The 144,179-nt window shown below is 42.8% G+C and overlaps 2 protein-coding genes across 8 annotated transcripts; both read right to left on the reverse strand.

The window, feature by feature from the left end:
* Nucleotides 1–7,819: 7,819 nt before the first annotated feature.
* Nucleotides 7,820–77,720, reverse strand: LOC105484484 (SEC16 homolog B, endoplasmic reticulum export factor). 3 transcript variants are annotated; one of them, XM_071076098.1, is made up of 26 exons: nucleotides 77,623–77,720; nucleotides 60,377–60,730; nucleotides 58,581–58,693; nucleotides 57,696–57,816; nucleotides 56,819–56,927; nucleotides 54,220–54,364; nucleotides 53,421–53,572; nucleotides 52,975–53,036; nucleotides 51,485–51,620; nucleotides 50,784–51,014; nucleotides 46,941–47,038; nucleotides 44,612–44,693; nucleotides 40,543–40,660; nucleotides 38,849–38,960; nucleotides 37,028–37,133; nucleotides 34,302–34,442; nucleotides 33,018–33,122; nucleotides 32,092–32,167; nucleotides 29,632–29,931; nucleotides 28,713–28,780; nucleotides 20,184–20,336; nucleotides 19,913–20,011; nucleotides 19,397–19,508; nucleotides 19,189–19,268; nucleotides 17,238–17,336; nucleotides 7,820–16,614 (listed from the first exon to the last, which is right to left on the reverse strand). In XM_071076098.1, exons 2-26 carry the CDS (start codon nucleotides 60,670–60,672, stop codon nucleotides 16,543–16,545), a joined length of 3,186 nt encoding a protein of 1,061 aa, XP_070932199.1. In that variant the 5' UTR covers nucleotides 60,673–60,730; nucleotides 77,623–77,720; the 3' UTR covers nucleotides 7,820–16,542. The 3 variants fall into 3 exon arrangements, with proteins under 3 accessions (XP_070932199.1, XP_070932201.1, XP_011744440.2); XM_071076100.1 differs by lacking the exon at nucleotides 77,623–77,720 and adding an exon at nucleotides 62,895–63,157; XM_011746138.3 differs by lacking the exon at nucleotides 77,623–77,720 and adding an exon at nucleotides 61,974–62,752 and having other exon boundaries at nucleotides 16,414–16,614.
* Nucleotides 77,721–98,868: 21,148 nt separating this feature from the next.
* Nucleotides 98,869–130,444, reverse strand: LOC105484485 (quinone oxidoreductase-like protein 2). 5 transcript variants are annotated; one of them, XR_989004.2, is made up of 9 exons: nucleotides 130,257–130,440; nucleotides 130,057–130,161; nucleotides 127,043–127,139; nucleotides 125,672–125,730; nucleotides 124,193–124,302; nucleotides 123,230–123,348; nucleotides 118,697–118,880; nucleotides 115,257–115,485; nucleotides 98,869–100,841 (listed from the first exon to the last, which is right to left on the reverse strand). XR_989004.2 is itself a non-coding variant. In XM_071076101.1 (9 exons), exons 4-6 carry the CDS (start codon nucleotides 125,726–125,728, stop codon nucleotides 123,253–123,255), a joined length of 228 nt encoding a protein of 75 aa, XP_070932202.1. In that variant the 5' UTR covers nucleotides 125,729–125,730; nucleotides 127,043–127,139; nucleotides 130,057–130,161; nucleotides 130,257–130,444; the 3' UTR covers nucleotides 98,870–100,841; nucleotides 115,257–115,485; nucleotides 118,697–118,880; nucleotides 123,230–123,252. The 5 variants fall into 5 exon arrangements, 2 of the variants coding, with proteins under 2 accessions (XP_070932202.1, XP_070932205.1); XR_989003.2 differs by having other exon boundaries at nucleotides 115,228–115,485; nucleotides 123,230–123,313; nucleotides 130,257–130,439; XM_071076101.1 differs by having other exon boundaries at nucleotides 98,870–100,841; nucleotides 123,230–123,313; nucleotides 130,257–130,444.
* Nucleotides 130,445–144,179: the final 13,735 nt, after the last annotated feature.

Consider the following 144,179-nt stretch of genomic DNA (forward strand, 5'->3'; position numbering starts at 1 on the left):
CATCAAAAGGCACGTAGAACTCCCAAGTCAGAGTTCTAATTGGTCAGGCAAAATAGGATTGTGAATAGAGCAGAAGGCCGCACTGCAAAAGACCCTCAAACTGCCAACAGAAATCTGAAATCCTGAAAAAATGAACATCAGGCAGGTTTGGAAGAAAATGCTACTTCAAAGATTCCTAGTAAGACCTTTTTACCCATCTGGAGAGACCACGCACACACACACACACACACACACACACACACACACTCACGCTTATGCACATAACTGATGAGAATGTTCCCAGGCCTTGGTAACCTTCCAACAACCATTGTTGCCAACTGCTGTGCCCTTTGGTCCCAAACCACCTGCTTGGTGCAACACAAGCCAGAAATTCCAGCTGAGCATCCCAGGACCGTCAAAGTTCACACTAGCCAGGTGACTTCCAAGCCTGAGGGAACAGCCAGCTCAAACATTTCACTTGGGATCATGCCAAAAAGCAGCTGCCTGAATAACAGGACCATAACCAGCTCCACTAAGATTTCCCCTCTGGATAAGAAGGGCCACTGGTGCAGCCAGGATATGGGCTGCGAGGTGGGAAGAAATATTCAGGGGAAAGAAGCAGAGAATGTGATAAAGTCTATGTATTTCTTTCCAGGGAATTTCAAACCTTCTTGGACACAAAGACCTAGGCATGACCACTGACATAATAGCTTCTCTTTGCCACTCTATAACTATCCTAATTCATAAAAGAGCTAGAACTTATCCAAGATCACACAGCTCTGGAACTCTCACTCTTAAGCATATACTATACCATGTCTTGTGTTAAGATCCCAGGGAAATCCTCGTAGTGTGTACCTCACATGCTCTCACTCACAGAGTAACCCCTCAATCTCTCCATTGGGATATATGCATGTTCCTGAGTATTTATCCAATTCAGTAAATTAAATGAAGCTTTATTCAGCACGTGCTAGGTGAAAATCAGGACTAGATGCAGGGCCAGCTCCATCTGGTGGCAGGAGTCAGGGCTCTCCTCATTGCAGCTCACCCCCAAGGAGAAGGTGGTTGGGACACCACTGGTCATAATGCCGGGTGGGATGTTCTGTGCAATGAGAAAGAAGTTAAATCCTGTTGCATCCTTGATCTGCTCTCTGCCTGCCTTGTTTAGTCGCTGCCTTCATTTCCAGATCATGTCCTCATATTTGGTTAGTGTGGTAAATTAAGCCTTCAGCTCCCTACCAACCCCTACATCCCCACGCCTCAGGGGTATAACTTAGGCCAATTGTGCTCTAGTCTACACTTCCCTAGACTAACTCCCTGTTAGATTCAGTTGTCCTCATCATTCCTACCACCAGAGTGATCAAGACCTGGGGACAGGCCTCAGAAAAAAGGACAAAGGAAGCCAGTTTTTAGTCCAGTTCTTGAACTCCTCAGGATGCAAAGAGGATGCTGTGACTCACACATGGTGAAGCCAGCTCGCCCAGGCTATGAGTTCTACGTGGGGCTTTTAGCCAATATTCTGTAGTAATAAATAGCTTGCAATTGTCTGACCTCGTCTTCATGCATTTTCACCTCAAAACTAGTAGTGGTAAACTGGGACTGACTGAGGAGTCTGGTTTTCAGGATCTCACCCATGTGTATCTCCGTGTTAAAGATACAAAGATCAATGAACCATGGTCCTTCCCTTCCTTTGATGAGCATACAATTTTGTGGAGACATAGATTCTGACAAGTAGTCAGAAAAAAGGTAGTCCATGCCCTGGGAACACAAAAGAAGTCATGATGGATTTCAACGAAAACATTAGAAGAGGTTTTACAGGCCTCGAAGGATGAACTGGATTCTGATGGCAAGGAAGGGAAGTGCAGTCCAGGTCAAGGGAAAACGTGAGTAGAGACTTTGAAGCCTGAAAGGGCGTGCAGTTTTGACTTGGACGGATATCAGTGGTTGACACACTGGGTATAGGAAAGCCTCCATGTCACATGACTCGGCTTTTGTACTTTAACAAGTAAGCAGATACCATAGGTTTGCAGTATTTATTTTCTGAAAACTTTTCCCTACCTCTCCTTTGAACTCTGGACTAGTAAGTCCAGCTCATGGGCTTGGCATGCCTCTACTTGTCGTGGACACATACATATCAAACTTAATGTGTCCAAACCAAACTCTTGCTTGTCGCTCCAAATCTACTCTTCCTGAAGTTTTCCCCATCTTTCTGCTGCTTGAGCCAGAAACCTAGGAGTCAGGTTATATTCTTTTCTTTCTCTCAGATTCCATAGCCAATTTATCAGCAAATTCTAATAGTTTTACCCTGAAAATATATGCAGAATTCCATCACTTTCTATAACCATCCCCACGGTTACCACCTCGATCCAATCACCATTATCTACTGGCTGATTTTGTGTATTTGTTCGTTTGTTTTTCAGATGGAGTCTCCCTCTGTCGCCAGGCTGGAGTGCAGTGGTATAATCTTGGCTCACTGCAACCTCCACCTCCTGAGTTCAAGTGATTCTTCTGCCTCAGCCTCCCAAGTAGCTGGAATTACAGGTGCCCACAACCATGCCCAGCTAATTTTTTGTATTTTTACAAATACATGTAAATTACAAATACATGTTGGCCAGGCTGATCTCGAACTCCTGACCTCGTGATTCACCCACCTCAGCCTCTCAAAGTGCTGGGATTACAGGTCTGAGTTACCCCGCCCAGCCTGAGTTATTACAAGAGCTTCGTGTCTACCACCCAGAGTCTAACCTCTACTCAGAAGCCAGAGTGATACTTGAAAAATGTAAGTTAAATCATGTCACAGTCACTTCTTTGCTCAAAACCCTTCAGTGGCTTCCCCTAACTCAAAGTAATGGCCAAAGTCCTTACTTTGGCCTCTGTGTCCAACAAGACCTGTCCCTACCATCCTCTCTGAGCTCTTCTCCTACTACTCCCTCCCTCCTGCCTCACCCCCACATGCTGGCCTCCTTGCTCTTACTCATTCACCAAGCATGCTCTGCCTCAGGGCCTTTACACGTGCTGCTCCCTTGGCCTGGCTGGTTGCTCTCAGGTACCTGCACACTTCACTCTGTCACTCCAACCAGGGCTCTACTCAATCACCTCCTTGTCAAAGAGACCATTCCCTGACCTTCACATGTGAAAAACAAACTCCTACAGCAATCTTACCTTGCTTTATTTTTCTTTGTAACATTTATTGCCACCTGATGTATTATACTTTGCTTTTCATATATCTTCTTCCACTAGAATGTAAGCTCTATGACAGCAAAGACTGTTGTATTCACAGATGTATCTCTGTGACTAGCAAGGTGGCTGGCACATAGTAAGTGCTCAATAAATATGTATGGTGACTAAGCATAGAAGTACACACAGAAGTACACTATTTTGTAATGTCTAGATCAAGAAGGTACATGTCCAGAGTCAGAGACATCATCAAACATCACCAAAGAGGTTCTTATAATGATTCAAGACAGTCAAGGATGAGGTCCAGAGCTAGGGCAGATCCGGGGCTTGCATATGTTTATATACACACTTATGTTATTGGAAGCATAAATAAATAGTGGGTCTCTGGTCATGTCTAGTAGCTTCAAGTCACAGCAAACCCAACTCAAAGGGACTAGAACATTAAAGTGGTTCTTTGTGTACACCAACAAGCATACAGAGAAAGGTTCCAGAGACAGCTAATTTAGCAGCTCACTGATAACACTGTGGACCCAGTTTTTTCTATCTTTCTGTTCAGACATTCTCAGCATTTTTTGTTTTGTCCTGAGACCTGTCCCCTTATGGTCACAAGATAGCTATGGCAGCTTCAAGCATTACCTTCTCAACTAGCAATCCCCATCATCCAGAGACTATTTAAGAGACAGCATTCCTTTCCTAGCACCACTTTAAGAGTGAGGGGAGCTCTCCAGAAATCACAGAGCAGATTTCTCCTTCCGTACCATTGGCAGAGATGAATCCCATGCCCATTCCTAACCAGTGCCTGGCAAGGGAATGGGAGAGATGTGACAACCTTGGCTTAATCAAGATTTATACGAGGGCTGGCAAGGACCACTGTCCCCTGAAACCAGTGTCTTAGGATGCCTGAACCAAATCAGGGTTCTGTTAGGAAGGAAGAAGGGAAGAAGAGCTATTGCCTGTTTGTGACAGAATGATTAACAGCCTGGGAGACATCCAGTTCCTCATCCCTGGGGCCTACAAATGTTGCTTTATGTAGCAAAAGGACTTTACAGATGTGACTGAATCAAGGATCTTGAGATGGAGAGATAAACCTGGATTTTCCAGGCACAGCCAATGTAATCAAAAGCCTTCTTAAAAGAGGGAAACAAAGGGAAATGTGAAAGAGAAGAGAATAAGGCCATGTGATGAAGGAAGTGGAGATTAGAGTGGTGTGGCCACGAGCCACCAGAAGGTGAAGGAAGCAGGGAACGGATTCTCCCTGGGAGCCTCCAGTGGGAACCAGTACTGCAGACACCTGGATCTTACCCCTGCAAGACTCGTTTCAGACTTCTGGCCTCCAGAACTGTAAGGTAATAAATGCATGTTGCGTAAAGTCAGTAAGTGTGGCAATTTGCTACAGCAGCCATAGGAAGCTTTTATAGCTGGGAAACCAATTATGTCCATCACAAGTAGAAAAGCACTTTTCTGGAAAAGGCCTGTTGGATCTTAGGAAGACTTTCACTCAACTTTTAATAAACAGGGGCTTTAATAAAAATTCATCACAGCCCCACCTGCTTCTGGCTTCTTCCATAGCAAGATGTTGGAGGCTGAGGCCAGCCCTGGGCCAGTTCTCTTCCACTTGGCTTGGTCTCTGACATAGCAGTAGCTTTAGGAAATACTATTTTCAGACCTGACATAGAGAAATCATCTTATTTTTTAAGAGCATTTGCTTCCCTAGCTTTTTCTCTCTTTACTTTTTTCCCCAGTGGGAGGAGGAGAAAGAGAAGACTTCATGCCCTGAAGTAGAGATAATTCCCTTCTGGATTTTAAGACCACATTCCCACTGCTTATGCCATTCTGATCAAAGCCAATCACTAATGAAGAACAAACTGGGGCCCTCTATTCACTATTTCTTTAAATAATCTTTCTTCCTCTCCTCTTAGAGGAAAACAAAATTTTAATCCAAAGACTGCTATTAACCATAATGATCATGTTTCACGTTTATATTCTCAAAGAACATCAGCATCATTAGGCAGTTAATGCATCTGCCACTTCTCTTGGTGAGGCAGGTCAGTACCATTCTTCTCTCTGAACAACAGTCATCCAGGTGCCGTGAGATTCAGCATTCACTCATCTACTTGTCATCCATCAGTCACAGAGTCAGGGCTGGAAACCAGGTCTGCAGAACCGCAGATCTTTCCAACATACATAGGACCAGTAAGGGCCAACGGCCTCCAGAGAAGATTGAGTTACAAAAGAAAAAGTTTATCAATTAATAACAGGATTTAAAAGAATTGTTCCCATTCTTTAGGAGAGATAAGATTTGTGACTAATAAACAGAGAACAGAAGACAATGTAAAATCCAAGAGCTACATTATATGGCATAGACAACAGAGCTGCAGCAACTCAGAGAAAGGAGAGGTGATTAAGGAGGTGTGTCCCCGTGGAGTTCTCTTTTTCCCATGGTTTATATCAAGTAGAATTGTCATTCTCAGAGAGGTGCTCTGTATTACACAGAGCACATATATGTTCTACCTAAAGACAAAACAGCGACTATACCCACAGCAAAAGAAAGCACATTAGACGTTGGTAAATTGGGCCTCTGTGCCCCTGTTATTGACTGACCTGGATTTAAGAAATCTCCTATGTCTTAGTTATGGCATTGCTACAAGCCTGTGACCCAGCCTGGATCCCTGCTCTGAAGAGACAACACAGAGAGGAACTTGTACGACTTGAAGCATCTTATCATTTACTGAAATGTGCTATTTCTTTTAAGGAGCCCAGTGTCTCACTTAAGGCCAACAGGAGATGTCAGCGAGTTTTTTTCAGATGAGACAGAGATGAGTTGTCAGTGGTTCCAGACTTTGGGATTTTATGGACTCATGAAACATCCTCTCCTCTCCCTCTCAAAAAAATGTGGGTGATTCAGGAATCTGCAAAAAAAATTAGGAATTTGTTGTTTTACCAAATAAAGGGACTTAAGAGAGAAAAAAAGTAGCAGCTATTATCTACTATTACCTCTCTTTTTTTTTTAGAGAGGAAACTTTAACACCAAATATAGTAAAAGGACCTAATCTTAGAATTCTAACAGATAATACATTTGGCTCTATGAAAAGCTCACTCTATTGTTTTTATTTTTTCATCTCATTGCAGACGGGTGAAAATTTTGCAGTGTTCTGGCACCAACTGCACACCTGCATTTGGAAACCACCAGGGTGAGTGCTTCCTGAGGTCTCTTACAGCCCTTATTCTATAAGATTCTATTTGCCATTTTACCTTTTCATGCAAATTCAAGGAAAGCCATGCCACATATCTATCTTGTTCCTTTAAGCCACAGTGAGTGCAGATTGTGCCTGCAGAGGACAGTTCTTGAGGGAACACTTTTATCCATCCACCTATCTACTCATTCATTCATTCATTCAACATTTAATAAGTACCTACTGACCATCAAGGACTATATTGGGAAATGGAGAAGCAAAAAGGAATTTCAAGTCCTACTGACACACAAATCATGAAACAAGGAGACAAAGTTGCAGGAAGACCTACAAAAGCAGTGCCGGAGCCCATCCAGGTATGATGGTTGGAAGGCGAGGGGGTTTGGGGCATAAGGAAGGTGGGGTAGCATGTACATGCTGCCCCCACCAAAAAGTACATCTTTCATTGTACATACCCTGGTAATGATGCTGAGCTGACAGCAGGCATATCTTCAGATAAGCAGACAATGATATATCCCACTGTTCTAATTCTGGAACTGCTATGCCACCTCATTAATATGTGAAAATGTGTTAAAAAGCTGCTGATAAACAGCTGCACAGAGGCAGAAATAGTGGCTCCCATCACATTTGCAAGTTTTATTGGCTCTCCAACATGGCGTAAGAAAGGAAGCTTTGCCTGCATGTATAAACTGGGTAATTTGCTATAATGCTCCACTTTATTGGTAGACATTTTGCCATATCACATCTCCCCAACCACAGTTTAAGGACACTTCTGTTTTACACAGCTCTGTAAACTGCCTCTTTCTTAGGAAGAACTGTCATGTTGACTAGCAACGTTGCTTTAAAGTTCCAATTTATCAATAAAACAGAAGATTGACTAGCTTCCGTGCATTGCACAGTTTCTAACAACTGAATTTCTACTTACTCAGAGAGCATTTGATTAAGAAATTAAATACTAGTTATGTATGAATCAATGCAAGCCCTGAGTTGACTGAGGCCATGGAAAGTACAGTTCTTAGGCAAGGGGAGTAAAATTTTATCCTAATCCAAGACCAGCCCAAAAGTTAGAAAACAGCCTTATCTGAAATGTTACAGCCAGAGCAGATTTTCAAACCTCAAGAGCGCTACTTTCCAGCTCCAGGACCAAAAGTCCCAATTTACTTGACCTCAGGGATGGCTCTGCTTCGTATTTCTCCAGCTACGCTTCCAGCTAGAGAAAAAGTCCCACTGAAGCACAATCCAATTACCTCCTTTCTCCCGCCACCTCTCCCCTTTCCAGTGACAGATTGATGGACTCCTCAGGTGCCTCCTGAGTGTGTCCTGAGACAGGAAACAGAAACATTGAGTTCACTGAATTGATTTCCACCTGCTACCTATTTAGACCAGGCCTATGGAGGTGATTTTCATCACTGACCTCCCCTTGACCCCTCACCCCCTGCCCCACCCAATAGAGGAATTACAGCCTGTTGGGGGAACCCTCTGCTCTGGATAAATATTATACTGTTTGCTGTTTGGTACCAGGTGGCAGTTGCTCCCTTCCTTCTGGGTTGGGGATTATGTATTTGTATAATTTTAATATTATGTTTGTTTTCTTAGTGGATGGTTATCTCATTATTGGGGTGGCATGCTGGAGAGAGGAAGGGTGTAACTCTAGGGGTATGGTCTGCTTGATAAAAGGCAGATAATAAAAAGTGGGTTTTTTTAACACAGAGAGAGCAGAACTATATAATTTAACCAAATGCAAAGAGCCTTGCATCCTGCAATTATCCAAGCAATACTTGGAGCAGGATAACTTCAAGACTGAATTTTCTTTTTAGAAGCATTTAGATGATTCTCCTGGCACACACATCTCCTTTGGCCTAGTTCCCCTGGACCCCTATTCCCATCCTACCCCCTTAGAAGAGTGCCCAAATGGGCTTATCAGGGTGTCTCCATCTCTAAAAAAATGTGAGTGCTTCCTGGCAGTGCTGAGAGAAGGGGGCCTTAGAATTGCAAATACAGCATTAACTTAAAGCCCTTGGTTTAAAATTTGACCTAATTAAGACACTAGCGGGGCAAAGCATTCCAATAGCAATTACACAGGTTGTAAAGGGGTGAATTACCTTTTAAAACCAAGAAATGCTTTTGCCAGACATAAGCGCCCCTGAGGGTCAAACGAGGAGTTGTAGATACAGGACATCACTTGCCTTGACCTCAAGTAGGGCGCTTCCCTTCCCTCAGCTGCCACAAATGTCGCTGGCCTGGGGACGAAGCACTAGACTCCCTCTTCCGTAGACCTCCATCATCTCTTTCACGGACAGTTTCTCAGAAGCTGTGATGATCCTTTCATTTTGCCCGCCCTTACTAAGCCACTCATCCCTTCACAGATTTTGTTTGAGCACTTACCACATGCCAATACCTGTATCAGCTTCTAAAGATGCAGAAAAGGATCAAACTCTAACAAGAGAATGACTTCACATGATAATCTCTAGACCAAATATAATTTGTGGACATTTTTTGCAAGTTCTCCTGAAGTTCTCACGGTGGGAAATTATTCACCCAGTTCTGTTTTGAATATTGAGCCCTTGTTAGGCATGGGTACTGTGCAAGGTGCCAGAAATACAAAAATAAGTAAGTTATAATATCATCCCAGTCCCTGAAAGTCATAAGTCTAGTGGAAAAAAATAGGCATACACATAAACGCTGGAGACAACAAATAATATCCCTTGGTTGTACTTGGGAAAGAGAGGCACACAGAATCACCCTAGCTAAGACAGCACGAGACTCGAATAAAGGTCAGTGGTCCTACTTGGTATTGCAGTACAGGTCCACCCACTTTAAATTAAGTGAACAAGAGATAAGGGTACAGGCCAGACTGCAGAAGTTCAAATACCAGGTCCTCCACTTTCTATGTGTGGTTCTGGGGTAGTTACTTACATTTTCTGCACCTCCATTTCCTGATCTATAAAGTGAGCTAATCAAACCCCCCTCTGAGTTGTTTTAAGGATTAAAGACAACATATGTAAAGTACCTGCCTCGATGCTCTCCCAGTTCCATCATTAGCTGTGTAACGTTGGATGAGTTATTTGAACTCTGTGCCTTAGCATCTTCCAAATATCTACTTCCTAGGGCCATTAAGAGAGTTTAATGAATAAACACATGTAACCTCTTACATAAAATGCCTGGCACAAAATCTCAGTTATTATATTGATGTTTTTATTAACCACAAATGTACCCTCAATGTAATAATTAAAAAGCTTTACATTTTAAATTATGGTCTCCTATTTGAAGAAAAAGACCATCAGCCTGGAAATCAGAACTTTAAGAGGATTTAGGAAAATTGATTAACCTCTCTGGACCATGGTTTTTTCACTGATAGAGCCCCCTCCTTCCGAGCCTTCCTGACAACCTCCTTCCGTGGTAGGCAGAGTGGGGCAACATGACACACCAAGGGCGCCCGGAGAAACGACTATCCTGGGTTTCCCTGAATCACTTATTAGTTTCCTAATTCATCTGTGAGCCCTTTGAGGGCTAGGACTTTGATCTCACCTATGTATCCCATAGAAGATCCTAAATAAATGTTTGTTGATTGAGCAAGTGCCAAGTTTTTAGCTGAGATGTTTGGGGGCACTGAGAAATTCAATGGACATACTTTTAAAGTCAACCATCTAGCTAGCAGAAAATGTGAGCCTGGAACTGAAAGTCTTCTCATTCTTAATACAATGTCTTCCCCCAAGACTACAAAGTCAGCATCTACGAAGTGAGAAAATGGGAACAATTGTTTTCTTTATAAATAACTCTTTATTTCAGGGGTTTAACATCAATTACCTTTAAATTGCAAGCTACTCCAGTGCATTTAAAAATTAATTTGATTTAGAAAATGTCAATGTATCTGCAACTCGTCAGGAATATACCTGTTGCTCAAAGCAAATGAGGCTGGATCCCAACTCACAGTTTTAACTGATGTGTATTATTAGGATGACTAACGCCATCTGTGGGCTTGGGGTTGGTTTGTTGTTGTTTGCAAAGAGAAGCAGCTGAAAAATTAAATAAAGAAATCATGACTGTAAGTCTCTCATTGGTTCTTACTTAATTCATGGGCATTTATCCAAATACTCAAAGAAGTGGAATGAAATCTTGACGCACAAAACTCAAATTATTTTCACTCCAGGACAGTGAGGTTTTCACATGACCCCAAATCATGATCGTAGAACATTAAAATAATGAAAAACAGTGATTATCTTTTACATTCCAAAATGAGCCCTTAAAACTCAGAGACAAGTTTTAAAAGTCAAGGTCTTGGATTTCTAAGAACCAGTTTGGGGAAACATAAAATTAGCTAAAATTTGCTAGCCAAAAGTCTGGATGTATTGACACAATCCTGTGCTGGTAAGTGGGACTTCACAGAGTCTTCGTAGTATCAGCCACTCGGAAGATGCTTTATGGAGAGGCTGTGTTCTGGGTAATCCTCCCTTGGAAATAAAGAGTAATTGCGAGGAAGGGGAAGTGAAAGAGGCTAGGAGTGGAGATTAGGTGAAAAGAGACATTCCGAAAGGAGCCTCATGGATGGCACCCACGCGTGTGCACACACATGAAACCATATACACTCCTCACCAGGGCTCTTGCCTTCAAATGTGTTCCATTGCAACATTCACAGTCCTTTCCTGCCTCCAAACCAACAGCATGGAGAAGCGGGAAGAATTTCTGCAGTAGCAATTTGGCAAGTCTAAATCAGATCATCCTCCTTTCATAGATCATGGTGGTATTTGTGATCACAGTACACTATTACCCTTGTTCATCCAGACTTTGTCTGCATCCACCACATCTTAAAGCCACTTTAAACTTGGCCAACAGATATGCTACTCTACATAGCTAGCAGTGAACTTCACCTCCATCTTAACCTATAGGGATGATATAATTTGAATATATTACATATTTCCCTCAAAATTATATAAATATGTGAAATTCATATATGATTAAGGGATTGAAGCTACAAAGTTATTTGTACATATATTTAGAACAGCTCTCACATTATGCAGAAATTTCTGTGTTTACATGTCTGTCTCTCCCACTAGACTGTAAGTATTTAAGTGTCAGAACCATTTTTGTTGGGAAAACAGCAATGCCTGACATGCTATTCAATTAATATTTGATAAATCAGTGAACGAATGTACACATGTCCAGGGACAATGTGGCTAAAAGCCCAGATTCTGAGATCAGACTACCTGGATTCTAATTCCAGCTCCATCCTTACTAGCTGTGTATGTTTGGGCAAGTTACCTTACCTCTCTATTCAGTTTTTTTGTTCCTAATATATGTTGAAATCACAATACTATATACTGCATAGAAAGTATACACACATAGAATGCAAGTGTCTGACACAAAATACTCAATAAATGTTATACTATTATTGTTGAAATTCAGGATGTCTGAACACTGGAGCTACCAAAAGACTCCTAGCATTTATCTGGTTTAATCTCCAATTCTACTGAAGAAAACCCCATTTTGTAAGACTTCATTTCATAAGCTGAGGCATGACTCAATGACCTTCCAAAATGTGAACGAGTTCCCAGGCACAGGTGGTGGTGAGCAGCTGTTTTCCATCTCTGCTGAGGACCAGTTAAGAGTCTTAAAGAGTCACAGGAGTGATTGGAGTAGAAAGTATTAGAAATAGCTTCCTAATGTTTGAGGAACCATGGGCTGAAACCTCAAAGGAAGCCATGGAATCCCACTCTGTTAAGAATTCTTTAAAAATTGGGTAGGTTAACTGGCTCTCTCTAAGATAGGTAAGGGCCAGGAAAACATCTCACAGTAAAATAACAAACAGTTGGCAAAGGTCATTTGAGTTTGACCTAAACTGCTGTTGACCCTGATTATCTGGAAACAGGAATATACAAAAAGGAAGAAAGCATAGGAAGATTTCTCTACCTAGCACAATTGTAATGAAAACATTTTCATATGCTGTTAATTCTTGTTCAGAGTAACTTTAAATCTCATTAAGAAACCATTTCTAAAGGACCTGAATGAATGATGCCTGGTATAAGTATGGCCAATTAATGAAATGAAAACAGGCTGTTGTTGAGGCCACATTTTGGGACAACCTCAGTTAAGTACCTGACATTCTGTTGCTTGCAGATCATGCTTCATGCAATTTCCAGCTTAAGGCAGCAAATAGAAGAGGAGAAAAGTCACTTCCATTCCACTCTCTGGTGGAAAAAGTGAGAGAGAAACTCACGTGATTGGAGAGACCCAAATTACATACCTATTATTCTTTTCAAGCAGAAAGAGGGTTTTGCACATTCCGTCTTGGGTAGAAAGTCTTCTGATTTTAGTGAAGAAGTAGATGCAGTCTCCCGCTCCTTTTCTTGGTTACTCAGAGGAAGATACCAAAAAGAAAGAGACTTTCTAGGGTAAAACAAAGCTAGCAGAGGCTTTGATCCTGAGCAACCTGAAGCCTGTGAGAAGGCTGAACAGAGAGGACACACAGGTGACTGAGGACTCGCGGCTCATTTACAGCTCTATAGCCACATGAGGGGATTAGACAGAGGGCTGGAATGGTAACATGTGATACAGACCCTGAAATGGAATTTAGTGGTTTGTTCACTTTCAAATTATAGAACATTACACTTAAATGTTTTCATATAAATATTGAATTATGTGTATATGGCAGAATCAAAAATTTGCCCACTACTACTCAGCTTTTCAAGGAAACTATGGTTTATTTCGTATGACTGACCTATTCTTCCTCCAAGCTTGGACTCTGTTGAGAAGCAGGTGAAAAAACAAACTTGCCAATTAATAATATCTTAGGCTCTTCCCTTTCATACCATGTCTTTTGATAATTCATTTTTTGAGAGAGAAAGAGAATTCTGTTCATTCTCTCTCCCCAAACAGCTCACGGTGACGGAAAAGAGGGCTATGACCTTCACAGTGTGACCTATTCATTGCTGGTGGCTTGTCTGGCCCACTCCTGACCTTTTGCCTTTTGGGAGACTACTTGTCCCATCTGACCTTTGGGGTCATTATGCAATTATTCCCTGCTACAGTCTACCCTACAGCAGGCTTCAGGGAGCTCAGAGCTCTGCCTCAGATCCCCAAAGCCAAGCTGCTATGGCTCCCCAGACACATTGGACACGTTGCCAAGCCAAAGCCGGCTTCTCCTCAAGTCTTGCAGCCTCCCTTCCCAAGGTTACCAGGGGAGCTAGAGGAAAGGGCCACTAGCCCAGTGTGCTCCCTTTCATAGCAGTGTATATCTGTCACAACCTACTCTATTTCCCAAGCCTCCACCTTATAAAAGGAGAAAACAATATTTTCTTCTGACAGCTGCACTTGTTTCACCAAAACAGATTTTAACCAGTTGAAGTTGTAAAATAACCATGACCTTTAGCAATACCACCACCACTACCCAAACAGCACAGATGAGCAACTAAGAACTGGGAGTGACCCCAGCTCCTCAGACCCTTACTGGACCTAACCTAACCAATGAGCAACTGGGCTTGTTTTAACCAAGCATATACAGATTAATAGACACATTCTGACTTTGCCAGAGTAAAACCTTTAAATTATGAATTACCATAAACACCAAGAACCTCCTCCCTTTCTAGTGCATAGAAACCCTTACTCTTCCTCTTCACAAAGTATATTCATTGCTCTGTATTCCTTTGGCTGGGAGGTAACTAAACTCAGTGCTTGCTTTGTTGAGCATAACAGTAGCCACTGGTATTCCATGAATTCTCTTAACAGGAGGAGGACGAGAGGACACAGGCATCCGATGCCTGCGCCTTCCTCTTTGGTCTGCACTCTCTCCTCCCTAAAGTGCTTTATTTCTTGGACAGGACCTCCCCTACACCATTGTTCCCTTGGGCACAAAGCCTCATGGCCTAACGTTGGTGTTAGAAGGGATGCAGGAAGAGAAACTGACTTGGCAATGACACATATTGAGAAGTATGTTTTAATCATCATCCCTGTCCTATACAGATATCAAGAACAAAAAATCTATAGTCAGATCTGGTAGGCCCCAAAAAACAGTCAAGATCTTATTAGATTGCAAATTAATAATAAAAGACACCATAATAAAGTCCAGTTGAGCTTTGAACAATGCGGACATGATGGGCACTGAGCCCTGCAAAGTCAAAAATCCACATATGATTTTTGACTCCCCAAAAACTCAACTACTGATAGCCCACTGTTGACTGGTAGCCTTACGGATAACATAAACAGTGTATTAACACATATTGTATATGTTATATGTATTATATACTGTATTCTTCAAGTAAGCTAGAGAAAAACACATGATTAAGAAAATCATAAGAAAGAGAAAATATATGGGCTCTCCATTGAGTGAAAGTGGATCATCATAAAGGTCTTCATCCTCATAGTCTTCACATTCAGTAGGCTGAGGCGGAGGAAGAAGAGGGGTTGGTCTTACTGTCTTGGACAGGCAGAGGCAGAATAAAATCCAAGTACAAGTGGACCCACACAGTTCAAACTCAGTTTGCTCAAGGGCCAACCGTACTTAGCATATACCAGGCCCATTTCTAAGGGCCTAACTCATTTAATTTTTGCAATGTCCCTATAAGGCAGGTACTATGATTATTATCATCTTAATTTTATAGATGAGAAAACTGAAACACAAGACAGTGAGGTAACCTTGCCCAAGGTTACAGGGTGAGCTACAGATGAGCCAGCATGCAAGACTAGGCAGTGTGGCTCCTGTGAAACTCACACACTAATGCCACAGCACCACCACTGGATGTCAGCATACCAAATTGAAGGAGTAGCAGCCTTTTAAGGAAAAAAGGGGAATAGCATTTACTGAGGGCCCTCCAGGTGCGAAACATTTATGCATACATTTTCTAATTTAATCTAAGAGGTTAAAACAACTTTTTATGGAACAAAATACACAACATTTAGTTTAGTTAGTAAAGTGACTGACTTGCATCAGAGGAGCTTTTTGTTCATATTTTTTAAATTGGAAAAAGAATAACATTAAAGTAGACTTAGAAGTTAAGAGGATCTGTCCCTAGATTCTTCATTAACAAAGGGCTCTTTCCAGCTATTCACACTTGATCACACAATAAAATCATTATTAGAAAGACTTCAGGGAAGAGACCACCAATGTACTGTCTTCCTCTGCAAAAATCAGCCAGAGACAAGCACTTGCTATAAAATTATCTGGGTTTAATTATTATCAACATCAGAACTACAGAACATTAACGTACTAAACCTGTATTTACAATTACATGTACAAAAAAATGTTCTTTGTGAGGAGCAATTTTCAGCAAATCTGACAAACAGCAAGAGTCATTCCTATTTCGGGCTTGAAAAGAGAAATGGAAATTTCCAAGACGCCCCCCTCCTCCCTCTCACTCCAGTGACCCTCCGAACATCAATTTGCAAAGGCCTGAGGTAGAAAGGGAGGTATTAACAATATCAGGCACTCATTCTTCCCCTCTTATGAAAGGGGATGAATTTTTAGGAACCGCTTTCCATCATTTATTATACTGATGTGCCATCCATCTGCATCATTAGGTTCAGTAGTTACCATGACAATAGGATGCCTAGAGCAATCTAACTTGATAGCCACATGCCAGAATGTGAAAAAATAGGACCAGCTAAGAAAGTGAGAGAAATATAATTAATCTGAACCACATTAAAAAAAAAAATGTGCACAAAACTAGGACCAAGAGGGAAACTGCTGAAGTATCATTGAAGAGGAAATTATAAAGGGCAGTAGTAATCAAGTTTCAGTATAAAAACTTTGCTAAGTAGAGCCATTGGTCTATTACTAAGACAGGAAGAAGTCCAAGTTGGTCTAGAACATTGTTCTGAGCTCCTGCCCCTCCCCCGCTTCCCATTTCCTGCTACAGGGCTCTGTGGTCCCATCTTTGATTCTAGCTGTTAGGGCCCTAATTTCCCCAAGGCTCTCAAGCCACCACCATAAGTGCCACCACTATGTCACTCTGCTCATGTGCAGTCTGCTATTAGACCCAGACCTTCCACCTGATGAAATAATTTCCGGCATTCTGAAGCTAATCTTAAGAGACTGAATTGTGCTGTGTCTTGAGAGATCCTGTCCTCTTGCCTTCTCAGTGCCTGGTGGAGACATCAGGCTGACACAAACCTCTTGAGGGTCCCAGTATGGTAGAGAGGGACTGGGAGATTGAGAAAAGGAGAGCAAGCAAAGTTGCGGCGATGAACCTGGGACGCGTGTTTGTTCTCAGCATGGCTGAGTGGGATAGCGACGCTGAGCTAGGCGATTTGGCCGATTCAGGCTAGTGGCCATGGGCAGCTGGAAAAGAAGAACAAATATTACACTGAGTACAGCCCCAAACATGACTCTGCCCGGGATTGATTGGATGGATGGAGCTAGGGCACCCTGAGCCTCTGTGTAGAACATTTCCCAAGGTTGTGTTCTAATTATCCACCTCCACCCAACACCTTCACCCAACTATGGTGAAAAGAAATTGGATTTTATAAAAAGAGGAGGCCAAAGGAGACATTAGCAGAGCTAAGTCTACCCAGTTTGCTGAGAAACAGGGAACTTAGCTTCTCTCAAAGTTTCCAGTGATCCCTTTATCCCCAGGACAGACTGACAGTGCACCCACACTACTGATGCCAACACCGACTGTGTCTCCCACATCTCAAGAGCTATTAAAATTTAAATACGATATTAAGAGTAACTACATTTATTGATCATTTTCTGGGTCCCAGGCCCTTCATATACGTATCTGTGAGCTAGCTACTACTGACCCCATTTTATAGATGCAGAAACTGAGAATTGGACAGTCTCAAGACTCTCCAATTGCTCAAGAACTCACATATCATAAATGGCAAACTGGGATGATAAACCTAGGTCTCCTTAATCCAAAACCTGTGCTCCTGGCCAGCCCCTCCCCCTGAGGGTTTCCTTACCTGAGGGACCTGAGACGGGTTGTAAAGAGGAACAGCCCCTTTTAAGGCAGGTGGAGGAAGCAGAACACCAGGGTTGGAGCAGAGCTCAAAGGAAACACTCTGTGATAGAAAAGCATGGAAAATCCCATCAGTGCCCGCCTCCCAGATTCCAGAACGTTGAGGCTTTCAAGAAGCATATCAGGATTATTTGGTTTTTTCCTCAGTGATTTCTTTGAGTTCCTTATCGACTCTCCAAAGGACATAAACAGAAATTTCTCAAAAGAAGAAATGGCCAATAAACAAATGAAAAAAATGTTCAACATCAGTAATCTTCAGGGAAATGCAAATTAAAGCCACAATGAGATACCATCTTACTCCTGCAAAAATGACCATAACTAAAATGTCAAAAAATAATAGATGTTGGCACGGATGTGGGGAAAAGGGAACACTTCTACACTTCTACACTGCTGGTGGGAATGTAAATTAGTTCAACCTCTGTGAATAACAGTATGAAGATTCCTTAAAGAGCTAAAAGTAGAACTACCATTCGATCTAGCAATCCCACTACTGGGTATCGGCCCAAAAGAAAAGAAATCATTATTTGAAAAATACGCTTGCACAAGTATGTTTATAGGAGCACAATTCACAATTACAAAATGTGGAACCAACCTAAGTACCCATCGACTAATGAGCACGTAAAGAAAATGTGGTATACATATACGATGGAATACACTCAGTCATTAAAATGAACAAAACAATGTCTTTTGCAGTAACTTGGATGGAGCCAGAGGCCATTATTCTAAGTGGAGTACACAAGAGTGGAAAGCCAGGAACCATATGTTCTCACTTATAAGTGGGGAGCTGTGAGTACGTGAAGACATACAGAGCGACATAATGGACTTCAGAGACTCAGAAGGGGAAGGGTGGGAGGAGGGTCGGGGATTAAAAAAAACTACACATTAGGTACAACCCACATCCATGCCAACACTGCTTGGGTGATGGGTGCAATAAAATGTCAGAATTCACCACTATATAATTCCTCTAGGTAACCAAAAACCACTTGGGCCCCAAAAGCTACTGAAATGTTTTAAAAGAGAACCATATCAGAAGGATTTCTTAATAGAACTCAGGGAATCTCAAGCAAGCCAACATGGTTCAAGTGGACACATCCAACCCGTGGGTCTGGAGTGGCAATACTGACAAAAAGAAAAAGCCTCAACAAATTATACTGATACCATCATAAAAAGTAATATAACCTTCAAAAGGCCTAAAATTATACAAGCGTTATCTAACCAGGCTTAAAGAAATAAAAATGTTTTCCTAGCAATAGATATGAGATCCATACTAATGTGGACAACTCATCAAGAATTTACCATAGCCCTGGACAAGGTCTCCAGTGAACTCTGCCTCTTCCTGGGACAGGTAAAAAGGCAATTCCCCAGGCTTCCCCTGAGGAAGCTGTTATAGGTTGAAATGTGTTCCCAGAAAAAAAAAATCACATGTTGAAGCCCTAGCCCCCAGTACCTCAGAAAACATATGTTTGGAGAAACATGAAAATACAACATTTGGAGATGGGCTCTTTAAAGAGGCAATTAACATAAATTGGGGTCATATTGGCAGCCCAATCCAGTATGACTGATGTCCCTATAAGAGGAAGAAATCTGAACACAGACATGCTCAGAGGAAAAGCCGTGTGAAGACGTAGAAAGAAGATGGCCAGGCACAAGCCAGGTCATCTTTTCCTCAAAAGAAACCTGGACCTCAGCTTTCAGCCTGCGGAACTGTGAGAAATTAGGTTTCTGTGGTCTGAGCCTCCGTTCTGTGGTACTTTGCTATGACGACCTGAGCAAACTAACACAGCAGAGAAGCATTTCTCATGTTCCCCAGGAGTCAGCACTGTCCACACTGAAGGTTCAGTCCTCACATACAGGCATCTGCTGGGGTCCGAGGCTCCAGCCCAGGGGCTGCTCACCTCAGGTCCAGACAAGCCTCCAACCCCAGCGCCCGCAGCTGCTTCCCCACTGGATGTGGATCCTTGGCCTTCACCCCCACCTGGAAAGCAATGAGTCAGAGCTGTTTCCTCTGCTCAGGACTGGGGGTCCCCACTCCCAGAAGGCACCCCCACCCTTGGGAGCGCTGAGGGGACCACCCATGGCCCAGAGGACGCGAGGTGGCGGTACCTGTGCCCACGGAGAAGGCGCTAAGAGCTGGCAGAGGAGGGGAGTCAGGAGAAGGTGTCAGTGAGAGGCCCAGGCCAGCCTGGTGGGGAGAAGATGCTCTGGGGGTCTCCCGCTTTGTGGAGAAAGAAAGATAGCATTGGCGACATTGGTGGTTAACAAATTCACGCCCACCCACTTGCGTTCCCACACTCAGGATGGCGGCCTTGCTGCAGACTGCTGCTGGGTACTCCCCAAAACCCCCTCTCCTCATCCCACTCTTCTGCTCAGTAATCCACACTAGCTCCCTCCTGCTGACCCTCTAAAGTTACATTTCTTCATCCTAACTTTTTAAAGCTTTTATAATCTGCCTTGCCCCCACAGGACCAATTCATTTCCCACCATCTTCTGTCACAAAACCTCTGTCTCGTGTGGCCTGGGGTGGAGTCAGGTGCCAGCTCTGAGAGCTCCTAGGTGCTAAGGCAGCTCCCTCTGAAAGACCCACAGAGAGAGGCATCCTCTCCCTTCCACAGAGCCTACCTCACAGTCAGGGCTGTCCGAGGAGTCCTCCTCTCCAGAGGGAGATGCGTTCTTGGTGGGCTTCGATCGAAACCAGCTGAACCAGCCAAACCCTGAGCTCTGGAAGGGGAAGAGGACATTTTATGACCTGCAGGTTTGCTTCTCCCCCTGACTATGAGGTTAACCCACCCCCATGTGACAGTCAGAGCCCAGACTTCCAAGTCTGCACCACCCTTAAGGAAGGGAATGGCAGGGGGAGGAAGGCCGGGGAGAGAAGAACAAGTCCCTCCACCTTTGTATGCTCCTTCCCATCTCCGAGCTTGCCTCTCCGGGCAGTATTTTGGGGAGAGTTTTTATCAGCCTCATCGGAGGACTCCTCCTCATCCTCTTTGGCTGAATTGGTGGAACTCTCAGAAATACTTGGTGCTCTGGCAGCCAGCGGTGTCTGGAATTAAAGAAAGAACTCACATTTGCATGGCACTTGACAGGTTACCAAACACATGTGCACATACTCCCTCACCTGACCTGCTCAGAAGCAGTGGGATTGTCTCTCAGAATCATATTGTACTGAAAAGGAAGGACGGCTTAGCCGTGAAAAATGACTTGCTGAAGGTCACAGGATAAAGTCAGAGCCCAAGCCCATGTTGTCCCTAATCTTACAGACCTTCGTCTGTGGTGCCACCTCTCCAGAAACATACAGTTTTCAGAACTATGCCAAGGCCTGGAGCAGGGGTTATGGATTGCTACTGCTGGAGATGAAGAGGGCCAGAAAACACCCCACAGAGGCCCACAAGCCCCCCCAAAGAAAACAGAGAATGTAGCAACCACCAAACATAACTCGTCTTAGAGCTCATTTCCTAACAGACTTGCTCAAGATCAACTGCGAACATATGCACCAGAGGGGGGTAAAATATACCCACATCCCTTTACATTAACTTTTTTTTGTTGTTGTGGTAAGATAGATACAAAATAAATTTTGCCATTTTAACTATTTTTAAATGTGCAATTCAGTGGCAGTAAGTATACACACAGTGTCGTACAACCATCACCACTAGCTGTCACCAGAACTTTTTCATCATCCCCATTACATAACTCCCCATTTGCCCCTCCCCCAGGCCCTGGTCACTGCCATGCCACTTCTGTCTCTGAGTTTGCCTATTTTATGTGTCTCACATAGGTGGAGTCACACGACATATTGCCCTTTTCTGTAATATTTACATTTTTCACTCTCAATAAAACACAATTGATACAAACCTTAGGAAATACTTTGGCAAAATAAAGAAAAAAACTTTATTTTTTATTCAAATGAATATAGTGTTGACTTTGTGCCAGGCACTGTTCTAAGGGCTTTATATGTAGTGATGCATTTAATCCTTACAATAGTCCTGTGAGCTAGCTGCTATTATTATCTCATTTTATATATGAAAAAACTAAGGCACAGAAAGGTGAAGCAACCTGTCTCAGGTCACCCAGCTCGTAAATGGCACAGCAAAGGCTAAAGGTACACTGTCTGGCTTTCCTTCGAGGAATTTCTCCTAAGTGAATGATTCAAGACATAGACAAGGGCTTATATACTAGGATGCCCAGCACTGTGTGTTATATATGAGTGAGAAAAGGAAGGAGGAATGGAGGGAGGGAGGGGAAAGGATGCAACACTCACAATGATTAACGACAGCACGGGAATAATCAACCAGAATGCGAGCTCCTTACTGTGGTCATGGAGGCCCCCCGTAAGCTTGCCTCTGCTGCCCTCCAGCCTTTTTTCTCAGCCCTCTTCCCTACTGCTCCCACTCTCAGGGCACAGTGGCTCCCTTGATCTCCCTTAACTACACCAAGGGAGCCACTGCAGGGCCTCCAGTCCTGCTGTTTCTCTGCCTCGAACGCCTTTCTGCTAGATATTCACCTGGCTCATTTCCATGCTCCATCCTGATCTCCATTTGAAGGCCTCCTCAGTGACACCTTCCTTGGCCACTCGTCTGAAGTGAGATGCCTGGCGCATATACTTGTCTATGTTTAGTCACTTCCACTAGACTTGAGCACCTGAGGGAAGGCTTGGGCTGACGTGCTGATGCCACCCCAGCCCCTGTGACAGGGCCTGGCACATTGTAGGAACTCAGTGAATATTTTGAATAAATGAATGAATAGCGCTACTTTCATAAAATGAATTTTGCCATGCCAATATTAAAAATTATATTTATAGGGGGCACCAAGATGGCCAAATAAGAACAGCTCCAGCCTCCAGCTCCCAACATGAGCAACACAGAAGATGGGTGATTTCTGCATTTCCAACTGAGCCTCCGCTGCTGATACTCAGGCAAACAGGGTCTGGAGTGGACCTCAAGCAAACTCCAACAGACCTGCAACTGAGGGTCCTGACTGTTAGAAGGAAAACTAACAAACAGAAAGGATACCCACACCAAAATCCCATCAGTACATCACCATCATCAAAGACCAAAGGTAGATAAAACCACAAAGATAGGGAAAAAGCAGTGCGGAAAAGCTGAAAATTCAAAAAATCAGAGTGCCTCACCCCCTCCAAAGGAGCATATCTCCTTGCCAGCAATGGAACAAAGCTGGACGGAGAATGACTTTGACAAGTTGAGAGAAGAAGGCTTCAGTCAATCAAACTTCTCAGAGCTAAAGGAGAAACTATGAACCCAGTGCAAAGAAACTAAAAACCTTGAAAAAAAGATTTGACAAATGGATAACTAGGATAACCAATGCAGAGAAGTCCATAAATGACCTGATAGAGATGAAAACCATGATACGAGAACTACGTGACAAATGCACAAGCTTCAGTAACTGACTCGATAAACTGGAAAAAAGAGTATCAGTGATTGAAGATCAAATGAATGAAATGAAGCAAGAAGAGAAGTTTAGAGAAAAAAGAGTAAAAAGAAATGAACAAAGCCTCCAAGAAATATGGGATTATGTGAAAAGATTGTATCTACGTCTGATAGGTGTACCTGAAAGTGACGGGGAGAATGCAACCAAGTTGAAAAACACTCTACAGGATATCATCCAGGAGAACTTCCCCAACCTAGCAATGCAGGCCAACATTCAAATTCAGGAAATACAGAGAACGCCACAGAGATACTCCTCAAGAAGAGCAACTCCAAGACACATAATTGTCCGATTCACCAAAGTTGAAATGAAGGAAAAAATGTTAAGGGCAGCCAGAGATACAGGTCGGGTTACCCACAAAGGGAAGTCCATCAGACTAACAGCAGATCTCTCGGCAGAAACTCTCCAAGCCAGAAGAGAGTGGGGGCCAATATTCAACATTCTTAAAGAAAAGAATTTTCAACCCAGAATTTCATATCCAGCCAAACTAAGTTTCATAAGAGAAGGAGAAATAAAATCCTTTACAGACAAGCAAATGCTAAGAGATTTTCTCATCACCAGGCCTGCCCTACAAGAGCTCCTGAAGGAAGCACTAAACATGGAAAGGAACAACCATTCCATGTTGGAATGTACCAGCCATTGCAAAAACATGTCAAAATGTAAAGACCATCGATGCTAGGAAGAAACTGCATCAACTAACGAGCAAAATAACCAGCTAACATCATAATGACAGGATCAAGTTCACACATAACAATATTAACCTTAAATGTAAAAGGGCTAAATAGTCCAATTAAAAGACACAGACTGGAAAATTGGATAAAGAGTCAAGACCCATCAGTTTGCTGTATTCAGGAGACCTATCTCACATGCAGAGACACGCATAGGCTCAAAATAAAGGGATGGAGGAAGATCTACCAAGCAAATGGAAAACAAAAGAAGGCAGGGGTTGCAATCATAGTCTCTGATAAAACAGACTTTAAACCAACAAAGATCAAAAGAGACAAAGAAGGCCATTGCATAATGGTAAAGGGATCAATTCAACAAGAGTTAACTATCCTAAACATATATACACCCAATAGGAGCACCCAGATTCATAAAGCAAGTCCTTAGAGACTTACAAAGAGGCTTAAACTCCCACACAATAGCAATGGGAGACTTTAACACCCCACTGTCAACATTAGACAGATCAACAAGACAGAAAGTTAACAAGGATATCCAGGAATTGAACTCAACTCTGCACCAAGTGGACCTAATAGACATCTACAGAACTCTCCACCCCAAATCAACAGAATATACATTCTTCTCAGCACCACATCACACTTATTCAAAAATTGACCACATAGTTGGAAGTAAAGCACTCCTCAGCAAATGTAAAACAACAGAAATTATAAAAAACTGTCTCTCAGACTACAGTGCAATCAATCTAGAACTCAGGACTAAGAAACTCAATCAAAACCGCTCAATTACATGGAAACAGAACAACCTGCTCCTGAATGACTACTGGGTACATAACAAAATTAAGGCAGAAATGAAGATGTTCTTTGAAATCAGTGAGAACCAGATACAACATGCCAGAATCTCTGGGACACATTTGAAGCAGTGTGTAGAGGGAAATTTATAGCACTAAATGCCCACAAGAGAAAGGAGGAAAGATCTAAAATTGTCACCCCAACATCACAATTAAAAGAACTAGAGAAGCAAGAGCAAACAAATTCAAAAGCTAGCAGAAGGCAAGAAATAAGTAAGATCAGAGCAGAACTGAAGGCAATAGAGACACAAAAAAACCCTTCAAAAAATCAATGAATCCAGGAGCTGGTTTTTTGAAAAGATCAAAAAAATTGATAGACTGCTAGCAAACTAATAAAGAAGGAAAGAGAGAAGAATCAAATAGATGCAATAAAAAATGATAAAGTAGATATCACCACTGACCCCACAGAAATACAAACTACCATCAGAGAATACTATAAACACCTCTACGCTAATAAACTAGAAAACCTAGAAGAAATGGATAATTTCCTGGACACTTACACTCTCCCAAGACTAAACCAGGAAGAAGTTGAATCCCTGAATAGACCAATAGCAGTCTCTGAAATTGAGACAATAATTAATAACCTACCAAACAAAAAAAGTCCAGGACAAGATGGATTCACAGCCGAATTCTACCAGAGGTATAAGGAGGAGCCAGTATCATTCCTTCTGAAACTATTCCAATCAATAGTAAAAGAGGCAATCCTCCCTAACTCATTTTATAAGGCCAACGTCATCCTGATACCAAAGCCTGACAGAGACACAACCAAAAAGAGAATTTTAGACCAACATCCCTGATGAACATCGATACAAAAATCCTCAATAAAATACTGGTAAACCAAATCCAGCAGCACATCAAAAAGCTCATCCACCATGATCAAGTGGGCTTCATCCCTGGGATGCAAGGCTGGTTCAACATATGCAAATCAATGAACGTAACCAGCATATAAACAGAACCAAAGACAAAAACCACCTGATATCTCAATAGATGCAGAAAAACCTTTGACAAAATTCAACAGCCCTTCATGCTAAAAACTCTAAATAAATTCGGTATTGATGGAACGTATCTCAAAATAATAGGAGCTATTTATGACAAACCCACAGCCAATATCATACTGAATGAGGAAAAACTGGAAGCATTCCCCTTAAAAACTGGCACAAGACAGGGATGCCCTCTCTCACCACTCCTATTCCACATAGTTTTGGAAGTTCTGGCCAGGGCAATCAGGCAAGAGAAAGAAATAAAGGGTATTCAATTAGGAAAAGAAGAAGTCAAATTGTCCCTGTTTGCAGATGACATGATTGTATATTTAGAAAACCCCATTGTCTCAGCCCAAAATCTCCTTAAGCTGATTAGCAACTTCAGCAAAGTCTCAGGATATAAAATCAACGTGCAAAAATCACAAGCATTCTTATACACCAATAACAGACAAACAGAGAGCCAAATCATGAATGAACTCCCATTCACAATTGCTTCAAAGAGAATAAAATACCTAGGAATCTAACTTACAAAGGATGTGAAGGACCTCTTCAAGGAGAACTACAAACCACTGCTCAGCGAAATAAAAGAGGACAGAAACAAATGGAAGAACATTCCATGCTCATGGATAGGAAGAATCAATATCGTGAAAATGGCCATACTGCCCAAGGTAATTTATAGATTCAATGCCATCCCCATCAAGCTACCAATGACTTTCTTCACAGAAGTGGAAAAAACTACTTTAAAGTTCATTTGGAACCAAAAAAGAGCCCGCGTTGCCAAGACAATCCTAAGTCAAAAGAACAAAGCTAGAGGCATCATGCTACCTGATTTCAAACTATATTACAAGGCTACAGTAACCAAAACAGCATGATACCGGTACCAAAACAGAGATATAGACCAATGGAACAGAACAGAGGCCTCGGAAATCATATCACACATCTACAACCATCTGATCTTTGACAAACCTGACAAAAGCAAGAAATGGTGAAAGGATTCCCTATTTAATACATGATGCTGGAAAAACTAGCTCATAAGTAGAAAGCTGAAACTGGATCCCTTCCTTACTCCTTATATAAAAATTAATTCAAGATGGATTCGAGACTTAAATGTTAGACCTAAAACCATAAAAACCCTAGAAGAAAACCTAGGCAATACCATTCAGGACATACGCATAGGAAAGGACTTCATCTCTAAAACATCAAAAGCAATAGCAACGAAAGCCAAAATTGACAAATGGGATCTAATTAAACTAAAGAGCTTCTGCACAGCAAAAGAAACTACCATCAGAGTCAACAGGCAACCTACAGAATGGGAGAAAATTTTTGCAATCTACTCATCTGACAAAGGGCTAATATCCAGAATCTACAAAGAACTCAAACAAATTTACAAGAAAAAAACAACCCCATCAAAAAGTGGGCAAAGGATATGAACAGATACTTCTTGAAAGAAGACATTTATGCAGCCAATAGACACATGAAAAAATGCTCATCATCACTCGCCATCAGAGAAATGCAAATCAAAACCACAATGAGATACCATCTCCACCAGTTAGAATGGTGATCATTAAAAAGTCAGGAAACGGCCGGGTGCGGTGGCTCAAGCCTGTAATCCCAGCACTTTGGGAGGCCGAGGCGGGCGGATCACAAGGTCAGGAGATCGAGACCACAGTGAAACCCCGTCTCTACTAAAAATACAAAAAATTAGCCGGGCACGGTGGCGGGCGCCTGTAGTCCTAGCTACTCAGGAGGCTGAGGCAGGAGAATGGCGTGAACCCAGGAGGCAGAGCTTGCAGTGAGCCGAGATCGCGCCACTGCACTCCAGCCTGGGCAACAGCGTGAGACTCCATCTCAAAAAAAAAAAAAAAAAAAAAAAAAAAGTCAGGAAACAACAGGTGCTGGTGAGGATACGGAGAAATAGGAACACTTTTACACTGTTAGTGGGACTGTAAACTAGTTCAATCATTGTGGAAGACAGAGTGGCGATTCCTCAAGGATCTAGAACTAGAAATACCATTTGACCCAGCCATCCCATTACTGGGTATATACCCAAAGGATTATAAATCATGCTGCTATAAAGACACATGCACACATATGTTTATTGCGGCCCCATTCACAATAGCAAAGACTTGGAACCAACCTAAATGTCCATCAATGACAGACTGGATTAAGAAAATGTGGCACATATACACCACAGAATACTATGCAGCCATAAAAAAGGATGAGTTCGTGTCCTTTGTAGGGACATGGATGCAGCTGGAAACCATCATTCTCAGCAAACTATCACAAGAAGAGAAAACCAAACACTGCATGTTCACACTCATAGGTGGGAATTGAACAATGAGATCACTTGGACACAGGAAGGGGAACATCACATACTGGGGCCTGTTGTTGGAGGGGGAGAGAGGGGAGGGATAGCATTAGGAGATATACCTAATGTAAATGACGAGTTAATGGGTGCAGCACACCAATATGGCACATGTATATATATGTAACAAACCTGCATGTTGTGCACATGTACCCTACGACATAAAGTATAATTTTAAAAATCATATTTATGAATGACACAGAAAAATCTCATTATATAGTGTTAAGTAACAGGAAATAAAGCTTTGCATACATATGTTCTTAGCAACTTAAAAACATGTATATGTGTATAATGTATATACAGATATACATATATGTGTGTATACATATGCATATACAGAAAAATAGTGTAAGAAAAGAAAAGCACTTTGACTGTTGGATTGAGTGATATTTGATTCTTTATATGATACTTCACTTTTAGATTTTTCTATAACAATAATGTACCACTTTTCAGTCAGGAAAAAAAAAAAAAAACAGAAAACCATAGAAGTTTGTTAAGACCTGTACCCGTTTTTCTACTTTAAAAAGTTATAGGATGTAACCCTCCAACCAGGAGAAGCTGAAGAACGCCTTAGGTTCGGGACCAACACTGCCCATTGCTGAGGGCAGAGGTGTGTTCAATCAGAGCTAAATAGAATGATTCATCAGACATGGTCACCTCCAGGACCTTAGAGCCTAACTGAGGAGAAAAGACAGAGGCAGGCACTGTCACAGCTACCACAGATCTTTCTTTGAAATAAAGCCAGGTAAAAATTAAAACAAGGAAATATCAACAGTCTTCCATGGCAGGACAGGGTATGGCAAGTGTTTTGTGCAGCACTGAGAAGATGTCAGAGGTAACAGAGATCTGAGAGGCCAAAACAAACCAGCTCAGTTGCTCCCTCTCACCCTGTGGACACAGGTTGGTGGGGTTGAGTGTAAACAAGAACACAGCCTCCCGCCCAGCTCCCAGGAGTTGGTATAGGAAGAGGCATGGCGAGATGTGGAAGAGAAAGCTGCTGCAACGCTGAGGAGGAGCTTGCATGTGGCCAAGAAACCAGGGCAACTGGTGAAAACCAGAAGTGTTTGAGTGGGCAGTGGTATCTTTTATGCTGTGTGCTCTCACCTGTGGTTTGGAAATGACCTCTTGGCCATCAGGAGACTGGGAGGTTTCTTGAGACACTGTGTTCTCTCCTGAGTCACAAACAGAAATGGAAATAGCAATAGGAAGTTGTGCTTTTCCCATCTATCCTGAAGAAGACTAACTGGGACACAATCAGCTTTCTTAACTGCAGCAGAAGCTCCGAGTCCATAAGCCCAAGCTAATCACAGCAAATACAAAGAATGCTCACATGGCTCAGCTCAATCCCAGCCACCCCAGGACATGCTGTTCAACTCATCCTCTACTTCCACAGCCACTCTTCGGGAATCTTGGAAATCAGAGCAGCATCAAGCGAGGTCACAGGGATCCTCCACCACCTTCCTCTCCATGTGAGCCTCCATCTTGGACAGGACCTAATCCTGGAAGGTCTAAGATCTAATCATTCTAGGTGACTTCCAGCATCTCCCTGGCATCGCTCAGCATTGCTCACCCATACTTAGCCCTTGCTGTCGAAGGTCTGATGAGCCTGAAAAAACTCGGGACCAAGACAGACACATGGGTTTCTGCTGGAGACCCTGATAATAAGCTTTTGGGTGCAGGATGATTGGAGAAAGAGAACTTGGTCTCTATTTCTCCATCCTGTAATCTCTCTCCTAGAAACTATGTAATCATTTGGATGGCAGGTGTCGCTCCATTTGCCCTGCTGTACCCAGAGGAGAGATGGACTGGGCTGGAAGACAGCAATCTCCTTCAGATATATGCAAAGCACCAGTATAGTGGCTGAAAACTAGCAGGCCCTCAGTAACAGGCACATACCCCCGCATCTGTGTCTTTCCCAGCTCCAACCCAACCTCCTCTGACTGGTCCCAGCACCTCCCTTTTCCTGCTTCCTCCCTACCCAGACCCTATACTCAACGTGGCCACCCTAGCTGCCAGGTCTTACCAGGGCCCAGGTGTGTCTGCAGCGTTTCCTCCCAGACTGTTCCTCCAGGGGCCTCTGTCACTGCCACGCTGCTGCCAGTTCCTGGTAGGTGGATCTCAGGAACTGAGTAAAGAGGCATCGGTGCCCCTGTCTGCCCTGCACCCCCTCCTGCTGGGTAGGAGCCCGGCTGGAGAGGGAAGGGCTGCTGTGGGCTGGGCTGGGGCAGGCAGGTCTGCTCAAGCATCAGCCACAGAGCTGAGCGGTACTCAGGGGCTTCAGAGTAGCCTTGACATCCAGAAAAGTCCTGGTAGAAAGTGTTTTCTAAGGACATAGAATGAAGGTAAAGAAGTGAGACCTGAAATGTGGCATTTGCATACTGATCACACCAGAAACGTTCCTGCTCATGTCTTCTCTGGAAAGCAGTCACAAGGACAAGCTATCTAACGTGCCTTCCAATAACATGATGACAAGTAAAACACAGAGTGATGGTAACACCCTCATTGCTGTTTACAGAATTGTTTCCTTCACTAGTGTACCCTAAAAATAAAATCCTAAGCCCCTCCATTGACTTAACAGACCCCCTCTTGGACAAGGGGACCCCAGAAAAACCTTAAAAACTGAGTTCCCAGCATGACAGGATGGGAAGTGAGACACCCCTCATTATACCCCCTCTCTTTAGTAGTTTAGACACAACTGACCAGCATTAATGTTAAAACCGAGATCTTAAGACTAACAGATCTTATGGCTTGGTGGCCATAAGATACCAAATTATACACAGAACCTAAAGCCCTGCCAGGCAACGGTTAAGTCCCGCACCTTAAAAATAAACTGTGTCCTCATGGCCACGAGGTTTTTTTCTCTAGCAGCTCAGCAAGCACTGGCCTTGAGATGAGCAATGTTAAAACAATTACAACTCATTCCACTCACAAATGCTGACTAAATGAGCCTCTGTTCTATCAGCCATAACCACAGCTGTGGTTGGACAAGACTGATTTCAGTAACTTTCTCCAGATAAGAAGACCACCAACCATGAATTGGGTCTGGCCAGTTTACAGAGGGTCCCCACTTGAGTGCTTCTGTGTCCCGAAAAGACCTTTTGACAGGTAAGGCCTAATTGTAATACGCTTAAAGGATAAGTCTTCACCCCAAGGTGAACATGGGTCGTGTTTTACATGCATGTTAGCTCATTAGGCATGTGTGAGGACTTCCTCTGTGAATAGTCACAGCTCCTCCTATAACCTGTTAAATACGTATGTTTGATCAACCCATTCAACTTAAATTCTTGTCTTACCTCTCCTTCCCTCAAAGTGCCTGGCTATACTTCCCAGCCTGTGGGATGGCCACCTTGCAGGCTGGAACCCTTTGTAAGAAATAAAGTCTCCTTTCCAAATGTACACATTGTATGACCTTTTTTTTAAGTTAACACTACCTTGTATGATCTCTGAGCCTCTAGCCAGTGGGTTGGGAGGGCTGAAATTACCATCCTATCTAACTCCACATCTTTTTAATTTTTGATAAATTATTTCTTCTTTAAGGACTTCCTAATGGACTTGGGTATTTAAAACTTAGAAAGCTTCCAGCTAAAAACCTAAACCAGCTCACAGAAATCATGGCTTTGTTCTTAAAGAATCAGAGTACATTTGCCCTGGAAAAGACCTGACTGGTAACATAAACTAAGGTGTGGACCTATAACATGATTGGTCACGGGACTGGCATGAGTGGCCGACCCGCCTGCTCCATTGGACACCAGGAGACACCAGGCTGTGGGGAAGCAACATCCACGGGCACCCAGCCTAGCTCTCCTCCACCCCCCACCTTTACAGATCCTGCTACACAGTGAGAAACAGAAGCCAAGGCCTGCCCTGCCCTCCCTTCCCTTTGCTCATGCCTGAGGAAGGACACAGGGCTGGGAAGAGATGAGGGCCCTTTCCTGACCCTACTGTTGGGGAACTTGGGGAAAGAGTACAGAGTTAACCAGGGATATGGTGCCTGCCAACCCACCACTGGGAAGCATCCCAAGGGAAGAGTAGAGATGCCGTGAAAACACTGAAACATCCTTATTCCACAGTCATCTGGCAATTGCCAGCTCAAAACTCTTAAGGACTTCCGACATCCCCAACACTAACATATGATACCGATGAACCACAATCTCTGGACTCAAGAAATGTATCCAGCTGGAGAGAAGTTAACATAGGAGAAAGAATTGGCTAACAATACAGTGCAACACAAAAAACACTCAGGTATTTAAAAACCTGAATCGTGAAGCAGACGCTCTCAGACTGAGGGAATTTAGAAGAGTTGGGTATGTGTGAGGCTGGCAGGAGCTGTGTGGAGGAGGCGCCTGGACAACGGGGTGGATTTACACAGGCAAGACAGGCACCCTGGGAAGGGAAGGGCGAGTGATTTTGTGAATTACTTTGTCTCGTAGAATCAGATCCTGAGCATCAGCTATGTATATGCTCAGTTCATCATTTTGGGTACCTGTTGTTGTTCCTCTGGCTCCCGAAATATCTGAGCGAGTAAGATGAGGATCCCCAGTGTCTCCTGCTATCTTTTGCTATTTAAAATAAAGTAAAATTCCTTTTAAGCGGCACAAAGGAAAAACAAGAACAGAGAAACAAAGTGATTCAAAACTTAAGCCAAAAAGAAACTTCCAGTGGGGATGACAAGGTAAGGGAAACACTCGTATGCTTAGGGGCCTGGGGGGTCATGTGGATGGGGATTCCAACTCTGCCCAGAACAGGCAGAGATGGCTGGAGACCAGAGTCATCCACCCTCCCCTGAAGGAAGGAGCGCATGGAAAGAACTAAACTGTAGGCCTCAGCACTTGCAGCAGATAGAAGGGGTAAGGCTGCGCGTGCTTCAAAAAATCCACCCTATCTTTCCTTCAGAGCAGAATGGGAAAAAGAAAATGGAGGAGGCCCTGTTCCAATTACTGTTCCAATTACTGTTCCAATTACAACCAGCAGCTTTTGCAATTGTCAGAACAAAAAAGAAAAGACTCAGAAGTCTTTTAAGCAATTGCCCCACATTACATGAAAGTGACACTGGTCCACTGTGATCCATTGTTCCTAGCAGAGATGGGGAAGCTTTGATGGTCATGAAACATATTCTCTGGGGCCTCAGGGAAGGGTGTCAAGAGTGATTGGGAAGAGCGCCCCAACGTGTCACATGTGAATATAGGAAAACGCTTCCACACAGGGACAAGCAGCGGCAAGGAAGCTGAGTCCCACCCCTTCCCCAGACACCAACTGTGCCTCATGGGTGATGGAAGAGACCACGGCGAGGCATGGGGACCAGGGACTTGCTAATGTCAGCGCCTACCTGTTCCATGTCTAGGGGAGGGAGGAGGGAAACAAAGACCGACACCCGCCCCCCACCACTGCCCTGGCTCCAACCCCACTCACCTCCAGCTGCCTCCGAAGTTGCACTAGCCAGTCTGGCTCTAGGTCCCTGTCTCCACTGCGTCTTTCTAAAACCAGAGGATCTGATAGCTTCAGTTTCTCTGCTAGCTGTGCCAGGTTTCCAGATGGGTTAGGTGCAGAAAGTAAGAGAGAGGAGAGGAGAGAGAGGGAAGAGAAACAGAAAGACAATAGGGAAGAGAAAACAAGGAAAAAGGAGAAAGAGAGCCTTAACTCACTTATAAATTACATTATAAAAAATAATCGAAAAATAGCTAATTCAGCAGACATCCTTCCAAAATTGCAACATAAATCACTAACCTGTCTTGGGTATTAGATTCTAAATAAAGTATGAGGAGAAACAGTTACTCAGCTTCATTTCTGTGCAAAGCTGTCTGCTCTGTAACAGTGTTTCTCAAACTTAGGTGTACATACAAATTTTGTTTGAATTCTAATTGTAAACTTGTTAAAATGCTAATTCTGATTCCATACATCTAGGCAGGGGCGAAGAGTCTGCACTTTTAACCCGCTCCCAGGTGATGCTAATGTTACTTTGTATTTCAAGGATTTATTCCATAAACAAGTTTTAGTTACCAAAACTTTTCTAATCATTCATTCTGAGCTCCTTGCAACCATCAACCTGTTGGCAGAAACTTCAGGGTATGGGGAGGCTCACCACCAGCAATTTTTATACGTTAAAGAATCCAGCACTTGGGCCTCATCTAAGGCAAAACAAAAATTTAAGGGTAGGCTGCTTTTTTACTCTCTAGCTAATGGGTTTTTCTTCAATTAATTGAAACAACTATTTGCTTGATTGTTGTTTTCTTCCCTAGGAACTAAAGGTTGATATGTTTTTGTTTTCTATTTTAAATGTATCTCATATGTGATAAAATATTCCATGCATTTAAAAGCATTTTAATAAGGATCATTTACTCTTTTAATCACTAAAATATATTTTCTAAGCCCAGCTTTTATAATTAGAATGGTTCACCATAGCATGTAGTTTTACTGTACCAGAAAAGCAGATGCAAAAATGAATTTCCCAAGTAGCACCGACATGGTTTCCAGTCTCCAATCCCACCACCGCCCGCCCAGAGAGCATCCTTCTTTGTGTAGTGTTGGGCCTCTGCTTATCGCATCTGGGCATGCATACGTGGTCAAAGACGGCCGTGGGCTCCAATTTTACGGCAGGTTCAAAGAAGATGAAATGTAGAGTCTAAGCTGCTCTACAATGGCGTTCTTTGAATAGTGAAGATAAAACAACTGCACAGAACCCTTTGAGAGGCTCACCTTGATGAGTTCCGCTAACAGCACAGGGTGACTGCTCTCTCCCTGGCTCAAGACAGCTGCACCAATGGCTTCGCAGTAATGCAAGGCCTGGGACACGAGGCCGTAATCTGCCAGACGGGAAGCATAAAGGAGCTTATACACCTGTGAAGGGAAATGAGTCAGTGACTAGTCCATCCAGGCAGGGAGAGAGAGAGAGAGAAATGTAGATAAGACTTCTTGGAAGTCAGCTGACTGTCAGCTTCCGCTAACTCTGGCATCCAAATATCAAGAGGCTTGTGCCATTTGGAGCATTTTATCTATGCGCGGGCACAACTCCAAATCTAGCCTCCAGTTCCTGCATTACAGAGAAAAGAACAGGAGTCCCATCCGCTCAACGTTCCTAGGTCCTGGTCACCGTGCAAAGTGCACTGGAGTCCTTATTTATTGGGTAGCCCACATATCCAGAGAGCCTGATGTACAGGCACAGGACCAGGCAAAAGAGGGACATTAAAAGAAACAAAAATAGCCTGGGTGCGGTGGCTCACGCCTGTAGTCCCAGCACTTTGGGAGGCCGAGGCAGGCGGATCACTTGAGGTCCAGAGTTCGAGACTAGCCTGGCCAACATGACGAAACTCCATCTCTACTAAAAATACAAAAATTAGCTGGCATAGTGGCATGCACCTGTAGTCCCAGCTACTCGGGAGGCTGAGGCAGGAGAATTGCTTGAACCCGGGAGGCAGAGGTTCCAGTGAGCCGAGATCATGTCACTGCACTCCAGCCTGGGTGACAGAGTAACTCTGTCTCAAAAAAAAAAAAAAAGAAAAAAAATAGACCCTAGCACAAAGGGCATAAAGTTAATGGAGAAAGCTTACTGAGAAAAACAACTAAGCTCTCATGAAAGCATGAGTGGCAGGGCAGGAGCAAGTGTGAGGGCTTTGGTATCAGACAGACCCAAGTTCAAATAAAAGCTCCATGTGAGGTGTGAGACACTGGGCTAGTTACCTCATCTCTCTGTGCCTCAGTTTCCTCTCTACTACATGGGAATACTACTACTACCTACGCCCTTGGTTGTTATGGAGATTAAATGAGATAATTCAGGTGAAGTACTGAGAAGAAACAGCATGCAAGAGATGTGGGCCGATAGCATGTAACCCTTCCGGGCCTCCGTTTTCTCTTTTGTAAAAGGGAGTTAATCATGCCTACATTACAGGATTTGAAACAATACACAAGATGTATAACGCCACAATGCCGGGCACATAGAGCACATTCAAAGTAGCCAATCTCATTACTAATACCAGCCCCAAGCAGCACCAAAATAACTGAGAGTTGGGATGAATAAAGAAGAGAAAAAAAAGGAGAGCAAAGAGCCGGTCAAGGAACTGCAAACAGGAGCTCATCAGGCAGGGTTTTGCTGGAAAAGGTGAGTCTTTGGCAAAGCCCTTAAAAAAGAAGATGCTATAGGACACACGCCTAATGCATGTGGGGCTTAAAACCTAGATGACGGGTTGATAGGTACAGCACATCACCACGGCACATATATACCTATGTAACAAACCTGCACGTTCTGCTCATGTATCCCAGAACTTAAAAGAAAAAGAAGAGAAGATGCTAATTGGGCCATTTCTCTACGACAAAGGAATTCACTTTCAAGGCTTTGTGTTGTGTGTGCATGTTGTTGTAATTGTTGTTGTTGCTGCTGCAGTGTGTACCCTCGACACCAAGCACTGAAGGAGAAACAAGGAATTGCTGGAAAAGGTCTCTACCTAAAGAAGATAACTAAGGTAGGAAGATAAGGTACCTGTGCATGAAAGGCAAGAAAACACAAGGCAGCGTGAGTTCAATGTCAGTGGGGGCCCCTGGATTCAGCTGTGGGAGCCACACTGTGCCTGCCATGGCCTCAACACTGACAGCAGTTGCTGTGTGCCAGGCACTGTTCTCATGCATTAGAGAAACTAACTCAATTTCATGCCCACTCCATTACAAAGCACCACTGTCATCCCATTTTACAGCTGAGACCACTGAAGGCTGCCATCTCAGTCACACTCATAGGCGTGGTCCGGGGAGCCTGCATGGAGGAAGGGATGGTGCTGGACGTCAGAGCTCACGGAGGATTTAGACGGAGGACGGCACGATGTCAGCACTGATCTTAACGAATGTAAGGTGACAACGGCATCATGTAGAAACATTGCGAAGACAGGGCGGAAACCACAGCATGGTCACCAACCGCACAGCTGATGCCCTGAGAGGGACGAAGAGGAGTGAGGGCCAGGGCTGAGCACAGAGGGATGGCCAGAGGTAGAGGACAGAGGAGTTCAAAAGAGGCCCGAGAAGGAGCACAGAGCAGAGGGAGGGTGAGCAGCCACTGGGCTGGGCCTGTGTTCCCACTCCCTCCCACAGGACAGCTGCAGGGGCTCAGAAGAAGGGAGAGCTGTCTGGAGAGACGGGGAGAGGCAGCTGACAGCAGGAGTGAGGCGCAGGCCAGGGCGGCAAGCAGAACGTTCAAACGTCAGCAGTCAGGCAGGAGCCTCCAGCAGAGAGGCCTCTGCAACGTTTTACCTTTGTATTATAAAGCGCAGACCTTTAGGGGACATAAAAAGAAATCCTACACCCTCCCACACTTAAGCTAATGAGGAAAAGTTCAGTGATAACTTAGCCCCAGGTACCAAGTGCCAAAAAGCAAAGCTGGAAATACAGCTGCCTGCAGCGGCCTGACAGTGACAGTGGTGGCCTCATCTGGGCTCGGTTACCTGGAAAGAAGGGATGAAGGATTTGGGGCGGCCCAGCATCTGGCAGTACTCGAAGATTTCCGTCCTCTGGATTGCCTCAGTTGTTGCAAATTTCAAAAACTCTTGACTAAAACCAGGGAATAACAATAAAAGAGATTGAGGTGTGGGGGACACGGGAGTTAAATCCTAGTGGATCGCCAAACACCAGCTGCAGCCTTTCATGGGGGAGTTTCCATCCTGGGCTGATCCCTGCGGCGGCTTCAAGAGAAGAAAGAGACTCTGGGCTCCCAGAATGAGTGTTTCACCTCCTCTCCCTCTCCCTGCTTGAGGCTGAGGAAGGAACAAAACAGAACTCTGCACCAGAGGCGCTGGGAGGCAGAGGCTGCGGAAACAGGGCGCCGCCTGCCTTCTTGCTGAAGGGTAACTCAAGGCACTGGGCCCTCCTCTTAAACCCAAGGAGAGCTGGCCCCCATGCCCATAAAGCCTGTCGTGTACCTGTAAAGAGCACCCCTAGTTTGAGCAAACTTGCACAAAAGAGGGGAGCCATGTAACACCCCAGGAGCACTGAGACCAAAAGGCATGGTAGAGCAGGCGAGGACGGCTGAGCCAGAAATCGAACAAGCGTCTGTACGTTGGATGTTCATTCCACCAGCGAGGATGGGGACTGAGTGAGTGTGATCTGGTCGGGGCAGGTGGTGGGGGGCACAAGAGTCTCATGCGACCCAAAATTTCTCCCATCAACAGCTCGCCATGGTGTTTAAAATCACAATCAGGGTAGGACTTTATTTCTAGGAATTTCCTCATTCAACATAAACCAACATAAACATAGGAGGGGAGGCATATTAGCCCATACACACTTATTGTACATTTGGCACAGGAGGGATTCTTTGACAAGCTAGCCGTGTGCTATCAGAGACCTGGACCTGGAAGGAACAGGCATGAGCTGGGTAGTTGCCTCAGTGGGAGGCAGTGTGGTGCAACAGTTAAAAGGGCTTTGCCGCCTGACTGCCTGGATTCCGAGTCCAACTCACCCACACCCTCGCTGTACCATCTGAGACAAGTTATTTCATCTCCCTGTGCCTCGGTTTCCCTCCTCCCTGAGTACGATTAAAATCTTTGCTTGACTTCACTTCTTCATAGGGTAAATGTGTAATAATTAAAGGAAATAGTGCAAAGAAAACGCCTGGCACAACGTAAGAGCTTAGTGACTCTTAATGCGTATGGGGAGGGGGATAGAGAGACACAGAACAGGGAAGGCCACTAGGGAGCGAATCGTTCTGTCCGTGCATTCATTCACTGGGGGCTGAGCGAGCGCCTCCTGCAGGAAAAGCCTAATGCTATGGCCAACAGAGAATGTCACCAGTGGGACTCTAAGTAGCTTGTGCACCAAGTCATTGTAGGGATGCTAGGGCCCCAAAGAGGGACTAAACATAAACTGCTTCCATTATCCAGTTTTGCCCAGGGTGGGCTCTCAGAACAGGCCCAGGGCTGCCTAAGACGGACCCACAAGCCTCCACACATAATTGGTTTTTTTAAGGAACAAAGTCAGCTTGTGGAGCCAGGGTGCCACCCAGTGGCCAAAGGACACAATACTACACAAAGGCATCAGCCCACCTCTTTGCAGAGCAAGACCCAGGGCCTGAGGCCCCGCTGATGCTGCAATGTGGGGCCCACGGGGCATCTCCTTGCACAGACATGCACAGGTAACAGTCCCAGATAAGGGAGCCAGCGGAAGCTGAAATTCACATGAGAAAATGAAGAATGGATTCATAAAACCCAACAAGGGCTAAAACAATCCCATGGAAAATGTCCTTCCTGTTTCCTTTCTCCCAGGTCACATACCTGTGGCTGCTGCCCAGCAAGACCAGATGATCTGTCTTCACGGTGTAGTGGCCAAAGGGCACATAAGCCATAAGGTAACAGAAGTGAGCTGCCTCCACAAGCCCCTTCCCAGCTGCAGGAGGAAGAGAACAAGACCCAGTCCCGGAGCACACCAGTGTGGGGGCCCATCATCTGGGTGGGATAGGAGAGAGATGGAAGAGTGGCCTCGGGGGTCAGAGGGGAGAAGCTACATGGGACTAAATGAATAAGCCTTTCATAGCATGAGTCACAGACCCCTAAACCCCACTCCTCCCACCAGCCCATTTGGCCTCAGATGTTACATTTCTCTTCAGCCAGAATAAGGCACGATTTCACCTTCTAGCTGAAGGATTTTTTTTTTCTTTTTTCTTTTTTTTTTTGAGACGGAGTCTTGCTCAGTCGCCCAGGCTGGAGTGCAGTGGCCGGATCTCAGCTCACTGCAAGCTCCGCCTCCCAGGTTTACGCCATTCTCCTGCCTCAGCCTCCGGAGCAGCTGGGACTACAGGCGCCCGCCACCTCGTCCAGCTAGTTTTTTTTGTTTTGTTTTTTGTTTTTGTTTTTTTGTATTTTTTAGTAGAGACAGGGTTTCATCGTGTTAGCCAGGATGGTCTCGATCTCCCGACCTTGTGATCCGCCCTCGGCCTCCCAAAGTGCTGGGATTACAGGCTTGAGCTACCGCGCCCGGCCCCTAAAGGATTTTTGATGAGGAATTCTCTGAACATTTTAGTCTTTCCTGAGGGTGAAAAAGGAGTTTGAAATGCCTGCACCTGAGCAAAGAAGGAGACTACCGGGAGTCACCATTCTTAAACTAGGCTTCCTGGGGCACCATTGTTTTCCCTGCTAAAGTCAAACATAAAAATCACATTAATTACCAACATGTTTTGAAATGTTCTCCCATACATTTTCCACTGCCTCAAAATTGAGTTAATTCAACTAGATACAATACCTAGCACAGTGTCTGGCCCCCAAGAAGTGTTCAACAAACATTAGTTCCCTTCTACTCAGGGTGCTGCGTGGCCTCCATCTGACTTGGCACAACCTTACCATAGCTATTTAAGTCTAACAGAGCAGTATTTTTAAAAGCCCCATGAGAGCACCATGATTTCTAGATGCTCTGCTTCTTGGCTAAATTTGAGAACCACTGGTCTGGAACATTCAATAGCCCCTAAGTGTTTATAAGGCCATATTCACAGAGAGATGATAGAAAGAAAGACTACAGGGTTAACCTAGAGTGGTTCAGGCAAAAACAGAATTTCCTATCTGATTGAACTGGGTCACTGAGAAATTTACAGCAACAGGAGGCAAAGTGTCCTATGCGTTAACTCCATCCACAGGGGAATCTGACCCAGGGCTAGAAAAATCAGCTGCTGAGAGCAGACTCCTACAGCAGCAGAACACCAAGGCTCAGGGGCCTGGCCTGCATTCACTCACCACAGAAATTCTGCGAAACAGAGAGACAAGAAGGATATGCATTTCCCTGGAGTTACTTTCCCCAAAACACGGAGGCTCCTGGGTCCAGGAAAAGCCTGGGGCATAGACTCTGGCCCTACCTAGAATCTGAGAATCTAAGAGCAGGATGTTTAAAGCTGGTCTGGACAGGGAGGAGTTGGGGAAGGTAGGGGATGGAAGGGAAGGGGAGGGGAGGGGAGGGGCAGGTCAACGCTGGTATCGCTTACCCAGAGTGTCACCCATGGCAACAATCGCACGCTGATACAGCTCCGGGTCCCCAGCCTGATTTGACAGAATCACAGCCAAGTGAGGCCTCCAGTCTCCCCACTGCTTTTCTCCACAACACTGAAAAGCACCAGAAAAAAATAACTTAAATGTACAATCATTTAGGAATGGCCAGATGTATATAAAGAAGGCTGTTGTCTATTTCCTGGTTCAGAAGCTGTCAGAGAACGCCCACTCCACCACCTGCAATGCTGCCATTCATTGATTTAGAGTTCTCATCTTTAAAAAGGTAAAACTCTCAGAAGGACACAGATAGACAGATACGTATACATGCATACATACATACATTCACAGGGATATTGGAAAATGGATAAATAAAATGACATTGCTCACTTACTACTTTTCACATTTCTCCCCAGTGCCTGACCCCCAAATAGCTAGAGACAAAACTCAGAAAAACCCTGAGGCTTCAGTGGTTTTTTGGTTCAAGATCAAACATCTTTGGCTCATGAGTAGAAGAGGCCACAGCCTGTCACAGAAGTCAGGGGAACATGGGCCTGCTTAATGTCTTACCAAATACCTATGTTTTCTGACTTTACAAAGCCCATTCACACACATCCTCTTATTTAATCTTTACAGCAACCCTATGAAGTCCGGTTCCTATTACCACTTTAGGAATAAGAAAATCAAGCCAAGTGTCCCAGCTAGGACAATGCAGAGGCAGCAGAATTCCACCAGGGGGCAACAGAGAGTAAGCAGCGTGGTGGAAATGTACAAAACCCCGCATAAATGGTGTTTTCCCTACCATCTCTCCCTAAGACTGTCCTACTAAACAAAGGAGAATTTCAAGGCAGAAAATATCAATAAAGAAACAATATAACATCATGGAAACAACACAGGTCCCAACTCGAGTCCTGCATCTTACTAGCTTACTTACCTTGAGCAAGTTTCTTAATGCCTCTGAACCTTTGTTTTCTCATCCCTAAAATGGAGATCATAATTTCCACCTAACAGGTTATTGTTGATAATAAAATAAGATAGTTGTGTAAAGCACATCGCATGGTGCTTCACGTTTGGTTTGCACTTAATTGCATGTAGGTATAAATACATACACACATACACACACACACAGTTGGAAGCTGAGCAGAGGAAAGAGGTGATTTGCACAGCTGCCTACCTTCCGATTTGTTATATAGATAGGTAGGGCAGGAGATTGCCAATAATAACTAAGATTTGGAGGTTAAAACCATTCATAATCACTTGGTCTTTGTAATTATCCCAGGGAATAAAAGATGCTTTATTCAACTCCATTTTACACCCACTCCTTGTTGATCCAGTCAATGCAGTGTGAAGAGGATGATGACAATGATGGTGATGATAAATCATAATAATAGCAGTTCTCATGTGTCACATCGAACCGTGAACCATATCCTGTGCTAAGCGTTTCCCCTACCAACAATCACATGTGCTAAGTCCTATTATGACCTTCATTTTAACATGTAAGCCAAGCTGCTTCTTGCTAATCTACAGAAATCAGCAAAAGAGAAGGAAATCCCTTGCTAAACACACACACACACAAAGAAAAACTTAGAGGTCATTATTCTGTCTCCTCGCTGGTGATTTGAAAAAGATCACTATGAATCAGATCAATGGAGAGGTGGAGGGGGACACAGGAGAGAGAGAGAGAGAGAGAGAGATAAAGCACCAACATTTATTAATTAATGTCAATGGGCCAAGCATGATGGTTGATATGTTCAGATGTTCTCTCTCCTTTGATTTTCACAATAACTCTACAGGTTAGGAACCAAAATCCCAATAAAGATTAAAAACAGGCTCTGTGAGATTAAGAAACAAAGCCAAGTTCACCTGGCAGAAAGGCGTACATAGAGTCTAGGTTAAACTGGTGTGAAACCTACGTCTGTGTTGTCCTGTTGCCGTGCTTTTCCACCACCCCATTCATCACACGAAACTGAAATCCAGCCTTTTAGTACATGCTGAAGTGCTGGGAAACTCCCTAAGATCAAATAATGCATTGACACATCACCTCTGGCTCCTCCGTTCTCTCATCTAAAAATAGGGGAAATTTAGCTAACTCTACTATTACAAAAAAAAAAAAAACACACACACACACACAATGAACCATAGCTAATTGTATCACTTCCTGCATTTAGTGCTTCGTAACATAATGCAGTTCCATTGTGGAGCACAGGCCATTCCACTGAATTGTGAGGCACACTCTGTGCTACAAAATAGCCGGTTGATTTGATGACGGGGCATGAAAATCATTTCTCTTTTCTTGGAATTAGCCACAAGCAATAAGAAGGATAAAAAAAAGAAAAAGGAAAAGCGTGAGATCAATTTTTATTAAAACTAGTGTTCACCAAAACCCAAGCCTCAAGATATGAGAAAAGGCTACCAAAATTAATGGCGATTGGACAGAGGTCCCTCCATGGAGAAGCCGAGAGAACACAAGGGAGAGGACCCCACAGCTCTCCCCACCAGCTGGAGAGTGGCAAAGGCAACTCAGGCTCACACAGAAAACTCTGGGTCCTGCAGAAAATGCCAGATGGCCTGGAATATGGCCTGGCCCATCCTCTGCACGAACCTAATATAAATAACTGGAAATATAAACCCAGGAAAGATTCAACTCCTTCAAAGTTATGTAATATGAGAAAGCAAGCACAGAATGTATACAAATAAACCCTAAGACAGAAGGAGGAAGGTAACATGAAAAATAGAGGGGAGAGAGAACATTCACTACAAAAACGTTACCACAAAACAAATGAAAAATTGTCACCAAACATTTTGTCGTGAATTTAAGTAAAATAATGAAACAATTGCGTCTGTGAAGCAAGAGCATAATCTGAGTTATAAGAGCCCAGGAAATAGATGGTGGATAACAGGAGATGAATGTAATGTGCAGAGCTCAGGAAAAAAGTAGGGGGAAATTGAAGAAATAGACAGAAACACCAGAGCACAAAAGCAAGAGACACTGGTGAAAACACAGTAAAGGACAGAGGAAGGAAAAAAGAAAGGAAGGAAACAGGGAAGGAGGAAGGGAGGGAGGGAGGGAGGGAGGGAGGGAGGAAGGAAGGAAGGAAGGAAGGAAGGAAGGAAGGAAGGAAGGAAGGAAGGAAGGAAGGAAGGAAGGAAGGGAGGGAGGGAGGGAGGGAGGGAGGGTGGGTGGGAGGGAGGGAAGGAAGGAAGGGCGGGCAAGAGAGGAAAGAAGAGAATAAAAAATTATTAAAGAGAAAATTATAAGTATAATTCATATATGTATATATATGAAATATGTGTACATGGAATTCCTGAAAAGGAAACCAAAATAATGGGAACAAAACAAATATTGAAGGATATAATCCAAGAAAATATTCCTGAACTCTAACATATGAATGTACATATTAAAAGGACATGCTATATATACCCCAAGGAAAAAAATGGATCCAGACAGTCAACACCAGGGCATAATCTAGTAAAGTGACTGGACATCAAAGGTAAAGAAGGAATACTTTGGGGCCAAAAGATCAAGTCTCCTATAATGGGAAAACTACCAAGCTGGCCTCAGACTCTCAGCCACATCAACTCTAGAAGACTGAAATCGAGTATGTCCAGCTTCGAAGTGCCAATGTGCAGTGGTGGGGAGCATTCCTCCAGAGAAAAAGAAGGGCAACCCTGCCAGGGGAAGCCTGAAGAACAGGCACAGGTCCTCTTGCCATTCACACAAGAGCAGGCAGCTTTGACATTTTGGGAAGGCCAAGGTCTTCAGAGTCAGACAGACCCAGACAGATCCTGAGCCCACCACTCACTATCTCTGACCTTGGGTCATCTTACACCTTTGCAGCTCAGTTTCCACATCTGCAAAGCAGAGAGAATATTTCCTACCTCTATGCATTAAACCAAGTAATATGCATCAAAGCACTTAGCACAGGGCCCAGCACATGGTAAGTGATTAACAAACTATTAATATTATCATCACGTTTGCTCCTGAAAGCCATCACACTCCTGAGCAGTCCCCACCCCCTCAAGCCCTCGGGATGCCAGGGTGGTAAAGGAATCCTGTCACAGGGGTACCGTGGCTGCCTGTGGAATCCTCCCCGACATGAGCTGGAATAGGGTCTGCAGTGGGTCATTGAGCGCCAGCGTGCTGGTGAAGCTGCAGAGAGAAGGATAGTCAGTGAGGACCACGCCCAGGGAACCTCTTTACCCACTGCCCACAAGGCTCAGGGCCTCACCTAATTTTATCAGATTTTGGCAGCTTCCTTAGGAACGTGAACATCTCTTTACTTTCTGCCATGCCTCTGTCACATCCTCCTTTGAGGAGAGATGGCAGGGTCCTCAATCTACCGCACACCCCAGCTAGATCTCATTGTTGGGGGTATTTTCTGCACCTTGGTCTTAATGGCCTAACTCTGGAATAACCATTTCTGTGGGCCTTCTTCCATCACTGAGATGACCCGTTGACATCTCAAAGGTCCCCTGGAGAGCCACAGCAGTTTATCTGGAAGCTTTTCTCCATAGGCACCCCCTTCCCAGCCACCCCGATCTCCCACTCCCTGCAGCCCTCCTCCACACCAAGCCCACAGCACTCAGTGCCGTTTTTCTGGCTCATCAAGAGCCTGGGTCTGTAGTGCTTTTGCTCACAAGCACTAAATAGCCATTTTCAGTAACCAAAGAGGCGTGGAACAGGGGCCAGAAATGATCCTGCTGATGACAAACCATGGGATATGCTTAACAAGGATATAATAAGCTCTACAGCTGATTTGAGATTTAAGCTTACTCAGTGAGAGGTATTTTTCACAATTCACTGGGCTCCATCAAAAATCAATGGCCCAAGGCAAAAATCTGTAGCAGAGATGTATGCTACAATGTGGGGCTGTGGGATGTTCGTTTTCAAAGCCCAAAGGAAAATCATCCTCAGAACACCGTCCTTTATTTAACAGCACCCTTGCCACCGGAACTCCAAGCATGTATCATAATACAACTTCTGTGTTCCTCCCCATTCCAGTCTCCAGGAAGACTGAAGGGTGGAGTCGTCATGAGACTCAACCAAGGCCATCATCCAGAATGGGCCCACCAGTGGTGCAGTCATTAGGCCCTTGGACTGAACTTAACATGGAAGTGTTAAGTGTTTTTGTTTGTTGGTTTGTTTGTTTTTTTGAGATGCAGTTTTGCTCTTGTTGCCCAGGCTGGAGTGCAATGATGTGATCTCTGCTCACTGCAACCACCACCTCCCAGGTTCAAGCGATTCTCCTGCCTCAGCTTCCAGAGTAGCTGGAATTACAGGCGCCCGCCACCATGTCCAGCTAATATTTGTATTTTTAGTAGAGACGGGGTTTCACCATGTTGGCCAGGCTGGTCTCAGATTCCTGAACTCAGGTGATCCACCCACCTCGGCCACCCAAAGTGCTGGGATTACAGGCGTGAGCCACCGTGCCGACGGAAGTGTCATCTTCTAATTCAACCTCTGCCCAACAGGATTTACGGCCAATTCAAATGTAAGTTCAGCTGAGAGGATAGCTTCCTTCACAGCTCTAACCAGCACTAGAAGCTCAACACTTTGAGGTAGCATCTTTCTTGCTGTCTGACCCAAGTCTGCCCCTTACAGGAGGGTCCCTCACCCCACCCACCACATTTGTCCCTGCCAACCCGTGGATGCTAAGAGGAGCCTGAAGGACTTATTCAGAAAGCCTTCTCCATCCAGCACCCCTATTTGATCCTGGCTTTCTTTCACTCTGTTTCATCTCCTTATTCCAACTCCTGGTTATGGACCCTTGCTTCCATCCCTAGCTCATCCTGGTTTGGGCATTTTTCCTGGTCCCCGCTGGCACCCAGATCACAGTGTGCTGACGTCATTTCTGACTAAGCACATCTCTTTAGTCTCAACACCTCCCACTGCCGCCGATGCAGACTTCTGGATCTCACTGCCAGTGCAAAAACTCCTTTTCCTACCACAGCTCACGACCCTGCTACCCCACACCCCTACCCTACTCTCAGTACCCAGACCTCATCACAAGTATAAACAGTAGACAACTGCTTACGTCAAAGACCCTCAGTCCCAAGGCTCTAAGGAAGTGATCACCTACCCCTCATTACCAGAACTAGCTGGAACAGCCGCTCCCAAAGAGAGAAGGCTACTGCAATGTAAAAATCTATTTAATTTTTGGAAACTCTCACCCTGGGCAATTTTACTAAAACTCTGTATTCAATTTAGCAGGTAGAAAGAATGTATCTGTGTCTAAAACAGAGAAATGCTATGTCCAGCTCAGAAAAGAGAACATGGAAAGATCCCTGGAGTGGGAGGCTCCTCAGTGCATCTGGCGTTTCTCCACACCCTCATCCTCCACCTTTGGTGAGGAGGCCTCTCTGCCCCACTGGTCTCTTTTGTTAAGTTCCAACTCACCCACTCATGACCCAGTTGTAGGTCCGTGGGTCCATCTTGCTGGACAAGAACAAAGCATGGCCCCACAAGTGGTTCTTCATGGCCCACTCCAAGGCTTCCTGAAAACCAAAACATCACATTCAAGAGTGCCTTTCCCACCTTCCACTCACAACAAGTTCCTGTGCTTAGGCACTGCTGCATCCTGAGCAGCGGAGGCTGGGCTTCCAGAAAATTCTTAGAGCCTCATATAAGAATGTGAACAGCCAGGAAGCAGGTTGTAGCTAGCATAGTGTTTTTCTCTAGGATGTCACCTTCACCAGCCTTCACTTTATCAAAATCCACTGTGCTATTCCATCAGCTTCCCATCAGACATGGTTGCCAGTTAGCCTCATCTCTTTAGCAAAAGTTTCGTAGCACTTGAACATCAAGATTGCAGTAAATACCAATGTATAGTATACTTGAAAATCACTAAGAGAGGAGATTTTAAGTGTTCTCATTAGAAAAAACATGATAAATATGTGATGTGACACATATGTTAACTAGCTCCATTTAGCCATTCCACAGTGTGTATGTATATATACACATATATATCATGTTGTATACTATACATATATACAACTTTTGTCAATTAAAAAAATAAAAGATAGCATCATATACAAAAACAAGAAATTAAATATTTAAATGTAAAAATGAAAAGTACTTCAACTTCATTTTTATAAATTAATTTTGAAGTAGAAAAAGCCTTTCTAAATATGACCCCCAGAAACTTACAATTTTACACAGAAAGCCCTAAAAACATAAAGAGCTCCAACAAATCAATAAGTGAGGATCAGAGACTCAATAGAAAAATGCAGGAAATCAATGACAAAAAATTCACAGATTAAAAAATATTCAACTTCATTGAATTCATTTTGAATTGAATTGAATTGAACATACTCATTTCAATAAGAGAAATGCAGGCCTAGTGTGGTGGCTCACACCTGTAATCCCTACACTTTGGGAGGTTGAGGGGGAGGATCACTTGAGCCCAGGAGTTTGAGACCAGCCCTGGCAACACAGCAAGACCCCATATCTACAAAAAAAATTTAAATTAGCTGATAATTTTTTCTTTTGAGACAGTCTCTCTCTGTCACCCAGGTTGGAGTGCAGTGGCATGATCTCAGCTCACTGCAACCTCCACTTCCCAGGTTTAAGCAATTCTTATGCTTCAGCCTCCCAAGTAGCTGGGACTACAGGCCATGCCACCAGGCCTGGCTAATTTTTGTATTTTTTGTATAGATGGAGTTTCTCCATGTCACCCAGGCTGGTCTGAAACTCCTGGCCTCAAGTAATCTGCCTGCCTCCCAAAGTGCTGGGATTACAGGCGTGAGTCACCACATCCAGACTTTTTTCACTTCTCAGATTGGCACCTATCAAAGAGTTTGAAACACACTGTGGTGAGAATGTAGGAAAACAGGCACTCTCTTGCATTGCTGGTAGAGTGAATTGGCACAACCTCTAAAAGGCAATTTGTCAGTATCTATCAAAATTACAAACCATATCCTTTGACCCAACACTCTGCCTCTAGAAATTTATCTTACATATATTCTCTCACACTGGGCAAAATGACAGTGGTTATTCATTGCAACATTGTAACTGCAGAAGACTGGAAGTACTCTTAATGTCAAGCTATATGGGGTTTAGTTAAATTAATTATAATTTATCAGTAGAAAACTTTGCCAATGTAAGAAATAATGAGAAAGGTATTTATATAGGCTATAGAGCAGAGGTCAGCAAAATATGGCCTAAAGGCCAAATCCAGCACACTGCCTATTTTGGTACAGGCCATAGCCTCAGAATAGTTACTGCCTTTTTAAGTGATTGGAAAAAAAATTTTTTTAATTTCACTATGCATTATAATTATATGGTAACTCAAATTTCTATGTCTATAAATGGAGTTTACTGAAACACGGCCACACCCATTCATTTACGTATTTTCTGTGACCACTTTCACACTATAAGGGCAGAGCTGAGTAGTTGTACTAGAGGCCCCATGGCCTGCAAAATGTAAAATGTTTACATTTTACATATTTTACATCTGTCCAATTATAGAAAAAGTTTGGCAACCCTAATATAGAGTGTTTTCTGAGGTATTTTGTAAAATGGAAAAGGGAAGGTACAGAAATGGTATACAGTATGCTATTTTTTAACAAAGAGAAAATAACAATATAAGCATAAAATTTCTCTGGATATTTCAGAGAGAAAAATTGGGTGACTAGGGGATAGGAGCATCATTTCCCAATTAGGTCTTTTTTATATTTTAATTTTTGAATGAAATTGATTCAAATTGATTTTAATTATCTATCCAAACACTTAAATTTTTATGACTTTTGTAAAGTATAATCTCAACCTCAAAATTGAGCTAGAAATCAATCTTCATCTGTTTAAAGTACAGACAGTCCCTGCTTTATGAGTTTTTGACTTTACAATGGTGTGAAATCAATACACATTTGGTAGAAATTGTACTTCAAGTGCCCATACAACCATTCTGTTTTTCACTTTCAGTAACATATCCAATAAATTATATGAGATATTTAGCACCTTATTAAAAAACAGGCTCTGGGTTAGATGATTTTGTGGGTTAAGGTAAACATTCTGAGTACATGTGAGGTAGGCTAGGCTAAGTTATGATGTTGGGTTAGGTGTATCAAATGCATTTTCAACTTATGATATTTTCTATTTAATGATGGGTTTATTGGGATATAAACATTGTAAGTCGAGGAGCATCTGTATTCAATATTGATAGGAAGCCTTAGATATAGCAGAAGGAGTATTTGTAAACAAACTTCCTGGAAATTAATTTGGTATATATATAAAGAACCTTTTAAAAGTGCATACCATTTATATACCCAGTAATTCCACTTCTAGGAATCTGTCCTAAAAAATTTAAAAGATCAGACAAAGACTCATGTAACAAGATGTGTAAATTATATAATTTATAATGGTTGACAAAATTGTAAATAGTCTACATATTCAATAATAGTAGAATAGCTAAATAAAATATGATACATTAATATGATGGAATATTGTATAACTATTTTTTAAATGGTGCTGTTGGAGCATATTTAATGCCATGAGGGTATTTTACCATATCATCTTAAGTTTAAAAAGAGAAATAAACGATTGTATATGCAATTTTATTTTCTTTTTAATATATATGCATGGAAAAATGCTGGAAGTAAATATATCAAAATGTTAACAGGTATAATCTTTTCAATTTTTTATTTTTTTATTTTTAATTTTTATGAGTACGTAGTAGGTATATATATTTATGGAGTAAAATATATGAGATCTTTTGGTACAGGCTTGCAACGTTTAATAATCACATCATGATAAATGGGGTATCCATCCCCTCAAGCATTTATCCTTTGTGTTACAAACAATCCAATTATACTCTTTTAGTTATTTTTAAAAGTATAATTAAATTATTATTGACTGTAGTTCCCCTGTTGTGCTGTAAAATACTGTCATATTCATTCTATTTTTTTTTGCACACATTAACCCTCCCAACCTCCCTCCCACCCTCCCCTACTGTCCTTCTCAGCCTCTGGTAACCATCCTTCTACTCTCTATCTCCGTGAGTTCAATTGTTTTGATTTTTAGCTCCCACAAATAAGTGAGAACATGTGATGTTTGTCTTTCTGTACCTGGCTTATTTCATTTAATAGTTCATTGTCTTGTAATGGTAGAACTGTGGGTGTTTTTATTTTCTTTGTTGTTTCTTTTTGAACTTCTCGCATCCTCCCTGAAATGAGTATATACTATTCACATAATTGGGGCAGGGGTGATTGGTGGAGAGGGATTGGGCGAAGGGCATATACTTGCCTTCTTCCTTCCATAGTAGAGCAGTCTAGTGAATTTCTCCACGATCTGCGCAGGTGTCTCCACACTGGGGGGGATCTCTCCGGTGAGCAGGTTCGGGGTCCCAGAGCTCAGCACTGGCCAGTCCTCATCGGTCAGGCTGATGAGGTTGGCCACAGGGGGCTGCCGTTTGTACTTCTCCAGCTTCTTGCAGTCTTGCATTAGCAGCTCAGCAATGTCAGACCCCACCATGGACTGTAAGGCAAAGAGGATCATCTGAGGAGAATCCTATGGGTCCTCAGGCTGGCCGCCCCAGCTGGAGAAGGAAGGCAGCAGGGAGCCTGCCTTCTTCGCGAGGAGTCCAATTATGCAAACACAAGGCAGTCCTTTCTTAGATTGCTATATTTCAAACTTCAGCATCACTATCATGGTTATTTTCTGCCTGTCAGGAGCCACAAAGCTTACCAGAAACATTTACAATTTCACAGGTATACCTGGCTGGTGCAATAACTCAGAAACTACAATATTCCCAGACCAAGGAAGATCATCAGGGAAGATTTGCATTAGCAAACTGGCATTGACATTTGAACAATTTTTCCCCTTGGGGCAATTTGTGGCTTCTTTACCATTGCTTTTCATAATCATGCCATAAACATAATCTTATCTATCCCATGAAGACTTAAATTTCAGCCTGCACCTGCTCTCCCACCAAAACAGTAACTTACCCCATTCTGGCGACAAAGGAGAACCAAGAGCTGCCACAGTAGAGCCGAGTCTCTGCTCCCCAGTGTCTCAGATTTGCAGCTCTGAGCTGCTTTCTGCTGGCAAAACGTCATAATATCCACCTTATGTATATCTTCCCTACATGGAAAAAATTTAGGGAGTGAAGAGTGAGCAGGCAGACACTTCCCTGTTTCGGACCCCAGGCTCCTCCTAAGTATGCAAGTGCTGGCTGGGCTGTGGTTGAGATAAAAATCTGACAAGCCAGGGCTAGGGTAATGAGTCTATAGCTATAGGATAGTTATTTTCTTATAGAACAGGAAGAAATTTCAGAGATTCTCTCATGCATCCCCTCCATTTTATAGATAAAGCAACAGAGGCCCAGAGACCTGAAGTCACTGCACAGGATAGCAAGTAAAAGCAGACTTTGCAGTCAGACAACCCTGGGTCTAAATCTTGGTCTGCCACTTCTCTGTTTAGACAAGTTTCTTACCTCCTCTGAGCCTCAGCTTTGTCCCCTAAAATAGGGACAGTAAAAGAACCTACCTCCATACAAAAAGGAATTAGAAAATTGTGTGGCATGTATTAAGTGATCAATATGATTGGCATTATGATTTGCTCAAGATCATCCAATAACATCAAAGCCAAGTTAGGCTTAGTACCCCAGTCTTTGAATAACCCAATTCACTTTTTTGACCCATATCTGTATACCCGTGTGTAAGAAACAGAGAGAACACTCATTTTTACTTGAGGGAACTACCAGATGCCATAAGAGGAATACATTTATATAGTAGTGATGATACTTTCCATGTGCATAATCTCACTTGAGACTCACAGACAAGCCTCGGGTAGGGAGAGCAGGTGTTATACCACTTCCAGGGGGAAAACTAAGGTTCAGAGAGGGCTGACCTGTCCACCATGGTATTCCTAGTACATAGGATGCCCGAGCCTGAGACCCATGTTGGCTGTCATCCAGCAAGGACTCTCTCCTCAACAAAGATGCCCTGAGTTACATTTATCAGGAATATAACTAAATATTTAAAAGCAGTCCTAGCTGAGTACTGCAGAGGGCTCACTCGCACACTGTTCCGTAACTTGAACACTGCCGATCTTATCTACCTCTCCAGGAAAAAGCCACTGTCAAAAGAATTGTTTCTGCTATGATCCACTCGTCAGGGACTTCCCAGGCGATGCTCCACTTTTCTGCTAACATCTATCAAGCACACAGAACACTAAAACTTCCTACCATGCAGCCTCTGCAAAATGGAACTGGTTTTAGATTTCTAAACTGTCATGCTAATTTTGCTTTCTGTCCTTCAACTATTGAATGGCTTGTCAAAATGACTCAGGCCACATCTGGTTCTATCTTGTAGCACAGAGAATTCCACTCCAACAAGGACGGACTTTTTTTTCCAAGGAAACCAAGAACATATCTCCAAAATGCTGATCTGAGCAGGAAGATTGCCCTTACTCAGCAGCTCTTACAGCACTTTACCTAATCAAGGGTCCTGAGAAACTTCTCATCTCCTCTTGCTCTTCGGAATCATTAAGAATAACCTGCAATAAAACAATCAGATTTTACTTTAAGACTGTGTCCACCCTAGGCCCCTTTCAGTCAAGTCTAGTATCAGACCCCAGGGCCGTGGGGCTAGGATGTGGCTCAAGGCCTTGTGGAGAAAGCAGAAAGGAAAAAGTGAATCTTGTTGCTAAAGATGAGCCACTGACATCTCAGGAAAAACATAACTCTAGCATCAATTCTTTCAGAGAAGAGCCCCACCCATTCCTGCACCCCCTAATCCAGGGGGTAACTGGCCCAGTTTCCACAAGAGCATCCCATTCCCGGAGATGCCCCAGCTCAGGCACAGGAAAGCAAGGTAAGCACGTTAGGAGTAGTTAGGTAAGCAGTGTGCCGGCATTCCAGGAACACTGGGTCTTCTTTACCTCCATGCTGTGCAGTTCAACAAGGGCTGCTTGCCCGTCAGTGGGAGAGCTGGGACCTACACACACCAGCTGACCTCCTGGCCCGAAACTCACAGGAGCATGAGGAACGTAGAACTTCATGGGCGCTTTGGGACCAGCTGAGGAGACATCCTCTGACCAACAGACACAGATGGACATTGTTAGCATTACTTCCATCACTTTTCTTTAGTTCAGGAATATGCCACGGACGTATTTCTGCCCAAATTCTGCCTGAACCAAAATAAGATTCTGGGTGGGTTGTGTAATTAGAAGAAGCCCATGTTCCCTGCTCCAGTCAGATTTAAGCCTCTGAGAATGTGTCATAATACAATGCATGGGCTTGACGATTCAGTCCAAACGATGATGCACTCAGCCCAGACTCTCAGTGATGTTGAGAGGCCGAGGAGTCTCTGGCTTCCGTGGCCTCTATACTCATGACAAAGTTCCTACATCCAGACAAAGCAATGATGCTTTGCATCTTGCTTTTGCTTTTCCTAATTCTCTCTGGTCTTCCCTTTCTTAAAAGCACCACTGAGTGCCTCCTTTCCCAACCTGATGATGGATAGGGGCAGTGTTCCCTTCCAGGAATCAGCTATGATGCAATTACTATTACAAGCAAAAAGATAGAAAATGGAACCAAAGTTGACCTCTCTGCCCCAGAGACCTACATAAGCAAATGCGGTGGACAATGATCCACCATAAGGCTGACTTTCCCAGAGACTTTCCACCCAGCCTTTCCACATCAGATTCAACCAACTCTTGTGATCATTTTAGAACCCACCAGCTTGAACTGGACTCCAAGCTGCTGAAGCTGGGGGATCATCCCGCTCGGGGGCATCTGTGATGTACTGACTGAGCTCATAGCTGCTGGAGCTGAGACCAGACTCACGCTGCTGGAGAAGGTTGGACTCACTAGCCAGTGACGGCTGAAAGTTAAAAACAATACAAACACATAGGAAGAAGTTTCAGAGAGCTGGTCTTCTCAAGCGTTCTTTCAAAGAAACAAAACACATACAGTGAAAGTGGATGTATTGAAAGGAGAAAAAGAGAAAATCAAGTTGATAGGCATTTGCCAAAGGATATATTATGACCCAATGGAAAGAGCGGAGGCCTTGGGGTCAGGGGCCCTTGAATTCAAATCTCGGCTTTGTCTTATACTTAGCTGCTGTGCCCCTGGACACGTGACTTAGGCTCTCTGAGCTCAGTGCTTTCATCTGCGATATAATCATATCTGCCCTATATACTTCAAGTAATTCATGTATTCATTCATCAACTTTTTTTTTTTTTTTGAGACAGAGTCTCGCTCTGTCATGAGGCTGGAGTTCAATGGCACGATCTCAGCTCACTGCAACCTCCACCTCCTGGGTTCAAGAGATTCTCCTGCCTCAGCCTCCCAAGTAGCTGTGACTACAGGTGCACCACCACTCCAACTGATGTTTGTATTTTTAGTAGAAACGGGGTTTCACCATGTTGGCCAGGATGGTCTCGATCTCTTGACATCATGATCTGCCCGCCTCAGCCTCCCAAAGCCCTGGGATTACAGGCATGAGCCACCGTGCCCGGCCCTCATTCATTGACTGTTTAATGAGCACCTATTATGCTCTAGGTGCCATGCTTTCCCCTTGGATGCAGGTGTAAAGAAATTCATGGGGCCAGGTATGATGGTTCACACCTGTAATCCCAGCACTTTGGTAGGCCAAAGCAGGAGGATCACTTGAGCCCAGGAATTTGAGACCCCAAATTGCAACATAGCAAGACCTCATCTCTACAAAAAAAATAAAATAAAATAAAAAAATTTAGCTGGGCATGGTGATGCACACCTATAGCCCCAGCGACTTGGGAGGCTGAGGTGGAAGGATCACTTGAGCCCAGGAGTTCAAGGCTGCAGTGAGCTATGACCATGCTGTTACACTCCAGCCTGGGTGACAGAGCAAAACTCTGTCTCTAAAGAAATAAAGAAAGAAATTCATTGAGTTTACATCTTGTGTGCATACAAGTAAAATAATTAATTCAAAAGCTCTTTGGGCCAGGCCAGGGACTCACACCTGTAATCCCAGCACTGTGGGAGGCCAACCCAGGAGGATCAGATCGCCTGAGGTTAGGATTTCCAGACCAACCTGGCCAGCATGGTGAAACCCCATCTCCACTAAAAACTACAAAAATTAACTGGGCATGGCGACACACAGTTGTAGTCCCAGCTACTAGGGAGGCTGAGCCAGGAGGATCACTTGAATCAGGGAGGTGGAGGTTGCAGTGAGCCGAGATTGTGCCACTGCACTCCAGCCTGTGCAACAGAGTGAGACTCTGTCTCAAAAAAATAAAATAAAATAAAAAGTAAAGCTCTTGTACACTGTAAAGTGCTGTACATGTGTATGTGGCTGCTGTCATTGTATTGTTACTATTAGTCATAATCATATGTGCCCTACCCTATTAAGCACTAAGTATACAAAAGAAATTGACCTCAAAAATCATACAAACCTAATAAGGGAGACAAGATTAATACAAGACTTTCAAAATTAAGACCCGATCTCTGGCTGAGCATGGTGGCTCAGACCTGTAATCCCAGCACTTTGGGAGGTCAAGGTGGGCAGATCACGAGGTCAGGAGTTCAAAACCAGCCTGGCCAACATGGTGAAACCCCGTCTCTACTAAAAATACAAAAATTAGCTGGGCGTGGTGGGGGGTGCCTGTAATCCTAGCTACTCAGGAGGCTGAGGCAGGAGAATCGCCTGAACCCAGGAGATGAAGGTAGCAGTGAGGCGAGATTGTGCCACTGCACTCCAGCCTGGGCAACAGAGTGAAACTCTGTCTCAAAAGAAAAGAACCATCTCTGTAGTATATTTGCAAATTTTCCACAAATCTAAAATGATTCTAAAATAAAAAGTGTATTTTAAAAAAGATCTCCATTTTGTGGCCCAGCTGGTGCATATAATAAGATTTTTAGAGGAGAGGGATGAATGAAGAGTTAGAAAAGGTTTCAAGCCCTGCTTCTCAAACCTGAATTCAAAGATTCTAGCAACTTCCCTCTTCCTGGGTTAAACCAAATTGCTAGTCCCCTGGGGTCCCTAACACCTAACACCTGGATGACAGCGTCCTCTCTTTCCCAGTGTGTTGGAGTGAGCTGGGTGACCTTTCTCGATCCCCTCAATTTGCTGAAAATGCAAAGGAGTTCAGTTTAGGGCCTCGGTTGCCTAAAACTGAGGCAGTAAGGAGGGAAGAAAGGAAGGCATGGGTGGAGGTTCTGCTAAGAGGGAAGGAATGGGTCCTCCAGACGGCTGGCCGCTGGACATCCATCCTCAAGGGCCCTGTTCTGCCACTGCTGACAGTGTCAGCTTCGACACATGGACACAGTCTCCAGCCCCCACGTCACTTTAGGTTACCTTAGTTTTCTGGGCCCCAGCAAGCAGGCTCCCTGGAAACAGCTCCCCAGGCCACTCCTGTCCAGAGCTGGAAGCAGGGCTGTCTTTATAATGGTTCCTACTGTTAGATCTGCAGCAAAATGACAGGAGCAGTGAGCGGGGTCCTGGGCAAGCCAGCAGGGCTGAAGCACTCTCCGCTGGAAGCTGACCTGCTCCAAAGCATGGTCAGGTGCCATGTCAGCCTGGGTGCCATAGGAGAAAGCATTTTCCTCCCACTCGCCACCTCAATCTACTAATCCCAGGAAAAGCAGGAGTGCTTGAGTTCCACAGCTCAGTGGCTGGAAGCGGCCTCAGGTCCTGATGAGAAGGGTTGGTCTCTACAGCCTGACATTCTGGAATGACTTACATCAGAGTGTTTAGGTTGGTGAATTCCAGAGCTGCGAGCACCAGGACAGATGCTTGGGCAAAACTCTCTTCCCTGTGTTGTCTTATCACGGGGAGATGGCCCATTCTCAGGGCTCAGGCGTAGGCTGAGGAGAAGCACCCCAGCCCCAGGTAGGTTCTCATGACCTAATCATGAGAGCTTTTCCTAGGCCATATCTGTTCTGAGGCCAACACAGAATTAAAGTCCTCCTTTAGGACAGACCTCAGGGAACCTCACAGGACTCAGACTTGCCCAGCTTTGGGAACAGACTCTCAGTGATAAGAATCTCTCTTCCCAGGGTCCATATTAACAGTGGACCAGGACCATCCTTGGATACTCCCATATCCCTGTGGCTGAAACAAAGGTACGCAGGCTTCTGGAGGTAAGAGACCAGCATCAGACGCCAGAAGATTTGCCCAACATAGTCTGAGTTTGACAACATCATGTCAAACTGGCCTCTCCTTTTGCACTTACTGGAAGTGGGTCTCACTATTTGTTCCAAATGGACTGTGCTGGTTTTCATAATGATGTTCATCAAGGTACTTTTGCTCTCGGTAATCTTCATGCCAGATATAAGGACTCCTTTGCCTTGGCACTGCACCCTCAGAGAAAACAGAATCAAGACAGGTCACTTCCTGTTTCTGAAAGTTCTTAGAAAGATATTAGTGAGCTGTGAGGAGTTCCTAGAGCACAGTAGATCTAAAAACATATTTTCCAAATTGAAAAAATAGATTGGTAAGAGCTAATGATGAAAGTCCATAGGACGCCTCTCAGTCCCCTCTGAACTAATTAGCGTGGATCTATACAACCACACAACGATGGGGATTGGTGTGTACATGTGTGGGGGGCAGGTAGGGGTGTGTGTGTGTGTGTGTGTGTGTGTGTTCAATGTTGAAACAGATTTATCTTTGCTAGCAGTTCAGACGCTGCCATTAAGACACACCCTATACTTATTAGTATAGGGGAGAACACTCCTTTGGGTGCATATCTGCTGTCCTCAGGGTGAAGTGACAGACTCCTACTATAGCCCAGCAGATGTCCTTAAGAACTGACTTCACTGTTACTTGGTCGAAGACTATAATCTTGGCTATAAGGCAAAGGAGAAGAAAAAATGTGGATGAAGTGCAAACTACCCATAGTACTAGTAACGGCACCATCATCTATGCAAACAAAGGAAAACAACTCCATTATGTCTCTTCTCGGGACATCGAGGAGGAGTGTTTCTGCTGTGGTCTCGTCTGGCCAAGAAAAGATGCCCAAGGTGAGGGTCTGAACATGGCTCCGTCGGTCTCTCCCCTGCCTCTCAGACCAGCTGCCCCATCCCCAAATCCCAGAGGCTTCTTGGAGACTTTTCCATACCTCTTTCTTCCTGCAGCCACTGCGGGTGTCCGTGATAGTAGTAACTTCCATAAGCATATTCCTCCCTCGTTGTGGGAGAGTGATAGCCCTGATACGAATTCTCATACCCTGGCCTAAAATAGCACAAAGAAGACTGGTCAGTTGAGGACAAGGGTGGTAAAGACAGAAACCAATGGAAGACTTGACAAACTAAACAGCTTCAGAGGACAGAGTTGTGACCCAGCCTAGAATCTGCTTGAAAGCCATGGTTAATTCTAGATCCTATAAACAGAAACAGAATCAGAGCAGGAGTCAGGCCTTTGTTGCATAACAAGAGTAGAATTTTTATAGTAAAATTTTTTTACTTAAAACTCTTTTCTAAAAACCTCTTTTTTATTTAAAACTCTTTTACTTTATAGTAAAACTCTCACTCCCCAAATACATACATATTATCTTAGAACACTCTGTCCTGACATTATCTGAGAAAATCACTTCCTGAGACGACTGTGTTAAGTCTCCAATACACCACCGTAACTTCCATGCTTATTCCAGATGGAACTGAGATTAAAAAGTCAGACTGGACTATCTTAAGTCTGATTACTTTTATTGCCTCTGTCCTGAACATGCCTCTCTTTGAGAATTCAACAATCCAAAAAGATTGGGGAGAGGACCATCATAATACTAATGTTTTTATCAATTAGTAATTTTTTTTTTTTTTTTTTTGAGACAGAGTCTCACTCTGTCACCCAGGTTGGAGTGCAGTGGCATGATCTCGGCTCACTGCAATCTCCATCTCCCAGGTTCAAGTGATTCTCACATCTCAGCTACCCAAGTAGCTGGGATTACAGGTGTGCACCACCACGCCCAGCTAATTTTGTTTTGTTTCGTTTTGTATTTTTAGTAGAGACAGGGTTTCACCATGTTGGACAGGCTGGTCTTGAACTCCTGACCTCAGATGATCCGCCCGCCTTGGCCTCCCAAAGTGCTGGGATTACAGGCGTGAGCCACTGCACCTAGCCCAATTAGTAATTCTTTAGTATTTCTTAGGGACAAATTTCTTTATAATAATAGTCGTAATTTCAACCCTGAATCTGTAAGCAGGTAAATATTACCCCTAAAGTAGAACATAGATGGCTTCCAACATTCCGTTAAATATTAAGTCCAGTGCTACAGACCAGGGAAACAGGAATTCCAGATTCTCCAACCTGAATAGAATGACCTCACTGCAACCTCTTCCTTCCGAACTTGCAGCCTCCAAGTTTCTATCTGCTTTCCCTAAGGTCGATTTTTTTTAAAGTTCCCATTCATTCAATACGGATTATTGGTATGCCTGTTACATTCCGGGTACTGTGGTAGGCACTAGGACTCTTCTTGGTGCCGGTAGTGTCATGCTAATCCCAAGGCAGAGTGGTCTAATGACAATGAGGAACTCCTTATAGGGATCTCCAAGAAAAGCTTTTCCATAGTCTACATATACTACCTTTTGCAATCCCAGAGCAAGAGGGTTCCATCTGCTCTTTTGAATTTCACCACTTTTTCTTCCCTCTACACTGCCCCCCCAAACCCCCAATACTCAATTGCATTTGTGATGGCTTCTTTAAGAAGCTCCACTAGGGAATAAAGAGGAGAGAAATACTATCTTCAGTCATCAGAAACAAATTTGGGAGAGGACAGGATTTAGCTAAAGCCATGTAGTAAGGTAGAGAAGGAAAAAGAAAAAAGGGGGAGAAAAATAAAAAGAAAAGGAAGAAGGAAAAGAACGATCTATTCAGAAGCATTTAGGAGAGTTGCATTCATTCCAAGCCCTAAAGCCATACCTTGAATACAACTGACTGGGATAACCACTTTTGTAATAGTCAATTCTAGACAGAGGCTGATGCCAGTCCCCAGGCCTGGAGGCATAATGGGACTGTTGATGGTCTGTCCTGGGCTCCTGCTGTGGCTGGGGGCTCCCACGGTTGTCTTGCCATTGGTGAAACCTCTCTCCATTGTGCCGAGAGTGAGGGACAGGCCGATGATGTCCATCTCTCCGAAACCCTCGGTCTGGATCCTTTGAGGGTGTTGTGACCTTCCCTCGTGTCTGGGGCAGCCTCTGGGGAGCCCAAAGTTCCATCACTGACTCTCTGAATTTGTCTTGGGTTTTGAGTAAGTTGTGTAGTTATTTTATCTTCCTGCAGACAAAAGAAAAAGGAAAAAAATCATCATTTGAAACCTATATCCAAACATAGTGGTTGATTAGGTTTTGTGAAAAGAGCAGCTATGGTCCTCAAAATCTATCTAAAACAAACCATATGGTCATGGATACAGAGAAATCTGAAAAAAAAATCTCAGATACATGAAGCAAATAACAGACTAGACAATTATATTGATATTGCTTAAAAAATTAAAAAGTACATTTGGAACAACGACAGATGGGGGAGGCATGGGAGACAGATAACAGTAATAGGTACAGCTAAAAATGCTATCAAGGAATCCCAGTTGATGTTTCTTCACATATTCCCCCAGCAAGTGTTTATTTAACACTTACAGTGGAGGCCCTGTGGTATCATAAATAGAGTGGGTCTTGCAGAGAGCTAGATTAGAGTTCAAATCCTAACTCTGCCACTTAACTAGCTAGTTCATTTTTTCAAGCCTCAATTTCCTTACCCATGAAATAGAGACTGTAATGACTACCTCGCAAGGTTATTGACAGAGTTAAAGATAACCTCTGCAAAGTGCCTGACATGTTACCCAACATGTTAAAGTGCTCAATAAATAGTAGTGTTATCAAAGATAAAGATGAGGGTCGTATGAGTGGCTGAAGATGTTTACTAAAGAAAAAGAAGTTTAGGCCGGGCATGGTGGCTCACGCCTGTAATCCCAGCACTTGGGGAGGCCGAGACGGGCGGATCACGAGGTCAGGAGATCGAGATCACCCTGGCTAACATGGTGAAACCCCATCTCTACTAAAAATACAAAAATTAGCCGGGCGCAGTGGCGGGCACTTGTAGTCCCAGCTACACGGGAGGCTGAGGCAGGAGAATGGCGTGAACCCGGGAGGCGGAGCTTGCAGTGAGTGGAGATCGCACCACTGCACTCCAGCCTGGGCGACAGAGCAAGACTCCGTCTCAAAAAAAAAAAAAAAAAGAAAAGAAAAAGAAGTTTAGACTGACCTTTTCAAGAAGCACCTTTTCTGAATCCTTACGTTAACCCCCCAAAGAACTAGAACCTATATAATATGGTCATCCCTGCTCCTCCAGAGAAGCCAACAAGAGGCAAATTTGGGATTGTTTTCATAAAAAATTAGAAGGCCATGTCTCAGGATTCTTCCTGGCTGGAGATTTAAATCCTGGAAGTCTCCCTAGCATCAAACTAATTTTCCCCCAAGTCCCCACGTATTCCTGAAAAAGGAAAATTGCTCCGAGGACTGATTACCTTCCAGGTTCCTCTGCTCATAGCACGGGGTGGTGGGGGGCAGGGGTTGCACCCGCCAAAGGAAAGCACGCCTCAGATCTTACTCTTGCTCAGGATTCTTTTGTGTCAGGAGCATCCACAGGCTAGGTCGGCCTCAATTTTTTCTTCCTTAGGAACTGTTTTAGGTTGCAAGATTCTGATCAAATCAGTTAACTTGTTTCCACTACTAAAGGTCCCAGTCTCACATAAAAATTCATATCAGAACAAAAGGTCAAAAGGGTGGGTGTTGAAATCGAGACGTCACTCTGCTCAAACACCAGGGAGCCAGGGTCGACAGCTATGAGCCAAGAGCTATGAGACAGCAGAACACACAAGAAGAGCAAGGTGCAGAGGAGGCCTCCCACCTCAAGGTCACTCACAACTCAGGGGAACCTGTGGCTTCCTTCCCATGTCAGCTCACTCCCTTGAAAAAGCCAGGTGCAATGACAGCCTTTGCCAGCAAATCCCAGGAAAGGCCAAATGTCCCAGACACAAGGAAGGGCACATGAGCCTTTTCTGAAGGCTGGTGGAACTCAAAACCATTTGGACCAAGTAAGCGGAATGAGAAGAAACCTGCTTTCTCCTTGTCCCCAGATAGTCTCACTAGGCAGCCCTTCCCCAAATGCAAAGGTGCAACACCCAATCTTTCCACTGAAATCACATCACTTTGCTGCCAAGAGACATCAACTCCAGCAAATCAGTCCTCAGATTAAGGACACCAAATAAATAGCACCTTCGATTCTCAAAATGAAGGAATTACATCCATGATGACAAATCACACTCACACATTCACATAAATGACCTTTCCTCGCCCCGGTAAAGGCCATCTCGCCTTTCCTAATCTGACGGCACAGCACGTCCAGCTCAAAGAAGGGAAAGAAGGGAGCAAGTGTTCCCACACACCTGCTCCGATGGCTTCCCACCTTCCTTCAGCGCTGCTCCAGGGACCTGGCCTAAGAGTGCCCCCTCTCCTCTTGGAGACTGTCAAAGTCCAGGTGCCACATCTACCACGACTCACCGGGCCCTCAGATCTACAGCATGTCAGTTACCTTTGCAACTGCCCAGCCTCCATGGAGCTGATTCATTAGGGCAAAGTACAGCCCAGATACTGCAGTGCGGGACCCGCCTGACTTGAAGAATTTGCTCTGAACGCTGTCAGAGACTGGCGCTTCTGTTTGCCTGAGCATGGACTGAGCCAGGTTCACTCACATGAGAAATCATTCAAATTCCCACAGCAATCACGGAAGAGAGACATCAGGAAGAGGAAGTCCAGAAGCCCCAAGGCAGCCGGGTCTGGCGCGAAAAACACCACGTTTGGGGTGTTAACCCGGGGCTCTTCCACTAGCTGGTTCTGTTACTTAACCTCTCTGAGTTTCAGTTTCTTTTTCTTTTTTTTTTTTTTTTTTTTTTTTTTTTTTTTTTTTGAGACGGAGTCTCGCTCTGTCGCCCAGGCTGGAGTGCAGTGGCCGGATCTCAGCTCACTGCAAGCTCCGCCTCCCGGGTTTACGCCATTCTCCTGCCTCAGCCTCCCGAGTAGCTGGGACTACAGGCGCCCGCCACCTCGCCCGGCTAGTTTTTTGTATTTTTTAGTAGAGACGGGGTTTCACCGTGTTAGCCAGGATGGTCTCGATCTCCTGACCTCGTGATCCGCCCGTCTCGGCCTCCCAAAGTGCTGGGATTACAGGCTTGAGCCACAGTTTATTTTTCTTTAAAATGGGAATGGCAATGCTTAGCTTATGAGGGTCATTATGAGGATGAAATGTTGGTAAAGCATCACATGATATATAGGTAAGTATGCCCTGCAGATCAATATTATCTTTTCCTTTCCAAAGAGAGGAGTTAATTCCACTGGTTGAGGTGCATGGGGAAGGGGACATGTTCGCTGGTGGGAGTAAACACCTGGTTTGCCCAGTGTGGGTTTTTCTCATGTATGTTTCTCTCCATTGGGCTCTGGTTGTGTAATACATTCTGTTATCTAGCTAGAAGGCAGATTTATATCCCCAATATTGAACTGAAGGCACTAAAAAGTTTTCCATTATAACAAGAAAGTAGTTTCTCGCGCTTGAAATACACATTTCTTCTGCAATATCAAGGTAAACATGGAGAAACACATGACTACTTCTGAATTAATATTTTAAAATTCTGAATTTTAAAAAATCCCAAATGGTTTATTCTTTCTCTCAACAAATACTTACTGTGTTCCTATTAAGGGCCAGGATTTGACACACATAAATATAAAAGACACAAATTAGTCTCTCATATCTGTCATTACTAGTCCAGGGAAAACCACCCTCTTGGGTCTCATGGTCGTATAGGGTCATGTATCTAAGCTACAGGATTTTCTCTCAGCCCCTCAGCTGACTCTAGAACCCAGCAACTGAGTGTAGAATTCTCTGACTGCAGCTAATGGTTTATTTTTTTTTTTTTCCAAGACAGAGTCTTCCTCTGTCACCCAGGCTGTAGTGCAGTGGTGCAATCTCGGCTCACTGCAACCTCCACCTCCCGGGTTTAAGCAATTCTCCTGCCTCAGCCTCCCAAGTAGCTGGGATTACAGGCACGTGCCACCACGCCTGGCTAATTTTTGTATTTTTAGTAAAGACGGGGTTTCATCATGTTGGCCAGGCTGGTCTCAAACTCCTGACCTTGTGATCCACCCGCCTCAGCCTCCCAAAGTGCTGGGATTACAGGCATGAGCCACCGTGCCCAGCCGTTAATGGTTTCTTACCTCACTCTTGGTCTGTGAAGTTTGGCTCTCTAATGGCTGCACTGTTGTTTTTAATCCTTCTGGGAAGAGGAACTAGAGAAGGACACACACATCGACAGCAGGAATCAGAACGTGGGTGATGATTACACTGACTTGATATCAAATTATATGTTCTGATATATCACAATAACATTCATAAAAGTTCTTGATGTCACTCTTTTGGCATATAATGTGACATTAGTCTTGCCCTATAACACCAGCTGCATTATCGGAATGTTAACTTTGAAAAGGACCTTAGAGGTTATTTTAGCAACTTTGCTTTTTTGATGATAAAACCAAGATCTAAAGAAGTGAAATGACTTACCCAAGATCACAAAGTTAACTAGAAGTCCAGTGAAAATTACACTGGTGTGCTCTAGCTGCCTTGCACAAGGTTAATAAGAGCTGATTATTAAATATTCAGGAATTATGTGAGCCAGTTGTTAAACCATGGAAAACTTGAAATCCACCATGGTGGGAGTATTTACACCACAGAAATTGGCAAATGCTACAAAGCGAGGTTGTTGGTGGGTTGTTGGTTTTTTTCAGAGAACCTGTTTAGCAGCATACTGATTTTAACCCCAAACTCTTACTTCCTGATTCAGTGTCCTTGCAATTATAGAATTGTCCTTCTGTTACTAGCCTTCAGTGCACAACGCTGGCTTAAACATCTAGTCAAATTATTCCAAATCCTTCTTTTGTGACATCCCAAAGTATCTCTAATTATCTCTAGAGTTATTATGAAACTCTTCAAACACTCACCAACCACAATTAATTCTAATTAGCTTTAATTATTCTATATAGACATATGGCATACAACAGTTACATGGGTCACAAAATTAAGTAGATTGTGGTGGGATCTCACCGCTCCAAAGGGTTTGGGATTTATCATTTCCTACCTTCCCAGCCCTACATAACTACAACTACTAAGTCTTTCAGCCCGGCAGCTCAATTATTCCTGATTTCTAAACCAAATTGACCCAGATTGACAATATACTAGGAGTTCAGTCCCCACCAGGAGGTGGACCAGAATGAGTCTTGCCACCCCAAGTCCTGGCTGCAGTGTTCTTGGATAATCCAGCAGCCTCCCTCATGCCCAAATGGCTACAGTCTTCATATTATCCTGCCCCAGGTGCTCTGTCCTCATACCTGATTCCTGCTCTGCATCCCAACTATGTACCAGGATTGGAATCCTAGAAGTTTACTAATTTATGTGAATTTCCTTTCCCAGTCTCCATCCTCCTTTCCAAATGCCAGACAGCACTGTCTAGGGTCTAGCTTCAAACAAGAGTAACTGCCTGCTGTGAACTGAATGTTTGTTTCTTCCCAAAATTCGTATGTTGATATCCTAACCCCCAATGTATTAGGAGGTAGGCCTCTGAAAGGCCGTGAGAGTGGAACCCTTGTCAATGGAATTAGTTCCCTTATAAAAAAGACACAAAAGGGTTTGCTTCTCCTCTCTCTCTCTGCTCTCTGATATGTAAGAATACAAACAAAAGATAGCCACCTGCAAACCAGGAAGTGGCCCTCACCAGACACCAGATCTGCTGGAATCTTGATCTTGGACTTCCCAGCCTCCAGAAGGGTGAGAAATAAATTTATGTTGTTTAAGCCACCTAGTTTATGGTTTTCTGTTACAGTAACCCGAACTGACTAAGACACTACCCTAGTTTGACACCTGTCTAGCAAAAGTATTATCACTGTTAATGATGCTGCTAATGTCTAGCCACCGGATTAGTGCTGATGGATGTGAACACCCACCTAGATCCAGGTCAGGTTTGCCATGACTCCTTGAGCACTGTGATTTAATGACTGGTTACTCTTGCAAAGGGCAGCTCATCATTTAAGACATCCCCCAGGCTTCATCCTATTCCTTTACTGAAAGTAACAATTTAGAAAACAAGCTGAGAAGATCTGCATCAATGTGTTATCAGTAGTTATCCACTGGGTAATGGAATGATGGATGATTTTATTTTCTTCCTCTTGCTTATCCATATTTTCTAACTTTTCTACAATAAGTGTATATTATTTTAAGAGGCAAAATTAACTAACATCATTTTTAATCAATAGTATTAGTTCAACCACCAAATGTGTTATTGTCACATCAGTAACTAATTAGGCATTCAAGCTGCTAAAATGGGACAGTGCTCAAAGCTTCCAAGATTGATTAATTGTGCTCAGTCTGCTCTTCTTGATAGAGGTTGAGTCATTTATTCACTGAACAAGTGTTTATTGAACACCTACTATATGCCCATCATTATCACATGCACTGGGGATACAAAGATAAATAACATGCAATATCTGCCCCCAAAGAAGCTCTCAATTCAGTAGAGCAGTAGACATTGAATCATAATACAATCAGTCACAGTATAGTGCAATCGTAATACAATGCAATCATCATTCTAATGGATATATCACTGATTTTTCTAATAGAAGAAGCACAGGGGAAAGCAGGAGACTAGAAACTAGAAACAGTAAGTGTGCTATTCAAGGCTATTCCACAAATCAAGCAGGACAGATGAATGCCTGAACAAGAGCAGCTGTGAAGAGACTGGAGGAGAAGGGACATATAGAATACATATATGTTTATAAAATATAATCAACATGCATTGATGGTCTGTTGACTGTAGAAGATGAGGGAGAAGGAAAAGTCAAGAATGATCCAAGTTTTCAGGCTGTGGAGATGAGATCATGTTACCTTTTTTTAAATTTTTGGCTAATCATCTTAGAAGAGGAGCCAGTTTGGTGGGGAAGATGATATGTTCAGTTTTGCACATGCTGACTGTGAGGGGCCTGTGGGACACAGAGGTGAGTGTGGTCAATAAGTAGTTGGCTGTAATGAGCTCAAGAGAAAGGATGGAGGAAAGACATGGTGGTTGAAGCCACAGACACAGATAGGATCACTGGAGAAAAGCTTAGAAGATAAGTCTGAGGAAGGAGCTCTGAGGTGGACACAGAAGAACTGGACACAGAAAGAGGAGCCTATGAAAGATAACATGGAGGTGCCAGAAAGATGAGCAGAGAACCAGAAGAGGATGGTATCCCAGAAGTCAGAGGTGATGGCTTTAAAAGCAGGATAGTGGTCAACAATGCCAAACTAGGAGGAATATTGAGAAAGACAACAAGTAAAAGTGTGTTCTCTGAATCACTGGATTTGACAATTAAGAGGTTTGATGATCTTAACAGGAACAATTTCAGTAGGGCCATGGTCAAGGGAGTGAGGGATTAGACATAAAAATCACATCTACAGCACACGGAAATTAAGGAAGAGGAGGCAGCAAGTAAAATGACTCTTTCCAGAACCCTAGATGTGAAGAAAAGTGCTAGGGCTACCATGAGGCACTCAGATTTGAAGAATTGGTTTAGGGTGGACTAGCCAAGAGAGAGTTTCTGCTGATTCATATGGAGAGACTGAAAAAACATTTACGGAAGGAACAAATCTCAGAGAAAATGGGTCACATGGGATCCAGAGCACAGGAGCAAAAGTTAAACCTAGCCAAGGAAGGGCACCTCTTCCTCTAAGACAGGGAAAAAGAGGTGAAGATGGGCATAGGTGGAGACATGTTTGAACATAAGGAGACAGAAACCAAGAATTCCCTGTGGAGTAGAATGCCAAGTTCTACTGGCCATCTCTAGGGTGAGCATTTGGTAAGAGACTTGAGAAACATTACGACGGTTTGGAATGGCCACTGTGGAATACAGGAGTGGGCTTTCACTAAGAACGTGTGCTCAGAGTAACAAGTGGGCTGGAAATGCATCTGTCATTGGACACCTAGGCTGACATCAAGCTCCATGGGGATGTCAGCCTTCTGTGCTTTGTTCCGTGCTATATTTGCACTGCCTTGCACAGTGCCTGGCATATGACAAGAGCTCAAAAACATTTTATTTATAAATGAATGGACACCTTAAATGTATACCAGCAACAGCTTATACTGTATGACTGTACCCAATAGTTTTCATAGCCTGAGTATAGAATTAAATATGGAAAGAGAGTTTCCAGAGAAAGTAAAAGAGAAGGCTGAGGCAATCAGTGAGTCTAGGGAGCTGATCTAAGTGTGGATAAAGGGATGCTGCGTGGGATATAAATGAGACAAAAACAGACACAAATTATCTGCATACTTTATTAAAATGAGGTCCCTAGCTAATCTTAAGAGACCCACTCCAACAAGACAGTGAAAGAAAAACATTACATTACAATAATTTTTTTTAAATTCTTAACCAAGGTGGGAACGATGGGATAATGGCCACACATGTATTTCCAGCCACAACGTCGTGGCTCTTTTTAGTCAGCAAGCATCTCATATTTCTGACTCCAAGAATGAATCAGGGGGTGACGGTTTCGTGCAGAGCAGCCTCTTGACTCCAGCTAAGCTACCCCCTGGAAACAGTCTTGGGATATGGAGGTCACGGCCTCAGCCAGTGTTTGCTGCCAAGACTTCAGCCCCTTGCTTCAGGTGAGCTGAGTGGCAGACAAGATGCAGCACATCCTGTGCTGCTCAGCTGTTCTAGTTATTAGGAGGGTGTGTGCCAAGAAAAGATGGTGCCTGTGCCAGAGACAATTAGCCTGGCACAGGTACCATAAGCTACCAGTGCCAGTCCTGGGATTGTTACTCTTACCACAACCTTAGAAGTGAAGGTTTAGGCACAATGCAGACTTCCTACAGGACCAAGGCACCCTGTGGGTGCACCCGCAAAGGACTCCTTCAAATGCCACCTACGTGGCTGCCTGCAAACCTGCCCAATCTGCATCCACCTCTGCTGCCAAGAGCTGGAAAGGCAGTCTATCACTCAAGAAGAATGACTCTATGCTTCTTTATTAGCCCTAGGCTGGCAGAGGTGGCCCAACCTCCTCCTCTCTTCACCCCTCCCATTTGATTGATGCGCCCTGAATCAAGAACAGTGGGCAGCAGATGGATGCTGCTGTGACTTCTGACCCCATGTCAAGCTCCAGCAGGCAGAGGTGACGCATAAACCCACCAAATGAAGTGGGACTGGAATATTCGTGGAATGTTCTCTCAGCTGCAGGCCGATAGGATGTAAATTCCCCAAAGGAGCAAGACAACTTGGTGGTCCTGGAATAAAGCTGTCCAGCAGTGAATCCCAGCCCTACTATGCTGGCTACATGAACTTGGGCAAGCTACTCTGCATCTCCTTTTCTTCATCTGTAAAATAGGGATAATAATGGAACCTCCTACCTCACAGAGTTATTATGAGGGTAAAATTAGATTAAAACCCTACAAAGTGTTTGGCAAATCACAAAATGCACAATAAATGTTAACTGTTATTATTTCCCTGGAAATAGCATAAATTGCCAAAGAAGTATTCTGCACAAGTCATCAGTAAGGGATTAATTGATTATTCATCACTGCTGTGAAATCTACAACTCCTTGACACACAATCCAGTGCCCCCATTGAGCCATGAGATCAAGAAGAAACAGAGAACATGTGTCATACAATGACACAAGAAAAAAATAATGGGCTAAGGTGAAAACAACAAAATTAGAAACTTTGAGAAAATGTAGCCCAGTGCTTCTCACAGTGGAGTACTTGTTGTTTCAGGAACAATGCAGGATGCCATGGGATACTCATCAATTTTCTTTTCTAAACAATTTTAATAGTATCTTCATTTAAAACAAATACAAATGGTTTTGAATGACATTCAAATTTACCTTAATTTTTAAGATGAAGCATGATACTTCAAAGAAATTTTACATGTGCAATGGGACAGATACAGATACACACACACATACCCTGTACCCCCAGAAGTCACTCCCTGCCATTTGTTGGAAAATTTTGAGAGATGCACTCCAACCAGAAGCAGACATTCAGACGCACAGAGCCAATGAGCTGGAAAGGATCTGTGGAAAGTCTCCATCCCTGCAGGTGAAGCAGCGTCTAAGCCAGAGACTCAAGCCAAGGCGCTCATGCACACACAGCTCTTTCATTTACAGTCATAGAACTTCAACTACTGTCTATTGCTGGATAAAAAATACCATATTATATAAGACACTACAGGGTACCTGGGTACCCAGGGGGCTAGTGACACTCTCAGTTTACCTGAGATGGGTAGTATTTGTCCTTCAAGGAAGGTAGGTCGTCAGGCTCCGTACAGAAACACACCCCAGTATTTTACAGTCCCATACGTGACTCAGACCCTCATTGCAGCTGTCTGAATAGCATAGACCACCCCCATACCACTCAGAAGTCTGCTCCTCTCTGGGTACAGAGCTGCGATCTTGTTTATATCTCCTTAAAACCTGTCCTTTCCTTAGTCATTTTGGGAAGTAGCAAGGTCCAAAGGAAAGAAAATAGAAAATGAAACCTGGATTTGGTTTTAACTACACCATTTGCTAGTCATGTGCCTTTGGAAGAATTGCCTAATCTCTATGAGCCCATCTTTAAAATTAAATTTTTAAATTATATTTTAAAAATGAAATCTCATTTAAAAGGGCTGTGAGGTAGATGAAATGATATATGGAAAAACACCATAGAAAGTGCCTTTTAATTACAGGAGTGGGTTTTCCATAACTCTTTGCTTTTCTCTCTTTCAGGTTCCTTACATTCTGTTAAAGGTGTGAGAAGCTAAACTATATACAAAGCTCATGACTTTGGTACACTATGGGAATTGAGAGCTCAGGCTTTGCAGTTAGAATTGGATTTGGGTTCCAATGCCTCCGCTGATTAGCTGTGAGCCTTCAGGCAAGTTATTTAACCTCTCAGCCTAAGTGTCCCCATTTGCTAAATGAGTATGTAATGATGAGTATCTTCACAAGGTTGTTATAGAATAAATGAGATAATGTACTGTGCATGGCCTGTAGGAGGTGCACAATTAGCATTTGATAAACAAATGAATGCATGATCTAGGAAAAGCACTCCGCACAGTCCCTGCACCTTGGTAAGTGTCCAACAAATTGTTGTTGTCAATGTTGTTTAAAAGAGCATAGCACTATTTCTAACTGGGCATGGTGGCTCATGCCTGCAATCCCAGGAATTTGGGAGAATGAGGCAGGAGGATTGTTGAGGTCAAGAGCTCAAGAAACCCTAGTCAACATAGTAAGACCCTGTCTCTACAAAAAAGAAAAAAAATAGTTGGACATGGTGGCTAACACCTGCAGTCTTACTTAATTGGGAAGCTTGGGTGGAAGGATCACTGAGCCCAGGAGTTCAAAGTTGCAAGGAACTATGAACATATTGCACTCCAGCCTGGGTAACAAAGTAAGACCCTGTCTCAAATAGATAAATAAATAAAGAGCATAGCAGAAGAGTTAATTTATAGGCTGTTCAGAGTATATGTTCTTATTTAGCTTTTATCATAGCAGTTCATATTTAAATTTTATATTAGCTATTCTTTATTATTGACATAATCTAATCAGAAGTTATTGTTTTTAATTTTTATTCTGCCCTGTCTGTCATCATAATAATCCACTGCAGTCATAGCTTATCTTTCCCAGAGATGCCTATCCTTAGCTCATTATTTTCCTTACCCAGTGGCATCAGTAGAACGTCCATTTTAGAGGCAATAAAAGTGATACTTTTACCAAATTCAGAGTGTGTCAATATCAGTCATCAAGTAGAGGAAAATCAACCGCAGGTCTTCTAGTGGAATGCTTTTGCTCAAAAGAGCATATGGCTTAGTAATAGCCATGTAATATATTTAACACAAAAATGCAATTGTTTAAAATCTATGACCGGGCACGGTGGCTCACGCCTGTAATCCCAGCACTTTGGGAGGCCGAGACGGGCGGATCACGAGGTCAGGAGATCGAGACCATCCTGGCTAACACAGTGAAACCCCGTCTCTACTAAAAATACATTTTAAAAAATGAGCCGGGCGTGGTGGCGGGCGCCTGTAGTCCCAGCTACACGGGAGGCTGAGGCAGGAGAATGGTGTGAACCCGGGAAGCGGAGCTTGCAGTGAGTGGAGATCGCGCCACTGCACTCCAGCCTGGGTGACAAAGCAAGACTCCGTCTCAAAAAAAAAAAAAACAAAAAAAAAATAAAATAAAATAAAATCTATTTCATGTGAATATAATAACTATAACCTTCAAAATTATCAGTCAGTGTAAATAGATTCATTCAACCTGATGACAGATAGATAGATAGTAAATAATGGGACAATTTCTCCTTGTCCCATTTGTCAGCTAATAAAGGTACATACCATTTTGCAGGTTCTACTGCTCTGCCCACTGCTCCTGTACAGAAATGGCCCATGCGTGTGTACAGTGTGGATGCATACATGTGTTTAAATGGCACTCACATCCCGTGCTCTACCAGTCTGGAATGAGTGACTGCAAATATAGCAAAGCTCCCCAGCAGTGCTAATGCTAAATTTATCACAGCAGGGCAATTTCCATAGAAGTCCCTTATGATGCCAAAAAACCAAGTTCAAATTTCAGGTTCTGGAGGACACTGAAGGGCACAACAAGATGATTTTCTAAGTGTATTTGTCCATTTTCATGCTGCTGATAAAGACATACCCAAGCCTGGGCAATTTACAAAAGAAAGCAGTTTAATGGACTTACAGTCCCACATGGCAAAGGAGGCCTCACAATCATGGCAGAAGGCAAGGAGGAGCAAGTCACATCTTATGTGGATGGCAGCAGGCAAAGAGACAGCTTCAGTAGAGAAACACCTCCTAATAGAACCATCAGATCTCGTGAGACTTACTCACTATCATGAGAACAGCATGGGAAAGACCTGCCCCCATGATTCAGTTACCTTCCACTGGGTCCCTCCCACAACATGTGGGAATTCAAGATGAGCCAAAGCATATCACTAAGCATATGTGTCTGCAGTAATTACAAGGGAGATGGCTAAAGTTCACTATTTTCTGGGAGCATCCCATAAATGAATGTTGTAGATTCTCTGCATGCAACACTGTTCTGCAATGTAGTTTCTGTACAAGCTTGCTAGACGTATTCCCTTTTACACTTAGGATGCAATATTCTGTATGCCCCATAACATTATGACACTGTGACACCATGTCCTAGTTCTGATCCAGATGTCATTCATTAAATAAATAATGTTGCTAAATGAATCCAACTGCGGTATAATTTCATCCCTGGGATAATTTTTTTTTAATTATCTCCATTCACCAAATAATATTTTAGACAATATTAATTCATTTATTTATGAAATAATAAATGAAGACCTTCATTTATTCAGTTCATATGGGAGAAAAGCCTTTTCTTAACCAAGAAACGGGTGGGAACCCAGGAGTACTTCATTATTGTGTATTTCTTATCTACTATGTGCCAATAATCATTTTAGGTGTTAAATTCAGGCCACACTAAATGGGCAAGGTGAACTTGTTCCTTCTCTTCTTGGAGTTTAGCGCCTAATGGGGACACAGCCTAGGTGACAGGCAATTCCAATGATAAGTGCTAGGAGAGGATGACAATGAGAAGCAGATGTAATGCACAACAAAGGTATCAACCCTCACCAGAGAAGGTTTCTCTGGAAAAAAAAAAAAAAAATCTGTCTCAACTGAGACCTGAAGGATGAGAGTGCATTATCCTGGATAGAGAGAAAGGAGAGCAAGAGAGAACGTGTTCTGGGCAGAACAGACACGATAAGGGCTAGAAGGTGAAGGAAGACCTGGTACATTTGCAGCATCATAATGGGTTTTATGCTTAATGTGATTTGAGCTTAGAATGCAAAGAAAAGTTGAGGGTTGGTACGGAAGACTGTCCCTGCTTGGCACCTGGACAAGGAGAGTGGAGTGTAGAAATGGCAGGTACTCATCATAAGTATGTGCAAACCCCCAATGTTTAGCTTTTATCATAGCAGTTATATGATAAAAGCCAGGGGGTTTGCACACAGTTATGATGAATACCTGCCATTTCTGCCAGCATCCTGTACTCTGGCTTCTGGTAATAAATTATCAATTTTACTTTTATGAACTTCCCTACCCCCTCTCAGTTTATCTGTCATGTGTGAGACTGACCCCATCTCTTGCTCTAAGAATGGGCACAAAATTTAGACCTGGACAGTAAGAGTCTTGCATCTCCCTGGCCATGGTGATTAACCCAGCAGTCAGCACATGTCCAGAGACATTCCAAAAAGCATGCACCCAGAACTTATGCATGAACTACTGTGAAAGAGCAATGTTTCTCACTGACTGGGTTGACTGACACAGAATGTCAACCTACTGCAGCAAGCAGCCATCTGTCCACCATTTATTCGTTCAATAATTAATGACTGAATAACTATTATGTGCCTCATGTTGTAGGCATTAGGAATACAAAAATAAAGACATAATTCTATTTCTCAAGTTTTCACCATTAACTGGAGAGACAAATAAAGTAAACTAATCACTTTAATAAAATGTGGTAAGTGTTAGGGTAGAAGTTACATACATTATTATACACAGAGGGAAAGGCAGCCAACTAAGAGAAAGCTACGTTCAGGATGGGCCATGCTGAGTTGAGGTGCCTGCAGGACAATGTACTGGAGGTGTCTTAGGCAGTAAATATGAGTCAAGAGCTCCCAAGAGAAATCTGCAGAGACACGCATCTGTGCTGGGCGGTGTTCATTTATTTATACTTTGCTTCTTTCCTGAAGATTTGTATGTGCTTTGATTTAGGCATTATCAGCATACAAACTGTAATTAAAATCTCAGATATGAATGAGATTGTCAAGGAAGAGCACATACTTCAAAATAAGAAAATAATACTTTAAGGTAAAAAGCAGAGGAAGAGAAGTCAATGAAGACTAAGAAGGCAAAGTCAGAACAGCATCAAAGGCAACCAAGGGAGGAGAGGCTGTCAAGAAAGGCATAAAGACCACAAACACAGTAAGACATCAAATTACATAAGAACTCGAAAGTGCCCACTGGAGGACGCCAGTGGGGTTGGTGAAAGGGTCAGAAAAGGGAGAGAACAGTAAGGAGGGATTGTGTTTGCTCATTGGCTGGTTTGGTGGGTAGTCAGTTGGTGTATTATAAAATGGGAGAGACTTAAAGATGTTTTTACTTGTGGTGGAAAGCCGGTAGAAAGCCAGTGGAAAGACTGAAGACACCGCCAGAATAAAGGAACTAAGTGATGAGTGTGGTGGTTCCAGAGGAGGCTTATGGGGATACGTAATCCAAGAGAAGGGATTTGTTCTGGGTCAGGAAGTACACCTCTGTCTTGGGGAAGGGAGGGAGGCAGCAAGGGTATGAATGCCCATGCAGATAATTTTGTGAGCTAGGCTAGCAGGGCTGATGGACAATAAGTCTACATAAAAATTGTGCTTTTAAAAAATGGATTTGATCCATCATTCTACTAACATGTTATGAATCTCCCACAACTTCCAAAGTCAAAAAGGACTGAACTGATGGTGAGGAGTTCTGGGAAGCTGAGGCTGCACTGCATGGCCGCCAATGGTGGGTATTTTCCGTTGTACTTGAAACCACAGCCTGGCTGATTTTTTTTTTTTTTTTTTTTTTTTTGACTCAGTTAAATTTATTTCAAACCTTAAGTCTATGGGTCACACTTATTTCAAGCAATTTCATTTTCTTAAGAGTCAGGCTGTTGTGTCTTTGCCTCTCAAAAGCCAGCAGCAGTTGAAAAGGTACTTGTTCCAATCAATAACCATTTAAAAACAGAAATAGATATTTAAGATGAGTCTGTGGAATTGCTCCCTTTAAGACATCTTTCTCAAAAGCAACCTTTCTACCTATCAACATTACACTGTAAATGGGCCCATCTAGGAGAATCCTTCAAGTTTCTGTTATAGAATATCTCAATCTGATGAGGCCTGGCTGGTGACATGTGAGATTCATTTTAGAAATAAAGCGCCTGTCCCTGAATTGGATGTGGAGCTAAGGTAATGCTGTGTGAGAAGCTGTTCAGCAAGGGGAAAATTCACATTAGGTGAGCAATCAGTTACTGAAGAGGTTATCCATCCCAATGCATTCATTTTATAGCACATAAACTGAAGCCCAGAGTGCCATATGGTTCACTGGGATCAGTGCCAGGATCCGAATCCAGGTCCCCCGACTCCCAGCCCAAAGTTCATTTCTCCTCTTATAATATCTGTTACTCCTGCTAGGCAGCAGACTCCTCAGGGGCAGTGACCCACCTCTTCCATCTTGTTCACCCCACATAGAGAGGTGACAATCAAAAATACCTGTTTATCAATAAGTTAACCACACTCAGGTTAAGCCGCTGTTGGTCACTTAGGTTTTATGCAGAGCCGAACATCAGAGTAAAAGGTCTCAACAGAAAGAAAAAAAAAATCACCAACCCATAAATACATGGTTTATGAACTCTGAAAATACTAGAAACTGTAAACATGACTTCCAGGGTGGAAGCCTTGGGAACAGCAGCCACAGAGCCACCTCTCGTAAAGAAATCCAAGCCAGAGTTTCATTGTCATGGGGTTGGCAGGCACCACACCCCTAGTCATCTATATAGCTTGAGAACAAAAGTTTCCACATTGCCTCTAAGTCAGTTTTAACCAACTTGAATCCTCCTTAAAATATTTAACAGGCTCTCTCCTTTCCCCAAACGCTGTAATTGCTAAGCTTCCTTTCATCTTCCCGTAATCAAACCTGCCTAAAGTTTTTTGGTAAGTTGAAATCACGTGTTCTTTTGCACATTAACAATCCATTCCAGCCCCCAGGGAACAGCCTTTGCCAGAGTATGAAGGAGCTCCAAGGAGTTAGGGTTGGAAACTGGCATTAGCCACAGCTGAAATTAGTTTTTTCAAACAGAACCCTGTGAAGTTCTTCATTTTGCTGAAAACCATGTGCTGGCTTAATGCCTTCTTATTCTGGTTGAGACCAAATGCTTCTCAAATGAGTCTGCTAGAAGGGGTCCCTAGTGAGAACTGTATCCCCTCTTAGCATTCTTCAGTTTGCATTTGGTTTGGGTTAATTTGTTAATGGTGAAAATAAGTACTTACATCGATTGCCCCTAAATCAGGAGTTGCTGCTGCTGCTTCTGCTATATCCCATCATGACAGCCTGCTGTTACTCACAGCTGGCAGATACTGTAAACTGTGTTGCCACGTCAGCTGCCCAGAACCTTTCTGCTTCAGCAGCAGTTTCCCATCGGAATGGCTTAATATGCAGCTCCTGAGGCTGGAAACATGATCTGACCACCATATTGAGAAGGTCCGAATAAAAGAGGCCACTCTCTGAAATTACAGAAAGAAACCACACACTCCCCTTTGTATTTCTGAATGAGAATTCCACAGAGAGCCTAACTATTACATTGAATTCCTAAACAATCAGGACAGCAGGTGAATAATTGGGAAAAAATTCCATCAGGATTGGACATTGAAAAAGTGAAAATTAGGGACTCAGCATTACAGATGTTAGTTCATTATAAAAGTGTTAGTTTGGAGTAGCAAAAAACTGAAAATGTGAATGCTCATGAATAAAGAAATAGTTGGATAAATTATGAGATATTTATGTTGTGAAGCATTAGGATATCTAATAACAAATAATAAAGCTATGCCAGTTGACTTGGAAGGGTGTCTATGACATATTATTGAGTGAAAAGGTATATTATCCCACATGCCGTTATATATGCATATACAGAATTATTTCAGATTATTTTTGAGTGTGTAGGTATCAAAGAAGACTATGTAATCAGAAGAAATAATAAAGCTGTCTTTATTATGTAAGAATCATCGACAAGTGGTAACTTGCCTGAACTCTTATGCTTCCAAGCCCTCTGCTGAATCTTAAATGGATCTGGGTTTTTCTTCTCTCTGTTCCAAACACACAAAAGAACCCTAAAGATGTCTCCTGCTTATTTGGAAAAGACAAGCCATGCAAAAGAGAAAATATAAAATCCTCTTCCAGCCCAGACCTCACACAGCCCTTCCCTCCTTTGAGATTGTTGTCAAAGGCAGGTCAACTTTTCACGTCCTTTCTACAGAGGGAGGGATCCCAGAGCATGTTGCTGACAGTGCTGTTCAATCCATACTGTCTCAGATAGTGCCCCCAGGGGTGACTCAGAGATTATTTTAAAAACTACCAATTGCAGAAAAGAGGAGACTTAGAATTGATCAACCAATCCCTGCATTTTAGCACCAGTCAAAAACTGGGAAATAAGCACTTATTGATCAATGACCAAATAACCAATGCATCTTACATGATTAGAACACAAGAGAGTTCACTATGTATTTCTCAGCCACTTTTTTGAATTAAAATGAAGTGAGCTGGGCAAGGTGGTTCATGCCTGTAATCCCAGCACTTTGGGAGGCCGAGCCGTGCAGATCAGTTGAGCCCAGGAGTTTGAGATCACCCTGGGCAATATGGCGAAACTCCATCTATACTAAAATTATAAAAATTAGCCCTGTGTGATGGTGTGCTCCTGTGCTCCCAGCTACCTGGGGGGCTGAGGTTGAGAGGTATGAGGTCAAGAATTCAGTGAGCCAAGATCACACCACTACACTCCAGCCTGGGTGACAGAGTGAGACCTTGTCTCAAAAAAAAAAAAAAAAATTATGTGAGGCATATGAATGTACTTGGATGTTAAATTATCTTAATTATATAGACAACATAAGCTTTTTTTTAACGGGGAAAATTATAGAAAATTCAAGTTTTCAGTCACCTTAATGGCTGTGTATGAAGTACATACAAGTATGAAGCAGAAGGCACATATGTATTAGGTATTTATTACCCTGGAATGGAGGAAGTTCTCAATGTTAAATAGGGAAAAGGCCTGATTTTTGATAAAATTTCAGAATTGTAGAACTGTTTCAAAAATAGCTTTTTAGGAACCATTCCAAGATGGCCAAATAGGAACAGCTCCGGTCTGCAGCTCCCAGCATGATCAATGCAGAAGACGGGTGATTTCTGCATTTCCAACTGAGGTACCTGGTTCATCTCACTGGGACTGGTTGGACAGTGGGTGCCGCCCACAGAGGGTGAGCCAAAGCAAGGGGGGCATCACCTCACCTGGGAAGCACAAAGGGTCAGAGGATTTCCTTTTCCTAACCAAGGGAAGCCGTAAGAGACTATACCTGGAAAAACGGGACACTATTGCCCCAATATTGCACTTTTCCCAAGGTCTCAGCAACTGGCAGGCAAGGATATTCTCTCCTGTGCCTGACCCGGTGGATCCCACACCCACAGAGACTTGCTCACTGCTAGCACAGCAGTCTGAGATCAAACTGTGAGGTGGCGGCCTGGCTGCGGGAGGGGTGTCTGCCATTTCTGAGGCTTGAGTAGGTAAATAAAGCAGCCAGGAAGCTCGAACTGGGCAAAGCCTACCACAGCTCAGCAAGGCTTCTGCCTCTATAGACTCCACCTTTGTGGGCATAGCTGAACAAAAGGCAGCAGACAGCTTCTGCAGACATAAATGTCCCTGTCTGACAGCTCTGAAGAGAGCAGCAGTTCTCCCAGCATGGCATTTGAGCTCTGAGAATGGACAGACTGCCTCCTCAACTGGGTCCCTGACCCCCGTGTAGCCTAACTGGGAGACAGCTCCCAGTAGGGGCCAACAGACACCTCATATATGCAGGTGCCCTTCTGAGACAAAGCTTCCAGAGGAAGGATCAGGCAGCAATATTTGCTGTTCTGCAGCCTCCACTGGCAGGCAAACACGGTCTGGAGTGGACCTCCAGCAAACTCCAACAGACCTGCAGTTGAGGGACCTAACTGTTAGAAGGAAAACTAACAAACAGAAAGGAATAGCATCAACATCAACATCAACAAAAAGGACATCCACAGCAAAACCCCATCTGGAGGTCACCAACATCAAAGACCAAAGGTAGATAAAACCACAAAGATGGGGAGAAACCAGAACAGAAATTCAGGAAATTCTAAAAACCAGAGCGCCTCTTCTCCTCCAAAGGATCGCAGATCTTTGCCAGCGATGGAACAAAGCTGAACGGAGAATGACTTTGACGAGTTGACAGAAGTAAGCTTCAGAAGGTCAGTAATAACAAACTTTTCTGAGCTAAAGGAGCATGTTCAGACCCATCATAAGGAAGCTAAAAACCTTGAAAAAAGGCTAGACGAATGGCCAACTAGAATAAACAGTGTAGAGAAGATCTTAAATGACCTGATGGAGCTGAAAACTATGGCACGAGAACTACGTGACATATGCACAAGCTTCAACAGCCGATTCGATCAAGTAGAAGAAAGGGTATCAATGATTGAAGATCAAATGAATGAAAAAAAGCGAGAAGACGAGGTTAGAGAAAAAACAATAAAAAGAAATGAACAAAGCCTCCAAGAAATAGGAGACTATGTTAATGTGAAGAAATATGAGACTAAATACATATGCACCCAATACGGGAGCACCCACACTCATAAAGCAAGTCCTGAGAGACCTACAAAGAGACTTAGACTCCCACACAATAATAATGGGAGACTTTAACACCCCACTGTCAATATTAGACAGATGAACGAGACAGAAGGTTAAAAAGGATACCCAGGACTTTAATTCAGCTCTGCACCAAGCAGACCTAATAGACATCTACAGAACTCTCCATCCCAAGTCAACAGAATATATATTCTTCTCAGCACCACATTGCACTTATTCCAAAATTGACCACATAGTTGCAAGTAAAGCACTCCTCAGCAAATGTAAAAGAACAGAAATCACAACAAACTGCCTCGCAGACCACAGTGCAATCAAATTAAAACTCAGGATTAAGAAACTCACTCAAAACCACAATACTACATGGAAACTGAGCAACCTGCTCCTGAATGACTACTGGGTAAATAATGAAAAGAAGGCAGAAATAAAGATGTTCTTTGAAACCAGTGAGAACAAAGACACAATGTACCAGAATCTCTGGGACACATTTAAAGCAGTGTGTAGAGGGAAATTTATAGCACTAAATGACCACAAGAGAAAGCAGGAAAGATCTAAAATCAGCACCCTAACATCACAATTGAAAGAACTAGAGAAGCAAGAGCAAACAAATTCAAAAGCTAGCAGAAAGAAGAAATAACTAAGATAAGAGCAGAACTGAAGGAGATAGAGACACAAAAAACCCTTCAAAAAATTAATGATTCCAGGAACTGGTTTTTTGAAAAGATCAACAAAATTGATAGAATGCTAGCAAGACTAATAGAGAAGAAAAGAGAGAAGAATCAAATCGATGCAATAAAAAATGATACAGGGGATATCACCACTGATGCCACAGAAATACAAACTACCATCAGAGAATACTATAAAAACCTCTACACAAATAACCTAGAAAATCTAGAAGAAATGGATAAATTCCTGGACACATATACCCTCCCAAGACTAAACCAGGAAGAAGTTGAATCGCTGAATAGACCAGTAACAGGCTCTAGAATTGAGGCACTAATTAATAACCAAAAAAAGTCCAGGACCAGACAGATTCACAGCTGAATTCTACCAGAGGTACAAAGAGGAGCTGGTACCATTCCTTCTGAAACTATTCCAATCAATAGAAAAAGAGGGAATCCTACCTCATTTTATGAGACCAACATCATCCTGATACCAAAGCCAGAGACCACAACCAAAAAAAAAAGAGAATTTTAGACCAATATCCCTCATGCAAAAATCCTCAATAAAATACTGGCAAACTGAATCCAGCAGCACATCAAAAAGCTTATCCACCATGATCAAGTGGGCTTCATCCCTGGGATGCAAGGCTGGTTCAACATACGCAAATCAAAAAATGTAATCCATCACATAAACAGAAACAACAACAAAAAACACATGATTATCTCAATGGATGCAGAAAAGACCTTTGACAAAATTCAACAGCACTTCATGCTAAAAACTCTCAATAAACTAGGTATTGATGGAACATATCTCAAAATAATAAGAGCTATTTATGACAAACCCACAGCCAATATCATACTGAATGGGCAAAAACTGGAAGCATTCCTTTTGAAAACTGGCACAAGACAAGGATGCCCTCTCTTACCACTCCTATTCAACATAGTGTTGAATAGTTTGGTCTGGCTGGGGCATTCAAGCAAGAGAAAGAAATAAAGCAAATTCAATTAGGAAAAGAGGAAGACAAATTGTCCCTGTTTGCAGATGACATGATTGTATTTAGAAAACTCCATCGTCTCAGCCCAAACTCTCCTTAAGTTGATAAACAACTTCAGCAAAGTCTGAGGATACAAAATCAATGTGCAAAAATCATAAGCATTCCTATACACCAATAATAGACAGACAGAGAGTCAAATCATGAATGAACTCCCATTCACAATTGCTACAAAGAGAATAAAATACCTAGGAATCCAACTTACAAAGGATGTGAAGGATCTCTTCAAGGAGAACTACAAACCACTGCTCAGCAAAATAAAAGAGGACACAAACAAATGGAAGAACATTCCATGCTCATGGACAGGAAGAGTTAATATCGTGAAAATGGCCATACTGTCCAAGGTAATTTATAGATTCAATGCCATCCCCATCGAGCTACCAATGACTTTCTTCACAGAATTGAAAAAAAACTACTTTAAAGTTCGTTTGGAACCAAAAAAGAGCCCACATTGCCAAGACAATCCTAAGCAAAAAGAACAAAGCTAGAGGCATCATGCTACCTGACTTCAGACTATACTACAAGGCTACAATAACCAAAACAGCATGGTACTGGTACCAAAATAGATACATAGACCAATGGAACATAACAGAGTCCTCAGAAATAACACCACGCATCTACAACCATCTGATCTTTGACAAACCTGACAAAAACAAGAAATGGGGAAAGGATTCCCTGTTTAATAAACGGTACTGGGAAAACTGGCTAGCCATGTGTAGCAAGCTGAAACTGGATCCCTTCTTTACACCTTATACAAAAATTAATTCAAGATGGATTAAAGACTTAAATGTTAGACCTAAAACCATAAAAACCCTAAAAGAAAACTTAGGCAATACCTTTCAGGAGATAGGCATGGGCAAGGACTTCATGACTAAAACCCCAAAAGTAATGGCAACATAAGCCAAAATAGACAAATGGGATCTAATTAAACCAAAGAGTTTCTGCATAGCAAAAGAAACTACCATCAGAGTGAACAGGCAACCTACAGAATGGGAGAAAATTTTTGCAATCTACCCTTCTGACAAAAGTCTAATAACCAGAATCTACAAAGAACTCAAACAAATTAACAAGAAAAAAACAACCAATACCATCAAAAAGTGGGCAAAGGATATGAACAGACACTTCTCAAAAGAAGACATTTATGCAGCCAACAGACACATGAAAAAATGTTCATCATCACTGGTCATCGGAGAAATGCATATCAAAACCACAATGAGATACTATCTCACGCCCATTAGATTGGCAATCATTAAAAAGTCAGGAAACAACAGATGCTGAAGAGGATGTGGAGAAATAGGAATGGTTTTACACTGTTTGTGGGAGTCTAAACTAGTTCAACCATTATGGAAGACAGTGTGGTAATTCCTCAAGGATCTAGAATTAGAAATACTATTTGACCCAGTAATCCCATTACTGGGTATATATCCAAAGGATTATAAATCATGCTGCTATAAAGATACATGCACACCTATGTTTATTGTGGCACTACTCACAACAGCAAAGACTTGGAACCAACCCAAATTTCCATCAAGGATAGACTGGATTAAGAAAATGTGGCACATATACACCATGGAATACTATGCAGCCATAAAAAAGGATGAGTTCATGCCCTTTGTAGGGACATGGATGAAGCTGGAAACCATCATTCTCAGCAAACTATCACAAAGACAGAAAACCAAACACCGCACGTTCTCGCTCACAGGTGAGAATTGAACAATGAGATCACTCGGACACAGGGTGGGAAACATCACACACCAGGGCCTATCAGGGGTTGGGGGTCTGGGGGAGGGACAGCATTAGGAGAAATACCTAATGTAAATGATGAGTTGATGGGTGCAGCAAACCAACATGACACATGTATACCGATGTATCAAACCTGAACGTTGTGCACGTGTATGCTAGAACTTAAAGTATAATAACAAAAAAAAAAGAAAAAGAAATAACTTTTTAAAAAGAAATGTTCTTTTACTTCCACTATAAAAATAATTCAAAGTAGAGTCCTAAAAATTTTTTATAATCCTAAAGGATCTTGTCTCAGTTTGTATGGGCTGCTATAACAAAATATCATAGGTTGTGTGGCTTACAAACAGCTGGTTAGTCCTCACAGTTCTGGAGTCTCAAAAGACCAAGCTCAAGAGGATGGCAAATTGAGTCTTTCATGAAGACCTGTTCCTCATATGCAGACATCTCACTGTAACCTCACATGGTGGAAAGGATGACTGAGATCCCTCAGGCCTCTTTTGTAAGGGTATTAATCCCATTCAAAAGGGTTCCACCCAGATAACTTAATCACATCCCAAAGTCGCCACCTCCTAATACCATCACCTTGGGGGTTAGGATTTCAACATATTAAATGTGGGGGAAACAAACAATCAAACCATAGCATTTATCTCTAATTCAACCCATAATTTTAGATAGAAATAATTAGAGATTCAGGCCAGGCACGGTGGCTTTTACCTGTAATCCTAGCACTTTGGGAGGCTGAGGCAGGCGGATCACTTGAGCTCAGGAGTTCAGCCTGGGCAACATGGCGAAACCCTCTCTCTATAAAAAATACAAAAATTAACCGGACATGGTGGTGTGCCTATTGTCCCAGCTACTTGGGAGGATGAGGTGGGAGGATCACTTGGACCCAAGAGGTTGAGGCTACAGTGAGCTGTGATCACACCAGTGCACTCCATTCTGGGCAACAAAATGAAACCCTGTCTCAAAAAATTAAATAAATTACAGATTCAGAAAGGTTAAATAACTTACCAAGGTCGCACAGTAGAACTCAGGACTTTTGGCTCTCAAAGATCCCAAAACATCGTGCTGCAAATATTAAAAACAGATCTTGTGGAAAGTGGCTTGTTATAATTAGAAAAGACACTCATAATTACCATATTCTTGCTTTGTATGCAAAGAGCACTTCCTGAGATTTATGCAAAGAATAATTAAATATGGCCTGCATTTGCCATCTTGTCTTGCAATTAGTTTATTCTCCTTTAGGTTGTTAATAATTACTCAACTAGATGAAATTAAGGATGCAAGTAGATCTCCATAAAGAGCACAATGTAAACAAATGCCAAGTGTGTGATATCAACATTAAGTGCTACGAGAGGTCAGCAGTGGGAGATGAATTCAAATTAACTTGGCGTGGTGGAGAAAAAAAGGTTAGTGAAAAAAGAAATAAGAAGGAATATTAAAAGATTTGTTATCTGTGAATGCTGCACATATTTAAGAACATGTGTACTACACAGGCTCTTATTGATAATATTGAGCTTTAGTTTACATGGAACTTGTGACCACCAATCTTGAGAGAATATTGCAGTCTCATTTCCCAAATATTTCCCCTACTTAAAAAGAGATACATTTGGAATATGTGCAAAAAGCGTACATGCACATACTCATAAACCTGCATTTTCTTTGGTTCAGACAGCTTGGATAAATTAGGGAGGTTACTAGACTTGTCTGCATGTAACTAAACAAAAGAATAAAAATGAAAGCAGGAGGCTGAGGCAGGAGAATCACTTGAACCTGGGAGGCAGAGGTTGCAGTGAGTCAAGATCGTGCCATTGCACTCCAGCCTGGGCAACAGAACGAGACTTCATCTCAAAAAACAAAAAGAAAAATAAAGGCCAGGCACAGTGACTCGCACCTGTAACCCCAACACTTTGGGAGGCCAAAGCAGGAGGATTGCTTGAGGCCAGAAGTTTGAGACCAGCCTGAGGAATATAACAAGACCCCCATTTCTAAAACAAAAACAAACCAAAATCAAAGTGAAAAATGCAATAACTGGACCAGACGCGGTGGCTCACGCCTGTAATCCCAGCACTTTGGGAGGCAGAGGCGGGCTGTCAAGAGATCGAGACCATCCTGGCCAGCATGGTGAAACCCTGTCTGTACTAAAAATACAAAAATTAGCTGGGCGTGGTGACGCAGGCCTGTAGTCCCAGCTACTCGGGAGGCTGAGGCAGGAGAATTGCTCGAACCCAGGTGGCGGAGGTTGCAGTGAGCCAAGATTGTACCACTGCACTGAAGCCTAGTGACAGAGCAGACTCCATCTCAAAAACAGACAAAAAACAATGCAATAACTGATGTACTCCTAAATACATACCTTTTGGGTCTCATAGGCACATCCTTTCCCATATCACCAGCAGATTGGAAGTATTAGCTCAGACTTCACTAAACCAAAACCCTTGGCAGAAAATAATAAGTGTAATTGTTTCTTCTTGAAAGAACGGTAAGCTCCACTACTTAAGCTAAATTACTTATTTACAATAGATGAGAAATCTCAGGTTTACCCATCACAAGACTGAGTCAAGTATTGGGAAAACATCTTGAACTCCCCAGGAGTGACTATGTAAAATGTGAAAAACTCCTTTTTAGAGCGAAGGCAGTATATCACAATGGTTATGTGTGCGGGCTCTGAAGCCACACTGCCAGGCTGGGTCCTGGTTCTGCCACTCTCTAGTTCCATGTTATCAGGTAAATCATTGAAAATCTCTGGGCCTCAGCTTCCTTATCTGTGAAATGAGGTTAGTAGTAACTACCTCAAAGGTTGTTGTGAAGAGTGATTGAATCATTACCAGTAAAGCATTTAGACAATTGCTGCAGCCTATGGCCTATAGCTCTAACCTAATAGTAATTAGTAAATTGTTATGCCATTATTTAACAATTGTTGAGTGTTTACACTTTGTCAGCTTTGTGCTGTTTTTTATATGTATATAACTTTATGCAATACACACAGTAGCCTTTTGATGTAGCTATTGTCATCCAGCCCCTTCTATTACAGGTGAGAAAACTGAAGCTCAGAGAAGGTGGGTAATTTGCTCAATGGCCCACAGCTAGCAAGGATAGAACCAGACTTTGAGTCGACCAGGCGCAGTGGCTCATGCCTGTAATCCCAGCACTTTGGGAGGCTGAGGCGGGCAGATCACGAGGTCAGGAGATCGAGACCATCCTGGCTAACACGGTGAAACCCTGTCTCTACTAAAAATACAAAAAATTAGCTGGGCAAGGTGGCAGGTACCAGTAGTCCTAGCTTCTCAGGAGGCTGAGGCAGGAGAATGGGTAACCCGGGAGGCGGAGCTTGCAGTGAGCTGAGATTGCGCCACTGCACTCCAGCCTGGGTGACAGAGCAAGACTCCGTCTCAAAAAAAAAAAAAAAAAAGAACCAGACTTTGAGTCCAGGTCTAGTATGGATCAAGAGCCTGAACTTTTAATCCCTGTTGATACTTCCCACCAAGTCAGAAGTTCAAAAATATACAACATAGACCCTTTCCTGTGCTGATCCATTCACTGGTTCATTCGCTGAGAGCTGGCAGTGTGCCAGACACTGTCCCTGGCGTAGAGGTGAAACAGACCAGAAGGGCACTGCCTGCATGGAGCCTAGGCGCCAGGGAAGGAGGGAGACAAGTGAACAAAAATAAACCCATCATGTAATGCCAGCGAGGGTAAGTGCATAAGGAAGGGTCAGAGGATAGAGAGCATTAGGGCCCGGATGGGAGGCTATTTTAGGCAGAGGAGTCAGGGAATACTTCTTTGAGAAGTGGAAATGAATCCAGTGAGGGGTTTTTCATGGCAAGAATGGCAGGGGGAAATGTGGAAGACAGAGTGACTGTAAGTGCAAACGTCTGGAGGCAGAAATGAGCTGGGCCTTTTGGAAGAGTGAGGAGGCAGAGATACTAGAGGGAGTTGGTTTGGAGAGAGAAGGTGTAAAATAGCCTCTCAAAGAATAGGAAAGTGAATTAACTAGGGAAATGAGGCAGCACTGCCAGGCACCACTGAGAATCCACTTGCACTCTGTGCATAAAATTAAGACCAGTAAGCCAGCTATGTATTTTTATCCAGCCACACTCTGAGATTTGGTGCCTGGATGCAGACCTGAATTGGTGAGTAGATTTTTATCAGGTCTGAGGTTTGCCAGGGGAAAGCATCAGAGAAACATGAGAGCCAGGGAGTTGAACAGGGACCACAGACTCAGGCTGGGAAAGGAAGGAAAAAAGGGGAGCCTGAGGGTCATGATGGACAATGAAAAAGTATATGGATTAGGGAACCTGGGGATGCCAGACGATGGGCAGAGTTGGGGTTCTAGAGTGGGGGAACTGGAAGTGAGGAGGTGGTGGTCAGACTGGGATGCCAGAAATCAACATTTTTGAGGTTGGAGCAAGTACTAGGAAAGCCAGTCACCACAGCATGACTGAGAGTGGGTAGCTGAGGCAGGAGGAAGGGCTGCTGGCACTAAGGAGGGTAAGAAATCAAGAGGCCAGAATACTACTTGCATCACCAGCTTCTCAAACCTGGCCACATTCTAGAATGACCTGGGAACTCTTAAAAAATACATGTGCCATCTGGGCATGGGGTCTCACACCTGTAATCCCAGCACTTTGGGCAGCTGAGGCAGGTGGATCACTTGAGGTCAGGAGTTTGAGACCAGCCTGGCCAACAGTGAAATCCCGTTTCTACCAAAAAATACAAAAATTAGCCGGGCATGGTGGTGTGCTCCTATAGTCCCAGCTACTCGGGAGGCTGAGGTGGTGAATTGCTTGAACCCAGGAGGCAGAGGTTGCAGTAAGCCAAGATGGTGCCACTGCACTCCAGCCTAGGTGACAGAGTGAGACCCTGTCTCAAAAAATAAAATGAAATAAAAATACACATGCCTCCAACTCCCCAAAGATTCGGGCTTAATTGGGTAGAAACAGGGAAAGAGGAGGAGAGAAGTTTAATGGTGGGCATTTTTAACCCAGATAATTCCAGATAATTGTAAAGTGCAGCTAGGGATGGGACTGACTGACTTGTGGACAATGCAATCACCAAGAGAAGAGGTGAAAAGAGCAAAGGAGAGCCGGCAGGGGCTCAAAGCTTCACTCAGTGGGAAGAGTGACAGCAGGCTGGTGGGAGGCCACAGCACAAGAGGCTTACACAGATTCCCATGGCCTGTGCTTCCAAGCTTGGGGGAGGGTTAGGGAGGAGCAATAGCCTGGGAGTGGCCACGAGGAGCAATGTGGATACCTACCCCACCATCGGGCCCCGGTACATTTAAGGGGTATCCCCCTGTCTCCAGGAGCTAGTCAGGCATCATTTAGAGCATAACAGTGAGGTTGAGGATATAGAGGAAGGGGCGGGGGCTCAGGCACCTGGGAGATGAAGTCAAATAAGGAACCATACAGAGCTGTGTAGGGGAAAGGCCCGGGAACCTTATACTCAGGTAATCACCAGGTAGGGCACAAAGGGACTAGGATCAAGGCCTTTCAGGGGAAGGTAGGTAACCTATTCTAATTAGAGCCTCTCTTTTGTATTTTATTTAGACTCTTGGGCAGCGTATTAGTTTTCTGTGGTTGCCATAACAAATTACCACAAACTTTGTGGCTTAAAACAACAGAAATATATTCTCCCACGGTTCTGAAGCCTGGAAGTCTGGAATTGAGGTGTGGGCAGGGTCACGCTCCCTCTGCAGCCTCTAGAGGAGAACCCTTCGCTGCCTCTTCTGGCTTCGGGTGGCTCCCAGCCAGCCTTGACATTCCCTGGCTTGTAGCTGCATCAGCCCACTTTCTGCCTCCATCTTCACACGGCCATCTTCCCTCTGTGCAGCCACATCCCTCTCTCTCCTCACGAAGACGGCAGACACTGGATTTAGGCCTCGCCCCAATCCAGTATGGCCTCATCTTAACTTGATTACATTTGCAAATACTCTATTTCCAAATAAGGTCACATTCACATATGCCACAGGCTAGGACTTCAGCATATCTTTTGCGGGACACAATTCAACCCACAGCAGGCAGTTGGTGAAAGCAATGTGACATCCGGGAATGGGGTTCCCACCTGAATGACACCGGCTCTTTGGGCCACTGTGAATTCCACTGAGAACGTGTCACAACCAGAAGAGGGTCAGCCATAGGCCTCCTTTCTGGCCCTGTGTGTCAGGGCAGGGGAAAGACAGTCTCAGCAGGCACACACACAGCTCCATGGGCCTCCTCAAACCCGCTTGAGAGAGAAAACAAAGCTCCACCAGGAAAATGCATCCCCACAGTGGGTAAACAAGTCAACTCTCTGTTCATAGCAGGTCAGCAGTGTCTTTGAATACACGTATTGCATATATTTGATGAGAAACCACAATTTGACAAGAGAATGAAAGCCTAAAAAATGTCCTGCTAGCTCATCATTAGCAACAATCAGTGAAATTGAATCCATCAAGACAACAAAAATAACGTGTGTTGTATGGCAGAACCCAAATTTCGTTAAATGGGTAATGTACTCCATCCATCAGTTATCAAGAATTAAGTGCCTAATATTGCAATGTTAGCACAAGAAAAATAAAATGCACAGCGCCCTCCTGTGCTTAGCCACTAGTTGGGGATGTGAAGAAACTAGAGCCACATGTTAAAGACACGGTATAGTTAATTGTTAAATTGCATGATGTAGATAGACTCAACAACACAGAAATACAAAAATAGGAGAGATCAAAGATTGAGGATTACTCAAATTGGGCTTTCTGGAGTTTGGTAAGTATTTCCATTCTGTATATTCCAGTCACCAGGCTGGCTGGACCCTAAACCCTCTACATTCACCCTGTGAGAGTCTCAGCATTCCTGTTTTACAGGTGAAGAAACCAAGAATCACGGACATGAAGTGACTTGCCCAAGGTCAGATAGCAAAAATTTCCAAGTCGAGAATTGAGCACAAGTCTTTATCCCCAACTCCAAGGCTTTTTCTACAATGCCCTGAAGGATGAGTAGGGTCTGGATAGGTAAGGGAAAACAAGAAGAGTAGTTCATGTATGGGAAATAGGATTAATATTTTATTATTACATTTAGCTCATCAGCTCCTGAGAGCTGGCCTGAATCCCCAGATGAGAAGCGGCTGTCAGTCTCTTAAAATAACTGCTCTTAAAATATCTGGGTCAGTGAGAAGAGGATCACAAGGTCTCCTTGTGGTTATTTTTAACTTAAAAAAGATAACCTTTGAAGCAAAAGAGAGGATAAAAATGAAATTAATAAATACATCAGAATTTTTACAAGCTGAAGTCAAAAGAGAACTGTTCTATAGGAAGAGCAGGTTATTGACCCTGACTTGGAAGCTGTAGGGAGGTATCCCTGGTGGATCACAGTGGTTCCTGGCTCCATCAGATCTGTAAAGGGTGGACTGGAATCAGAAAATGGACCTGAGACATGAGCAGAAATGCAAAGCAGGAGATGTGCAAGGGCTAGTGCCACTTCCTCACACTGCCTCCAGAAAGGCACTGCCCTTCACCCTTTCTTGAGAGAAGAAAGGGGCGAAGAAATTCAGCAAACCTGCACCTTCTACCACTAGCTCTCGCAATTTTCAGAACAAAAGGAAAGGAAGGGGAATCTTTTAAGCAAGCGTGGTATGTTACGTGAAAGTGGCACTAATTGACATGTAAATGCTGTTTAATATTGAGAAAAATATTCTGACATGTAAATGCTGTGTTAATATTGAGAAAAATATTCTGAGCACTGTTTTATGTTTATTGTGACAAATTAGCAATAACATGAACGCCCTGCACAGCTTTTCCATCAAGTCAAAGGTTCTAGGAATGAGGAAGGAACTCTAGTTGTAAGCGCCAGAAAATATGTTTCCATCAAAGGGAGAGGTTCCTGCAAAGCACCCCACTGTGTCACATGTCAAAGGCAGCACATGAAAACAGTAGGTTTCCCTCAGGTCTGAGGTAAGACAGGCACTTTCCTGCACTGAATCCCACGCCGGGGAAAAAGTATCGGATATAATAGAAGTCCAGCATCTAAGGAATTGACTCCTTGGTCACATCTCTAATCCAAGACCTGGATTATAGCAAGTTTCACCGTTTGCTGAGCATCATTGAAGGAAAGGACTAACACATACAATGCAGCAAGTCAAATATGCGAATCTATGGTGATCTGAGGACTGAATTGCTATGGGAGTTCTGAGGAAAGAAAGATCAATATAGGCTGGTTTCACTGAGGAAATGAGCCTTCAAATGGGCCCTGAATGGATACAACTTGCACAGAAAGGGAATGACAGAATCTTGGTACAGGGAAACTTGTTCCTCCAGGCTCTGGCATGCACCACAGACACCATGGTGGACAAGATGCATCCCAATCCCCACTTTCATAGAATTCATAGTCTAGCAGTCTCCTTAGAGAAGAGGGTACTGGTGGGTCATGACAAAAGCTGGCACTTATCTAGGGTCTATGATGTGCCAGGCATTATGCTAAGTGCTTCACAAATATAATCTTATTTGATCCTCATAGCAACCCAATGATAAGGCCATTACTATTATCATCACTTTATGCATGGGAAACTGAGCTCACAGACCTAATTAGTGGTGAAGCGAAAATTCAAATCCAAGGTTTCCTAGCTCATGAGCCATTCTCTTTCCACTACACCACATGGGAAATAAGATCAGATGAGATTGTATGAAGTAGTGCTTGAAAGTCAGGTGAAGTAATTCGTATCTGCTATGGAAGAGATAGGAAGTTATCTGTTATCAGTTCTCTCTTCCTGCGACTGTGTACCCCCTCTGTCAAAGTCATATTCCCAAGAGATACACATGGAGCTTAAAGGATCCTCCTGGTAAGACATGCTTCCCCTGCTCCCAGATCTCCATCAGCTTTCCCACCTTAGTGAACTACAATATTTTTCTCTCTCCCTTAAATCCTAAACCAATGATAGCCATAGGAAACAAGTACCCATGGTTTTTCTCATCCAGCTCCTGTACTGGCCTTTTTCAGGGTTCCTAAGCTCCTGGAAGTTACCCAAGATCAAACACTCCCCATCTTTTAAGTGGCATCTTATCACCCAAAACATCTAAAGGACAAGAAAGATGTTTGCAAAGTTCTCCCTACCTTTAGTTCTTTAGTTTACCCACCAGATCTTCCCAGAAAGGGAAAGGGGTATCAGAAAAGGGGTGTCTGTACTTTCTCCACCTCCCTAGAGGACCAGGGATTCTTCCCTGCCCTCCATCCTCTCTATTTCTGAGTTGTGAGTACTGCTCCCTCACTAGGCTACAGTCAGGAAGGGCACAGTAAAGCTCATCCTACCTGAAGGGCATAGAACTGGAAATGTTACAATAAAAGAGGAAATTCTTAAATTTAAAGGATAAACCTATTTATCAATGACAAAACACTTTCAGAAACATCACTTCATTTGAATCTCTCATAATAGTTAGTTGATACTACCTTCCCTCCTCCTTTTGTTAATAGATGAGTAAACTGAGGTACATAGAAGAGAAATGATTCTCTAAGGTCACAGAGGTAATACTTGCAGCCAGGCCCCTGAGCCCAAATTCTGTGCTCTCTGCTCTCCAGCAAGTACACTCAGGAATCTTGATTTAGATAAGGATGCCAGACAGAGGCAGGAAAGTTTAATAGTCATTCCCTATCATCATCCTAACAGATTAGCAAGATTTAACCAAATAGTTTTGGTTTCTTTTTTTTTTTTTTTTTTTTTTTTTTTTTTTTTTTGAGACGGAGTCTCGCTCTGTCACCCGAGCTGGAGTGCAGTGGCCGGATCTCAGCTCACTGCAAGCTCCGCCTCCCGGGTTTACGCCATTCTCCTGCCTCAGCCTCCCAAGTAGCTGGGACTACAGGCGCCCGCCACCTCGCCCGGCTAGTTTTTTGTATTTTTTAGTAGAGACGGGGTTTCACCGTGTTAGCCAGGATGGTCTCGATCTCCTGACCTCGTGATCCGCCCGTCTCGGCCTCCCAAAGTGCTGGGATTACAGGCTTGAGCCACCGCGCCCGGCCTTGGTTTCATTTTATAATCTCCTATGGATCTATCCTCTAACAATATAAATCTCTTACAATATTTGCTTTTGTTGTATATGTTCTATATGTTTACTCTTCTTCTGTTAAAAAGTGCTATTTTTGCTTTGCCCTAAAACTATTGCTTTAAAATGTTAAAGTTGTCCTTAGTTCTTATGCTCTGGGATTTAATACGTTCATATTTTTATACTAGGTTTTCATTATCTTATAAATCTCAATCATATTCCCCCCTCAGCCTGTGTCTTTCTTTCCAGAATGAAAAGTTCTAATTCTTTTATCTTCGCTCACAAAGAATGCTCTCTACCCTCTTGATCAACTTACATGTCCTTCTCTAGACCTTGTCTGGCTCTGTAATTCTTTGAGGTACATCAGATCACTGGGATCCCATCAGTCTGTCTATTCTTCTGTATAAAAGAGCACAATGACTTTAGCTAAAATGTAAAAATATTTGAGGGACCATTTTAAAAATCAAACAATTCTTTTGCTCCATGTCAGCCCAGCATATGCTGAAAGAAATATACATCTTTTGCTCTAATAAAATGAAATGAACTCTGAAATGAATTTAAATACACTGGTAAAAGTCAACCTTGTAATCTATTATGAAAATAACTCGCAAAGCACTTTTACATACCTTATCTCATTTGACCCTCACATGAACCACGCAAGGTAGAGAAAACATGTGATCCTTATTTTTCACATGAAAAAAGTAAAAAAGGTAACTAGACCAAGATCAAAGAGCTGGAATTAGAGCCCCAGTCCCTGGCCCTTCATTAAGAGGATGGTGCTTTTGCAACTGTGCAATGCATCCTTCCTTGTGTTCACTTGGCACTTATTTTAAATCACCAAACTACCCCTTCTAAGACTTTTAGTGGTAAACAGCACAGTTATGAAATATTCATTCCATGGTTCTATTGAAAGGAAACATGTTCAAGGCTAATCTATACCCTACTCTTTTCTCACTCTACATACTCTCCGTGGATAATCTCAGCCACACCACAGACATCAATATTACCTTCATGCAAATGATTCCCAAAGTTGTATCTCGAGGCCACATCTCTCTTCTGAACCCCGGACAGGTATTTAACATGTCCCGTAAATCTCAGTATTTACAAAACTTAACCTTTTGCCCCATCATAGCCCCTCTCCACTGCCAAAACCCAATTTTGATGTCCCTCTTCTCAAACATCTAGGAGCTAGGAGTCATCTTGACATTTCCCTCTCCTTTCCTCCTCCTTAGCCCTATATCCAATCTAACATCAAATCCTTTCATTTTCATCTCCTGCACAGCTCTCCCTTCTGTCCATTTATCTCCTTCCCCATCACTACCACCTTAGTCCAAGATACAACATCTTTCATTTGGACTTTAATGAACTCCTAGCTGTCCTTTCCTCTCCAATCCCTTCTCCCCACTATAGTTGAAGGGATTCCAAAAGGCCATTTTAGTCATGCTGCCCCTGTTCCCCCTCTGCTTACAGCACTTCAGTGGCAGCCCTTGCTTATAGGGTAAAGTCAAAACTCCCATAACTTGTTTGCACATCCCTGCCTAACCTGGTCCCCACTGCCAGCCTCATCTCACAACAGTTGCCTTCGCTTCTCAAGCTTCAGCCCCACCAGCCTTCTTTCAGCTCCCTTTATTCACTGTGCTTTCACTACCCACAGGGTCCGGGAATATTCTTCCCTTTCTTCCATATCTAAATCGCTAGGATTAAATTCCTAGAAGCTTCCATCTTCAGATAGAGGCTCAAAGGTCTTTCCTCAGGGAATGTTTCTTGACCTTCCTGAGTTGAATTCCTCCATTAGACCTCGGATGGCACCAGTTTAGCATGATTTTATATATTTGATTAATGTCTGTCTCCCCCACTAGATTTGTAAACTTTTGCTCACATAGAGGCACATTGATAAATGCTTATGTGAATAAGTTCACTAATAAGGAAATGATTATGTATTATATATTTCCTCACTATGGAATACTAAGCAGCTGCTAAAAAGATAACTCTTTATACTAATATGAATGTCTATATTTTTAATTTATAACAGCACATTACAGAACAGTATGCATACTATTTTTAAAGCTTATATATGTATATCTTTATTTTTAAAAAATCTCTGTTTATGGGGGGTTGTGGGGGCTGTATTTAAAAAGGTTTGCAAGACTCAAGACTAACAACAAATTGCTTGCAGTACTTTCCCTGGAGAATGGAAATGAAAAAAGAAAGAGGAAAAATAGGATAACAATTTCTACTTATAAATTTCTGGGTTGTTTGACTTTTTCCAGTGACCATATGGTATTGTTGTAATTATTTTAACAGTGCCATTTTTTAAATGATGATGTAGTTCACCAAAGTTCAAGAAAATGACCGTTTTTAAATACAGAGAGAAAGAGGTGAAAAAGTCACTTTTTACATGATTCCTCAACAAGGATACAGTTCTAGAAACAAGTTAATTTCCAAGTCAGACCTTCAATCTACCAATAAGCTCTGATGAAGAAGCAAAATGGAAGAGAACAAATGGAAATGCCAGAATTTGTTTCTTTAATTAGGTCTTCCCCTCACATCACTTTTACAAACAAAAGAGATTTGAAAAGTCATTGCTGGCCTGGCGCGGTGGCTCACACCTGTAATCCTAGCACTTTGGGAGGCTAGGATTGATCATTTGAGGTCAGGAGTTCAAGACCAGCCTGGCCAACGTGGTGAAACCCTGTCTCTACTAAAAATACAAAATTTATCCAGGCGTGGTGGTGTGCACCTGTAGTCCCAGCTACTCAGGAGGCTGAGACAGGAGAGTCTCTTGAACCTGGGAGGCGGAGGTTGAAGTGAGCTGCAATCATGCCACTGCACTCCAGCCTGGGTGACAGAGTGAGACTCCATCTCAAGAAAAGAAAAAAACAGTCATTGCTCCTTGATTCCTTTATATAAACTTAGAAAAAAAATAAGAAAACGAAATAATAGAATGAATTTTTCTTAGTTTACTCCAATTGTTTTAAATTAAATACAATTGAATACATGAAGGCACTTCACTATCCTTTGCTTCTCAAATAACAGCCCTTATTATCTTTACCATAACTCAAATAGAAAAGGTCGTTTTCTAAATTCACACAGATTACAGAGGAAGGAGCAGGGACAAATATACTGGTGATGCATAAATAGGATCATTTCACAGCTAATGGCAGAAAACCTCGTTTTGGTTTGGAGAGAAGTATGTGCAGGTGGAGAGACCCACAGTTACTGAAAAAGGGGAGGTGGGCGTGTGGGCATGATTCTTCCAGCAGCAGCCTACGAGGAAGAGCTGGGAAAAGTCTGTGAATATAGAATAAATACTGTCACTTGGAGCTGCATTGATTCTTTTTTCAGACTAACTAATGGCTCAGATGGTAGAATAACCAAACGATGACTAAAATATGACTCAAATGCTTTCAAATCAAATCACTCCAATGAAACAGGAACAGAGGCAAGCAGAGAACAGGTCATTAGGGGTTCTAACCAAAACTTGTTAAATCGGAAAAAACTCATTCTCCTAAATGACTGTCTCTTTCTATTTAAGTCATTTTGATGTTAGTGAACTGTGGACAATAGATCTTTATTATTTGTGACACCTACTGATCAGCTGTCAGCAGCGGAAAAGGCAGCTCCTGGCCGGGCTCATACATTTTTCCCAATCCTGATTTGTCTTCTCTCCCACGATCTATCCAGCGTGTCTTCAGTTATGCCAAAGGGTGTTAGGAAACTCTAAAATATGGCTCAAACTTTACTTTCTTAATATTTTTGAAAACCAACTTTCATTTAAATATAAAAGTAGTTCATATTAAGATGAAATGGGGTTGGGGGAAGGGAGGTGAGAAGAAGCCTATTATGAAATGGAATCACAGGGCATGAAGCTCCCAGAAGGCTGAAACACACCCGCTGAGATTCGGAAGAGGCGGCAGCAAGTGTGCTGGCCCTCATGGAGGCATCACGTGGCCCACAACACACACGTGGGTGATTTCCCTGACATCTTTCTCCTCCCCCTTCCTTCTGCTAATTTCTCCGTTTCAAATTCTTTCCTCAAATGTTAATCCTATTTTATCATTCTATTCTTCAAAAAACATATATTTTTTTCTAAACAAAGCCTCTTACCACATTTATTGGAAGCGGACTTCATCAAGAATAAGTGGAAGTACCCACATCTCCCTATTGTGTCAGGTGCCTGTTTTTATCCTCATGCCACCTCCTCCTTTCTGAGAATTATCACTCATGCAGTAGGAGGAATACAGCACAATGCTTAGCACCCAGCAAAAGTACAGGACCTCTCCCAACAAACCAGGACTCCGGCAGAGACTGGAGCTGACTCCAACCTAAGCTAGGCACGCTACACACACTCCCTGTTCTCCTCCCTGAATGGATTCACTTAGAAAAGAGGATAACATGATTTTTTTAAAACTTCTTTTATTATTGTAAGACATACATGAAATTTATCATTTTTACCATTTTTAAGTGTACACAGTTGAGCAGTACTAAGTACCTTCCCACTGCTGCACAACCATAACCATCACACACCTCCAAAACTTTCCATCTTCCCAAACGGAAACATTGTACATTAAACAATAACTCTCCGTTCTCCCCTCCCACCTTGCAACCAACATTCTACATGTTGCACGTTGAGTATCCTTTATCCAAAATTCTTGAGACCAGAAGTGTTTTAGACTTCAGATTTTTTCAGAGTTTGGAATATTCACATTATGCCAGTTGAGCATCCCAAATCCAAAAATCCAAAATCTGAAATGCTCCGATGAGCATTTTCTTTGAGCATCACGTCAGCATTCAAAAAGTTTCAGATTTTGGAGCGTTTCCCATTTCAGATTTTGGATGTCAACCTGTACTTTCTGTTTCTATGAATTTCACTATTCTAGGTACTTCATATAAGTGGAATCATATAGTATTTGTCCTTTTCTGTCTGGCTTATTTCACATATAATGTCTTCCAGGTTCATCATATTGTAGTACATGTCAGAATTTCATTCCTTTTTAAGGCTGAATAATATTCCATTATGTGTATACCACATTTTGTTTATCCATTCATCCATCGATAGACATTTGGGTGTTTCCAAAGCAACATATTCTTAATTTAATCCCGCATTTTAAAACTTACAGGTAATTTAAATTCAATTCAACTTACTGTTTATTAAGGGTAACTCACTATGGGAAGTACTGTGGGAAATACAAGGGTAAATCAGACATGGTGCCTGCTCTCAAGGAACTTATGATACATTGGGAAAAGAGAAGAGAAAGAAGTAGAAGTAACCAGCATTTGCTAATTGCTTGCCATATGCCAGGTGCTTTACCCAATCACTGCTTGTATAGCTCCCAATGACTCTCTAAGTTAGATATTGTAATATCTACTTTATATAGGTAGAAGAATGAAGGCACTGAGACCTTAAGTAACCACCTCCAAAGCTGGGATTTAAACTCATATCTTGGATTCAGAGGCCTGTGTTCACTCCACTACACATGTCGTTTCCTATGATTCAAGGCAGAATGTGACAAATCCTAGGGAAGCTACAGGAAGGTAGAAGAGGAAGAGAAGAGACTGCTCCTTGCCTGAGGGTAAAGGCACATGACAAAGGCAGGTCTTAGAGGTCAGGAAGGCTTATGTTTGACAGAGATGGAGGGTGGAAAAAATTGCACAAGCAGGGCAAAATGAGGGAGGCAGGAAAGTTCAGTACATACTTAAGGCTGGAAAGTGGTGCGGGGAAAAATCACAGTCATAATGAAATGCTAGCTCAAGGGGTCTGAACTCCACCATCAGGCAATGGTGAGCCACTGTAGTTTTCTGAAATGGGCCACAGTCAGAGCTATGCTTCGGGAAGATCACCATGGCAATAATGCATCACAAGGATGGAGGGGGTGAGAGTAGTTTAAAGGTAGGAAAAGCAGTTAGAAGGTCACTGGTGATAGCAGTTCAGGCTTAATTAGTCAGAATGGAGAAGAGGATATGGACATGAGAGATATCTTAGAGGTGGGAATGACAGAACTCGGCAATCACTGCATTTCATAATGCATTGAGTAGACTGACCATACACCCTGGTTTGCCTGGGATATGTTTTCCTGATGTAATTACTAATGGCACCCTTTTACTCTCAAAAAGGTTTGGACAATAAACTATATAATCATACTAGTTAAGAGTTGATTCTGTTGTAACAGAATCAGAGGTGACGCCAAGATTTTAAACCTGGATTAGTAAGGAAAGTGGTAACACCTTTGGAAACACAGAAGGGAAATCAGGTTTTGGGGAAAGATGTGGAGTTTTGATCTGGACATGTTAACTTTGCTGCTCAGGCGAGGATTTATTTAACAGCGAGAAGCACCTTGCCCATGGATTTCCCCTGTTTCACATGAAGGAAGGCATCATTGACCTAAAACAAAATGCAAAAGAATGTGGTCAGATTTGCATATATGGATATTTCAACAAACATTTGATGCAGTATCAATTAATAAAATAACTAAAGTATTAAGATGTATCTCCAATGAACCATAAATAACTATGCAACACTAACTAGTTATCACAAATGCAAAGGAAAACAATAACATTGAAGAATAACCTCAGTATTTCTCTCTGTCTAAATGTATAATTATCAGTGTTGTCAGATAAATGCCAGATGGTAAAAAGCCCTAGGCCTGTCCATACGCCACTGTAAGAGAGCTCTGTTTTCCAGCTTTTGAAAGAATAGAGCCACTGGCAGAAGAATCCGTATCTTTATGATTAATAATTTTTGTTTTTTTATTAAAATTATCCTACTTCCTATGTAACTGAAATTGTAATCTATCTTGAATCTTTTTTAAGGAAGTACAAGGTTACAAAACATATATTTAAAAGCAGCTACAGTAATCAAGGCAGTGTGATATTGGTGAAAGAATAGACAAACAGATCAATGGAATAGAATAGAGAGCCCAAAAATAGACCCATACAAATACAGTTAACTGATCTTTGACAAAAGGGCAAAGCAATTCAGTGGAGACAGAACAGTCTCTCAACCAATGGTGCTGGAAAAACTGGATAGCCACATGCAAAAATATGAATCTAGATACAGACCTTATACTCTTCACAAAAACCACCTTAAAATGGATCATAGACCTTAAATGTAAAATGCAAAACTATAAAACTTCCAGAAGAAAATATAGGGAAAAATCTAGGTCACCTTGGTTTAGCAATGCGTTTTTAGATATAGCACCAAAAAAGCACAATCCATGAAAAAAAAAAAATGGGTAAGTAGTCTTCATTAAAGTTAAAAACTTATGCTCTGCAAAAGACACTGTTAAAAGAATAAAAAGACAAGCCATAGTCTGGGAGAAAAATCTCTGCAAACACATATCTGATAAAGGACTTGTATCTAAAATATAAAATATACACAGAATTTTTAAAACTTAACAATAAAAAGCAGGCAAAAGATCTGAACAGACACTACACCAAAGAAGATATACAGATGGCAAATAACCATATCAAAAGATGCGCAACATCATATGTCACTAGGGAATTGCAAATTAAAACAACAATGAGATACCACTACATACCGACCAGAATGGCTAAAATCCAAAACACTAACAGCAAATGCTGGTGAGGATATGGAACAATAGAAACTCCCATTTGCTGCTAGAGGGAATACAAAATGGTATAGCCACTTTGGAAAACAGTTTAGCAGTTTCTTACACAACTAAACATATCCTTACCATACAATCCAGCAATTTCACTCCTAGGTATTTACCCAAATGATCTGAAAACTTATGTCCATATAAAAACCTGTACATAAATGTTTATAGCACCTTTATTCACAATTGCCAAAACTTGGAAGCAACCAAAATGTCCTTCAATAGGTGAATGGAAAAACAACCAGTGGTACATCTATACAGTGAAACATCATTCTGTGATAAGAAGAAATGATCTATCAAGCCAAGAAAAGACGTGGAGGAACCTCAAGTGCATATTTCTAAGTGAAAGGAGCCAGTGTGAAAAGGCTACATGCAGTCTAAATCCAACCATATGACATTCGGGAAAAAGCAAAACTGTAGAGACAGTAAAAAGATCAGTGGCTGCCAGGGATTCAGGGACTGGGGGTAAAGATGACTATGTGGAGCCCAGAGGATTTTTTTAGAGCTGTGAAGCAATTAAATCTAGACAAAAAGCAATTAAATCTAGACAAAAGTGATAGTAGCATGACAAATGTGGAAGGAGACTTTTGCAAAGTCTCAAACTAACAACTAGCACTTTGCTGCTCAAAGGGTGGTTCAAGAACCCCAGTCTTCTGCATCATCTGGGAGCTTATAAGAAATGCACAAGCTTGAGTCCCATCCTGTCTTTGTTGAATCATAATCTGAAACTTAATAAGATTCCCAGGTGGTTTGTATGCACATCAAAGTTTGAGAGTCACAGATTACACAAGGAACGTTTGCAACTTAGTAAGAAAAAGACAGGAAGGCCAGGCATGGTGATTCATATCCGTAACCCCGGCATTTTAGGAGGCCACGCTAGGAGGATCGCTTGAGCCCAGGAATTGGAGACCAGCCTGGGCAACACAGGGAGACCCCATCTCTATTAAAAAGTTTTTTTACTCAGCCAGGCAAGGTGGCACATGCCTATAGTCCCAGCTACTCAGGAGGCTGAGGTGGGAAGTCATTTGAATTTGGGAGGATTGCTTGAGGCCCAGAGGTAGGCTTCAGTGGACCATGATTGTGCCACTGCACTCCAGCCTAGGCGACAGAGCAAGACCTCATCTCAAAAAACAAGAACAAAACCCAAAGACAGGAAGCCAAATAGGAAACTACACAAAGAGCTTAAATTGCAATTCAAAGCACTGGAAACCTGAATGGATACCAAATATATAAAGAGATACTTAAATATATTAGAAATCAGGAAAATTCAAATTAAAATAGTAAAATGCCACTTTACACCTTATCAGTTTGGCAAAATTCTGAATGTTGGACATATCAACAGAGTGACAAATAAACAAGAATTCTCATGTACTGCTAATAGAGGCATAAACTGGTCGAGTCATTCTGGAGAGTAACTGGCAGTCAAATTAAGTACACATCCATCCTATGACCCAATAATCTACACCTGGGAAAATAACCCCAAAGTGACCTTTGCACAAGTCCTTAAGGTTGTGCAATAAGGCTGTTTACCACCATACTGATTATTATGACTTGACTAGGGCACCAAGTCAACCTCAAAGTTTATCAGTACAGAATGAATCTGTAAACTGTGGTGGATGCATACCACGCACCATGATGTAGCAGTGGGAAGCAATGAACTGGATCCAGGAATGGCAACACAGATGGATCTTTAAAAGACTTTAAAACTCACTGAGTGAGTTTCATGTATGAAACAGAACAAGGTCTAGTGCAAAACGCCATTTATGTAACTTAAAAAGAAATTAACACACAAATTAACTCTATTTGTTTTACAAGGAAATGTGAATCAAAAGATACATACCCAACTCATCACAGACTGGCTCAGAAGGTAGGAAAAAGTGGGGAGAGGCAGTGGGAAATGAGGGTAAAGGGAATAAGTAAATACAGACGTTCATAAATATACAGACATAAAAAACAAAAGATCAGCTTTCCATGGCCCAACAATGAAAATGTACTTTGAAATGAAGATTATGATTAATCAACCCTTTCCATTTGAGATTCTCCAAAAATAAATAAATAAATAAATAAATAAATAAATAAAATAAACTAAAAGAAGTACAGGAACAAATCAATCATGGCAATCTCTCTGCCGCATGAGATTCCTGGTTTCAAAAACATCTGTCTTTCAGAGCCCTGTGCCTTACAGAGACCTTTCCCGTCTAAGCAAATTGAGACTCTCGACGAGGAGGTGGAAGAGGTCTAAGACAGATGTTTGAAACACTCATCCCCCCGTCAGTCATTTCCAGGTGACTCACAGCTGCATCACTCTCCCTGTCAGTTAGAAGTCACTTGTTCCCAGAGATGTGTCATAGCCCAACAATAGAAAATACATGAGAAAATAAATATTATTAAAGCTAGTGATACTTTTCACCTGGCATCCTAAGGGAGTCAAGGATCTTCTGCAAATAAATGTTAACATCAAAAGAAAGCTGTCCCTTCAAATGCGCAAGCTAATTTTAATCATTTTGCATATAAGTCTTTATTAAAATGTATCACATATTTCCGCGACTTCTGTCACAGAGAATACTGGGGGAAAGCATCATCTTCTTGTTCCATGACTTGAGCATTTCAAAATTTTGAACATCCATTATTTTACCTTCTGTTTTTCCGATATGCTGTCACCTCTCCATGTCCAGTTGCCACTTCTGTTGTAACTGTAGCTACTTCTAAAAATAACCCAACTGTGTCCCTTTCTACTTGGTGGTCTCTGTCTGGGCTGGGAACACAGACTCTCGGTGGTGTTAAGAACTGGAAATTTAATAAAAGTGATAGGGCTCTGAGTGAGAAACTAAAAAGTAAAATGCACGGCTTTAGACCAGATTCTTTTGATAGCTACTTCAGATGGCCGAGGGACGCTTTCCTCCTGGATTCTACAGGCTGTGTTACAGAGAGGAAGACTGCACAATACTGATGCCTAGGTATAATAGATACACAGGCTGTTCCCAGCACCCTGGTTTTCTGCCTTCAGGTGGATGAAGCCATAATTAAATTTGTCTCTGGAGATATGCAACCTGGAATTTGCAGCAAGATAAAAACATTGCTTTTGTTTTGGGATATGAAGTTTCTGCTGTTGGAATTTTTAACTAGTTCATCAATCAGGAATAACCAAAGTAACATAGAGTTTTCTAAATATATCATATTGATGTGTGCATTCATTAGAAACGGGCTCTCCCCCTATCACAGCACTGTCCTGAGATCTTCCCAATTAAAAAACAAACTCCTCATGGGCAAGACTAAATCTTACTTTTTATTGACTGACATACAGTAAATGTTTGGTGAATAAAATCATGAATGAATGAATATATCTGAGATGAATGGGATTGGGTTTTTTTCTAATAGTTTTTGGAGTACAGGTGGCTTTTGGTTACATGGATAAGTTACTTAGTTGTGATTTCTGAGATTTTAGTGTACCCATCACCCAGCAGTATACATGGTACCCAATATGTAGCCTTTTATCCATCCCCCAAATCTTCCCCCACACTGAGACCCCAAAGTTCATTAATATCACTCATGCCTTTGAGTCCTCATAGCTTAGCTCCCACTGATAAGTGAGAACATACGATATTTGATTTTCCATTCCTGAGTTACTTCATTTAGAATAATGACCTCCAGCTTCATCCAGGATGCTGCAAAAGGCATTTTTTTGTTTGTTTGTTTCTTTTTATGGCTAAGTAGAATTCCATGGTGTACATATACCACATTTTCTTTATCCACTCGTTGGCCATTGGGCACTTAGGTGGGTTCCATATCTTTGCAATTGCAAATTGTGCCACTATAAACGTGTGTCCATGTCTTTTTCATATAATGACTTCTTTTCCTTCGTTTTCCCTTGGGTAGATACCCAGTAATGGGATTGCTGGATTGAATGATAGTTTTACTTTTAGTTCTTTAAGGAATCTCCATACTGTTTTCCATAATGGTTATGCTAATTTACATTCCCACCAGCAGTGTAGAAGCGTTGCCTTTTGACCACATCCACACCAATATCTATTGTTTTTTAACTTTTTAATTATGGCCATTCTTGCAGGACTAACATGGAATCTCACTGTGATTTTAATTTGCATTTCCCCGATTAGTGATGTTGAGCATTTTTTCAAGTTTGTTGGCTGTTTGTATATCTCCTTTTGAGAAATATCTATTCATGTCCTTCCCCCACTTTTGATGGAATTATTTGTTTTTTGTTTTTTTTTCTTGCTGATTTGTTTTGAGATCCTTGTAGATTCTGGATACTAGTCCTTTGTCAGATGCATAGTTTGCAAATATTTTCTCCCACTCTGTGGGTTGTCTGTTTACTCTGCTGATTATTTCTTTTGCTGTGCAGAAGCTTTCTAGCTTAATTAGGTCCCATCTATTTTTCGTTTTTGTTGCATTTGCTTTTGGGGTCTTAGTCATGCATTCTTTGCCTAAGGCAATGTCTAGAAGAGTTTTTCTGATGTTGTCTTCTAGAATTTTTATGGTTTCAGGTCTTAGATTTAAGTCTTTGATCCATCTTGAGTTCTTGAGTTGATTTTTGTATAAGCTAAGAGATGGGGATCCAGTTTGTTTCTTCTACATGTGCCTGACAGTTTTCCCAGCACCATTTATTGAATGGGGTGTCCTTTCCCCAATTTATGTTTTTGTGTGATTTGTTGAAGGACAGTTGGCTGTAAGAATTGGGCTTTATTTCTGGGTTCTCTATTCTGTTCCATTGGTCTATATATCTATTTTTAAACCAGTAGCACGCTGTTTTGGTAATTATGGCCTTGTGGTATAATTTGAAGTTGGGTAATGTGATTCCTCCAGATCTGTTCTTTTTGCTTAGTATTGCTTTGGCTATGTGGGCTCTTTTTTGGCTCCATATGAATTTTAGGATTTTTTTTTTCTAGTTATGTGAAGAATGACGCTGGTATTCAGATGGCAATTGCATTGACTCTGTACATTGCTTTGGGCAGCATGGTCATTTTCACTATATTGATTGTTCCCATCCATGAGCATGGGATGTATTTCCATTTGTTTGTGTTATGTATGATTTCTTTCAGCAGTGTTTTGCAGTTTTCCTTGTAGAGATCTTTCACCTCCTTGGTTAAGTATATTCCTAGGTTTTTGGGAGGGGTTTTTGGTTTGTTTTTTGCAGTTATTGTAAAAAGCGTTGCGTTCTTGATTTGATTCTCAGCTTAGTCGCTATTGGTGTACAGTAGTGCTACTGATTTGTGTATAATGATTTTGCATCCAGAGACTTTACTGAATTCACTTCTTAGATCTGGGAGCTTTTTGGATGAGTCTCAGGGGGTTCTAGGTATACAATCATATCAGCAAATGGCAACAGTTTGACCTCCTCTTTTCCAATTTGGATACCTTTATTTCTTCCTTTCACCTGATTGCTCTAGGACTTCCAGTACTATGTTAAATAGAAGTGGTGAAAGTGAGCATCCTTGTCTTGTCCCAGTTCTCAAGGGGAATGCTTTCAACTTTTCCCCATTCAGTATGATGTTGGCAGTGGGTTTGTCATATATGGCTTTTATTACTTTGAGGTAAGTCCCTTCTATGCCTATTTTATTGAGGGTTTTTATCATAAAAGGATGCTGGATTTTATCAAATGCTTTCTCTGCACCTATTGAAATGATCATATAGTTTTTAATTTTTTTATGTGATGTACCATATTTATTGACTTGCATATGTTAAACCATCCCTGCATCCCTGGGATGAAACCCACTTGATCATATGTTATTTTTTTTGATGGGCTGTTGGATTTGGTTATCTAGTATTTTGTTACGGATTTTTGCATCTATATTCATCAGGGAAATGGGTCTGTAGTTTTCTTTTTTTGTTATGTCCTTTCCTGGTTTGGGAATTAGGGCAACATTGGCTTCACAGAATGACTTAGGGAGCATTATCTCCTTCTCTATCTTTTGGAATGGTTTCAGTGGGATTGGTACCAATCCTTCTTTGAATGTCTGGTAGAAATCAGCTGTGAATCTATCTGGTCCTGGACCTTTTTTTTTGTTGTTGGCAATTTTTTTGTTACGGATTCAATCTCTCTGCTTGTTATTGGTCTGTTCATGGATTCTATTTCTTCCTGATTTAATCTAGGAGGGTTTTATGTTTCTAGGAATTTATCCATTTCCTCTAGATTTTCTAGTTTGTACTCGTAAAGGTGTTTGTAGTAGCCTTGTATGATCTTTTGTATTTATGTGGTATCAGTTGTAGTATCTCCAGTTTCATTTCAAATTGAGCTTATTTGGATTTTCTCTCTTCTTTCTTTGGTTAATCTCACCAATGATCTATCAACTTTGTTTATCTTTTCAAATAACCAGCTTTTGTTTCATTTGTCCTTTGTATTTTGTTGTTGTTGTTGTTGTTGTTGTTGTTTCAATTTCATTTGGCTCTACTCTGATCTCTGTTATTTCTTTTCTTCTTCTGGGTTTTGGTTTAGTTTGTTCTTGTTTCTCTAGTTCCTTGATGTGTGACATTATGTTGTCAATTTGTGCTCTTTCATGCTTTTTCATGTAGGCATTTAATGCTATGAACTTTTCTCATAGCACTACTTTTGCTGTATCCCAGAGGTTTTGATAAGTTGTGTCACTATTATCATTCATTTCAAAGAATTTTTTAACTTCCATCTTGATTTCATTGTTAACCCAAAAATCATTCAAGAGCAGATTATTTAATTTCCATGTATTTGTATAGTTTTGAGGGTTTTTTCTGATGTTGATTTCCAGTTTTATTCCACTGTGGTCTAAGAAGATACTTGATATAATTTTGATTTTCTTAAATTTATTGAGACTTGTTTTGTGGTCTTCATATGGTTTATCTTGGAGAACGTTCCATGTGCTGATGTGAAGAATATAGAATACTACAGTTGCTGGGAAGAATTTCTGTAAGTATCTATTAAGTCCAATTGTTCTAGGGTATAATTTAAGTCCATTGTTTCCTTGTTGACTTTCTGTCCTGATGATCTGTCTAGTGCTGTCAGTGAAGTATTGAAGTCCCCCACTATTATTGTGTCACTATATCATTACTTAGGTCTAGTAGTAATTGCTTTATAACTCTGGAAGCTCCAGTTTTAGATTCATATAACTATAGGATTATAATATCTTATTGTTGGACTGATCCTTTTATCATTATATAATGTCCTTCTTTGTATTTTTTTTTTAACTGTTGCTGCTTTAAAGTCTGTTTTGTCTGTAAGAACAGCTACTCCTGCACGCTTTTGGTTTCCATTTGTGTGGAACATCCTTTTCCACCCCTTTACCTTGAATTTACATGAATCCTTTTGTGTTAGGTGAGTCTCTTGAAGATAGCAAATATTTGATTGGTGGTTCTTTATCCATTCTGCCATTCTGTGTCTTTTAAGTAGAGCATTTAGGCCATTTACATTCAATGTTAATATTGAGATGTGAGGTACTGTTCTATTCATCATGTTAGTTGTTACCTAGATACTTTTTTTTTCCATTGTGCTATTGTTTTTTCAGGCCCTGTGAGACTTATGCTTTAAGGAGGTTCAACCCTGGCCTACAGAATTGGGATAGTTTCTAAAAGGCAAAAACTTGGTTAGCAGTACGTTGTTATAGGTGAATTATATTCATAACATTATTGATCTAAGTTTATCTAAATCTTAGATACCACTACAAACCTAATGAAATGGCTAACATTCAAGGTAACAACTGACAAGACTAAGTTTTGGCAGATGCAGAGCAACTGGAACTCTCATACACAGGGAATGCAAAATGGCACAAGCACTTTGGAAGACAGTTTGCCAATTTATTAAAAGCTAAATGTGTACTAGCAAACCAGTACAAGCAAAATCCCAAAATGTTAAAACACAGAGCTCACCTTTGGGCACATTTGTATGCCAGAGCACCAGTTTCTAATCCAGAATACAGCCAAAGAAATGGAAAACCTGTGTGATACGGGCTTTGATAGAAATATAGTAACAACAGCCTTCTCTTCAAAATCACAGAATATAGAAACTGAAACAGAATTGTTTCTGAATACCCGAGAAATAAAGAGCTGCTGATATAATCGAAGCTGCCTCTTTTTGAAGGGGTATCAACATTTGTTCTTTTTTAGAATTCTGCACAGATTTATTTTAAAGTTATCATTCAGAAGCAGCTACAATTCAGTCCTTGCCTTATATCATTCTTGCTTCATGATGTTATCTAGGCAACAATGGAGAATGAGGAGAAAAGTAAAACCAATTACACATCTGTGTAAATTGTCTTAAGTTAAACATACGTTTAGCATATAACCTAGAAATCTCAGTCCTAAAATATATAAAACCATATGTCTATACCTGTCATGAATGTTTATAGAAGATATATTCATAGTCATCAAAAACTAAAAATAATTGAATGTCTGCATACTGGTGAATGAAAAAGACTGTGGTACATCCATACAATGAAATACTACTCAGCAATAAAAAGGAATGGACTACCGACACATGCAGCAACACGGTGCACCTCAGAAGCATTACGCAAAGAGAAAGAAACCAAACTCGAAAGGCTGTATGCTGTATGATTTCATTTATATGACACTCTGGAAAAGGAAAAATTAAGTGGGAAGAAAACAGGTCAGTGACTACCAGTAGCCGTGGAGCAGGAAAAGGAGACTGATTACAAGGCACATAAGGGAACTTTTGGGGGTGACAGAAATGTTCTTACATCTTGACTGTGGTGGGCTAGCTACATGCCGTGTAGGTTTGTCAAAACCCAGAGAACTGTACACCTAAAAAGCGTGAATTTTATTATATGTAAATTATATCTCAACAAACTTAACTTTTTTTAAAAAAAAGTCAGACAATGCGGTACTAAACATAAAAATAAATAAATTTTTGAAGTTGATCAGCATGAGCCCTTAGAAAATAGAACCTAATCAAAAGTTATGCCCTAATGCGTCAGAGGGTTGCAATCCCAGGGAGGCAAGGGTAACAGAAAAAGTAAAGCAAACGAAGGAAAGAAGGAGAGAAACTACAGGGCATTGTGTTACTGATTTTGAATTGGCTGTAGCTTCAGGGGGACATGTAGTTGGCTGTTTTTCACATGGGACCGCTATAGAGAAGCCATTGGATAGTGGCAATGGTTGTAAAAAAAGAAAGAAAGAAAGAAAGAAAAGAAAAGAAAAGAAAAGAAAAGAAAAGAAAAGAAAAGAAAAGAAAAGAAAAGAAAAGAAAAAGAAAAAAAAAGAAAAAAGTCTGGGTGGAGTGGCTCATGCCTATTGTCCCAACACTTTGGGAGGCCGAAGCAGGTGGATCACCTGAGGTCAGGAGTTTGAGACCACACTGACCAACATGGTGAAACCCCAACTCTACTAAAAATACAAAATTAGCCATGAGTGGTGGCAGGTGCCTATAATCCCAGCTACTCGGGAGGCTGAGGCAGGAGAATCACTTGAACCCGGGAAGCAGAGGTTGCAGTGACCGAGATCGTGCCACTGCACTCCACCCTGAGCAGCAAGAATGAAACTCCATCTCAAATAAATAAATAAATAAATAAAGCAGCCATATGAAACAGTCAACAGGGAGGAGAAAAGGCAAACAATTTATCTCTTTTCATTCCTCCCAGGGAAAAGCTTGCCCAATGGAATGAAATACCCGTACTTCTGGACTGCATTGCCCAGACCCTGCATAGTTTCTGGGGAAGCCAGAAGCTTCAACAGGTCCATTTGGATCAAACCTCCATACCAGAGCTGCAGATGCTCCTGTATGATTAACACAATGGCGGCCTTGCCTCTAGGATCAGCTCCCAACCCAGGAAAGCACAAGGCAATCAACGATGTTAGGAGATGCATCCTAGGGATAGTGGTCTGGGCTGTATGAATTGTAGGATGAGCTATAGGAGTCATCACTGGAAAAGCATGACAAGTGGCCAAGGCCTGGGGCAGGTGGGGCCAGCAGATACGAGGAGTTCCACAAACTGGGTCTAGAACAATGGGCTATAACTAATAGACCTTCTAAACTAAAAGAGTAGTTGCATTTTTAAGAATATGCCACAGATACACTGAGAAAATTTCAAGCAATTTCTATCCATTAACAATTTCTGTCCATCTGTTCATGTGATGATCTCACCTGACCTTTAAATAATAAATAAGTTCAGATCTGTGTGGTTAAATACCATGTCAGACTGACACATTCAGGGACAGCTTCCTACAGAAAACACACTGCACATCAAAATAATGCCCTCCTCTGGACAGATCACAGGACCAATTCGTGATCCACTCACCACAGCATAGACATCATCCTTCAGAAAATAATACATTCTAGGTAGAATTCAAAATCTAAAGACTGTCTTATAATCCTTCCCTCTGAGACATCAAAGCGAAAGTGTTATAGTTGAGGGGAACTGAAAAAAGTTCAACTCCATATTTTATCATGGAAATATATTATGCTTTTTAAAAGTTACCATATCCGTTATGTGCTTTTACATGTATCATGTTACTTAATCCTCATAATCACCCTAGGAGGCAGGGTATATTACTGCCCCTGTTACAGCTGAGAAAACTAAGGCACAAAGATGTGTAATCTGCCCACAGCCAGCGTCCAAATGCTGTTGGTCTGAGCCCAGAGCCCCACACTCACAGTCATTTAACAGGTATGTGAGCGCCTGCCAGAAGCTGGAGATAGAGAGGTGCAGACAGCACATGGCCCTGCTTGCACAGAGTTTATGCTCTTTGGGAAAGACAGGCATTAAAGAAGTAATCACAGGTAAATAAAGGAGAAGCAGAGTCCTACAGAAGTTCATACCCTGTGCCTACTCAAAAATCTATGGTGCAAAGTTTGTGGTCATATTAGTATCAACTATCAAGATTAAATCTGCAAGCACACACATTCAGGAGAAAATGCAAGCCAGTCAGAAATACTAGTGCTTTTTAGTTTGTATTTTCTCTATATACAGCACAGTGGTCATTTTCCAAACCCAAACAGGTCCTGACAAACAATTTTTTCCAGTATGTTAACTAATTTACACGTTTACTGATTTACTCATTTAATATTTTTCTTACCCAGGCTTCAGTGAAATTAATTATATATTCATTTAACCATCTTCATTTTCAAAAGAACAAAGAACAAAAGAACAAAATATATAAATTCTGGTACTGCTCAGGAAAATATAAGAGTATAACTATAACATAGTTAAAATAATGTCTTTCACACAGATAATTCTATGATAAATAGATAAAACTAAACCCTATAGAATAAGGCTTCTTGGAAGTGACTTCTTGGCTTATTTGAGGAGGGAGTTTGACACAGTCATAAGGAGCCCAGATTCTGGCATCAGATGGACCAAGACTAGATTTACTTCCTACCTATCACTGGGCAGGGCTCCTAGCCTCTATAAGTCCTGATTCTTTCATCTGTAAAATATAATCAAGTTGGCATACCTCAAAGGGTTGTTGTGAAGGTTAAAGGAGATAATGCATGTAAAGTGTTTAGCATAGTTCTTGACCCACAGTAAGCACCTAATGTATATGAGCTTTCATTCCTATAATGAATCCTCTAAATGGTTTGCATATTGAAAGAAACAGAAAAAGAAGACATGGTAAATGGATGGTATATGAATGAGATGCTCGAAATGTGTTAGGGAGCATGGCCTAGAGATCCACTCGATTACACCAAGGGCAGCAGAGTGAGAACAACTCTATAAATCCCACATGCAGAGCCCTCACTGGAAAGGAGAAGGGCATATGGAAGCTGACAGGTGGTTAGTAATTACATAGTCAATTCATGTTTACAGAGGAGAGAGAATTTCAACGAGGATAATTAAAACAATAATCCACCTCTGGCTTTCCTTCCTGCCTAAACGGCACCTAAAAGACCTTGAGAGAGAAGAGACAGTTCAAGTGGATACTTGTTTCCACTTCTGTATGCCTACTTGTCCTTATCCCTTATCAACAGGTATAGCCTCAGGTTAGAAGTCACATGATAAAAGCCACAGGATGGAAGGGGACCCAGAACTTGGGATTTTCAAGTTTTTAAGCCACAAGACCTTTTCTTAAAAGTTTGAGAAAAGTAGTTAAAATGTGCAGCTACTCAAACCCCAGCAGCGATGGGGTTCCACAGCCTAGGCAGCTCACATCAACACCTGCTGCCCTAGCCCCACATCCCTGCTGTGGCTCCTGCAGCACAGTCTAAAAACCACTCGTCACATCCTCCTGCTTATTTAGAGAGGCGGAAACTAAAGTCAGAAAAGCAAGGGGACTTCCACAAAATGACATGGCTGGAGGGATGAAGCTGTGACTGGCATCCAACCAGTTTTCTACTGGCCAGTCAGGTTCTCTTCACCATTGAACACCATCTTCCCGACGTACATACTAAACAGAGAAAGAAAATAAGCCATGTTTGAAAAGAACGTGTCTCCTCACAGGAAGAAACAACCATGGAAGGCTGGTTAGCAATGAAGTCTGGCACCAACAGCTTGGGCTCCACTAATCTGCATTTGAACAAAATATCACCTCCATCTATGGCTGACAAGAGTTACCACGACAGTTTTTTGAACATTAAAACAAATTAAGTCAAAAAAATAATAGACTTCACAGTGAATGCCTAACAGATTCACATTTACAACTATATTGCATATGCATGCTCACAAGTACACTTTGGAGGAAGTTTAAGCCACATTAATGAGATGGGGGGGAATGAAAAAAGGGAGTGAATAGCCAACAAAATTAACTACAGTGACTAATGGATGAATTATAGTCTTATGATGCCAGGCATGATTTAGTGTTCTCCTCACAGAACTCCAACTTAGATCATCTGGTTGTGCTTTAAAGCATCTATATTTTAAAACCAAAGGTCAAGCCAAGCACTTTCTTCTTAGGCTTGTATGTTGTAGAGTTCAAAGTTCATATCAACACGTGTAAATCATTTTCTAAAGAAGCATAACTTTCCTCTATCTGAGCGAGCAGTGATGCAGACAGAGCACTCAAATTTCGGCTTCACGTGGCCTTCACGGATTCAGATTCACATTGGGCCTGAGTCTACATCCATACAACCCGAAGGCTGGGAAAAATCCTGTGACCCTGACACCTGTGCAATCCCACTATTCAGTGTTGCATTTTCATCTTTTCCTTTTATAAAAAAAAAGGATTTATAGCTTCCAGAGATAAACTGCCCAGTAGCTTGCATAAATTATTTCCTGGCCTCACCTGCATCACATCCCTTAAGTGTGTCTCACCTCCTCCAGCTTGGAAACCATTCCAACATATGGTTGGATGTGCCCTTGCTGGCAGTACTGAAGCACCGAAGATAGGCTCTTAGAGAAGACGGGAAAATTCATTTCTTTGTATCAATCACAGTACAGGCCCACGGCAAAGACATTCTTCAGGAGCAGAAGCTTGGCTGGTACAGAAGCAATGTTTCCTCCAGCAAATCCCACCACCACAATCCTGCCCTCCCAGGCCAGGCTGAGGACAAAGAGAAGAAGAAAAAGAAATTATAAAAAAGCAGCATACATTTCACACCCATTAAGAAAGCTAGTCTCATAAAATAACAAGTGACAAATGGCGAGGATGTGAAGAAATGTAAGCCCCTGTGCACTGTTGGTGGGATTATAAAATAGTGCAACTACTACAGAAAACAGTATGAAGGTTCCTCAAAAACTTAAAAATAGGTTCAGCAATTCCACTTCTGATATATATCGAAAAGAATTAAAAGCATGGTCTCAAAGAGATGTTTGCACAGCCATATTCACAGCAGCACTATTCACAGCAGCCAAGAGGTAGAAGCAACCCAAGTGTCCATCAACAGACAAATGAGAAACAAAATGTGGTATATACATACAATGAAATACTATTCTGCCCTAAAAAGGAAGGAAATCCTGTCACATGCAATAACATAGATGATCCTTGAGAACATTATGCTAAGTGAAATAAGCCAAACACAAAAAGACAAATTACTGTATGATTCCACTTATATGAGGTATCTAAAGCAGTCAACTCATAGAAACAGAAAGTGAATGGTGGTTACCAAGGGCTAGGGAAAGGGAGGAAAGGAGAGTTGTTGTTTAATGGCTATAGAGTTTCAGGTTTACAAGATGAAAAAGCTCTTGAGATCTGTCACACAACAATGTGAATATAATTAACACTACAGAACTGTACACTTGAAAATAGTTAAGATGATAAATTTTATGTTATCTGTTTTTTACCACAATACAAAAAAAGGAGAATGAAAAAAAGAGCAATGTACATTAATTCACAGAGACAGAAAGTAGGACAGAGGTTACCAGAGGTTGGGGAAGGGAAAAGAAGTAGCTAATGTTTAACAAGTATAGAGTTTTGTTGGGGATGATCATGCAACATTATGACTGTATTTAATGCCAGTGAATTGCATACTTACAAATCATTAAAATGATAAATATTAGGTTATAGTATATTTTACCAACATTTTAAAAACCAACATGTATTATATCCACAGCTGGGCACTCCTCTTGACCTTGCAAAGTGGCAGGAGTGAACCATCATTTATTACTTTGGGCTTCTCAGTAAAAAAAAAAAAAAAAAAAAAAAATGCCATATATGCCATTTTATATGCCATATGTTATATATGCCATAAGCAAGGTATTAGGGAACCAAAGGAACTAGATAATTTTATAAGGGGGCCCACTTTAGAATCAAGGCTGTTGAGCCAGGTGCCGTGGCTTAAACTTATAATCCAAGCACCTTCGGAGGCCAAGGCAAGAGGATCACTTGAGCCCAGGAGGTCAAGACCAGCCTCGGCAACATAGTGACACCTTGTCTCTACAAAATATAAAAATATTAGCCAGGCATTGTGGCACATGCCTGTAGTCCCAGTGATACGGTTTGGCTGTGTCCCCATCCAAATCTCATCTTGAATTGTAGTTCCCATAATCCCCACATGTCGTGGAAGGGACCCAGTGGGAGGTAATTGACTCATGGAGACAGTTACCCTCATGCTGTTCTCACGATAGTGAGTAGGTTCTCCAAAGATCTGATGGTTTTATAAGGGGCTTTTCCCCAGCACTTCTCCTTGCTGCTGCCACGTGAAGAAGGACATGTTTGCTTCCCCTTCCACCATGATTGTGCGTTTCCTAAGGCCTCCCCAGCCATGCTGAACTGTGAGTCAATTAAACCTTTTTCCTTTATAAATTACCCAGTCTCAGGTATGTCTTTATTAGCAGTGTAAGAACAGACTAATACACCCAGCTACTCAGGAGGCTGAGGCAGGAGGACTGCTTGAGCCCAGGATGTCAAGGCTACAGTGAGCCATGCAGCCATGATTGCACCACTGTGCTCCAGCCTGTGCAACAGAGTGAGACCCTGTCTCAGAAAAAAAAAAAAAAAAGAGAGAATCAAGACTATCTATTTAACTACCTCAACCACTTTGTGGAAGAAAATTGGGCATATAAACAAATGTCATTCCATTTGTTTCCAAATGTCTGAGTTGTACTGAGACAACTCAGTTTGAAGATGATGAACTTAGGAAGCAGGAATAAGAAGACATACACTTTAATGAGGGAAGGACCATTTGCTTCATACAAAGACTTACTTTAGGATTCCTTTAACACGTGCCTCTTTAGAGAATTTTAAATAATCTACAAAAATTCATAAGTATTCTGCAGCCCAGTATGAAAAGTCCCCTACAGTACTATTGCTAAGCAATGAGTTACAGAAACAACTTTTGCAAACACCTTGTATATAAAATATGTGTATATTTGCTTGGCTTTTGTTTTTTGCTTTTCTTCTTTAGAAGGGCAATGAGAAGCTATTGCTAAAACGCAATTATCCAGAAGGCAAAGAGGAAGGTAAGAGATGAGCAAGTTTTACCAGCTCTCTATCCTGGCTTTCCACTTGGACTACACACTCCTTCCTTTGCTTCTTCTCTAAGCACAGCACCAGGCATGGTGCAGAGGTGAGCAAACATATAGACTGCCTACCACCCAGCTCAGGGGCTACAGAACCAACTGGATCTCTTTTGTGGGTAGGCTACTGTCTCTGCTTCTGCGACTTCTACCTGAAACTGAGATAAAGAGATAAACTACAAAATTATGCTTGCCAGGATGACATAAGAAATGAAACCAACGCTATCAGAGTACTCCAGAATCCTTGGTTGAAAATGGAATGAGAATTGGTGTGATACAACACTCCTACTAAATCTCCAGTGATATTTTTTAAATAAAACAAGTCAAGGAATTACCTACGCTGCTGGCTGCTTCAGAAAGCAGTAAGATCAGAAGAGCCTGTACCTTGGTCCACAGTGACCTGGGAAAAAGGGAACTGCCACCCCAGTAATTCTAACAGCTGAACAATGCCCTCTGCAAGAATTCCCCACAGACATGGATATAAAGTTGTTAGTGGGAACTGGCATAGCTGTATTTAACACATGAATAATTTCTAAAGCATTTGGCATTGCCAACTAGAGAGTCTGCAGTCATTTTTTTGGATATTTTCCAGTTGGGTATTTTGTTTTTGCTATATATAAGCATTTCCTGATTTTCTCTGCTTCTATTCCTTTTCACCCACCCACTCACTGTTCTCGTTGATGCTGATGCCTACAGGAGAAGTGAACAGCGAAGATGAGAGAGAAGCAAGGCCAGAAGGAAGGCAGAGATCAGGAAAGGTTTCAGCTCTAGTCCACTCTAGACAGACCATCACGTACCTGAGGACAGCCTTCAGGCAGATGTCTCCTCCCACCATGTCGATGGCCACATTCACCCCGCCCTAGTCCACCAGCTTCCTCGCTGCCTCCTTCAGCCTGCTCTAACTGTAGTTCACGCTGGACTGCGCACCCCTCTGCACCGCCACCTTGCACTTCTCGTCACTTCCGGCAGCAGCTATATTACCTGCATCAAGAACACAAGATATCTGATTATCCAGAACATGTCTCAAGAAAGGGGTACCCCACCTACCCCATCTCCAGCCAAAGGGTGCTATTCAAGGAAATCATTGTGACCTTGCTGCCCTGGCATTGGTCTTGAGCCCACACATCAGGCCCAACACACAGACAATCTCACTGGCCCCTCCATGCCCTACTAGCCATGAGGTCTACATTTCTAGTAATCCTGGAACCCTAACAGGGATAGCTAGAAGGTGGTTCAAGAGACACTCAGAAAGTCTTCTCAAATGCAAATGAAAACCACCATTTATTGAGCATCTACTATGAATCAAGCAGTAAGGACACAAGATGGATCCTTTAGAGCCAAGAAAGCAAGATACATCAGAGTGATGGGGAAAATAAAGAGGGGCCCAGAAATGTAAACAAGAGGTACCCTACCTAAATCTAGAGGATCAGGAAAGACTTCCTAGAGGGTAAAACATGATTCAATAGAAAGATCTTGAGGTTAGAGAGACCTTAGTCCAAATCCTGGCTTTGCCACTCACTAGCTGTGTTAACCTAGGCGAAATACTTAGTAAGAATTAATACATTTTGTTACTATTTGCCAGTTAACATTCTAAACGTTTTACATATATGAATAACTCATTTAATTATAATAGCCCAATGAAATATACAGTATTATTATCCTTGTTTTATAGATGAAGAAACTGAGGCAGAAGAAGTTAAGTAACTTGTTGCCCAAGGAAGGTCGCACAGCAAATGGGAGACAGAGCTGGGGCGCAAACCCAAGTAATTCATCTCCAGAGTCCATGCATTTAATCTCCATACTACCTGCCAGCTTCTCAAGGTTTCAGTTACCTCATCAGTAAAGTAAGACATTTAAAAAATTATCGGAGGCCGGGCACGGTGGCTCATGCCTATAATCCCAGCACTTTGGGAGGCCCAGGTGGGCAGATCACAAGGTCGGGAGTTCAAGACGAGCCTAGACAATATGGTGAATCCTCCATCTCTACTAAAAATACAAAAATTAGCTGGGCGTGGTGGCACGCGCCTGTAGTCCCAGCTACTCAGTTACTCGGGAGGCTGAGGCAAGAGAATCGCTTGAACCTGGGAAGTAGAGGCTGCAGTGAGCCGAGATGTGCCACTGCACTCCAGCCTGGGTGACAGAGCGAGACTCTATCTCAAAAAAAAAAAAAAAAAATCAGGGGTTGGGCGCGGTGGCTCACGCCTGTAATCCCAGTACTTTGAGAGGCCAAGGTGGGCAGATCACAAGGTCAGGAGTTCGAGACCAGCCTGGCCAATATCGTGAAACCCCGTCTCTACTAAAAATACAAAAATTAGCTGGGTGTGGTGGCATGCACCTGTAGTCCCAGCTACTCGGGAGGCTGAGGCAGAAAAATTGCTTGAACCTGGGAGGTGGAGGTTGCAGTGAGCCAAGATCGTGCCACTGCACTCCAGCCTGGGTGACAGAGCAAGACTCTGTTTAAAAAAAAAAAAAAATCTCCAGGCTAAAGAGAAAGGAAAAAGAATTAAATGGGACACTGTATATAAAGCACTTGGAAAACAAAATGTTAGATAAACTGAAGCCACTGTAACACCATGCAATCATTTATTCTATTTGAGCCTGAGAAGAACATTATTGAGGAGATATAATTACTCCCAGTTTACAGACAGAGACATAGACTCAGAGGGCTAAAGCAATCAACCAAGGTCGTTCAGGTAGCAGGTGTTAGAACAACTACTCAAGCCCACTGCTGCGTTACTCCAAAGCCCATGCTTTTCCACTCCATCACCCTAGCAGAAAGCCATACCTAAAGCCTGAAACAGACGGCATAGATGGTGGTGAGCAATATTATGGGGAAGTTTGGGGTTTGGAAGTCTCCAGAAAAGCTGCAAACACTCAAGCATTGCCTAGACATGCCTCACCACGGGGCAGCACCCACCAGCCCAAGCCCTTTAGTCTCAAAGTGAATTTGCAATGAAATACTCCAAGAACACTGGTGCCCTTAAAAGATTCCAAACTTACTCATAACTATTTGAAACTGAATGCTTCCCTCAAATATTCCCTGGTGGAACCCTGAAATAGTTGCAGTTCCCTGAGGGCTATTAGCACACAGTGCCACAGTGGGCATACACTGCTCTAGGGTCAGGCACCTGAATTGAATCCCAAGATTCTCCCTAGATCTGCATGAGACCTGCAGTGAACCATTTTCTCTCTTGGTGCCTCGCTTTCTTGATCTGTGAAATAGGGATAATAAACACTTACACTACCCATCTCTCAGGGGCTTTGTGAGGATCAAGGGTAAGATAATTGCTGTGGAGGCACTTTGGAAGCAATATGAAATGCCGTGGATTCAGGGTGTAATCAACATGACCTGTTCCACATAGGTGGCATGGTAACATTTCTATTTTTGCTTGCTTTTGTTTAAAACCATTATTGCTGTTCAAGAAAAAACAGATTAGGTTAATTTTAATATATTAATTAAAGTGAGCTTTTCTCTCTACTATTTATAACAATTTAGAACTATTTAAAACAATTTGTACAATTTTATCTTTCTCAAAATGTTAAATAACCAATAGCTCTAGACAATAAAACCAATTACAGTCTCTCCCCCAAACAGGAGCTAAAAGCCAATCCTTTTAACATGAAATGTGTTCATATTACTTGAGGAGCCTCCTGGTATCTCTGATTACTTTCAGAACTCACAAGTCCTTCCCAAATGGAACTTAATATGAGAAAGGAGAGATGTCCCCTAAAGGAATTCCAGACCAATCCAATTATCTCCAGACCTATATACCTAGCTGCCCTCTGGCTATCCGATTGCATGCTCCACAGGAACCTCACATTCAACACACAGAAAACCCAACTCACTATTCCTGCTTGTGTTCTCAATCTCAGTAAGATGGCAACTCCTCGAGTTAACTTAGTTTGCTCCTTCCCACTCAATGTCTAATAATAACAGGATTCTTTTTAAAGAGATTCTTACTGACATGCCCCGCCCTCTAATAGGCACTGCACGTGTAATCTCAGTATTCCCACAACAACTCCATGGAGAAAGTATTCTTTTACAAGTGAGAAAACTGACGATATTAAGCTGGAGGCAGAGCTGGAATCTGAACCTACGTCAGGCTAACTTTAAAGTCCTTGTTCTTTTGACTAGAGCAGGATGCTCTCCAGGTTCCAAATTCTCTCTTTTTTTCCACTTCAGTATCTCTCAATGCATTGCTTCCACTGCCTTGGTTCAGGTAGCCTATCCTAATCCTGGCTTGGATTGCTCCAAGAGCCTGTCCTGTTGCTTCCAGACTACCCTTGACCTTTCCCCTATCCCTTATTCCCATGGCTACCAGAGTGAACTTTTCCAAATGCAAAAATATCATGTCACTTCCCTACTTTAAATCCTCAACTGCTCTCAATAGCTTCCAATAAATGTTCAAATTCTTCAGCCCCACACAAGGCCCCTCGTGATCTTATCTCTGCCTTCCTCTCTAGAGTCACCTTCCACCATTTCCCCCCAAGGTCCTTGGCTCCAAAGATGCTATTTGCAATTCTCTGAATGCACCATGCTAGTTCCTAGTTCTCTATCTTCTAATAAGTCTTCCCACCACTAAAATGGCCTTCACTTCCCTTCTTCCTCTATTCAACAGCTACCAATTATTTAAAAGTCAGCTTAAATGTCCACCTTCTCTAAGAAATCCCCCTTTTCCAACACTCACAGCCTCAGAAAGATACTTCTGAAGAGACCTAAGTCTTTTTTCATTATTTTATTCATTCATTCGTTCATTTAAGAAATAGTTCTTGAGGGCCTACTATGTTCTAGGTACCATGCTAGGTGCAGGACTATAGGGATGAACCACAGAGACACTGTCACTGCCTTTATGGGGATTACAGTCCAGTAAGAGGGAGCCAATAACCCGATAATGACACAAATAACCACACCCTGAGCTATGTATTATGAAAGAGAAGTAGAGGGTGCTGCGAAATCACATACACAGAGGAGGGAGAGGGGACTCACCTAGACTGAGGGCCAGAGAATACTTCTCTGAAAAAGTGACATTTGAGTTTAAATCTGAACGACAGCTCTGAGCATTACAGGTAGAGAAAATAGCATGTGCAGAAGGCATGAAGTGGGTCAGTCCTTGCCAGGGTCTAGTAGCTGGAAGGATGAGTGATTTGCTTCTAGGCCCCCTCCCTAGTCTGTAAGCGAATAGATGGCAAGACCCTGTTCTGGGTTACTTTATATCCCCAATGCCTTGCACGTGGTTTTTAATCAATGAATGAATATACTGTTTGAATAAATATGTGCTTGAAAACTGGAGTTAGGATTTTTTTAAATGGTGACTTTAACATACAAATACCTTGGCCTGAAGAACGTTTGTTGTCACATCACCACAAGGCCTGTGGCTCCAGCTGCTGCCATCACTAAAACAATTTCAATTTCTCTGTGCCAACGAAAGATGAATGCTACTTCAGAAACCTTCAAAAGTCAACCAGTAATATGATTTCACAAATAGTTTAGGAACAGAACATTTTAAAGCAAGAATGTTAGAGGTTGTTTCATTCAAACCTTCGTATACATCTGTTCTCTACCCTGTAAGCTTACGGATGTGACTTCTAGATTAGCGTTAATTTGGTTCAGTTTTGAAGACTTGCTAGGAAAAAGATTCCTAAATCTCTCTAGGTAGCCTCTCCCTCATATCAGTGGTAACCTTTCCTTTGAGCTACCACTCCAATTTATTCTTCAGAAATTCTATCTTAAAATCCTTCTCATATTAGATACTGCCCAATGTTACAAGGTGATGAGCATGTTAGAAGATGAGTTGAGCCACAGCTCAACTAAACCCACCTCTCTGAAGCAATTCTGGGTCTCAGCTCTCTAAAAAGATCAAGAAGCAGTATGGATGCTCCAGGTAAAGAGTCAAACTTCAGCACCTTTTCTTCTGAAATGTCCCATCTGGCACACTCAACAAGGCCTCACAGAAACAAATACCATGGGCCTCTAATAAACTCAGAGTGAAATGGGCTTAAATAAACCAACTCTCACACTTTAGTATTTGTTATGAGATCTCCAGAGTGGTCACATTTGAGAGAGGTATTTCTCCAATTCACACTGGCCAAGTTCACAGTCTATCATTTCCTCTCAGACAGAGGGATGTCCTCACAGTCAAAAAACCCCAATCTCAAGTGGCTACCTCCCTTTGGCCTGTCGTCAGCCAAAAGGAAGGGAAAGGAAGGGAAGAGGTGGGGCACGGCCTTGTTGGACACTTCTGAAACCAAGAGATGAGTACCTTCTAGCCTTCTGTCACCTACACAGTCCTTACCCAGGCTGGGAATGGGCCCGATGCTCAAGAGCAAAAATTGCAGTGCCATAAGTTATAGGGAGGACAGCAGCTTCTTGTAGGGAGACCTTTTTTGGAATCTGCCACAGGTCCTATAAAAGAGATAATAGTGACTTACAGATTGAGTGTATGCACCTAGTCATAAAGGCTGCTCAGTAAATATTAGGATTTGATTCAGTGACTGATTGGCAAAGGGAAACACCTGCCCATAACCAAGCCCAGTGGAAGTCAAAACTAAGCAAGCTGTAGCAGATTTCAAGACTTGAATGCATGAGACTTCACAACCCCAAGGCTAGCATCTGGCTCAGGAAGGAGCCAACAGGTAGAGAACTGAACACAGATCACGGTACTGTGATGGGTGAATGGTCTAATATGTCAGTTTTACCTCAATAAAGCTGGGGGGGACAATTGTGTACTGTCCACCACCAGGGGGCACCATTCACACCTGGCACAACCATACTAGACTACCCTGGCTGGCTCCATTCCCAGGGCTCTCTCTTTCACAAGCTTTGTGTCCGGGAGTAGCCCATTACATCCAGCTCAATGCCCAAAACCAGTTTTTCTACTAAAACTACCTAGTCCAAATGAACAGCCAGCTCAAGGACTCAGAAAACAAAATGTTGTTCTTCATTAAAACACTCAACGCAAACAAAGCTCTGTGCAAAGTGTCACGTTAATGAAGAGAAGGAGTTTAACATTTGAAAAACTGAAGTGCTTAGCTCAGAAACAAGACATGACCAAACAAACACAAAGAAAAAGAAGGAGAGGGGAAGACAGGAACGAGGGATAGGTGGAAATTAAAGAAAAACAAAGGAGAAAAAACATCTTCAACCATTAATCTTGAGTGGTACAGATACCTTCTGGTCAGTGACGCATTCTTCAACCATACAATTAAAGTTTCTTATCTTTAATTGTATCTCTATCTCCCTAAAGGAAACATACCATTAAAGATATGTGCAAATGCATGACCTTGCATTCCTTTTCCTGAGTTAATCAAAAAAGAAAAAAAATGCACATCTCTGACTCCAAAAGACACAGGTTGGTCTTAATTATCTATTCAGAGTTAATGTTTAGTAAATAAAATAGTAATTCTCTCAATACCACCACCAGATTGTCAAGCCAATTTGAGGGAGCACATTGGAGACGATGAGATAGAGTAAGGCAAAGGTTGATTTGAATTAGAAGCCCAGTCTTAACTTCACAAGAGGCTCAAGTTCTCTGTCCTCTCAGTTAAAGACTGAGGTGCCGCCTTTTATTCATAATAAAAAGTTTAATGCAGCCAGGAACTTCCAATGACTTCCTTTCCCCAATTCAGAATTTCTTTCTTATCTTTCTATTTAGGTTTCCCTTTGGTGTCTGCAGGCAAAAGCCAGTAGAAGCAAGACCCTTCGGCTACAAATGAAGTTAGCACGTTTTTCATAGCTCCATGTATATTGATTCCCTAGACTTCAACTAATTTACCTCTTTAACTGTGCTGACATCTGTGCCTGTCTCCAACACTGTCCCAGAAAACTCCATTCCTGAAAACATATTGTTTAAAGATTAGGTTATCTGTAAAACACAACACCATGGAGATGAGAAAACACTGATCGACAGGCTAGTCCAACAGCTTTTGGAGCTGAGGGAGTTTAGGTGCCCTTACCCCTCTCCATATGCAGGCAGAGAGATAAGGGTGTTATACCCAAAGCAGATGAAAGTAAACATAAGATTTCACAATCACAACCTGGGAAGCTATAGCAGTCCCAATCTTACCACGACACAAATGAAAATTTCAAGACTGTGCAAAAGCACAGAGAATCACAGGTACACAGATACTTTTGACCCTAATCACTGGGACCTCCTATAGCACCCCAATGACAATGTTCATCCTATTTATCTGTTTTCAAGTCTCTTCTGCTGGACTATAGGGCCCTCCCTCAAGGACATGAACTGTGTTTATTCAGACAGTACTTGGCTCAACTGGATGAACTGATGTCTGCCCTTTCCTCTTTCACCTCTGAAATGTCTGAAGTAATTATAATGTTTCCTACTTGAGCTGCCAGGGGAATAACTCAATTGAGTATGACATCTTCCCCCCAACCAGTATTTCAGCAAATATAAACAGAAGGAAATGGTTCCAACTGTTGAGGTACAATCAAATACCCTGAGACCAAAACACGGTAACTATTTGCAATCACTCTGTCTTTAATAATATAGATCTGTATAAAATATACATGTACTATATACATGCTAAGCTATACTTATATCCCTTTAAACACATTTCAACAACAAAAATCAGTCACTTGTCCACATGTTCAGAATCTGGAAGTAGATTGGGAACAAAAATCGGACAGAGGGCTGCTAAGAAATCCACACCCTTTTGTTCTCTCTGACCCTCTGGCATTATGTTTTATGGGGAATGTGTCTGTGAGGCTGAAGTTTTAGCTCCACACAGATGTCTGTGATCCTTCAGTGAAGAAACAAAATTGGGGCAATATCAAGCAAGGAAAGGGAATGAATGACTAGGACCAACGATAATTCTGGTGAACAGAATTTTGGTGAAAATTCATTTGTTCATTTCTTCATTTTTAGAGTATTTACTGAGCACCTACTAAGAGCCACGTACAATGCTAAGCTGGGGGATATAATATTGAACAAGACAGGCACAGACTTTGCCCTCATGGGGCTCACAATCTAGTGATCCCAATTCACAGTGAGATGGACACATCTAACTGAACCATCACTGATGGCAGGCAGACACCAACAGAGCACTGCCTGAGACCAAGGGCATGATTCGGAAAACTCCCTGTATCTTTTTTTCCTGAAGCAGTCACTTGGTCTCCCCATACTCACCAGGTATGAAGGGAAGATGGGGCCTTTTCTGATATTGACCATGGCAGATCAAAATATCACCAAAGTTAACTCCACAGAAATGGACATCAACTCTGACCTACAAAGGAAATAGAGCTGCAAAGCAGAACAGTACACATCCATGGAGACAATGTTCATTCAATCATACCAAAATAGTTACTGAATGACAACGACATGCCAGGTACTAAAGTAAGAGCCGGCATACACTCAGGAGGCAAAATGGGCAAGGTCTCTGCCTTCATGAAGCTAAAGTATAGTAGAGAAAACAGATATTAACCAGGTAATAATTAAGATACATATATTAAGTTATAACTCCAGTACCAAGTGTTAATGATATAAATATATGGTGCTATGGAAGCACATAATGGAAGGATTTGACCACTTGGGGAAGTCAGGAAAAGCGTTCCTAAGTAAGCAACACTTGAACTAACAAGTAAGAGTTAACTATTCAAAGTAGGAGGCAAAAGGCTTGGCACAGACAAAAGCAATGGCATCTACAAAGACCTACAAAGACACTACAGTGGGGACACAAGAGACTTTGAAGCCTTACTGAGGACTTTTTTTTTTTTTTTTGAGACGGACTCTCACACTGTCGCCCCAGGTGGAGTGCAGTGGCGTGATCTTGGCTCACGGCAACCTCCGCCTCCCAGGTTCAAGCAATTCTTCTGCCTCAGCCTCCCAAGTTTTTGGGATTACAGGCATGTACCACCATGCCCAGCTAATTTTTTTTGTATTTTTAGAAGAGGTGGGGTTTCACCATATTAGCCAGGCTGGTCTCGAACTCCTGACCTCATGATCCACCTGCCTCAGGCTCCCAAAGTGCTGGAATTACAGGCGTGAGCTACGCGTCTGGCCTCCTTTCTGAGGATCTTAATTTTCATGCTATAAACAATGGGAAGTCATTAATGAATTTTAAACAGAAGGGTAAAATGATCAGCTGTTTGGGGAATCTGGACTCCTTTAGTCTAGTCCCAGATCCCCAACCTCTATGTTTTGCGATAGTGCCACAGCTGAGGCAGACCAACAGCAGTGTAGCCAGCAGTGTAGCCAGGCCCTGTAAGCCCGTGGTTCTCAAAATGTGGCCCCAGACCACTAGCATCAGTATCACCTGGCATAGGCCAGGCACAATGGCTCACGCCTATAATCCTAGCACTTCCAGAGGCCAAAGCAGGAGAATCACTTGAGCCCAGGAGTTCAAGACCAGCCTGGGCAACCATCTCTACAAAAATAAAAATTAAAAAATTATCTAGGAATGGCGGCATGTACCTGTGGTCTCAGCTACTTGGGAGCCTGGGGTAGGAGAACCGCTTGAGCCTGGAAGGTCAAGGTTGCAGTGAGCCATGATCATGCCACTGCACTCCAGCCTGGGTGACAGAGTGAGACCCTATCTCAAGAACAAAAAAAAAAAAAGAAAGAAATTCAAATTATCAAGCCCCAACCCAGGCTGACTGAATCAGAAACTCTGAAGATAAAGCCTAGCATTCTTTTTTAACAAACCCCAACTGATTCTGATGCATGCTAGACCAGGGGTTCCCTACCCTGGGGCCAAAGACTGGTAGCCTGTCAGGAATCTGGCTGCACAGCAGGAGGTGAGCAGACAAAGCAAGCATACTGCCCAGCTCTGCCTCCTGTCAGATCAGGGGTGGCATCAGACTCTCATAGAAGTGCAAACCCTATCGTGAAATGCACAGGCAAGGGATCTAGGTTGCGCACTACTTATGAGAATCTAATGCCTGAGGATCTGAGGTGGAACAGTTTCATTCCAAAACCATCCCCTCCAACCCCCATCGATCCATGGAAAAACTGTCTTCCACAGAACTGGTCCCTGGTGCCAAAAAGGTTGCGGACCGCTGTGCTAGACAACCACTGTCATAGACCAACACATCCCAACAGGGGTTGGAATCACTGGAAGAAATGAAAGCTGAGATGCCAAAGGGATGATATTGATTTGTTTGTACAGAGGTGGCCATATTGGTGAGAAGACATTTTTATCTACAAAATTCATTCATTCAACAATTTTTTAAGCTTCTGCCACATGCCAGGAACCATTTGAGACTTCAGGGATTTAGCAGTGAGTAAAACTACATAGTCACAGCTCTCATGGGCTAATTCCTTACAACGCAATGTCTAGACAAATAACAAAACAAAGGAGCCTAGCCCTCAGCCTGGACCCATTCCGTGCAGAACACATCGGTTATTGACAAGTATACACAGGGTACACATGTGTTCTCCAGCCACTCCACCTAGATTGAAGGATGATTTGAGGATGAACGTCATTCAGCATGTGAATCCCAGGAAGTAGTGCTCATCCAAATAATCCGTGTTAGCCATGTTAGTTAACAGGTTCCATGCTGGTAACACTTCAGGGTTACGGCTGCCTTTCTCCCTCTCCCTGGAGGTCTCCAACACTGAGACCCACTGCCTGCTTCACACTGTCTGAGGTTCTCATCTCCACACCAGATGACACTGTGTTACCAGAGTGGTCAACAGGCAGGGCCAAAGTGACTTCCACATTTCAGTGGACCAGCTGCCCACATCCCTAAAAGAATCCAATCCCAAATCTCTGCAATACACCAGAGGCGTATGTTCACATGGAAACACGGGGATTGCCGGGCTGGTTTCAGGGAGGCAGAGGCCGAATAATTCGATTCCGGCACTGAGGTGGAACGAAGCAGAGGATGAGGTCTATGTACCTGTGTTAAACCAATAACTTGCACATACAAAGTCATGTGCAAATCAAAATTCTCTGTTTCTAAGGCAACAACTCTGAGCATTGAGAAAGAGGCCTATAAGCGTGTTTTGGGGGAACAATCTTCCTTTAGCACTTTAGACCTTGGAAAGGACTTCAACCTCCTAGACCAGGACGAAGTTGCCCTCCAGTCTCTGGGTCGCCCCCTCGCTTGGGAACTGGGAACTTGATTCAAGAAGGAAGCCAGCGGGGAGTGTGTGGTGGCGAGGAGAAAGGGAGAGTAGAAGGGGATAAGCCAGCCCCCTACCTCGTGAGCCCGACGGGGCGGGGGGCCACCTCTTCAATGGTCAGGGTCTTCAACTCTGCGCAAATCGCGGCGCGGTAGTGCCGGCCGCTGCCCTGTCCGGGTCTCCTGCAACACAAAACAAGGGCAGGGTCAGTCGGGCAACCCTGCCGGGAGCACCCCAGGGCTGCCTTGCGGGGCTCAGGGAGGAGTCGGGGTTGCACCTGCAGACCCACGCCCGAGGGAGGCACTGCGTGCAGAGCACGGCCGCCACGGCTGGGCCAAGCGAGGGGCGGAGGGGGAGTGGCCGGAGCGCGGCAGGAAGAGCCAGACAGCGCCGCCCAGCCCCGGGAGAGCGGAAGGGCGGCCCAGGAGGCCTTCTGGCGACGAGCCCCGGCAGCCACGACCCAACCCTGGCGGGGCGGCTCCGGCCCAGTGCGCCCGTCTTCTCCGGCCGCCGAGCCCAAACGAGCGCGCGAGCCCCCTGTTGGGCCTCTCTGTAGGTGGAGCCGACTGGAAGAAAAAAAGAAAAAAGAAAACACCAGGAAACGGAATTAGATTACCCGAGATTAACCTTCGTTGGCATTTTTGTAACAAATTTGGGAGACTTTTTTTTTTTTTTTTTATAGTTTCAACTTTTCTTTTAGATTCGGGGGCTGTGCAGATGTGATCTGGGTATACTGCATGATGCTGAGGTTCAGGGTACGAATCATCCTGTCACTTCGGTGCTGAACATAGGATCCAATAGTTTTTCAAACCTTGCCCCCCTCAGAATTGGGAGACTTTTTAAACCACGCTTGGCGACATTTAAATAGTGGTTCTTGGCTGGGTGGCTCACGCCTGTAATCCCAGCACTTTGGAAAGCCAAGGCGGTGGTGGCCAGTGTCTGTGGGCTCAGCTACTCGGGAGGCTGAGGCGGGAGGGTCGCTTGAGCGCAGGAGTTAGAGGCTGCGGTGAGCTATGATCGCACCACCCTGAGCGACAGAGTGAGACCTTCTCTATAGATTAGATAGACAGACAGACAGATGATGCATAAAGGTCCTTGGGTCCTCTGCAGTGCAAAAAAATCCTAAATGCACAGGTAAAGTCTTTATTTATTTATTTATTTAGAGACAGGGTCCTGCTCTGTCAGCCAGGCTGGAGTGCAGCGGCACTATTTCGGCTCACTGCAACCTCCGCCACTCAGGGTCAAACCATCCCCCTGCCTCAGCCTCCCATGTAGCTGGTACTAATAGTTGTGCGCCACCACATCGGGCTAATTTTTGAATTTTTTTAGAAAGGGGGTTTCACCATGTTGCCCAGGCTGGTCTCGAACTCCTGGCCTCAAGCGCCCTGCCCGCCTCAGCCTTCCAAAGTGCTAGGATTACAAGTGTAAGCCACCACGCCTGCCTAGGTAAAGGCTTTAAAGTCAGCATTTGAACACCTTGTTAGAGTTCAATTCTTGTTACTCATTTTCTCACATTTACAGGACCATTTACACTAAATCTAAAGAGTTACTAATGATCCAATGTTGAATGAAACTACAGAAATCCAAATAATACTTCCAGTTAAAATCAGGCCAAAACCCACCATGGGGACAGTGGAAGGGCATTGGTTCTTATGTCCCCAATGCCTATATTATGCTTGACACATAGTAGATGCTCAATAAATGTTTGATGATTCGAAGACCAACACAGACCATTCACATTAGGTGAATAAGCACACTCTGGAAGAATTGAAAATATACAATATAATCTGTGAAATATTATAAAATGGGGTAGATCTCTACTGCAACAGCAACCAAATATTTATAGGCTAGCTATATAAGAGAAGCACACATGTTGGAGAGAATATTTCATTTGACAGGTAACTTTTAAAGACAGCTCAATGTCTTTAAAAGATATCTGGCAGAAGGGTAGTCTCAGGTTCAGGCCCAGCTCTACCACTTATTTGTGGGTTTAACATTGACACTTGTTGGCTCTCTGCTTCAGTGAACTCCTCTGTAAAGTGAACACGTTGGGCAGAATAATCCTTAAGTTGCTAAATTCCTTCTATTTTTTTGACAAAAACAGAAATCCCAAATAGAGCATGACCTGGAAGGCATGATCAGGAATGGAATAAAGAGAAAATGGAGAGCAAAAATGAAGTAGGAATGAACTTCTGAGATTATAGCCTAAAGGCTCTGAGGGACAGAAATCCAACAGCAAGGTCCTCACCTTGGATATACAATAGAGCTTACTGTTATTTTAAGAGCACTTACAAGGAATTCGAGAAGTCATTTTAGTCCTCTCCCCTTCCCACAAGAGGAAGACTAGAACAATGACTAGAAGCTGAGAAGATGAAAAAACTTGTGTTTCCAACGAGACAAGAAAGCACTTTGTGAACTGGAGAAATATATAATGTTATCATCAAAGTGAACATTCTGGTTGCAAATAACAGTGAGTGGCTGGGGGCACTGGCTCCTGCCTGTAATCTCAGCACTTTGAGAGGCGGAGAGAGGTGGATCACTTGAGGCCAGGAGCTCAAGACCAACCTGGGCAAGATAATTGTCAGGCCTCTGAGCCCAAGCTAAGCCATCATATCCCCTATGACCTGCACGTATACATCCAGATGGCCTGAAGCAACTGAAGATCTACAAAAGAAGTAAAAATAGCCTTAACTGATGACATCCCACCATTGTGATTTGTTTCTGCCCCACCCTAACTGATCAATGTACTTTGCAATCTCCCCTACCCTTAAGAAGGTTCTTTGAAATCTCCCCCACCCTTAAGAAGGTTCTTTGTAATTCTCCCCACCACTGAGAATGTACTTTGTGAGATCCACCCCCTGCCGGCAAAACATTGCCCCTAACTCCACCGCCTATCCCAAAACCTGTAAGAACTAATGATAGGTGGGGCACGGTGACTCACGCCTGTAATCCCAGCACTTTGGGAGGCCGAGGCGGGCAGATCACGAGGTCAGGAGATCGACACCATCCTGGCTAATATGGTGAAACCACGTCTCTACTAAAAATACAAAAAATTAGCCAGGCGCTGTAGTGGGCGCCTGTAGCCCAGCTGCTTGGAAGGCTGAGGCAGGAGAATGGCGTGAACCCGGGAGGCGGAGCTTGCAGTAAGCTGAGATAGTGCCACTGCACTCCAGCCTGGGCAACAGAGTGAGACTCCGTCTCAAAAAAAAAAAAAAACTAATGATAATCCCACCACCCTTTGCTGACTCTCTTTTCGGACTCAGCCCGCCTGCACCCAGGTGAAATAAACAGCCTTGTTGCTCACACTAAGCCTGTTTGGTGGTCTCTTCACATGGATGTGTGTGACATTTGGTCCTGAAACCCAGGACAGGAGGACTCCTTTGGTAGACTGCTCCCCTGTCCTCGGCCTCACTCCGTCAGAAGATCCACCTATGACCTTGGGTCCTCAGACCAACGAGCCCAAGGAACACCTCATGAATTTCTTTTTTTTTTTTTTTTTTTTTGAGATGGAGTCTGCTCTGTCACCCAGGCTGGAGTGCGGTGGTGCGATCTCAGCTCACTGCAGGCTCGGCCTCCAGGGTTCACACCATTCTCCTGCCTCAGCCTCCCAAATAGCTGGAACTATAGGCGCCCGCCACCATGCCTAGCCAATTTTTTCTGTTTTTAGTAGAGACAGGGTTTCACCATGTTAGCCAGGGTGGTCTCGAACTCCTGACCTCGTGATCCACCCGCCTCGGCCTCCCAAAGTGCTGGGATTATAGTCGTGAGCCACCACGCCTGGCCACATCTCATGAATTTCAAATCGGATAAGCAGTCTTTTCACTCTCTTCTCCAGCCTCTCTTGCTACCCTTCAATCTCCCTCTCTCGCTACCCTTCAATCTCCTTGTTCTTCCAACTCCAGTTCTTTTTCCTCTCTACTAGAGACAGAGGAGACACATTTTATCAGTGAACCCAAAACTCCAGCACCGGTCATGGACTCAGGAAGACAGTCTTCCCTTGGTGTTTAATCACTGCAGGGACACTTGCTTGATTATTATTCACCCACAATCCATTGGTGTCTAATCACCGTGTGGACGCCTGCCTTGGTCATTCACCCACATTTCCTTGGTGGCAAGTCAATTGCGGGGATGCCTGCTTTGGCTGCTCACCCACATTGCAGCCCAGGGCTGCTCACCCACCCCCTTCTCCGTGTCTCTACCTTTCTCTTTAAACTTACCTCCTTCACTATGGGCAAACTTCCACCCTCCATTCCCCCATCTTCTCCCTTAGCCTGTGTTCTCAAAAACTTAAACCTCTTCAACTCTCGCCTGACCTAAAACCTAAGTGTCTTATTTTCTTCTGCAACACTGCTTGGCCCCAATACAAACTCAATAGTGATTGTAAATCGCTAGAAAATGACATATTTGATTTCTCCATTTTACAATACCTGCATGATTTTTGTCAAAAGATGGGCAAATGGGTCTGAGGTGCCTGACATCCAGGCACTCTTTTACACATTGGTCCCTCCCTAGTCTCTGCTCCCAATGTGACTCATCCCAAATCTTTCTCCTTTCTCTCCTGTCTGTTCCTTCAGTCTCCACCCAAGCTCTGAGTTATTTGAATGCTCCTTTTCTCCAGACCCATCTGACCCCTCCCCTCCTCCCCAGCCTGCTCCTTACCAGGCCAAGCCAGGTACCAATTCTTCCTCAGCCTCCACTCCCCCACCCTATAATCCTTTTATCACCTCCCCTACTCACACCCGGTCTGGCTTACAGTTTCGTTCTGCGACTAGCCCTCCCCCACCTGCCCAACAATTTCTTCTTAAAGAGGTGGCTAGAGTGAAGGCATAGCCAAGGTTAATGCTCCTTTTTCTTTGTCTGACCTCTCCCAAATCAGTTAGTGTTTAAGCTCTTTTTCATCAAATATAAAAACTCAACCCAGCTCATGGCCTGTTTGGCAACAACACTTAGACGGTTTACCACTATAGACCCAGAAGGGCCAGAAGGCCGTCTTATTCTCAATATGCATTTTATTACCCAATCTGCTCCCAACATTAGAAAAAGCTCCAAAAATTAGATTCCAGCCCTCAAACAGGACCACAACAGGACCTAATTAACCTTGCCTTCAAGGTATACAATAATAGAGTAGAGGCAGCCAAGTAGCAACGTATTTCTGAATTGCAATTCCTTGCCTCCACTGTGAGACAAATCCCAGCCACATCTCCAGCATACAAGAACTCCAAACGCCTGAACCGCCATGACCAGGCATTCCTCCAGGACAGCCTGCCCCAGGATCTTGCTTTAGTTCCAGGAATCTGGCCACTGGGCCAAGAAATGCCCACAGCCCGGGATTCCTCCTAAGCCATGTCCATCTGTGCAGGACCCCACTGGAAATTGGACTGTCCAACTCACCCGGCAACCACTCCCAGAGCCCCTGGAACTCTGGCCCGAGGCTCTCTGACTGACTCCTTCCCAGATCTTCTGGGCTTAGCAGCTGAAGACTGATGCAGCCCGATCACCTTGAAAGCCTCCTGGACCATCACAGACGCTTTGAGTAACTCTTACAGTGGAGGGTAAGTCTGTCCACTTCTTAATCAATATGGAGGCTACCCACTCCACATTACCTTCTTTTCAAGGGCCTGTTTCCTTTGCCTCCATAACTGTTGTGGGTATTGACAGCCAGGCTTCTAGACCCCTTAATACTCCCCAACTCTGGTGCCAACTTGGACAACATTCTATTATGCACTCCTTTTTAGTTATCCCCACCTGCCCAGCTCCCTTATTAGGTCGAGACATTTTAACTAAATTATCTCCTTCCCTGACTATTCCTAGGCTATAGTCACACCTCATTGCCACCCTTTTCCCCAGTTCAAAGCCTCCTTCACATCCTCCCCTTGTATCTCCCCACCTTAATCCACAAGTATAGGACACCTCTACTCCCTCCTTGGTGACCCATTATGCACCCCTTACCATCCCATTAAAACCTAATCACCCTTACCCCCACTCAATGCCAATATCCCATCCCACAGCACACTTTAAAAGGATTAAACCCTGTTATCAGTTGCCTGTTACAGCATGGCCTTTTAAAGTCTATAAACTCTCCTTAAAATTCCCCCATTTTACCTGTCAAAAAAACGGACAAGTCTTACAGGTTAGTTCAGCATCTGCGCCTTAGCAACCAAATTGTCTTGCCTATCCACCCCGTGGTGCCAAAGCCATACACTCTCCTATCCTCAATACCTCCCTCCACAACCCCTCCATAACCCATTGTTCTGTTCTGTATCTCAAACTTGCTTTCTTTACTATTCCTTTGCACCCTTCATCACAGCCTCTCTTCGCTTTCACTTGGACTGACCCTGACATCCATTACGCTCAGCAAATTACCTGGGCTGTACTGCTGCAAGGCTTCACAGACAGCTGTCATTACTTCAGTCAAGCCCAAATTTCTTCCTCATCCATTACCTAGCTCGGCATAATTCTTCATGAAAACACACGTGCTCCCCCTGCTGATTGTGTCCGGCTAATCTTCTAAACCCCAACCCCTTCTACAAAACAACTCCTTTCCTTCCTATGCATGGTTAGGTACTTCCGCCTTTGGATACCTAGTTTTACCATCCTGACTAAACCATTTTATAAACTCACAAAAGCAAACCTAGCTGACTGCATAGATCCTAAATCCCTTTGCCACTCCTCTTTCTATTCCTTAAAAACAGCCCTAGAAGCTGCTCCCACACTAGCTCTCCCTAACTCATCCCAACCCTTTTCATTATACACAGCCAAAGTACAGGGCTGTGTGGTCAAAATTCTTACACAAGAGCCAGGACCATGCCCTGTAGCCTTTCTGTCCAAACAAATTGATCTTACTGTTTTAGGCTAGCCCCCACATTATTCCTGATACCACACCTGACCCCCATGACTGTATCTCTCTGATTTACCTGACATTCACTCCATTTCCCCATACTTCCTTCTTTCCTCTTCCTCACCCTGATCACACTTGATTTATTGATGGCAGTTCCACCAGGCCTAATCACCACTCACCAGCAAAGGCAGGCTATGCTATAGTATCTTTCACATCTATCATTGAGATTGCCACTCTGCCCCCCTCCCCTACCTCTCAGTAAGCTGAACTAATTGCCTCAACTTGAGCCGTCACTCTTACAAAGGAATTACATGTCAATATTTATATTGACTCTAAATATGCCTTCCATATCCTGCACCACCATGCTGTTATGTGGGCTAAAAGAGGTTTGCTCACTACGCAAGGGTCCTCCACCATTAATGCCTCTTTAATAAAAACTCTTCTGAAGGCTGCTTTACTTCCAAAGGAAGCTGGAGTCATACACTGCAAGGGCCACCGAAAGGCATCAGATCCCATTGCTCAGGGCAATGCTTATGCTGATAAGGTAACTAAAGGAGCAGCTAGCATTCCAACTTCTGTCCCTCATGGCCAGTTTTTCTCCTTCTCATCGGTCACTCCCACCTACTCTCCCACTTAAACTTCCACCTATCAATCTCTTCCCACACAAGCAAATGGTTCTTGGACCAAGGAAAATATCTTCTAGCCTCACAGGCCCATTCTATTCTATCGTCATTTCATAACCTCTTCCATGTAGGTTACAAGCCACTAACCCGCCTCTTAGAACCTCTAATTTCCTTTCCATCATGGAAATTTGTCCTTAAGGAAATCACTTCTCAGTGTTCCATCTGCTATTCTACTACTCCTCAGGGATTATTCAGGCCCCCTCCCTTCCCTAAACATCAAGCTCAGGGATTTGCCCCCACCCAGGACTGGTAAATTGACTTTACTCACATGCCCTGAGTCAGGAAACTAAAGTACCTCTTGGTCTGGGTAGACACTTTCACTGGACGGGTAGAGGCCTTTCCCACAGGGTCTGAGAAGGTCACTGTGATCATTTCTTCCCTTTTGTCAGACATAATTCCTCAGTTTGGCCTTCTTGCCTCTATACAGTCCAATAACAGACCGGCCTTTACTAGTCAAACCACCCAAGCAGTTTCTTAGGCTCTTGGTATTCAGGGGAAACTTCATACCCCTTACCATCCTCAATCTTCAGGAAAGGTAAAATGAACTAATGGTCTTTTCCCAAAAACTTGCCAACCAAGCAAGTAATTACACTGAACCCCCTTGGGCACTCTCTAATTGGATGTCCTGGGTCCTCCCAATTCTTAGTCCTTTAATACCTATTTTTCTCCTTCTTTTATTCAGACCTTGTATCTTCCATTTAGTTTCTCAATTCATCCAAAACCATATCCAGGCCATCACCAATCATTCTATATGACAAATGCTCCTTCTAACAACCCCACAATATCACCCCTGACCACAAAACCTTCCTTCAACTTAATTTCTCCCACTTTAGGTTCCCACGCCACCCCTAATACCACTCGAAGCAGGCCTGAGAAACATCACCCATTATTTCTCCATACCACCCCCAAAATTTTTTTGCCACTCCAACACTTCACCACTATTTTGTTTTGTTTTTCTTATTAATATAAGAACACAGGAATGTCAGGCCTCTGAGCCCAAGCTAAGCCATCATATACCCTGTGACCTGCACGTATATATGCAGATGGCCTGAAGCAACTGAAGATCTACAAAAGAAGTGAAAATAGCCTTAACTGATGACATCCCACCATTGTGATTTGTTTCTGCCCCACCCTAACTGATCAATGTACTTTGTAATCTCCCCCACCCTTAAGAAGGTTCTTCATAATCTCCCCCACCCTTAAGAAGGTTCTTTGTAATTCTCCCCACCCTTGAGAATGTACTTTGTGAGATCCACCCCCTGCCGGCAAAACATTGCTCCTAACTCCACCGCCTATCCCAAAACCTATAAGAACTAATGATAATCCCACCACCCTTTGCTGACTCTCTTTTCAGACTCAGCCCGCCTGCACCCAGGTGAAATAAACAGCCTTGTTGCTCACACAAAGCCCGTTTGGTGGTCTCTTCACATGAACATGTGTGACAATAATGAGACCCCATCTCTACCAAAAATACAAAAACTTAGCCAGCCGTGGTAGCACATGCCTGTAGTCCCAGCTACTTGGGAGGCTGAGGCATGAGAATTGCTTGAATCCGGGAGGTGGAGACTGCAGTGAGCCAGAATTTCCCCACTGCACTCCAGCCTGGGTATCAGAGTGAGACCTCGTCTAAAAAGAAAAAAAGAAAAAACAGTGAGCAACAAGAAACTGCAAGTTTATTAAGTATGAAACCAGGATTTATTGTTCTGAGGATGAAATGAGTTATTACACATGGAAAGGGTTTTGTAAAATATTAACTATTTATACAAGGTAGAAAGCAAGTGACTCTTAATTGAGCTCCTTGAAAGTAGCAATCATTTCTTAATCTCCTTTATGTTTGCAGTACTTTGCATAATACCTGACACAGCCATTTAATACAGGTTTATCTAACGAATTGTTCAATAAACATTGAGTTATCTCTTATAAATTTTCTAGATAACAAAAAGTATCTTTAAGAATCAAACTTTTGGCCGGGCGCGGTGGCTCAAGCCTGTAATCCCAGCACTTTGGGAGGCCGAGACGGGCGGATCACGAGGTCAGGAGATCGAGACCATCCTGGTTAACGCGGTGAAACCCCGTCTCTACTAAAAAATACAAAAAACTAGCCGGCCGAGGTGGCGGACGCCTGTAGTCCCAGCTACTCGGGAGGTGGAGGCAGGAGAATGGCGTGAACCCGGGAGGCGGAGCTTGCAGTGAGCTGAGATCCGGCCACTGCACTCCAGCCTGGGTGACAGCGCGAGACTCCGTCTCCAAAAAAAAAAAAAAAAAAAAAAAAAAAGAATCAAACTTTTTAATTAAGTGTTTTTGTGGAAAATTTTTCAATTATGATTTTCATAAAATCCTTGTCATTCTCAGATAATATGAAAATATTTGGGATGAGAATATTTAGAGAAATCAAATAGTTTGGAGAAATTGGTCAAGACTGCATTCTGCATTTATAACAATATCTGAAGAAAATAGTAAAAGCCCCATTAAGAATAATCCTGGGCCGGGCGCGGTGTCTCAAGCCTGTAATCCCAGCACTTTGGGAGGCCGAGACGGGCGGATCACGAGGTCAGGAGATCGAGACCATCCTGGCTAACACGGTGAAACCCTGTCTCTACTAAAAAATACAAAAAAACTAGCCGGGTGAGGTGGCGGGCGCCTGTAGTCCCAGCTACTCAGGAGGCTGAGGCAGGAGAATGGCGTGAACCCGGGAGGCGGAGCTTGCAGTGAGCTGAGATCCGGCCACAGCACTCCAGCCTGGGCGACAGAGCGAGACTCCGTCTCAAAAAAAAAAAAAAAAAAAAAAAAAGATTAATCCTGGAGGGAAATGAAAGTATTTTTGGTAATTGAGGTGATTTTAATCACATATGCAAAATAACTTTCACATTTCCAAAGAGAATCAAAGGTATGTGACAAGGCATTTAATGGTAGTTGCTATAGTAGCAAAAGAAATATTTGGTCTATCCATCAAAGTGCCACCACCACACCCTGCTATCTAGTTTTGGTGATTGTTTCTGATTATTTTATTTTATTTGAGGGGAAGATGGAAAGGGGACAAGAAGAATAAAATTTGAGTCATGGGAAAGAATAAGACCAAGCAGCTGTATCTGAACCCATCTGTCCTCTGGAAAAAAAGAAAGAAAGGATAGATAACCTGCCCTGCAAACCAGCTTGAGGGCTCATTAAGGAAGTAAAAGAGTAACAGATGACTCTTCCTTCTGGTGTAGCTCGCATGAAGAGATAATATTTAACATCCAGAAGCTGGTGGAGGGCTGAGGGTGGGGAAGCAAGCCAAAGCTGAATACACAAACAGCTATGTTTTCACAGAATAATAGACAAACAATATATAAACAATGTAAGCATCATGAAGGACTATGCAGAAAATGCAAAAGTATCCTCCACAGTTAAAATGCTTTACCCAATAAATTGTCAGTCCCTTGAGAATAGAGACTGTCTCAGTAGCCTCAGAGCCTACCACCACTCCGGGAACATGGCAGGTACTCAGTAAATGGTAGGAAGGTGTGAGGAGCTGCCAGCCACAACATAATGATCCAAAGCCTGAATCCAGACAATTTTAAGGGTTATTGCACCCACTTCCTTAGCTAAGTATACAGATGCTGAACATAATCTCATCTTCTTTATGACTAGTTCAGTATTGCCATTTTAGGTATAAATTCTCTTCTGCCACAATGATGTCCTCCAAAATTCCTGAGGTGGGTAGGAGTAGTTTGCTTTTTCACTGCATTCCCCTAGGAATGCTCTTTCTGATTGTTGCAGTTGGGGTTAACTTTTATCAACTTCAGAAATGTACTTTGGCCATTAATATATAATGCATATTGACCTACTCTATTCCAGGAAATGTGTAAGATTTCTACGTAAGTTATTAGCTCCAAAAGTCATGGAATCATAGAATTTTGGAGCTAGAATGGGTCTTCAAGATAATCTAATCAAACCACTTCATTTATAAGTAAAAAAAACTGAGGTGAGGGGAGAGGCTGGCCCAAGGTCACACTGCTGATTAGTGATGGGAATAGCACTGGGATCTGGCTTTCCTGACTTCCTATTCACTGCTCTTAATACCATGCTCTTTGGATCTCACTCCTCAACAGTATCCTCAACAGTAACTCCTCAATAGTGATAATATTTCACATTTTTATAGTGCTTCATAGGTTTCAAATCACTGTCACCCAAATTTGTTCATCCTGATAACCATGAGAGTAATAATAATCATCACAAGTAGCACTGGCTAGGCATGGTGATTCACACCTATAATTCCAGCACTTTGGGAGGTCATGGTAGGAGGATCACTTGAGGCCAGGAGTTTGAGACCACCCTGGGCAACATAGTGAGATCCCCACCTCTATTTAAAAAAACAAAAAACTAGAAAAATTAGTGCCAGGCATGGTGACATGCGCCTGAAGTCCCAGCTACTAGAAAGGCTGAGGAAAGAGAATCGCTTGAGTCTAGGAGTTCAAGGTTGCAGTGAGCCATGATTGTGTCCCTGCACTCCAGCCTGAGCAACAGAGAGAGACCCTGTCTCTAAGAAAAATAAACAAGTAAATATGTAAATAAACAGTAGCACTTACTGGTTATTTCTGACAAACCAGTCACTAAGTGCTTTTGCATGATTTCATTAATCCACCCAATAGTTCTATGACTAGGATACTATTATTTTTGCTCTTTTATACATCAGGAATGTAGGCTTAAGGAGGTTAAGTAACTTGCCCAAGGCCACATAGCTCGAAAATGGAGCAGTTTAGAATCATCCTAATTGCCTGGTACCAGAGCCCCTACAACAGTATCCGGCTGCCTACTGTGCTTTCCCTGACAAACGCCCCCGAGAGCAGACAAAGAAGGTATTATACAATATATTTTAAAGCAATCCTTTGCTTTGCCGTTTTAAGCCTCATTTTATAGGAATTTTACAGTCATTCAAGCCTAGAAAATAGATTAATTCCCTGGAGGAGAGAATAGAGAAAGCAGCCTCCAGGGACGCCTGTAGTTAAGGGACAAGAGCAGGAAGAGAAGCTAACGTGTAATTAGGGGTTGCTACACTATTCCATATAGCCATAAGCTTGAAAATACACTTATTTCATTTAAATGTAAAGTATATTGTGCAAGATTAAAATTGTGATTATGTAAAGTTGTTTTCATATTCACACACTCACAAACATAATTTCAATGAAACAATGTGCTGACAGGGTTGCCTGGTTACCCGTCATCACTTAAGCAGGTACCAGCAGGCATTTGGGCTGCATTCCTGGCACCAGATGGGCCAATTTGGAAGCAGTAGTGACCTGGGCAATGGCTGTCGTGGCCCTTAAAACCAACCACCAGGATTAAATGCAGGGAACTGTCTTCCACCTTGAACCATCATTATTAATTCAGTCGACAAATTCCCAAGCATTCTGGCAACCTTATGAAGCTCTTCCAGCTCCCACCTCCCACAAAGGGAACAAATTATTCCCTTCCATATGTCACTCCAAAGAACTTTGTACCAACCTGTAGTAGCTTGCTAATCTCAACGTTCAGGTGGTATTTATCTATTTACCCCCACAGCTAAGCTGTGAGCATTGTAGATAATTCCAATGGCAGCATAATGAAGTGAAAAGAATTTGGGCTTTGGAATAAGATGTACCTATGTTTAATTCCTGAGTTAGCTGCCTACTCACTGTGACCTTGTAAAAGTTATGTAGCTTCTCTGAGCCTCCATTTCCTCATCTTTAAAAGAGGCATAATAAGCCTGGCACAGTGGCTCATGCCTGTAATCCCAGCACTTTGGGAGGCCGAGGCGGGTGGATCACAAGGTCAGGAGTTCAAGACCAGCCTGACCAACATGGTAAAACCCAGTCTCTACTAAAAATACAAAAATTAGCTGGGCGTGGTGGTGTGTGCCTGTAATCCCAACCACTTAGGAGGCTGAGGCAGGAGAATTGCTCGAACCTGGGAGGCGGAAGTTGCAGTGGGCTGATATTGTGCCATTGCACTCCAGCCTGGGCGACAGTGAGACTCTGTCTCACCAAAAAAAAAAAAAAAAAAAAAAAAAAAAAAGGCATGAGAATCTGGGCACAGTGACTCACGCCTGTAATCCCAGCACTTTTGGAGGCCAAGGTGGGTAGATCATCTGAGGTCGGGAGTTTGAGACCACCCTGACCAACATGGAGAAATCCCATCTCTACTAAAAATACAAAATTAGCTGGGTGTGTTGGTGCATGCCTGTAATCCCAGCTACTCAGGAGGCTGAGGCAGGAGAATCACTTGAACCCAGGAGGCAGAGGTTGCAGTGAGCCGAGATCACGCTATTATACTCCAGCCTGGACAACAAGAGCGAAACTCTATCTCAAAAAAAAAAAAAAAAAAAAGAAGCAGCATAATAATTCCCACCTCAGGTGGTGGCTGTGAGAATTAAACAAAGTAAGCACATTTGTGGCAACACCCAATCTACAGCAGCTTTTGTTATGAAGACACTGTTCCTGCCCTTGAGCCTCTCACTGTCTAGTGGAGCGAAGTTTGCATAAAGAGGCATCTCAAATGCCTGTGATATGTTCTGTGATGAAGGGCTGCAAGAGGGGATATGGGAGCAGAGAGGAAGGTCAGCCTACCCCAGCCAGAGAACATCATTTCAGGAAATCCTCAGAAAAGAAGAATGAAGAATTACCCAGCCAGAGGCCACAGCTAAATGTGTCCCAGGCAAAGG

This window comes from Macaca nemestrina, chromosome 1 (assembly GCF_043159975.1).
Source record: "Macaca nemestrina isolate mMacNem1 chromosome 1, mMacNem.hap1, whole genome shotgun sequence".
NCBI lineage: Eukaryota > Metazoa > Chordata > Mammalia > Primates > Cercopithecidae > Macaca > Macaca nemestrina.

Bases quoted from the DNA above. Each gene is read 5' to 3' on its own strand.
- LOC105484484 (XM_071076098.1), bottom strand. From the start codon at position 60,672: ATGGAACTTTGGGCTCCCCAGAGGCTGCCCCAGACACGAGGGAAGGTC. The intron at 20,012-20,183 runs GTGGAGGGACTT...TTCCCCTTCCAG, and splicing joins ATGGGAAGGAGCATACAAAG to AGCTCAGGGTTTGGCTGGTT. The intron at 16,615-17,237 runs GTAAGGAAACCC...CTTCTTTTCCAG, and splicing joins ACCCGTCTCAGGTCCCTCAG to CTGCCCATGGCCACTAGCCT.
- LOC105484485 (XM_071076101.1), bottom strand. From the start codon at position 125,728: ATGGAGTTTTCTGGGACAGTGTTGGAGACAGGCACAGATGTCAGCACA. The intron at 124,303-125,671 runs GTAAATTAGTTG...TCTCTTTTATAG, and splicing joins ATGTCAGCACAGTTAAAGAG to GACCTGTGGCAGATTCCAAA. The intron at 123,314-124,192 runs GTAAGGACTGTG...TCGTTGGCACAG, and splicing joins CGGGCCCATTCCCAGCCTGG to AGAAATTGAAATTGTTTTAG.